We start from the raw sequence: 119,596 nt of genomic DNA, 5'->3' as shown, positions 1-119,596 counted from the left end.
GATCCCAACTCGGATTAGCACATTTCTGTACTAATCGTAGAAACTGTAATTTTTTAAACTTTTCTTCCTTTTTTCAGCCAATTCCAAATTACACAAAGGACAACTTTTTATCAAATCCAACCCCCCACACAAGTGTAATATACCATAAACACAATATTCAACCTCTCAAAATACATCAAATACATCTACATTGCAAATCGAGGGGTGAGATTTTTTGATCTTTTTTTTTCACTTTTATACCAAAATGGCACCTTTGGGCATGAAATGCAAATCAAATGAGTCCATGAACATTTTATAAACATGTTAGCACCGAAACTCACTTGAATATACTTGAAATGCACATTACATATATGAATGGGAATTCTAAACACTTAAAACAAAATTTGGCAAGAAAACTTCCCTTTTTACCCTTGTTTTTCAAATGCACCTTCAAGATGGATGTTGAAACTCCAGTACCTCCTACAAACAAGTGAAATCCATCTAATTAATCAATTAAATCACACCAAAATTTAAAAACTTCATAAAAACACACAACTACAATATTCTTATTGGGTTGCCTCCTAACGAGCGCTTTGTTTATAGTTGTTAAGCTCGACTCTCCTACAACTTCTTTAACTCTCCATTGTGTTTCCTAAAGAGTAAATCACTCCTTTAGGAACCTTTTCTCCGGTTAAATAGGGTTTTAATTTTTCACTATTTACTTTGAATGGGGTACCATTTTCTCCTTTTATTTCCACTGCTGCATAAGGAAACATGCGAACCACTTCAAATGGCCCGGACCATCGAAACTTAAGTTTTTCAGGGAATAATTTAAGTCTTGAGTTAAATAATAACACCTTTTGCCCTTCTTCAAAATGTTTAGGGAGAATGTGTTTATCATGTCAAAATTTCACTTTGTCTTTGTAAATCTTGACATTCTCATATGAGATTAACCGCGATTCCTCCAATTCGCTTAGGTCGAGCATTCTCTTTTCGCCTGCAGATTTAAAATCAAAATTAATAGGCTTAATAGACCAATAACCTCTATGTTCTATTTCTACAGGTAAATGACACGTTTTCCTATAAACAAACTTATATGAAAACATTTCCAACTGCGTTTTAAATGCCATTCTATACGCTCATAAAGTATCTTCAAGCTTGTTTGACCAATCCTTTCTCGATCGGTCGACAGTTTTCTCCAAAATAATTTTAATTTCCCGGTTGGCCAATTCCGCTTGACCATTGGCTTGAGAATGATAGGGGAGTGATTTTTTATGCCAACAATCATATTTAAGCAACAAAGTGTCAATAATTTTATTACAAAAATGCTTACCTTCATCGCTTATTATTGCCTTTGGGACTCCAAACCTACAAAATATGTTCTGTTTAAGGAATTTAAACACAACTTTAGCATTATTAGTTTGTGAAGGGATGGCCTCCACCAATTTAGAGACATAATCAACTGCTAAAAGAATGTACTTATTATTAAATGAGCTGGAAATGATCCCATAAAATCAATGTCCCAAACGTCAAATAGCTCAACTTCCAAATATATAGTTAGAGGCATTTCAATCTTTCTTGAGATATTACCGGTTCTTTGGCATTGATCACAACTTTTAACCCAATTTCTAGCATCTCGATATATAGTAAGCCAATAAAATCCAGATTGCCATATCTTTGCTACGGTTTTAGTTATACTAAAATGACCTCCCGTTTCAAGGGTATAACAATGCCCTAAAATACTATGTATCTCTTCTTCCGAAACACATCTTCTAATTATCCCATCTGAAAAATTCAAATCACTTGGTATCACTCCACTAACTACAAAGTTAACTAGATCAGCATACCATGATGACTTATAAATTGCCATTAAAAACTCATCTGAAAATTTTTCTTTAATGGATGAATGGTTTTTTTGAGACATGTTCTCCAGTCTAGAAAGATGATCAGCGATTAAGTTCTCGAATTCTTTTTTATCTTTTATCTCCAAATCAAATTCCTGTAATAATAAAATTCATCGAATTAGTCGAGATTTTGCATCTTTCTTATTTAAGAGATATTTAAGTGCTGCATGGTCGGTATAAATAATAACTTTAGATCCTACTAAATACGATCTAAACTTATCCAATACAAATATCACTGCTAGCAATTCCTTCTCTGTTGTTGCATAGTTAACTTGGGATTCATTTAGCATTTTACTTGCATAATAAATGACATGAAGTCGCTTATCATGTTTTTGCCCAAGAACAGCTCCAACTGCAAAATCACTTGCATCACAGATCAATTCGAACGATAAGCTCCAATCCGGTGATTCTATTATGGGTGCGGAGACAAGTTTCTTTTTCAACCTATTAAAAGCAAATAAGCACTCATAATTAAAGTGAAAAGGAACATCTCTTGCAAGTAATTCACATAAAAATTAAACAATCTTGGAGAAATCTTAAATAAATCACCGATAAAATCCCACGTATCCAAGAAAACTCCAAATGTCTTTCGCATTGGTAGGTGGAGGCATTCTCTCAATAACCTTTATCTTGACTTGATCAACCTCAATACTTTCTGAGAAAATTTTGTGGCCCAGAACAACACCCTCACAAACTATGAAGTGACATTTTTTCCAATTGAGTACAAGGTTTGTTTTTTCACATCTCTGCAAAATTAGATCTAAATTGTTAAGACAATGATCATAAGTAGATCCAAATACAGAAAAATCATCCATGAAGATTTTCATAATTTTCCCATTAAAATCAAAGAAAATTGCCATCAAGCATCGTTGGAGGGTGGCCGGTGCATTACACAGTCCAAAAGGCATTCTTCGAAATGCAAACGTGCCATAAGGACAAATGAATGTGGTCTTCTCTTGATCTTCCGGTGTAATGACTATTAGATTGTATCCTGAAAAACTATCCAAGAAACAATAAAATTTATATCCTATTAATTTTTCTACCATTTGATCAAGAAAAGAAAGGGAGAAATGATCCTTTCTAGTGGCTGTATTCAGTTTTCTATAATCTATACAAACTCGCCACCAAATCACAACTTTAGAGGGAATCATTTCATCATTTTTACCATGTACTATGGTTATCTTCCCTTTCTTTGGCACTACATGAATAGAAAAAATCCAAACACTATCACAAATTGAAAAAATTATACCTGCATCCAGCCATTTAATAATTTTTACTCTTACCACTTCTTTCATGTTTGGATTTAACATCCTTTGAGTTTCAACCACTGACTTAGAATTTTCTTCTAACAAAATTCTGTGCATACAAATAGTTGGACTGATTCCCTTGATATCAAAAATCGTCCATCCAATAGCCTTTAAATGCTTTCTCAAAACACATAAGAGCTTGCCTAGTTGTTCCTCATCTAGTGCAGAATTTACAATCACCGACAATGTCTCTTTTTCTCCAAGAAATGCGTATTTTAGGTGTTTAGGCAGTGGCTTAACCTCAAACCGTGGAGCTTGCTCACACGATGGTGGATGTAATCCTTTGCTCAGTCCTCACTCCTCATACGCATTTCTTCTTTTGTAAGAAACTTGTGCCTGCAAAAATTCAGTCATTTCTTCAATTTGTTCCTCTTGTAAGTCTACACCATTAAGACAAAGTCCAAGAGAATCATCATCAACATTCATTTGACTCATCTCTAATGCCAATCCATCACATATGTCAACAAAATAAACATGGTCAGTAAAAGATGGATACTTCTCTACTTTACTCAAATCAAACTCCACTTCCTCTTCACCAATTTGGAACTTGAACTTACCACGTTTAACATCTATTATTGTACCTACAGTGGCCAGAAATGGTCTGCCCAGAATAATAGGTACATTAACATCTTCCTCCATATCTAAAATAACAAAATCAACAGGAATAAAGAATTTCTACACTTTAATAAGCACATTCTTCAATATCCCATTGGATGTCTAGTAGACCTGTCAGCCAATTGTAAGGAAATATTAGTACGTTTTAACTCTTTTAACCCCAATTGTTTAGTCACAGTTAAAGGGATCAATGAAACACTTGCACCAAGGTCATATAGTACTTTAGAAAATTCTACATTACCAATAGTGCAAGAAACTGTGAAATTCTTTGGATCTTTCAACTTTGATGGCAATTCATTTTGTATAATGGTACTACATTCTTCCGTTAATGCAATTGTCTCACTATCTACTAACTTCCTTTTCTTAGTCATTATCTCTTTGAGAAACTTTGCATATGAAGGAATCTGCAAAATAGCATCAACAAAAAGAATGTTAATATGTAATTGTTTGAAAATGTTGACAAACTTCTCAAATTCTTTGTCATTTCTCGAAGGTTTCAATCTTTGAGAAAATGGCACTGGTGGAGGAATTGGTGTTGTATCTCCCATTTGTGCCTTATTTTCTTCTACATTTTCTTTCCCTTTAATTATCTTGCTATACTCTCCTAACTCACTCAACTCCTTGTTTTCTCTTCTTTCATATTCTCTCTCTTTTTCGACTACAAATGGCTCACCTACTTCCTTACCACTTCGGAGGACTATGGCTTTCACATGCTCTCTTGGGTTCACCTTAGTCTTGCTAGGTAAGTCTCCTTGGTTGCGATTGTTTACCGCATAAGCTATTTGTCCAAACTGGATTTCGACATTTCAATACATATTGGTGAATTGATCCATCTTTCCCTCAATTTTCTCAAACCGTTGAGTAGTGGCACTGGCTAACTTTTCATTTTATCATTTGATACATTTGACAGCTTTTCAATTGCCAATTCGCAAGGTAGTTTGGACTACGGAAGTGGTTGTTTTGGTTGAAAATTCGGTGAATTAATTGGTCTTTGTTGGTTTCCTTGATTTTTTTCATCCAAAATTCAGGTGATTACGCCATCTCGGATTGTAGGTATTGGAGTATGGACTGTTTTGGGATGGACGGTTGTAATTGTTCAAATATTGAACCTGTTCGTTGTTAGAACACATAAAATCATCATGATCTCCGCCATAAGTAGTACAACATGCAACAACTATTCCTTGATTAGAGTTAGAACCAACATGTCTATTAAATATTTTAACCACATTATCCATCTTTGCATTTAACATATTCAAGGTATCTATTCAAGCATACATGTGATTTTCCTTGTATTACCTCGTTCGTTGGTCCATTGGTAGTTATTAGCAGCCATTTTTTCAATCAATTATTGAGCTTCCTCAACTGTCTTTCCCATCAATGCTCCTCCTGCTGCCATATCTACATGCGTCTTTGTTGGATAGGTGAGACCATTGTAAAATGTTTGGACTACTAACCAATCTGGTAAACCATGATGAGAACATTTTCGTTGCAATTCCCGATAGCGCTCCCAGACTTCGTATAATGTCTCTCCTTCCTGTTGAGATAAACTAGTTATATCCATTTTAAGTTTAGCACTTTTTTCAGGTGAAAAAAATTTATTAAGAAAAGCTTTAGCCAATTCAGTCCAAGTTGTAAAAGTGTTAGGAGGATAAGATTGTAGCCAAACCTTGGCCTTGTCCCTTAGTGAAAATGGAAACAATCGAAGTTTAATTGCATCATCACTAACATCATTAAACTTAATTGTATCACAAATTTCAAGAAATGTTGACAAGTGAGAATTTGGATTTTCGGTAGCATTACCTCCATATTGAGATTGTTGTACCATTTGAATCAGTGATGGTTTGATCTCAAAATTATTAGCGTTTACCGTTGGCCTTGCGATGCTAGTTTGAGAACCTTATGTTCCTAGTAAAATAAAATCTCGTAGAATTTGCCTATTTGGTTCATTTTTCGCCATTTCTTCCTCAAATGGTAATTCTATCAAGATTTCTTCTATCGACAGCCAAACCTCTTGTTCCTCTTGATGCGGTGTACTCCTCCTTTGTCTCCGTAATATTCTCTTAATTTCAGGATTGAAAAGCGCAACTTCTCGATTTGATCGGTACATACACTACAAATAAAAATAAGATAAATTTTACAGTTTTAATTGTTAAAATCAACTATAAATAACTTGAATAAAAATAATTGAAATGTCTAAATTAATAGAGATAATTAGCCTCTAATATTGCAACTCCCCGGCAACGGCGCCAAAAACTTGACGGGACTTTTATATTAATACAAGTTTAAATCTGATTTTATACCCATTGACTGCAAGTATACAGGCCAAAATTATAATGTTGGGTATGTATCGGGTCGATCCCACAAGAAAAATTATAATTACCGGTATTACTAAAGTTTCTCTATTATTTAGACTAATGAATGAAGTTTAGCAGAGAAATTATATTGCTATTAACTACAAATCTGATCTACAAATCTAACTTAGCAAATGCTAAATGCAAATAGAGAAATTTCGCTCAAGAATGAATTTAGGGATGTAGATTCTACTTATGGCATAAACAACACAAATAAACAGATTTACCTCTTGTTATTATTCTTGTTTAACAAGGGATTCATTTTCAATTTTACCAAGTTTCATTTTCATGATGAAATGGCCTAGAGTAGCTCAGTTTTCCCATTTTCATGGTGAAATACTAGTTCTACTCTGTTTTTCTTCATGAAATGCTAAGTAATCCACTTAAGTGTATCTCTATTTTCATGAACATACAACTTTAGTTCTACTTATGTGTTTCCATTGTTACTACCAATTCTCATTGAACAATAACAACCATAAACATGCTATTGGTGATCAATCAATAACAAGTAATCACAACTGCACAAATAGACAAGTTAATACAAGATATAACAAGTGTAAATCACATTTAATTCATATTATTTAGTCATAAGTTTCATCTACTCTCTAAATTAAGAAGTTTAGCTACTCATGAATGATATAACAATCAAATTCACAAGTTTATTAATGCAAACATCATAAAATACAAGTACAAGAAAGATAAAGGAAAGCTTAGCCAATTGATGGTGAAACCCTCAAACTTCTGTTATGTTCTTATACAAGATGATTTCAATTGAAAACTCCAAGTTCTTCTTCCATAACTCCTATGCTAGAGAGAAAGTTGTTACAAGAAGACAAACTAGCTACTTTCGGTTCTCTTTTTTTTTTTAGCTTCTCCCTTGTGTTTCTGCATAAAAGGTGGTAGAAAGACACTTTTTTTTTCTTCATAATTTCAACCACTCAGATTTTGTAAAGGAAGTCAAAAGATATTGTAGACACCAAAATTTTAAATTTTTCTTTTATTTTATTTTATTTTATTTTTTTAGTTGATTTGGTTTTAATTTTTGCTTATCTTATTTTTATTAAGAAAAATTGTTTATTATTAATTAACTAATTCATTGAAAAAAAAAAGAGCAAGCTTTTGCACTTTAAGTTGCACAAGATCCTGGCCCTTTCTCCGTATCACATTTCAAGCAGAAATCATGCACGGAAGGACACCCCATTTTTCATTGATTTTTGTTGCTCCATTGGATCAAGCCAGTACATGATCACCTGGCTTTGATTCAACAACATAAAAGGTACAAAATCAAATGTCATCTGATGGTTTGATAGAAAGAGCCAAAATGCAGCTCCAAATCTCATCCCTTGGTCTTAGGTTACGGGGGAATTTCGGATACCTATATAAAGGAGAGAAATGAGAGGGTTTAAGGGGATGAGAGGTTGGCGGCTGTGGGAGGAAAAAACCAGAATGCTAGAGGGGGATTTTGGAGAGAGAGGTGACGACAGAGAAAATCTGGGAAGAGAGAGACAGGAGGAAGAAATCGAAGGGAAACAAAGAAAGTGAGATTGGGATGACGGCTGAAAGATAGAGAGTGATAGAGGGGTGACGGCTGATACATCTAGAGAGAAGCAAAAGAAGGAGCTGGGAAGAGAGGCTACGAGGGAAGAAACGGAAAAAAAAAGCTTTGGGGGCAGTGGAGCTAGGCTGAGAGAGAAAGAAAAGTGAGCATTAAGAGCAACTGCGGAGGTGTTGAACAGAAACTGGAACAGCTAGAAGGAGAGAGTGGAGAAGAAAGCAGAACAAGACTGACGGCTGAAGAAGGAGGCTAAGAGAAACCGAGAGAGAGCGAGGGAGAGAGCAACGGAAGGAGAAGCTAAGGAAAAGGGGGACTTCGAAAAAGGGGAGGAAAGAAAAAACAAAGGGGCGGCGGACGGCGGCTAAGGGTAAGAAACAAAGGGAAAAAGGGAAAGTTTGAGCAAGGAAAAACAGAGCAAAAGCAAAAGGGGGGCTTCGGGTAAAGCAGAGTAAAGGAAAACAGAGCAGAAGAAATTGAAGAAAAGCAGAGAAAGAAAAGAAAAATTGAGGAAGGGAATTCGAAGGGATTGCAACCCGTTGCAGGCTCATCGAATCCACCATCATCACCTGCAAAGTTTCATCAAGCAGGAGCACGGTAAACTGTTTTCTCTCTTTAAATTTCAATCCTTTTCAAGCTGTTGAAATGGGTCTTCCGTAGCTTTATTTGTTGCAATTCTCTTGTTGATTGCTCTTAATTTGCTGATCATACATGCTTTTATGGGTTGATTGAACATTCTTCTTTGTTTCTGATGAATTTTTGGGATCGGCTATAGCTTCAATTAAGCTGAGAACGGATGATGTTTTTTAATGCCCATTTGGTGCTTGAAGAAATGCCTAATAGAAAACTTTGAATCAAAGCAACAAAATTTATGAATCTTTGTATGTTACGGTTTTGTCTCGAAGATGCAAAGAAAGCCTTGTGCTCTGATGCTTTGGTTCCAGTTTTGTTTGGTCGAAATGTTAGTGATTGAATAAAAGGAAAATTGCATCTGTTAAGCTCCCAGAGTCATAGAAAGAATTGCATGCTTGAGGGTCGACTTGCTGTGTTTTCATTGCTTAAAAACCAATGCTTGACGTTTGGTAGAGACTCTAATCATGGTCAGAAAAGAAAAATTTGCCTTGTAAACCCAGGAGATGGGAGGAAAGCTCCATTTGTTCGTGTCTTTCTGCTGCAAAATTTTTTATGGGTCATGAGTTCCATCTAGAGTTACAAACGAGCCGAGTCGAGTCGAGCTTTGAGCTAATCGAGCCGAGTCTCGACTAAATTTTACCAAGCTCGAGCTCAACGAGCCGACAAATTTCGAGCTCGAGCTCGAAAAAAAATAAAAAATAATTATTTTATTTTAAAAAAAATAAATAAAATAATATTTTTTTCTTAATAAATAATAAAATATTAAGGATATATACGTAATTTTACTATAAAAATAAAAAATAAAAAAATATATATATAATATACGTAATTTTATTATTAAATAAAAATAAAAATAAAAAAAAATATATATATATACCCAAGATCGCGAGCCGGCTCGCGAGCTAACGAGCTTAATATTCTGAGCTCGAGCTCGACTCGAGCTTGACTGGAGCCGCTCGCGAGCGGCTCGATTCGTTTGCAGCCCTAGTTCCATCTTCGTCTTTGTTTAAATGTGGTTAAATATTATGTTTGAGTGATCACATTTTTGTTAAGTTATCAAGACACACAATCATTTCCTAGTTCAAACTTGGATGTTTGTCGGTTGTTTCCTGCTTTGGTAAAATGAAATGAAGTCACGGATGGTTGAATAAGAAAGTTTACCAACCATTTTCGCATGGAAGTTCTTTAGTACTAGCTTAGTTTCCTAATTTTTGCTTGTTTGAATGTTGAAGTTATGTGTTGTAATGCTTAGTTCAAGGTTTGGAGGTTTGGTTGAAAAGGTTTTGATCAAAGTTGGTGTTCGGATCTGAAGTATCCGTTTGGAAACAAAGCCGTAGCAAATTTCTTGTTGTAGAAAGTTTCTTCGTGCCTTTTTGCATGAAGTTTTTCAATGTTTGCATGATTTCCTTCTATGATTTTGCTTGTTCGGATGTCAAGTTCATGTTTTGTGTTGTTTAGTTTAAAATTTGATGTTGGATCAAGAAAGCTTTGAGTTAAAGTATGAGATCAAATCTGAATTTAGTGTTTGAAAGTGGAACAAAGGTGCAACAGTTTGTTTGTTTTGTTGCAGAATGTTTTCTCGTGTGAGTTTCCAAAATTGCAAATCATCCCCTCAAGTCTCCCTAATACTACTATGGCCCATAAGATTGAAAAGATTAATCAATTTTGTCACTCTAGAATCTTAGTTGCTTTTGGTATGCTTTAACATAATTTTTGGGTAGATTCTTAAGGAGTTGAAGGATGAATTTGAAGGGTCTAACAACTTTTTCTGGATTTATAGTTAATTTGATTTTTGGAATTTTGGCATTTTTGTTGTTCAATCATGGCAAATAGTTTTCCATTTATTTTTGTGAGTTTTATCATTTGATTGGTAGTTGTTATCTTAAGCCATTAATTTTAATTTCATTCCTTTTAGACCCCTAATATTCAATAAATTGATCCCTCGAACTTCTTTGACTTTTACAAGCCAGTCTCTACTTGTTTTAATTTCTTAAACATGGGTTGTTTGCCTCTTTTCAAGTGCCTTTGATTGATTCAATTTCACACTTATTCCCATTTCATATGATTATTTCTTAATTAAAGTGATGCCTTGACCTTTTCTTTTATTTTGGAGGGTAAATAAGTAATTTCACTCCATTAGGGCCCCAACGCAAGGGAGGTACACCCTATTCCTTATTTCTCACTTTATTTGACCCTACGTGCCCTATGTGACTTTACGCGTTTAATTGCATACCTCTTGAATGTGTATTTATTTATTTCATTTATTTATTTATTTGCTTTATTGGCTTTAGTTTTGTATATTTATTTTAGTTCAATTTTGATCATTTGAAAGTCACTTGAATGCCAAATTTGTAATAGTTAGGTATTTAATTATTTATTCTATCTCATTTTTCCCTTTTAGATTGTAGTAGGCCCCCCTCAAATGTAATAGTTAGGGCTTATTTGTCTTGCGTGATTTGCATGCTTACTTGCTATGTGTTACCGCTTTTCTAGGATTTAGTATCTAGATATGCATGTTTATGTGTTATGTGAATTACGTGCTCACATGCCTACTTGCTTTAATTATGCCCATTTACTTGTGTATATATGGTGAATGCAAATGTACGATATAACCGTGGCTAGTCCAATGCTAGTCATGGTTACTTATTCCTGATCGCTCACAAGTCCAATACTTGTGAGAAAGCGTTAGTAAAGGGTTAGTCCAATGCTAGACCCAATAGGGCCGTCCCTCGCTAGTACATACTCGCATGTCCTCACTACATTTCATGCATTTGTTAGTATTTTTACATTTTTGCATGATCCTTTCCCCTTTTCCCACATTCTAAGTATGATCTTTAGGACTTTGCATTTCACTCTAGTCATTAGGGTCATTTGCCTGATTAGTTTAGGGAGTTACTCTTTTGGTAAGGGGGATGGACGAGTTTGGCTACACATAGCCTTAGCACGCTCATTCTTTTTCTAACCAAAAGGAAAAGCAAAAGTCACGATTTAGGGTCTCCCCGTACCCATCTTGCTCGCATTTCTCTAGGATTCATGCATTTCATTTATCCACTATTATTTTACATTCTCACTTCATATTCTATCCCTTTTTCTACATTTTTTACTTCACACAACTCTTATTTTGCACATTTTCACTCTACCACTTGCACTGTATATACTACCACTGAGCACACATACACTTCACACTGTCACTTTACATACCTCACCTTGCACCCCCATTTGCACACTCCCACTTACAGACTATTATTTTATTATTACTTTTTTCACTTCACACAAACTCATGTTTTCACATTGCATACATTCATTTCATTCATTCTTTTGTCATTAGCATTACTCGTAACCTCTTGGAGGGCTTATCCATGGCTATCACAACTCATGTGATTTAGTCCGATCGAGCCTCTAAGAGATATTTGTCCCTTTCGATTCCTCATTAGGTTTAGAATTGCATTCATATTAGTTACATCCAAATGCGATACATCTTTTGGTTAGAAAGTAGAAAAATCATGACTAAATCATGCAACTAACTTAGGTTAGGTTGAGAGGGTGCCTTAGACTTTGTCTTTGCCTTCTCTCTCTTCAACTGTGACCCCCGAACCATTTTTCTCTGATTTATCGTAGATTTTGGAGTCAATCTAAAAAGGTTTTACATTTAAATCCACATTTTTTTGGTGACTTGGTACACCCCAACTCAATACCAAGTGGCGACTCCTACATTTTACCAAAACCTTTTTAGATTACTATTTTTGGCCAAAACGTCGCATTTCAAAGTCCCATGACCTTTCCCTTTCATTTTCACACACATCACCATTTTTCAAACCATACTTCACTCACTTATTATACTTTTTTATTTTATTAAGAATGGGGCGCGACAGATATATTGTTTTGACTTGTCAATAAATTATTTTGTCTTCCCTTTTGTTGCAGAAGCATGTGTCACCGAATTCGCTCTCTTCCAAGATAGTTGGAAAGTTGTGTAAAAGGTGAGAAAAATGGCTGTGTCACTTACAGAAGAGAGAGGCAGATCCGAGTCTCGAATCCGAGGGATGGAGAATGATTCGAGCTCGGATCAAGGCTGATCCGAGACCTTTCTCTTATGGATCCGAGCTCGGATCGTTTCACCTCGGATGCACTGCTCCAGAAATATATACGAGGGCTCGGATCTCTATCTGTTCACACGGATCCGAGCTCGGATCCTGTGCTGGTTAATTTCCAGTTTTTTACTTCTTTTTCTTTTTCTTCTTTTTTGCTCCTAGTACCTTTTACTTTATCTTCCAGATGATCCTTACATTTTTCGTCATCTCGTGCATGAATTTCATATATCAATATCCTTCACATTTTCACAAAATTAACAGTTAATCCACTCATTTATCAAATTTTGAACACTTAAACAATATTTAAGCAATTATCACCAAAAAAGTTCAAATATGGCTTTAATCTTCTCAAAACATACCAAAAATTCATGCCAAACTTGTACAAAATGTATGTTAAATATTCACTTATCAAAAATCATAAACTTGGATTAGTACACATACAAACTTGTTCACATAGATAGAGACACACTGCAATGGTGACTTATCAATTTTCCTAGAGGGCATGTAAAAAAGATGACACAAAACACCAACCAGGGAAATCTCTTGTAATCAGCAGAAAAAAAATCAAATAAAAAAACTCAATCTTTCAAGGTAAAAACCATAACGAGAAGGAAAGGCAACACATATACATTTTTTACTGTACAAAGCTCCATCGTCTGATAAGTTGAAATGTAAGCTCAATGACAGGCACACAAGTACCAGAAAGGAAAAATTTTAAGAGAAGCTACAATTCTAACAAAAGCTCAACCAAGCTCAAGATCCAAGCAATTAAAATTTTTTCTGCCTAGGAAAAAAGTTCAAAAGCGTAACACATCAACAAACGCATAACAAGAGAGATCGACAACAGCACCAAGCAAAGACATAGTCACAACCTATATCTAGCAATACTTTCATAAGCATACCAGTACCAGAAACAATTCTTATGAATATTTAACCAGGCTCGAGAAAATTAAAAGCAAGGACCCAGAACAACACCAAGCAAAACTAAGGATGCATTTGATTAAATAGAAATCTGAAATCTGAAATCCGAAGTTTGAACTCTAAATCTATCAAGTTACTAAATTGTTAAGTACAAAATCCGATACAGTTGAGTGTATATCATATTAAGTGATAACTGAATAGTTTATCGCTTATTTTTTAAATAAATTTTGCCTAAGAAATTCAGTTAACTTAAGGTCCGTTTAACTAGCATATCACCCGACACATTACCACCTACCCGTAACCCACTTAACATGGGGAAGAAAAGAGAAAGCAACTTATTTCTGGGTCCTCACCATCATTGTGAATCTCTCATGAGTTCCATTGCTCTCAATCCGCCTTGTCTTTCTTAGGAGTTATACAAAGTTCTGTATTTGGAGTGATTGTGGAAAGGGGTGTACATGTGTGTGTGTGAGAGAGAGAAAGGAAGATTAAAAGAGACAATATGATCAGGGAACACCTTTGATGAGTTAATGACAATGCTAAATTCCATTAACTTGAATTCTCTAGGTGTATTGTTCTAGATTTTACTCTTTTAATAATACAATCCAGATCCATTTTTCTATTTGGCTGTTTATGTTGAGACCTAAGAGCGACGCATCAGAGAGGACAAAACAACTTCAGTAAGTTGGCTTCGTAAGTTATTTTACATTACAGCTGACGATGTAAATTAATTTCTATTGGCAATTATTTTCCTTTACATGTAACTTCAGCAATTTCAAGAAGTATTTGCAGTCCAATCAAACACACCCTTAATTAATTAAGATGTTCTATTTTTTGTTATCAAATGCGTCTAAACATATTAAAATCTGAACATATTAATTTTAACGAAAAATTGGGTTATCAAACAGAGTCTAAAAATAAAATTTTCAAAAAAATAAATGATAAGCTATTCACTTATCATTAAATGCAAAATATGCTCAAATGTTAAGATTTCCTCCCTTCTCCGCTCCCTCTTCCCCACAACTAGAGTTTTTCGACTCGAATATTTAGTCTTTATATTTTACAAATAGGGTTCGAGTTTGAATCAAATATTAACAAACTATAAGTATTGCTCAAATTCAATTCATTTATTTGTATAATTATTCAAGTTCGAGTTCAAACTCATTAAACTGTTCAAGCTCGAATTTGAGTTTGGAGATGATTTAATTATATTTTTAATATATAATAAAGTATTTAGAATAAGTTTATTTGTATTTCTTGATTTAAAAAAATAAATACTAATTTATGCATAATTATTTTTTAGTAAAATATAATACATATTTAATAATATTAAATATATTTATATTTATATTTATTTATTTATTTTTATAATTATATATGTGTTAATGAACTATTTGAATAGTTTATGAACAAATTTGTGTTCGACTCAATTATTAAACGAGTCTAATATTGTGTTCGAATTTGATTCATTTATTAAACGATTGAATTATTTCGAACTCGAACAAATCAAACACGAACATGTTCACGAACAGTTTAGTTCATTAAAAACTCTACTTGCAACCCCTCTTTCCTTTCTTTCTCAAATTGGTCATGAGTTGCTACTAGTTTGGGAATGAGGGAGGGGAATTGCGGAGAAAAAAGAAGCAAGGAAATGGGAGAGGAGGGCAGGGAAAGAAGGAGGAGGAGGAAAAGAAAGGATGAGAGGGGTGGTGGTGGTGAAAAAGAGAGGATGAGAGGGGGTGGTGGTGATCGATGTTGGAGGAGGGGAAGGGTAGTCTACGTTTTCAGACTCGGACCAGGTATTGACTCGGCTGAACTCAGGGGTCAGGGGTCAATAGATTCGACCGGATTCAACGGGGGTCAAATTAAATGACATCATAAATATGTCATAAATATTTATTAATAATATTTAATCAAAATAAGATATAAAATTTATCTTTAAATTGGTGGTTTACAACTTCATAAGTTTAGATTTGTCATAACTTCAATGTTATTAATAAAAATTATTTTGAAATTAAAATATTATGTAAAATATCTAAAAGCATGCTAATATCAATAAAGGTGTATACATATGTGTTTGATGTTTCAAAGCTGTTTAACAAGAAAGTGCAAAGAAATTAGAACAATCAAATAGTAATTCATATAATTTAATGCATATTTACAAGTTCAAAGTTAAATTTGTGGAGAATATTTATAGACTATGAAACATTTCTAGGTATGTTAATAGTTTTTCAATATCCAAGGGGTTAGAATACAATATTGAAAAAGCTTTTTGAACCCTACATTAATATTCCCCCAATTCCTTCCTCCTTTACCTCTAACCGCCGACAAAGGCTTTTCTAAACTAATGCAACCTTTTCTTGTTCCTGTTCTCCGTTCATTCCACTCTTCCTTTTTCTTTTTTTTTAAAAAAAAAAAATCCAAAGAAGGATAGAACATAGAAGGCCGCATAAGCTCTCAAGTCTCAAGCCCATCGGTGGCAAAAGCTCTTAGGCAGCCACTCCGAATGTTTTGAGAAACATTTCCCCTGTGTTTTGAGATGGACGAATTCGAAGAGGTTGAGCAATCTTTAAGTTTTTCCAGCGAATTTTTGACAATGCTTTTGATTTTTTAGTTCTCTTGATATGGATTCAGTGCAAGAGTAAGCTTTACAATAGACATTGAAGTCTTGTCTATTCTGGGTTCTAACTACAACTTCAAGAACAAAGTGGACAAGCTAGTCTTGTCCATTCTTTCTGCTTTTCATTTTTTTTTGAGTTTTTATTTCCATTCTTATTTCTTATTTCTTTTCAGGATTTCCATTCTTATATCCTTAGGTATTTATTTTCAAAACTAACAAATAATCAAACTTTTATCTTTTTTCTTCAATCTGCTCTTTTCTTCATCTCTCTTTTTTTTTTTTGGGTATTTTCCCCATATCTAAGATTAAATCTTATTTAGAAAACGATATCAAGCACTGATTGTGGTGGTTAAATTGAAGGAGCTGAGGAGGTGAAAATGGGTTTTAGAGAGGTGAGAGATCAGGACGAATTTAGATAGGCAAAGAAAAAAAAAAAAGGCAACAAAAACGGCAAATAAAAAAACCGGGTTCTCATCGGTTTTACCCGTTTCCGGTCAAACCCGGTTTTGACCCGGGCTTGACCGAGTTTCTGTCATCTGAGTTTTTAGAGCAGTTCGGACCGGACACTTGACCGGTTCCCGGTTGAACCGGTCGGACCGCCCGGTCCAGTCCGAGTTTAAAAACACTGAGGGTAGTGGGTGGCTGTGATAGGTAATGTTTAACAAATTTGTAAAAGATATCTCAATAAAATTACTAAATTTTGAAAATATCTTAAAATACATCCCAAAAACATTCTAATCTAAATGGATAACCTATAGTAGAAATTTTTTGAAATACAATGTTACAGTAATATTTTTGAAAATTACTCCTAAAACATCTAATATGGATTAGCATTTTTTTTTCAAAAACTATATTTATTTTCGGAGTCTATAGCAACAACTCAAAAAATACACACAATATCAAATACAATTCACAAAAATAAAAATAAAAAATAACAAAAAGTTACCAAATTCTAAAATACTTCCTTCTTTCCCCATTACCACCACCCTCCACCGCCACCATTTATGTCCTCCTCCACCATCTCTATCATCGCCCCTTCTCTCTCATCTAGATAGCAGGGAAGGGAAGGGAAGTGCTTGTGAGAAAGGGGATTAGAGGAGAGGGGAAGAGAGAGGAGAAAGAAGGGGGAGAAAAAGGAAGAGAGGGAGATGGAAGAGAGAGGAGAGAGGAGAGGGGAGGGGGAGGGGCAGTAATGGTGGTGGAAGAGGAAGAAGGGAGATAGGGAGGAAGACGTGTGGTGGGTCACCCACTGTGGGTGGTGAAGGTTTTTTTTAAAAAAATTTTAAAAGATATCTACTAAAATTTTAAATTCTAAAAATACTCCAAAATACTTTTTCAAAAATATTTCAAAAAACACCGAGCCATCTAGAGTGAAGATTTTCACAAATACTAGCTCTGTTTGGATTGTAAATTATTTGAGATATTTTTACTGTAGTACTTTTTGTGAGGTAATGTATGTGAGATAAAAAGATAATTGAGAAGATAAAAAGGTGTGTTGGAAATTATAATGATGATGTAAGCAAATAAATTTTGACAAATAATCCTCTATCCAAACAAAGCAACTGTTATAGTCAAATTTTTGCAAAATATACAAAAAATACCTAATTTATACGGAGCTTGGATATTTGGAGATTTAAATTGTAATTTGGTCATATCTAAAGATAAACGAATGCACAATTGTGAGTAGTCCTCAGAATAAATTAAAAAAAAAGAGGAAAGTACACTTAAGATTTCCTAACCAACAACCATTTGGACTGTTGACAACTATCAATGTCTTTAAGGTTTGGTGGGGTGAGAAATCAAAGATTTAAATCTTATCTTTAATTACTTGTCATTATATATGGTTTGATACTTTAAATGACTTCTTCCAATTCAAAGAGGTGCGTAATGCATCTGTTTGTTTCGATCGTGATTTAGGCTTTGTTTGGAACCTAAGTTTTTTGGGCCTGTTTGGAAGTGAGTTTTTTGGCCAAGTTTTTTAACAATTTTAACTACAGGAACCCAAAAAAACTTATCAAATTTTTAACCTACATACTTTAAAATATCTAATACACAAAAAACTTCTATCTTTCTTCTTCTTTCTCCCCCACCCCATCCACCATACCTTCATCGTCGGCCACTACCTCCGTCGCTGTTTTCGACGCCGGCCACCTATTTCGGCGCAGGCGTTCCCAAAATTTTTTTCCTTCATTTCTCCCTCCCTCTCTCCTTCCCTCCCCTCTCTGGCCAAACTCACCCGACCTATGCAGCAGCAACAGTTACTTTCCTCCTGCTCTGGTTTTTCTTTCTCCCTCCAGTCACGCCAACGCTACGGCTGACGGGAGAACAGGGGAACAGGGAAGGGGGGTGGCGGGGCAGAGGGGGTAGCGTGCAGAGGGGAGGGGGAAGGGGCAGAGGAGGTGGCGGGGGGAGGGGGTGGTAGGGCAGCGGGGGAAGGGGAAGGAGCAGGGCAGAGGGGCTAGCGGGGTAGCGGGGGAAGGGCTGGCGGGGGGAGGGGGTGGCGGGGTAGAGGGGAGGGGGAAGGGGCAGAGAGGGTGGTGGGGGAAGGGGGTGGCGCGGCAGCGAGGGAAGGGGTGACGTGCAGAGGGGAGGGGGAAGGGGCTGGCGGGGGAAGGGGGTGGCAGGGCAGCGGGGGAAGGGGAAGGGGCAGGGCAGCGGGGGAAGGGGAAGGGGCAGGGTAGAGGGGCTAGCGGGGGAAGGGCTGGCGGGGGCAGGGGGTGGCGGGAGGGGGGAGGAAGAAGAAGAAAGAGAGGAAAGAAAAGAAAAAGGAATAAAAGAAAAAGAAAGGGAAAAAAAAAGAAAGAAAGAAAGAAAAAAAAGAAAAGGAAAAAAAAATTCACCTTACAAAAACTTTTACAAAATTTTTTCAAAAACTTCTACAGTGCACTACAGTAAAATTTTAGACAAATTCCCAAAAAACTCAGGTTCCAAACAGGTTATTTGTCAAGTTTGTCTGCTACGAGTTTTTTAAAAACTTTAACTACAATAACCTCAAAAAATTTGTCAAAATTTTTAAACTATACACTTTAAAATATTAAAAAATCTACACATTTCAAAAAATTTTTAAAAATCTTCTACAGTAAGTTACAGTAAAGTTTTAAACAAACTCCAAAAAAACTCACATTCCAAACAGGGCCTTAGTTCCTGTCGATTTTTCTGTAGGTCCAGTTAGACTCAATTCTATAGAATAGGCTGAAGTGAAAGTAGGAGTTGGTGTAAGTAAATAAGTGACTATTAACCAAAAAAAAAAAAAAAGACTTCTTAATACGGTCTTACCCGTTTCTCTCCTTAGTCAAATTTCCATCCAATATATTATGGTTTTAAATTTGATTTCAAATTCAACCACCACCCAGGAATTGTCCTTTTCCCACCCTCCTTTTTCCGCCCACTCGCTCTCCCAAATAATAATCCAAATCCGAAATTCCAAAAGATTCACAACAAAACAAATCCTCTATCATCCCATTCATTTCTTTCCTCAAATATAAAAAGCAAAAAATGCACACTGGACCGGTGGTTACACTTCTCTGACACATCAGGTAACAAAAGTCATACTATAATGCAAAAATGTCGTACCATCCATGACTTTTGTCCCCCATACTAGTACCCCAAATATCCATTCTCTTGCTCTATTCCACTCCTAAGTACTTTTAATTTTTGAGTTAGAAAGATTATGCAATAATATTCATTAAATATCAAAGGTTCAAAGCGTTCACTTTTTATTTGGCTTGCAAATTTGTCCATTATCTTGGATGTTTCTTGAGAATATGAGCTTGAATATTAAAGAATATTTCAAATAATAATTGAAGGTTTAGTGGCCCACCAAAATAATTAACACACAAAAGCTTCACATCCGTGCCGATAATAATAACTATCACCTAATAATTAATAGAAAATTACATGAACTGCTCACAATAAATGTTCAAGAAAATTACGAATTTATGTTTGCACTAAAACTATATAATCTAATTTAGATTTAATTTGGAAGTACTATAATAATTAACACAAAATTTAACCCAAATGTTATCTAATGCACATCTAACATGTCCTCTTGAATAATTCTTGCTCCATAAATGTTATCTTGATAATCCTCGTGTAAACTGGCTATTTAAGACCTCGGTGGGATTGTCATTTTTGAGGAGTTTTTGGAAAAGATATTACTATAACACCTTTTTTTGGGATATGATGTGTTGAAATGTGTTGAAAAAAAATACTTATGGGCAACCAATAATAATTTTCACCAGAAAATGGCAATTCAGGTAAGAGGGGACGATCCAAGCAAGGTGTAGAAGTACACTACTGCCATTATGGAGATTAAATAAATTATTAAAAAAGAAGAGAGAGAATCAGAGGATTAAATATCAGCAGTTACTTTTATACTGCCCTCACCTTTCTTTTTCAAGCCACGCTTTCGTAAAGTACGATATAGGAGTGTGGATTCTACGAGAGTGGGACTGTTTTGTTTCCCTTTATTAAAATGTTTCTTGTTCTCTGCTTCAAACAGTGAAGCCCTTCAAGAAAAGTAAGTAAAAATGGTCCAAATGTAGTTGAACTGCAGCTTTTTCTTGAGCTTCTTGCTTACCACTGCATCAGATCTGTTCTGCATTTTTGGTATGTAAAAACCCGCGTCTTTTTAACCCATTTTGCTGTATCAATAAGTCCTTTTCTGTGGTTGTTTTAGATTTCTGGGGCTCTCAAGAATTTGGCTGAAGAGGTTGAATTTTAGTAAAAGAAGCTGCATTTTGTGATAGATCTAAGGGGGTCCCTTTTCTGTCGGTGTATGCATTCATTTCCCCATGAACTGTTGTTGTTTCGAGTAAAGTAACAAATTTGCTGCTGTTTTTATTTTTTCAGCCAGTCGCTTTTCCATTTTAATGTGAATAGATGCTCAAAAAGATGGGATTTTGTAAAAGAAAAGTGAGGAGACTAGAGTTTTAGTCTAATTTTGTATAACTTACCTGCTGCAAGTGAAATTCAGTAGAGAATTTGGTGCAGTTTCACTTAATATAAGTAAATTCAAGGTTTGTGTGCTTCTTCTTCTTCTTCTTTTGTCGGGTAAATGTAGAATTTCTTGGAAATTTATAGAAAGATGGAGTTCTAGAATGTAGTTTATGTGTTTGGTTAATTTTTCTTTTACTAGATTGGATTGGATAACTTGGTTTTGGAGGCTCCTCGGGCTTGAATCCTGTGAACACTAATGGAGGAGCCATTAGTTCGATCTACTGATGATTCAGTGGAGAAGTCGCTAAATTCTGAGATAGAGAAGTCATTGTCGGTGGATAATTTTGAGGAAGTGTCTCAAGAATCAGAGTCTGTGAATCCATCATCTGCTGAGAGTGTTAAAAGAGCGTCAAAATGTGCCAAACCAAATGCTTCAACACTGCCAAAGGGCACTGGTCGTATTGGGATAGCAAAAAGGAAGACTGAAGTCAAGAATGGTTCAGTTGCTAATTCAACAACTGCAATAAGATCAACTTTGACTAGGCCAACTATAAGTAGTGTGACACGGAGCTTGGGTTCTGTGCCAGTTGTTAGGAGGAATAGCACTGGTGGTTTAGCTGAAAAACAACCAATATCATCGCTGACAAAACGGCAGGATGGTGGTGTTTCTTCAGTGGCTGGTAGGAAGACTAGTTCTTCGGTCTCAGAAACAGTAAGGCGGTCCCTTCCAGAGATTCGGAGGAGCTCATTGCCTTCTGTTGGTACTGGAGCTACCAATAGGACCAGCATTTCAGATATTAGAAAGTCAGTTCCTGTATCCACTGTTACTAGAAGTCCAAGAAGCTCATCAACTTCTGATGCAAGCAAGCATGAATATCTAAAAAAAACTCCTGTCAGGCCATCTCTGCCTTCAGTTTCATCCACTAAGAAGGTTGCTTCTACATCACTTGATAGTACTGGCAGCAGCTCTGTGGTTAGAAAAGCGGTTGGAAAAATCTCTTCTCCAACTGTTCGGACGCCAACAACTGGATCTAAAGGTGGGTCATTTTCAACATCATTTGATAAGAGTTCGAATTTGTCTAGTCGCAAGAAGGCCGGGACTCCTGAAAGTCGAGATTCACGGCTTATTATGCTTCCTCAAGTGGAAAACAAAGCTGGTGATGATGTGGTATGCTTACTTTTTTTGCATTTCCTTACCATTAGATGAAAAATTTTATTAATATTTTACAAAATTCAGTAAAAGAAATATGGTGCCACGGGCTTAACCTTTGAAACCTTCTCATGCATGATACAACAATGCACATCCTTGTGCCATAATTGTCTTCACTGCACTCGTATATAAAATGGGTAGAAACCTTTGGGTTATAGATTGTATAGGATTATTTCGTTGGTTTTTCACCATTTGCTTTGGCAAACATTATTTCCTTTTGCTTGCAGTCAACTTTAGGATTGATTTCTAATGGTCTTTGCAATTACTAGAAATATTTGATACTCTTTAAGTTCTACCAATGTATTACTAAGTTCACTAAGCATAGCACAACTTGAAGAGATGCAAAGAGTTCTATTTTTTTCCTCCAATTGTCTGGGTGGTAAAAGGGTAAAGCCCATGTTCCAGTGAGTGGTATTCCTTAGCATGTTCTCTGTTTTTCATGCATTTTAAGTGACCAGGCATGAAATTTACTAGTGGCATGGTTGCTGTATTATGTCTGCAATTTCCCTCTATGATTTCTTTCCTTTCGTATCTGTCCCATCATTTTATCTTGTTATTACTAAACCTTATTATTCTTCATGTTTATGTTTCTTTGATTGCTATTTAACAGGTTATTTGTCTGAAAACCTTTTGAAAATTCTCCCCCTCCCTATCTCTCCAAGTTTCTCTATTTTCTACGTCTTATTCAAATTCTTTTTCCATCAAGAGATTGGATCTTAGAGGCCACAAAATACGTAGTCTGAACAGCAGTGGGCTGAACTTGTCCTCAAGTTTGGAGGTATGTTGTTCTTCTTAGACTGCTTTATTTTGCAAGGCTCCTTGTCCTCTTTCATTTGTATGTGATCACTGTTTGCTGTTGCTAAGGAGACTGAAACAGACATAAGGAACTACAATTGTTCTCATGCTATCAGGAATTAATAATGAAGCATAGATTGCTGACAAGTACTTTCTTTATGTTGTCGGAGAGTTTTTTCTAAGAAATTCATGAAACTTGAAGAACATCCTACAAAAATTCTGGCTCTGCATTGTAAATTGTACTTCATTAGTTCAAGCCACTAAGAGGAATTACACTATCCTTGAAATGCCAGATTCTATAGGCAAATCTGGTTTTTTATTGCATCATCTGAAATACTGGTATGTGTGGGTTTGATAGGACCTCTAAAAAAAAATGATAATAAAGGTAGATTACGTGGATATTGATGTATTAAACTTCTGTGCTTTTTTTTTGTTCAGTTTACAGATGCTATCTCTTATCTATAATGACCCACATGTACCAACATTTCAGCTGAGGCTATTAAAGTCAAGACTATCCACAGGAAAAGATATAATATTTTTTATTGTTATGAATATGATGGTATTCTCCGTGCTGTAAACAAGCCATTCATAATTAAAGAAGCAAAGACTAACATTCATTCAACTTTTTGATTGCACCAGAAGTGCAGTTTTTGTTTATACGAGTTACTCTTTTAACTGATTCTCCTGTTGGGCAGTTTGTTTATCTCCGGGACAATCTCTTGTCTACGTTGGATGGCATCAAAATACTGAAGCGAGTAAAGGTTTGTTAAAAAACTGTCTTTTCACCTGTCATTCTTTTTGATGCATGCTGTAATAGAAGTAATTTATATTGGAATTCAGACTTTCTTTAGCTTATATGTTGGTCTACAAGTTATTACAGTTCTTCATTGAAAATAAGCTTCTCACTAGTTATTCTGTGGGATATTTAGGTTCTTGATTTGAGCTTCAATGATTTCAAAGGGCCTGGTTTTGAACCACTTGAGAATTGCAAAGTGCTACAGGTATACATTTTCTTGCAGATTAGATGCACTTGCTATTGGCTGTGATAGGCTTTTCTCTTGCTATAAGGTTCTATTATATTCTTTTCTTGTAGCAACTGTATCTTGCTGGGAACCAGATTACATCATTAGTTAGTCTCCCTGAGCTTCCTAATTTGGAGGTGAGCCCCAATCTTGTTTCCCATTTTATCCATCCTTCATCAAGTTTTTTACTTCTGTACATGTTTACATGGCTTCTGATCTGTTATTTGTTGTTTACTCCTCTCCTTTTTTTTCAGTTTCTTTCTATTGCTCAAAACAAATTAAAGTCTCTGGCTATGGCAAGCCAACCTCGGCTACAGGTTTGTTAGTTCATTAACAAGGTGATGCTACCTAAAAAAAAAATATAGAAAAGAAAAGAAAAAGAAACAAGGTGAAGATTTATTGTGGTACTTTATGTGTTACTTCCCATCTATGCAGGTATTAGCTGCCAGTAAAAACAAAATATCAACGTTGAAGGGCTTCCCACATTTACCAGTCCTTGAGGTCAGTTTAGTACATTTGATTTGGTGTCTTTTTTATCTGAATTTTTTTAACCATTGTGATTTCAGTTTATTAGGCATTAGATAGCATTTATTTGAAGAAAATAAAAGCGACCATATCTGTTTTGGTCCCTATTGATAGGCCTCAAACTAGCCCGTTGAGATGACAATCACCATGTTATGTAGTCTTTTTTCCTTATGCTTTATATTATTTAGATTGCTTATAATAACAATTTATATTTGTGAAACATAAGTAAAAGGGAAGCTTGCTGTGCATTACGCGCTGTGGTTGAGGACAAGAGAGTGAAACTTTACCTGTAAGAGGATGAGAAAAAGGAGAGATGATGTATTTTTCCTGTTTACAAGTTCTACACAGAAAAGGGAACAACATAGAAACTTAATTTTTACTCGAAATTAGAAAGAAACAAATAAACTTGTTTTTTTCTAATTGAAGTTGACTGGGAAAGAAGAAAATTTTATGTAGGAAAGAAATGTTAAGTGCCGCCTTTTACGTTATTGACAGTGGAAAAGAATTCTGAATTTGTATCCTTTTTCCCTCTTCATTCACACAAGAATCAAAAAGCTCGGTTCGGACTTTATGGGGATCTCGAACCATAGCATTTCTCATCTCTCTTCTCTGCTGATATGTCTTATTCTCCAAGAGATGTAATATTTTTCTCTTAAAATTTCTTCTTCCCTCTTCAGTTCTACACATCAGTTTTCATCATTTACTTTGTTTCATGCAGCGTTGTGCACTGGAATGCTGCAATTTTAGTGTTTTACCTGTAAAGTCTTTCAAACACAGCAGACAATGACCTAGGGTTGCAGCTTTATGAGATAATGGCCATTCTGGGCATCTCTATGCATTTTGTCATTCATCTTCTGACCACCGAACAGAAACACTAATTAGTTAGACTCGTCAGTTCCTTTAAAATCACCATGATACTGGTTGGCTTAACAATTTATTTTTGCTGACATGACTGTATTAAAATAAGAAAATTGTGTAAATGAGATTTTTATGAACTGGTGGGGGAATTTCAAATTGTTCCTTGTCAAATATGATTTGCAGTATATTTACATAAATATTAAATCTTATACAGATATATCTATGCATATATATGATGATGTGAGTAGATATTTTAAGGCCTTTTTTAATAATATTTCTATGGACTATTTTCTTCTAGTAATTTTGCTGATATTTTTATTGACTATTTTCTTCTAGTATTTTTCTTTGAGCTTTGCAGATGTTCTCTGATATGCTCATATATGACTGATATTTTCCATTTTCTGTAACTCTGTAGCATTTGCGAGTGGAGGAGAATCCTATTCTTAAGATGCCTCATCTAGAAGCAGCTTCTGTTTTGCTTGTTGGTCCAACATTGAAAAAGTTCAATGACAGAGGTAAGCTATGCTTTTTGAGCCATTTGTCTTGTTATTCCCTCTCTATTTTTATATTTCTCTCTTTCTCAGTCACAGACACACTTACCAAGGCACGCATACATGCGCCTTCACTTTTTCTTTTTCTTCTAGGTTAGCTGTCGGAATCTGCCTTTTGCTCCTAGATGCATGTTATGTTTGATGGTTAACTGTTTACAGATAATCACCTCTGTCATTGCATTTCCTTGTTTCCTCCGTAATGGGCCCTCGACTGAAAGTCACTTTTTCAGGAGATATACTCTATCTTTGTTTTTCCTTGTCACCCTCCATTTAATGTTTGCCCCTGCTTCGGCTCAACCTCATTCAAGGAAATGTTCAACACCAAATTAAAATGTCCACCTTATTCTGTCTTAGTCTTTTGTCCTGTTGCTGATCTTTTATTTGTTCTTCTGTATGAAATGTGATCAATTTTTTTGAATATTGTCTCATTGCATCCTTAAATTTTGGCTTACTTGGTCGTGGAACTCTTTTATAGATCTTTCACGTGAGGAAGTTGTGCTTGCAAAACGCTATCCTGCTCATACAGCTGTGTGCATTAGAGGTGGTTGGGAATTTTGCCGTCCAGACCAAGCTGTTGGTGAGTCTGAAGGATAAGGGAAACTATGGCTCTTATTATGTTTGATCTTCATCATTTTTGTTTTGTTTCTCCTAATTTTTCTGCGTTATCTCCAGATTCAGCATTTCGATTTTTGCTTGAACAATGGAAAGAACAACTTCCACCAGGATTCCTGTTAAGAGGAGCCTCAGTTGAGCAACCATTTGAAGAAGATCCCTGCTGCTGTAACTTTGATTTTGTCAAAGATGAATGTGCAAGTACTGATGCAGAATTATTCTTAAAATACCAGTGGTTTATAGGAGACAAGACTCCATCAAACTTCAGAGCAATTCCTGGTGCAACTGAAAAGGTAGAAAGTTGTTTGAGGGTTTTAAATTTCTGAACATCTCTTATCCTTTTTTTTTTGCGATGTCAGGTATATTGGCCAAAACGTGAGGAGGTCAATAGAATTCTGAAGGTGGAGTGTACACCTATCTTGGCAGACACTGAATACCCCTCAATTTTTGCAATATCTTTCCCAGTTTCTCCTGGTATTTTTCTTCCTTTAACATCCATAATAATCGTCTGATTGTTCCATAATAGTCTATGGTCTTATTGTTCACTCATTTGACTTGTTTTACCGTAATGTGGAGTTATTTGTTGTGAAATCAGTCTGTTTTTCATTTTGTGCGCCCATGCATCCCTTTCTCAAGTCTAGCGTCTGAAGTCTTAGTCTTCCCCATTTTTGAGGTCCAGTCAAGTGGAATTTCTTGTGAAGTTTCAGTTCCTTTAGTTTCCAAAGCTGCATTTTCCTTAGATCAACTCTTTTATTTTTGGTGTCAGTCCAATAGCATAGTGAAGTAGTAGCCATGTTCTGAAATGGACACCAACTATGTGAGCTATATTTATCTATGCATCTTAATATCCATATGCAAGGAAAAGTCTATGGTTTGGTAGATACATTGAGTTTCAGTAGAAATAGAATGTAGTGGAATTTTTTCTAAAATAAGACCGACTAAGAGAAATTCAGAATATGATATTTAGACATTAAAAGTAGGGATTGTTCAAGATATGTGATATTTTGTGCTGAGTGATGTGCTTTAGGCAGACTCTGTTGTTGAACTAAAATTGATTAAAGTGACTCCCTCGCCAAATTCTGCTTTGTTAGGTTTGTTGTTTAGTTTCCAGGTGTTAGTACCGTCGGGTTTTGCATAATTAATTTCATGGATGGGGAGAAATTTGTTCTCTCTCATTGTTGTCAAAGCTAATCTAGGACATGTCTGAAAGAACTTAATTCTTCTGTTATCAACCTCCTATAGTTGGGTTCTAGGAATTAAGGTGAGCCAAGCAACTTAAAATATCCTGAACTTTCAAACGGAGAATAAAGATGAAGAATTGCTGATAGATTCATACTTGTGTTTACTTTATGTTTGCTTTAAGGTGTTGATCTGTAATTCGATTAAGTTGGGATTCATTTCCTTCCATTTATGGATCCTTTTTTTGGGTGTCATTTTGAACTTCTTTATCATCAAGCTGAGAAGTTATGAATCTGGACTCCCATAATATTATTTGATGAATAAGAAATTAGGCTCTTTTTTATACAGAATCTTGTGTCTACAGTTTAGTTTCAGTCAAATGATTTTGCACTATGAAAAATCTCTTTTGAACTTGAAAAAATAGAGCATTATGCACTCGAAATATTACAATTAGCCACATTTTTGTAAGGGGATCCTTCTTACTTGCAACTGTTGAGTAATTCCACAAAACATCACATCTATGTCTTTGCAATATAAACAGTAAATTCAGCATAATGTTTTCTATCCTTGGATTTAGTTCGATTTGTTTGAAGCTGCTTGTATAAGGATTTCTGCTTACTTTTGCTACTGAAAATTTCCTAATTTATAAGTTGTAAAGACTTTTCTAGTCATGAGAATTTTTGATCTTTCTAATATCTATTAAAACTTGGCCATCCTCAAAACACTGCAATGTATTCCGATACATTTTCCACTTAGTTTGTTGAATTTACCACTTGAATACGTCATTCATGTTCTCGTAAGTTCGTTTGATTGCTGCTACTTCACAAGTTGCAATAGGATCATTTATGGGTTTAAGACAACAGTATCAAAGTCTGAGTCTAATTATGAATTTCAAGTCTTCTATATCTAGCCTACTTCTTAATATACATTCAATAGAGAATATTGTATTCAGCTCTATCCCTTTAGCCATTTTTATTTGTGGCATTTCTCCTTGTTTCTATATGTTTCATTTGGTTGACAACCTGGAAAGTCAGATGTAAATAAGTGGGGAGAAGACAGTATAATCAGGATTTTGGGTTAAAAATGATTACTGATGACATGTGAAAGCAGTCTCTGAGACCAGTTGTCATAGGACCAGTTGATACAGTGGTCCTGAACATGAGAGAATGTGTCAAAAGCTTGATTATAGGAGCCCATTACTTGACCTATAATATTCCATGACAAATTCAAACAGGAAATTATGCTTAGTTTTGACAAGGTCATTGGTTTTTGCCGTGGTATCTTCAGTTCTTTGCTTTAGTCCATTGTGTTAGAGCCGATATGGAAGCTCTTGTCTAGAGGTTTTTAGAGATGCTGTGAAAAATGTTTAGTATTAGAATACTTCTTATTACAAAACTGTTAGTTTAAGTGTGCTTTTTATTCATTAAACTTGATTATGCTTTTGATTTGCTGTGAAGGAACTAGGCATCCAAAGGTTTTAAAGACTGCCATCCAGGGAGATCTTGTTGAAGGAAACACTATTAGGGGATATGCTGAAGTTGCCTGGTGTGGTGGGACTCCAGGAAAGGGAGTTTCTAGGTAAGATTTCTCAAGTTCTTGTAAAAAAATACTCTTGTTATGTAGATTGTCTACTGTCTGAAAGATACAGTTTCCTTGCTGAGTATGGGAACGAGTCTAACTTATTGCTTCATGTTGTTTAGTTGGTTGAGAAGAAGATGGAATAGCAGTCCTGTGGTAATTGTTGGTGCAGAAGGCGAGGAATATTGTTTGACTCTTGATGATGTTGAGTCTTGTTTGGTTTATATGTATACTCCTGTTACTGAAGAAGGTGCTAAAGGGGAACCTCAGTATGCAATAACGGATCATGTAAAAGCAGGTCAAAACATCTCTTTGTCTTACTCTCTTTCTTTGTTTCTTCTTGTCTGCAAAAGCAAATTATTTGTTAGTCATTTTAAGGTGGGCAAACTAGAATAAAATTTATTCTTCCAACTCCACTCTGGTACTGCTGTGAGGTGATTTGGTGTAGCATAACCGCTTTAATTATTCATAATGCTTGAACAGGCATCCAACTGCCATTTAACATGTTTCACATTAATCATCTTTGATGTTGTACTGTTAATCCAACTGCTTGTTGGGCACCAAACATCCTAAAGGTTTTGTACCTTAACAATACTGAACAAAAAGAAGAACTGAATTGTTCTGTCATATCTTTTGTTCCAGACTCTGTACAACATTTATACAAATGGAATTTGACTTTTGTCAATTCCATGAAATCTGTAATTTCCTAAAAATTAGGAGCTAATTTATTCTATCCTAAAATACATTAGGAGTAAATTATTCTATCCTAAATTAGAGCAGAAATCATGGGATATAGCAGAAATCATGGGATATACATAGAAAAAGATATTCTAGATCTCAACACTCCCCCTCAAGATGGTGAATAGATATTTTCCATTCCCATCTTGCATGTAATGTCTTCAAAGTTGGAAGTTGGCATTCCCTTAGTTAAGACATCTGCCAATTGATTATTTGATGCTACATATGGAGTGCAAATCATGCCACTGTCCAGCTTTTCTTTAATAAAATGTCTATCAACTTCGATGTGCTTTGTGCGATCATGTTGCACTGGATTGTGTGCAATGTTGATGGCAGACTTGTTGTCGCAATAGAGTTTCATAGGTCCTTCCCACTTGATTTTAAGATCATCAAGTATTATTTTGAGCCATAGCAATTCACAAACTCCATGAGCCATAGCTCTAAACTCTGCTTCCGCACTTGATCTTGCAACAACCGATTGCTTCTTACTCCGCCATGTCACTAGGTTCCCACCAAGAAATGTACAATATCCTGAAGTTGATCTACGATCTACAACAGAACCTGCATAATCAGCATCAGTATATGCCTCTATGAGCAATCCTTCATTTTTCTTGAACAAAATTCCTCTACCTGGTGTCCCTTTGAGGTAGGATAGAATTCTATTGACAGCCTGCAAGTGTTTCTCTCTTGGATCATGCATAAATTGGCTTACTACACTTACAGCAAATGCTATGTCCGGCCTTGTATGGGACAAGTATATCAGTTTCCCAACCAACCGCTGATATCTTCCCTTATCTACTGTGCTATCATCCTTCTCTTCATTCAATCTCAAGTTAGGCTCAATGGGTGTACTTGCTGCCTTGCATCCAAGATTGCCTGTTTCTTTAAGCAAGTCTAAGACATACTTTTGTTGGGAAACAAAGATGCCTTTACTTGAGTATGCCACCTCAATGCCTAAAAAATACTTCAGCCTCCCTAGTTCTTTAATTTCAAACTCCTTTGCTAAGCACTTTTTGAGTGTTTCTCTTTCAATTGGATCATCCCCGGTAATGATGATGTCATCTACATATACAAGTAGAGCTGTAACACCTCCTTTTGAATATTTTATGAACAAAGTATGATCTCCTTGACTTTGTTTGTATTGCATTGCTAGCATCACTTTAGTAAATCTTCCGAACCAAGCCCTTGGCGATTGTTTTAATCCATATAATGCTTTCTTTAACCTGCACACTTTCTTTTTAAAAAACATTTCATTGAAACCCGGTGGGGGTTCCATGTACACCTCTTCTTCTAAATCCCCATGTAAGAATGCATTCTTAACATCAAATTGCTGTAAACACCAACCAAAGTTAGCGGCTAAAGACAAAAGAACACGCACAGTATTCATTTTTGCAACGGGTGCAAAGGTCTCTTGGTAATCTATCCCATATGTCTGTGTATATCCTTTTGCAACCAACCGAGCTTTATGCCTTTCTAATGAACCATCAGCTCTATATTTCAAAGTAAACACCCATTTACACCCCACTGTTTTCTTTCCTTTGGGCAGGTTTACAATTTCCCAAGTCTTATTTCTCTCTAGGGCATTCATTTCCTCTTTCATAGCATGTAACCAGTTCTTATTTCTAAGTGCCTCTTGTAGTGTTTGTGGGATTGAAATGGAGTTGATGGTGGTAAGGAAAGTTTTATGTTGTGGAGAGAGTCTATGGAAAGACACGAAATTTGAGATTGGGTGCTTAGTTCATTCTCGTGTTCCTTTTCGAACAGCAATAGGCAGGTCTAAATCAATAAATTCACAAGGAGCAGAGTCAGATTGAACACACAAAGGAACAGAATTTTCAGTACCTGATTGTGGTTCAGATTCTTGGATTTGCACAGGTTCAGAAATATGAACTTTCTTCCTTGAGTAGACCTTGAGTGGTGTAGTTGGATTTAAACCAGATTTTCCCTCAGCTGCAAGATCAGGTTCAATTTCTTTACTGGCATGTTCAACTTCAAATTCAGGTTCAGGTTCACTGCTAGTATGTTCTCCTTTAGAATTTGGTGTATGGTCAGGCTTGAAAGACTTTAAGTTTAGTGTAGGACTTTGAAGATCAAGGAGAAATTCCTTATCTTCCCAAGAACTCTCCCCCTGGGGATGAGGATTGTTACTTTGAGAATAAGGTTCATTTTCAACAAATGTGACATCCATGGAGGTAAAAAATTTTTTTGAAGGAGGATGATAACACTTATATCCTTTCTTTGTGTTTGAGTATCCCACAAAAATACATTTTAAAGCTCTTGGATCAAGTTTCCCTCTTTGGTGTGCATGAACATGTACAAAAGCAATACAACCAAACACTTTTGGTGACAATGTGCAAGAGACATTAAAATCAGGGTAAAAAACAGAAAGAGCAGCAATGGGACTTTGATTATTTAGTACTTTTGAAGGTACTCTATTTATCAAATGTGCAGCAGTTAAAACAGCCTCCCCCCAAAAAGTTTTTGGAACTTTATGTTGAAACAAAATTGCTCGAGTCACATTGAGTAAATGTCTATTTTTTCGTTCAGCAATCCCATTTTGTTGGGGTGTATCTACACAAGATGACTCATGTATTATACCCTCTTTTTGGAAAAAAGATGAGAGAATTTGATTAAAATAGTCTCTTGCATTATCAGATCTTACTCTTTTAATCAGACTTCCAAATTGTGTACAAATCATTTTATGAAACATTGGAAAAATACTGCTTACTTCTGATTTTTCTTTCATAAGAAATAACCAAGTAGTTCTAGTACAATCATCAATGAATGTGACAAACCATTTTGCTCCAGAAATACTAGAAATTCTACAAGGCCCCCAAATATCAGTATGTATCAAAGAGAAAGGTCTCGTAGATCTTGTATTACTCAATGGAAATGATAGTCTATGATGTTTAGCAATTTCACATGTATCACAATGAAAACTACTAACATCTTCATTCTTGAAAAGTGAAGGAAACATGCTTTTAAGTAGAATAAAAGATGGATGACCAAGACGGAAATGATGAAGCCAAATTTCAGATTTATTATTTGAGGAGCAGGTGAGGGATAACTGATTTTTGTTCTTCTTGTTGCCACTCATCTCCTCAAGGTAATAAAGCCCATCATTCACCTTAGCAAGTCCAATCGTCCTCCCCGTAACCAAATCCTGAAAAACACAGTGAGTAGTATAGAAAATTACTCTACAGTTCAGATCTTTGGTAATTTGATGGATGGATATGAGATTGGAGGACAATTTTGGGACATGCAACACATTATTTAGGGACAAAGAATTTGATAGATTTACTGTCCCTTGGCCAGCAACAGTTATAGGAGATCCATCCGCAACAGTAATTTTTCTATTTCCAGGACATGGGTTGTATGTTCTAAATCTGATTGGGCTGTGAGTCATATGATCAGTAGCTCCTGAGTCGATGACCCAAGAGCCTAGAGAAGACATGCTTGAGGCACTTAAAGCATAAGAGTTAAGGTACTTACCTGATTGAGCCAATGAACACGTACTAGAGGACTTTTCAAGGGAATTTAGGAGGTTTCTTAGCTTTTCGATTTCTTCTTTCTTGAATTCTCCCATACCAGCCTGGTTGGATTTTTCTTGTGTTTGGTCTTCTCCAGCAGTTAAGTGGGCTTTTCGCCCTTTGAATCCTCCTTTACGACTAAGGACTTGTTCCTTCCCATGGAGTTTGAAGCAATCATCTCGCGTATGGCTTGATTTTTTGCAGTACGTGCACCAAATTGTGTCTTTATTTGACTTTGTAGAAATCATTGCAGAGCCTTCTAATGTTTTAGGCTCTAACATGACTTCTCGCCTGTTCTCTTCAGCTCGAATCAATGATATTGTCTCATTCAGAGATGATAATCTTTCCTTCCCCAATATCTGGATTCTGACCTGATCAAATTCCACATTCAGACCTGCAAGGAAGTCATAAACTCTATCCTTTTCGATAAAGCTTTTCAAGGTGGCTGCATCTTCACTACACACCATCTGAACACACCGATATTGGTCCAGTTCCTGCCATAGATTTTGCAGAAGGTTGGCATATTGAGTAACAGAAAGGTTGCCCTGTTTAGTGGCTGAGATCTTTGTTTTGATCTCATAGATTAGGGCAGCATCTCCTGCCTTTGAATAGGTCTGTCGAATAGTAGTCCATATATCTTGAGCTGTTGGTAGGAACATGCAAGTATCGCTTATTTCAGGTAACATGGAATTCCACAGCCATGACATGACCATAGAATCCTCTTCATCCCAAGCAGCGAATTTAGGATCTCCCTTTTTCGGTCCAGTTCCAAGCAAGTGGCTGATTTTGCCCTTTCCTTTGAGAAATGTTTGAACAAATTGTGACCACTTCAAATAGTTTTTCCCGTTGAGCCTGTAGGCTGCCTGGATACTTTGCAAATCCCCTGTTTGTGGAATATTTGAGGTCTCCTCTGATTTGGTATTGGAGTGGATTTCTGATGTTTCAGTTTCAGACATGGTGGAGGTTTCAAAGAAAAATTGGCAATGAAGGCTGGAAATTGCACTTGGCAATAAGACTTGAAAAAAAGGAAAGTTCTCAGCAATGAAGGCTGACAAGAAGAGGTCCCAAGAGCAAAAGCTCTGATACCATGAACAAAAAGAAGAACTGAATTGTTCTGTCATATCTTTTGTTCCAGACTCTGTACAACATTTATACAAATGGAATTTGACTTTTGTCAATTCCATGAAATCTGTAATTTCCTAAAAATTAGGAGCTAATTTATTCTATCCTAAAATACATTAGGAGTAAATTATTCTATCCTAAAATAGAGCAGAAATCATGGGATATAGCAGAAATCATGGGATATACATAGAAAAAGATATTCTAGATCTCAACATAATCAGATTGGCTGTTGAAGACAAATGATCATCAGCTTGCTAGCAAAAACCAGTATCATACCTTTCATTTTGTAACTTACACAGTTATCAAGTAGGAGTCAAATTCTTCGAGTCATCAATTTCACTTATACTATGTTTGGTGGATTTCTGTCATTCACACAGAACTCAATGAAGTTTTACTATATCTTGCTTATATCTGTTCACCTCCAACTTTCTTCTACAAATTTGGCTGATGGGAAGCTTTAAGTGTTTGTTTTTCCTTTTTCTTTGTTATCTTATGTAGTTGACATACGAAAACTTTGTCATTATCAGGCTGTCTAACATTGGAGATGATGTTTTGATATTGTTAAAAATCCAACTTTTGATGATAGAAGCAGTCAAGTAACTAAGATGGACAAGAAATTAGGTAGACATTGGCATGTGATACCAATTTGACATGAAACAGGCTTAAACATTAAGCATATGCTTCACTTGTACAAAGGCCTAAATAGTCTTCTTTCTGCTTCTACCTTGGGCATTGAGTATAACTACATATTTCTTTTGCTTCATGTCATTTGATTTATTAATTTCCTATTTTCAGCTCCTCCATCAGTGAGCAATGTGCAAATAATTGGAGATGTGGTGGAGGGAAATATGATCAAAGGAATTGGACAGTACTTTGGAGGAAGAGAAGGTCCCAGCAAGTATGAGTGGTTACGAGAGGATAAGGATATTGGGTTAGTATATTTGTCTTTTCTATGCTTCTTTTTTCATTCCTGATGCGGATGAACAAAAATAGCTGATGATTGGTCCTGCTTCTTGATAATCTTGTTAATGGTTGGTTTATAATCTCATGAAACTAGAACTGATGGTCATAATCGTTCAAAGGAAAATTAATTTCCTTTCCTTTGCTACCCTCTTTTTGGCATTTTGTAATATGAGGCTGGCCAAAAGGAATATTATACTAATATTGTGATGAGACATTATCCGTGTCTTTGCCTCCTCAACTTACTAACCATGTATGCATTTAGCTTTCAGCTGCTGCATATCACTTCAACCTTAAAAGTTTATGCTAAGCAACCATCAAAGTTCCAACCATGTCAATTACTTCTAACAATGCATGCGCTAGTAACCTGATTACGTCTAAATGAATTTCACTGTAACTATTACCTTATACTTGATGTGTGGAGGCAGTACTTCTTGAAATTCAGAGTGACTTAGAGTTCTAATTATGTGAGCTGTAATTGATACCATTTTGACGAAAAAATTTCACTAACTTCATGAACTATTGTAAATATGAGTCTCTTTCCATGTAGGAGCACTCTCTAGTATGAAGTTGAAGAATGGAATTCAGATAGACAATATTGTATTGGGCATTATAACCTCAAGCTGGTCTGACATCTGTTAGACTGAAAAATGGGTGTCAGTGTAACACTGTTAGTGCAGGCCTCAGAATATGCATGAGATGTTAATGAAAGTTTGTTGCAACATGGTTTTCTTAACCGATTGGGTTGCAATCCTCTTTTCTCCCTTTCTTCTGCAGAGTACCTGTATTGGTATCAACTGGTACAAATGAGTATACACTAATGAAAGAAGATATTGGCCGGCATTTGACATTTGTATACCTACCCGTGAATTTTGAAGGTTGTTTAACTCCGTTGAACTATTAAAAGATTTCTTCTTTGCTTATGTTGCAAGTCAATTGCTTTTAGTGGCATAAATAAAGAATTGTCGTGTTCTTTGGTTACAGGGCAGGAAGGAAAGCCAGTGTCAACAATCTCCCAAATGGTTAAGCGGGGTACATTTCTTTGATGCTAACACCATCAGCTTCTATTGTAGTTGAAAGCTAGCTTTGGTAGTACTGTTCATATTTCAACCAGTTCTTGTTTGGAAACTTAACTGAACTTGGCCATCCGTTAATAGTTGAGTTTGAAATACACGTTTTAAGTACTAAAATGGGAAATATAACTTCTTGATTAAATTCTGATTATTCAAAAGAAAAGAACTATCCATGGAGAGGAAGAGTCATATTATTCACTTGTGTTGGATGCTATGTCTTAAATAAATTTTTCGCGACAAGTAATTTTTTTTTGGGGGGGGGGGTGTTTGGTTGGGGAAGACGTGCCAGAATGGTCAGAGTACTCTCTCTCCACTTCTTGTAAATATATCTTTTGTCATGTTGAAATTGGTTATACATCATTTAGTTCTTACACTTTTGTCTTGACCTGAACTATAGCTCCCCCAAAAGTAACCAATGTGAAAATAATTGGTGAACTAAAGGAAGGAAGTAAGGTTACTGTTACTGGAATTGTCACTGGAGGAACTGAAGGGTCTAGCAGGGTTCAGTGGTTTAAAACCTCCTCCCTGACTTTTCAGGGAGAAAATGGTCTTGAAGCATTAAGCACCTCTAAAATTGCAAAGGTAACAAGATGTGCAATTGTGGTATCTTACTTAATATTTCACATTGCTCTGCCATTCTAACAGGACTTATGCTTTCATTAGGCATTTAGGATTCCTTTGGGAGCTGTGGGCCACTATATTGTTGCAAAATTTACTCCAATGACACCTGATGGTGAAGCAGGTGAACCAGCATATGTTCTGGCTGAAAGAGCTGTGGAAAGTGAGTATTTTTACTTGAGATGTTTGCTTTCCTTCTGAAATGTAGGTCAATTGATACTGGAGATAACCTGATAATGCCTGTTTTAAATGTTCCCAGCTCTTCCACCTAGCCTAAATTTCTTGTCCATAACGGGTGATTACTCCGAAGATGGCATATTGACAGCGTCATATGGATATATTGGTGGTCATGAGGGAAAAAGTATCTATAATTGGTATCTTCATGAGGTACAAGGTTATTGTCTCCAGGCTACTATTACAAGTTCTAAGCAATAAAATATAAACTCTAGCTTGAAGGGACAGTGAAACCATCTAAATGGTAACTACAACCGTTTATATGCATCTCAACTTGGGTCTTCGTATCTGCAAATTCGTGTATACATGGTACTCGCTTATTTCTGAAAGTTGGCAATTGTCACTCCTAGTGATTTCTTTGAAGCAGTAATTTTGTCTGAATTTGAGATACCTATGCTTAAATGTCACCTTTTCCCCAACCTTTTTCTATTTCTGTTTCCTGCATGATACTAGTTGACAATAGCAGCAGCAATAAGAATTCAAAATTAATCTTCACTCTGCATGCAATAAAGGTCATCCTGTTTCTCTTCCCAGAAAACTTGTTCCAATGCTAGCATAATACTGTCCTGAGTCTCAAGCTCAACATGAATAAATTCTGATCTTGCACTTTTCTATATCTCAATTCTCGATAATTGGCACTAGGAATGTCAATGGGTTGGGGCTTACTCAGATCCAACCCAGACCCAACATACTTGGGTAGGGTTTGGGTTTAATTTGTCAGACCCAGACCTAGACCTTGTAAGAGAGTCATGGGTTTGGGTAACGCTTGGTTTTCTATGATCTAGACTCAAACTTAGATTCAAACCAGACCCACCCAGACTGTAAATTTATAAAATAATCTAATATTCTATGTCATTGTAACTGGTACAAACTTTTTCAGGAAAAGGAAAAAAATTAAAAGCAAACAAATGAAATATTGAATGTAGATGTAGATGAAGCTTTGAAAATAAATAGTTATAGTTGATAATAGTTCTTTCTTTGATTCTATGATCTTGCATTCAACATCTTGATTGTAATTTTATTATTTGAAAATAAAAATTGGATGGTGTCAATGTTACTTTTGAACTTTATATATTTTCAAAATATTTGTTTAGTTCTTCATTGTATGTTCAGAAAAATATCCAGGGATACCCAGACCCATGAGTATATGGGTCTGGGTGTACTTATTCAAACCCATAAGGGTCTGGGTTTGGATCTGGGTCTAACTGAATTTCATGTGTCTATATCTGGATCAAAGGGATCCAACTCAGACCTTACATATTGACATGTCCAATTGGCTCACTTTTGTCTTCTAAATTATATGTTATCCTCCTCATCCTCCTCTGTTCTCTCTATGAGGCTGCGGATGATGTGGGGATGGGGAGCAATAATTTGTCTTCTAAGCCTGGAATAAACAAATATGAAGTCCTCCAAAATTGACAAAGAGACTATTACACAAGGAAAACCATTCTCGCATTATCCCATGAGTTATTAGTTCAACCTTTTGAGGTTGAACTGATTCATGTAGCATTTTTATATTATGTTGGAATATTAGTCTCTGGGATAACAGTAGTTTATGCACACACTTACACTGTAAAGCTCAAATAGGCTACTGTACAACACAAAGTATTCCAATAGTGGCAATTCTGGTTGACCATGGAAAGTCAAGCATGATGGATCATAGGACTAAAAATGGCCAATTTGTCTTTCAGTAAAAGAAACTATTGGTTCCCATAAGATATTACATAGTAGAATGGAGCTTCTTAGTATCTTGGTCTTTTTTTTTCAGCTTTCATATCTTTCATTCCATCATTTGTAAACTGACATCTTTGCAATTTTCTTCAGGCTGAAAATGAAGTGGGTTCTTTGATAGCTGAGCTCTCTGGTCATTTACAGTATCGTATCACTAAAGATGCTATTGGTAAATTCATATCCTTTACATGTACACCTGTTCGTGATGACGGAACTGTGGGCGAGTCAAGAACTTGCTTTGGGCAGGAACGTGTTCGTCCTGGTAAGCACAATTATTTTTAGGCATTGAGTTTATACCCTCTGAACAAAGAGAAATCTTGTGATTCCAACTTTTCCACTTGCCCTTATTATTAAACACACATTCATATCTCATTGAGCCTCAGTTTTCCTCCTTGTACAATTATTGTCCCCATGAGACAAATTCAAATCTCAACTCATATAGAAGAAGCAATGTTGAAGCTTTGTTACAAATTGGTTGATGAGTGTATACATACCCGGTTGCTTTGTGAAATGAAACTATTGTTGTGTTGTCAATGAGCAATTTAGCCATATCCTGACAAAGCAGGGGGTGAATTGGAAATCTTGAGATAACAATGTAGAATAAACCATAATTCTTGGGACATACCATATGGGAAGGCGTGATAATTACCTCAGCATAAAGAGTGCGTTACTTTTTTAAGTTTCTCAGTGTCTTTTATGCCAAACAAGCATCTAAATAGGCTTCGATATAGCAGGAAAATGAAAGATCTTGTGGCTGAAAAATATAAAGATCATGAGACTTTGGTGCTACAGGTTGCCTGAGTGTTAACAAACTACAACTTTATAGAAATTTGCCACATGTATATACAGTGGATTGTTCTCAATGTTGTGCCTTAATTATGACTAGTCATTTGTTGGGGGCCATTATGAAAAGGCACACATGGGGTTGAAGTTAATATGTGGTTGTCAAAAAGATATGAGAGAACAGTGGGATTTTTTTAATAAGACCAACTTGATGTGATTGCTTTCCTTCTTTAGTCTCTCATGGTGAAAAGTGAAGATGGCATAAAGATTTAAAAAGGGCACATTGGTGGGTATAGTTTGGGCATCAGATATTACTGCACGGTATCAGCTACAGCATGGTAAATGGTCAAAGGCAAATAATTACTTTAGTACCTTCTTAGATGGAGTATAAGTGCAACAAAAAGATAGTTGAGAATGTCTTGAAAAGATCTGTTCGAATTCTTTTTTTGGTGCAAAAAATACAAAATTTTTATCAAGATTATTGAGTTATATGTAGCCCTCCATTTCATAGGCATCTTGTATTGCATTTTACCTTTTTTGTATGTCAATAGAGAGTAAACTATATACCAAGCTTAATATGTTAGAGACGAGGCTTCCTAGCACTATCATTAGATGAAGCAATGCTAACAATTACTGTTCCAAAGCACGGATAAAGCCAGAATGAGACCTTTGACAACTCATTTTTCCTCAGTTGGCTTGATTTGAATATGCAGAAAGTCCAGATGAGATCAAATCAAGGCATGGGAAAGTAAATAGTGGCATGATGTTTGATTCTGACAATCCATGGATAAAATTATATGTTACATCATTTGGGCATTTATCATTTTCCACTCAAGCATTGACCTTGGAAAGATCTTTTCTCCCCCTATTTCTTGAAGCATGCCTCAGAAACATCTTGTCTGCATTTTCTTGATCTGATTTTTCTCTCCAGGTGTCTGCCATTTGTCCATTATGTCAGATGTTCTTTGACACGTTTGTAGCCTTCTATGAAAGTGTTATGAGCTTTAGGTTTCTTATTGTACTGATGCTCCTTTAGCCTGGTGTTTGAACTATCATCATTCCTGACACTAAAACTTGCTCTTTTGATTTCCATTTTCATGATTGATCCTTTTTTTTTGTAGTCAGCTATATTCAATTTTTTTTCGATGATGCATCTTAATATCAATTTTGCCCATGCCTTGCGACAAGTATAATTTATTTATTTATTGGGTTTAAGGTAGACTCCATCCCTTACAAGGAGGAAGGGAAAGGGGAGGGCTTGAGAGTCGAACTAGGGACCTCGTAGTCATGTGGCTAATGTCCCTACTAGCTGTCTTGGGGATTGTGGCATATTCTTTTTCTACATACATGATCTCTACTGAAATTAGAATTTTCTTATTTGCCTTGTTGTCTAATAGACTTCAACCTTGACACTGTGCTGCTCAAATAATATTTGCCTTCTAGGAAGCCCGAGATTGCTTTCTTTACGGATAGTAGGAAGTGCGATTGAGGGCACCACACTAGAGGTTGAAAAGAAATACTGGGGTGGTGACGAGGGAGACTCTGTTTTCCGCTGGATCCGGGTAATATAAGTTGCTCTACTAGTATCTGCTTTTACTATTATTTGTTTCTTTATTGTTCTCCCCCTGTGCACAAAAAAAAAGGGGAATATTTGAATTAGGGTCCCTTTCATTTTTTTTTCAGAAAATTACATTTTGCCCCGAATTTTTAGTTGGTTTTACAATAGCTTATTGTTTTCATATGTACGTGCTTATCTTTTTGGATAAAGCTTGAAATATATGGTAATTAATGAAATTGCACTGTTTATACTAGCAGTCAAATATGAATTTCTATTAAATGGGTCGTAGTTCCATGGATAAACAATTGATAGTTGATTTGAGAACCCACTAATACATAATAAAGAACAAAGCAATTGAATGGATACTATGAAATTCTGAACGGTGGTCGCCAACGGAGTGAAAACAAACTTCTGTAATTTGGAAGGGTCATGATCAGCAGTGGAGACTCTTTTGGCCTGCATTGCCGGCGATGATGAAGAGGACAATGAATATGAAGAATCATAATTGCTGGCTGGCTTGATTTGCTGTATTCGATAATTCTGCATAGTTTGCCCTATTCCTCTACATAGCACTGACACTTTAGTCTTCTTTATTTTTATTTTTATTTTTTTAATTTGCATTTAGTGGTGGACCTAAGGGTTTATCATTACGAAATAGTCAAGGCCTGGATGATCAGCATTGAGCAGTGGCCTTAGTCACCTTCACTAGTTTGCCCCAGCACCACCAATCAGTTAGTTGTAATTTCAAGGAAAACATGCGAGTAATCAGACTCTTAGAGCTTTTATTTTCTTTCAAGAATGTGACTTGGAGTGGAACAAAATGATTGGTTTTCATCATGTAGATAATAATGTTTGTCTAGAGTAATGGCTTAGTCAAAAGGGAAAGGAATAAAATGGATGTTTGTAGACAGACCTTAATTGATTTGGCTTAGGAAACTTAACCACAAAGGATCAAAATGTAACTTCAGGTCTTTTAATTAACTTAATACTGACTACAAGTGTTGTTTTTAGAAAGGAGTTTATTGGACGAAAAAGTTTTACCACTTTGACAAGTATTTCATGTCTCCACATCTTCTTATGTGATTTACTACATGAAGTTTAAACTGCAATGTAGGCTAACTAGTTGCGGTAACTTATGCAGACTAGTTCAGATGGCACCCGCTATGAAATTTGTGGTGCCACTACTCCATCATACATGCTATCCCTGGATGATATTGGTTTTTTCATATCAGTTTCATGTGAGCCTGTCCGAAGTGATTGGGCCCGTGGGCCTATCGTACTCTCTGAACAAGTTGGACCAATTGTTGCTGGTAAGTGCTTCAGATTTCTCAGCATCAATATCAATTTGTGTTCATTCGGTTATTGCCTTGTCAAGTGGCAGGCATCAGCTAAAATTTTCAGCTTGTTCACAAATGAAAGTTTAGTTGAAATTCTGCTGATGTCTTCTTCTTTTTATTTATTAATGCATTAGATATTTAGATGTGATTTTTTTTTTTGCAGGCCCACCAACCTGCCACTCACTCGAATTTCTTGGATCCCTAGTGGAAGGGGAGCATTTGAGCTGCGGTGCTTCTTATAGTGGAGGGTGAGAAGTATTACTATGAATTTAAGGATGTCTCCACTTTCAACTTTGGGAACTAATGGGGTAAATTATTGTTAAAATTTTGTTCTTCAGGGAGAAAGGAGATTGCCTGTGTGAGTGGTTTAGAGTGAAGAACAATGGAGTCAGAGAAAAACTAAAAGCTGGCGGTATGCTTTCTTTTGTGTTATTTAGTCCTCTTTCTGCTTTTCAGCTAATGCTTGCTTGATTCAGAACCTGTTTGGTGACAGAGTTTCTTGATTTGTCAATTGATGATGTTGGAGAGTGCATTCAACTTATATACACCCCTGTGCGGCATGACGGAATGCATGGAAACCCTGTGATTTTGACGTCTGATCCAATTGCTCCTGGTAAGGGATTTGATAAAGAATCAGTGTTGCCTTTTAAAATCTTCACAATTTTAGCCATTTACATTCTGTGGTACCTTATACATCTTATCTTTTTGTAAAATCCAACTTTTTTCCCATGGAAGTGACAATTTTGTTACCATTTTCTCCTTCACTTTAGCAAAATTCCATGAAGAATGTGTCTATCACTGTCAAGTCATTGTTGAATCTCCTGATATTTCACTTAAGAATAATTTTTTTTTCCAAATACACTCTAACAATGACATTTGTTGTATTTTGTTGACAAATGAATATAATTTGGAAAATGCAAATAAATGTATTTCAAATTGCTAAAAACTTGCATCAATTTTCACTCACCTCCTGGGTTTACAATGGGATACTGATTTATGATTTAGTCCATTTTGAAGGACTAATTGAACTGTATTGAACAGTCCAAGTTTGAAATATGTGATATCATTGTTTGTACTTGTTGACAAAACTCCTGCTGTTCTCTTCATTTTCATGTAGAATATCAGAGTAAAAGTATCTTCAAATATAAATTCATCCATGTGTAATTATTCATTGTTGCAGAGCGTGATGATTAGAGTCAATTGTATAGTGGTTGGACCATCATATGGGCACTTTTGGTCTCTTAGTTTCTTTTGTGATTTTGGTAATTTCATAAGGAATTTCTTGTAACTTTGTAATATCCTCACCATAAAGGGGATCCCGTTGGCTTTGACTTGGTAATTCCTGATTGCTGTGAGGCCAAGATGGTTGTTCCCCAGAAGAGATACATTGGAGGAAAAGAAGGTATTGGGGAGTACATTTGGTACAGAACGAAGAGTATGCTTCATGCATCTACTCTTATGGACATGACTGATGCCACCGACGATGTTTGTATATGTGGCAAGACATTGTAAGTACACTTTACTACCTATAGACTGTTTTAACTATTATCGAGTTAGTATATACTTGGAAACTCATCTCTTGGCAGGTCATATACTCCATCAATTGAAGACGTTGGAGCTTATTTAGCGCTGTATTGGCTTCCAACGAGGGCAGATGGCAAAGTTGGAAAACCACTGGTATCACTTTGTGATTCTCCAGTGTCTCCAGGTAAACGGACATATTATCTTTAAGAACTTGCATTGTTACACTGGATTAAAAAGGACATGGTCAACCTTAGCTGGCATCAAGCACTCAGAGTTGATTATTTGCTTATCAAAACTATCTTATGCTTGTCCCTTCAAAAAGCTTGATCAAAATCATTTCAAACAAATAATACTTGATCATTGTGGATGCTTCTTGTTTGGAAGCTGGCTTTAGTGAATTATGTGGTCTGTCAGTAGCTGTCTGTTTCCCTTGCAAGAAAGCATAAATGTATCATGATTATTTGTTTTGAGGTTGTGCGTACCGTGTCAAATTGAAATATGTAACAGCTTTCCCGGTACTTTCCAATGTTCGTGTGAAAGAGGTGTCTACTGGAATCTACCTTGGTGAAGGAGAATATTTTGGTGGATATGAAGGATCGAGTTTGTTTAGCTGGTATAGAGAAACAGATGATGGAACAATTGCTCTGATTAGTGGAGCTAACTCCAAAACTTATGAAGTCACAGATGAAGATTACAATTGCCGTCTGCTGTTTGGGTAAACCATTTTCGACCCCTTGCTTTTGGAGAGTTATTAATAAAATGCTTAAATTTTTTGCAACTAACTTGCTGAAACACAAATTGCTGCCATTGAGAGAGCCAAGTGTGTTACTTTCTTATTACTGATTAATACTTCAAGCCTGACAGTCAGATTGACTGGTGCATAGCCTTCACAAAGAACTTGCATGTTATAGAGAACACAAACTAGGATTGGTGTACTCTGTATCTTTGAAGAACAGAAAGGATATTGCTTAGCAAGAAAAGAAAATGGACAGATTTTTTTTTTAAAGTTTAAATAGCTTTGTGTGGATTTGGTGAATAAAACATTCTTACCTGTCTTCCGAATTTCTTGATTTTTAATCACAATGAAACAAAGTCTGTTTTTGATGAGGTAAAAGAATTTATTCCATGAACCAAAGTTGCGAGCTTGTTTGTAAATGATTAAAATGGTCAGCAGTATAGACTTGTTTATCTTTCCAGAGAGTTAAAATGATGCATTAATGTTGCTGTATCCCATCTAGTTTGCCATATAAACTCTAGCTAAGTTTGTGAGATTGCTTGCTGTCATCCAGGCATTGCTACATGCTGAAAGAAATTAGTGTTGCATGTTATTGGCGATTTCAGAGTTCTGATATCTTAATTGTGCAAAATCTAAAGGGGTAAAAGGTCGTGATAATCAACTCTTGCATAAGTTGATTGCACAATATTTGATGACTGGCTAACTGTGAAATGGTTGGAAAAGTTAGTTGCACAATACTCAATGATGAAGTCTAGCATGTTGCTGGACTGGAGGAGAGATGGAATGAAAGCAGCAACAAGCAAATTGGAGCATGAGGAGACAGTGAATGGCTCTGTTGAAAAGTTCATTCAGGAGCTTAGAAGTTCCATAGCAAGGCTGCATAGGCAAAAGAAAAGGAGAAATAAAGTACTAATAAGCAGAATTTCTACACAAGGATGAAAGTTTTGTTTCTAGCTCAATCTGTTGGTTAGATTTTCTTAGCTATATGTTTATTGAGGCAAGCTCGTCCTTCTCTGAGACATGATAGTGGTTTCTAAAAAATTGTTCTTCTTCGTCCAATTTGGTAATCTTTGTTTAAACGTTTACACGTACAAGAAAAAAAGCACACAACATGGCAGAAAAGAACTAAATTAAAAAGTGGGACTCAGTAAGTAAATGCCAAATTTTGGATAGGCTTACTATATTTGACCTGGTCTAAATTATCAACTTGGCTAGGATTGAAGTACTGATAGTAAATACTTTCTGTACAAGGTAAGCATTGGCTTCTTTTAATTGGATTACTCAATACTAACATGAAATCTTTGAGTTTGGCTAAAGAAAAATGTATCACAGATTTTATTTTATTGGTCCATTCAATACTACTGGGGAAATCATCAAGTTTGACTAAAGAACATATGCCCGCAGATAGCGATGCCAACCTGTGAAACAGGTGTGGATAAGAAATGTGAAATATGGGTCATATATTGGAGTGCAGAGAGATTTCAAGCATTATATGTTGCTAAATTTCTGCTGCTTACGTTAAAGAAATTACAGCTACCTACCTGCTGTGGTTGAGCGTCAAACTTGCATTTAGTTTAAGGAAAAACCTTTTCTAACATTCTGTTTGAGTAGCTTGCGATCAATTATGAATGACCATACTGTTGCTTTTGGGAAAGGGTTATTGTTGATCAGCGTATTATCGAGCTTGGGCACCAACATCTCATAGCAGAGATGATTCTGGTTTGTCAGGCATAGGGGATTTTGCAGGCTAATTAGCATGCAGATTTTGGTTTTAAAAGTAAATTAATACCCCACATACCATCCACCAAGTTTTTTAATGAGTTTTCTCTTCAGAGTATTACAAATCATGCAGCATTTTTTGCTCGATATTTTTACTTCATTTAAGGAATCAAGTTATATCATATTCTGTGTATATTTCAGGTATACCCCGGTACGTTTGGACTCAGTTGTTGGAGAACTTAGATTATCTGAGGCAACAGATGTAATTCTCCCTGGTACTAGATCTGATCTTCTTGTTTTTTTATTCATTCTACATTTTTTGCCTTCAGGATAAAAGTACAGTTGGGTTCACTTTGACTTTACACGGACTCTTTTGCAACCTTCCATGTGGTACTCATCTTGAATGGATGCATATTTTGTTTTATGGGGTTTACTAAAATTTTATTTTATGCATGTGATCTTCTAAGAAACTTAGGATGGATATCTTCTGTTTTTCTTGAGCAATTTTTCCTGGTCAAAACTTATCATGCTTCAATATCTAATAATTTAATCACTGTTCATTAGTAAAAATTACTACAAAATGCTTTCTAATTCAAGTAGAAAGTGCCTTTCAGTTTGAAAGCTTTACTTCTTGTCATGAAAATATGTATGTAGGACAACTCTAGTAATTTGCAAGGCATCAAGTAGGACAGGCAACTTTGCGCATGAGCTTGCTTTGTTTAAATAGTGGTTACATTCTACACTACAAGAATTTGACCATTTCCTGTCATATATTTGAAGCTAATTTCTCACTATTAGGGTATTTATTCTGCTCCGCATAATGTAGAGGTATTTGTAAAATAGTTGTATTTCCATCTCAACAAGCACCTAAAATTTTTGTCATCCTTCAGAGCTTCCAACAATTGAGATGCTTGTGCTGACTGGCAAGGCTGTTGAAGGAGATCTGCTAACTGCTATTGAAGTTATGCCAAAAAACGAAAGTCAACAGAAAGTCTGGGCGAAGTACAAGAAAGATGCCAGATACCAGTGGTACTGCACCCACCTTTTTCAGCTTCTGTTGACATTTTTTATCAATATGGTCTTGGCTAACATACATGTCTAAAAGTCAAATTATGTCTATTTATTAGTGGCTTGATTTTAGGTCGGTCTTGATAAATTCTCGAATAAACTACATATTCCTTCAAATCCTGTCTGTTCTTAATACACTGGATACACTGCGATAAACTTTATGGACCTAGTTGTTTCAAGCAGTTTGATTGTCTTGGATTGTTGAACATGGTTACAGTCTAAAAGGTTGACGTTGTTTTGTACTTATTATCTGTGCTAAAAATAAAGTGTCCTGCAGGTTTTGTTCCTCAGAAGTGATGAATAGTAGGTCTTTTGAACCACTTCCATCACAACAATCATGCTCCTATAAGGTGCGGTTTGAAGACATTGGTCGCTGCCTGAGGTGTGAATGCATTGTGACTGACGTTTTTGGAAGATCTAGTGAACCTGCTTATGCTGAAACTGATTTTGTTGTGCCAGGTAGTGAATCTCTGATAAGATATCATTTTGCTCTCTTGAGTGAAATGTTAAGGTTAATTTGATGTTCTTCCAATGCCATTTTTCAAGTACTACATTCTATTGTCCACCTGCAGTCTTTACAAGTTTTGTTTTAAGACAACAAAGAAAAGAAATCTCAACCCTTGCAAGAGTGACAAGTATATAATGCATTAGGTATCATACCTTCACTTCCTAGAGCTGAAGTGATTAATGAAATTTTTAGGAACCAAATTTGTTCGATCTTTAAATCTGAAAATATCAACATCTGATGGCTGATGTTGCTTTAATTTTCCATAGAATGGTTATTATGATCTGGGACATCATGTAGATCACTTTGTTGATCACAATCTATAAATAATACCTTTGGTGTCATAAAATTCAATTTTTCTAAATTCCTTTTTGCTAGTTCTTGTTACACTATGAAAAGCTTGCTATTTAAACATGTTTTTCAGTTTACATCTACGACATAAAACGTAGAAGCGCCGGTGCTATATATTGTACAATTAGTCTTTGCAAGAAGAATCGAAGACATACATGTTAAACTTGGCCATCATCTATAAAAAGCTTTTAATGGCTCTGAGAAAAGACAACAAAACAAGGCTTTTAAGCATTTCGCAATTATTTGCTTCTCGGAATATTACAAATGATTAGATATATGTTTAAAACCTTGGAATGTCATAAATGCGAAAAATTAGTCTCCAATGGAATGTGAAGAATTAACCTTGGAATGTGAAGAATTATTCTACAATGAAAAATTATTCTACTATTTTAAGACATTAACCTTGGAATGTGAAGAATTAGAAAATTTTATACGGAAAATCACAGATCACCAAATGTAGATTAAATAGTACTGCAGGTATACAAAAATTATTACCCAAATATTTTGACTTGCTTCTTTGCACAGAAATTGCAATTCTGTTTTAGAATAATAATTAGTAATATATGTCATCTATACAGTAAGGACTTTATGAAAAAATGCATGGTAGAAACTCAAACCTTTTTTTTAATGTATTTATGTATTTATATTTGTTACCTGGTGATAAATCATCTCTTTCTCTCTCTCACTCTCTCTCTCACGGGAGAGTGAAAGCATCATTTGGTTGAAATGGTTTATGTTTTTCAGGGATTCCTAGAGTGGATAAGCTGGAGATTGAGGGTAGAGGTTTCCATACCAACTTGTATGCTGTACGTGGCGTTTATAGTGGAGGAAAGGAGGGCAAAAGTAAAATCCAGTGGCTTAGGTCGATGATTGGAAGTCCTGACCTCATTTCTATTCCTGGTAACAAAAATACTGAGTGGATTCCCATTATTTTCTTTTTTCTTCCTTGGTTTATCATTTCATTCTGTTGTAAACGAGAAATGGGGGACAAGTGAATGGCAAGAAACAAAAATATGTAGGACTCTAGTCTGTGCAGATCACGTGTCTTAAGGTCACATGTCTCAGTTGTTCTAACTTCGAGGATTCTTCAACCCCTTTTTTTTCCTTTTTTTTTTTGGAAAAGAGAACAGATCCTGAAAAATGGAACTTTGTTGTTGCGTCTTAAATATGCGATGTCAATACACTTATCTAGGGTTGAAAAGTCATTGTAACAGCCTATCAAAAAAGAAAAATTCTGAATTGATGTTTTTAGCAGTTCTCGTCCTAAGGCATAGCATGGCACTCAACAGCAATTTCATATATGCATAGGGTGTGACTGTCTTGCCTTTAGAAACTCTCAAGACCTGTTCAATTTGTTTAAAGCCTGGAGCTACACTAGGTGTAGGATTCTAGGTAACTTGTAGTGGTTCTTAAAGTGGCTCCACCGAAACATGACATAGCACTTTGTCCTACGGAACATGTACTTTCCAGAATTTCTGCTGGCAAACTGCTCTAATGCCAACTGGATAGCCTAACACCTGAACAACTGGCCAAAAGCTTATGCCTAGTTGCTAAATGTAACCTGCTTAATTTACCCGGCAAACATTACTTCCATCCTATTTGGAACACTTGATGGTTTAGGGCAACTAATACGGAGTAAGGTGGAATTCATTTCGAGAACTGGTGCTTAACATTACCGGAAGTGCCCTGTGCTTCATAAGCTCAACATAACAGCCAATAAGTTTTATTATTCCCATGAAAAAGGCTAAATGGCTTATAGATGTGCATTCTGATGAATAATAATTTACTAGACAAGTAGAACTATGATAACAAGTAGGTTTACGTTTACATTGATTTGCATCAACATAAAAAAGGAGCACAATAATCATGATGATGTTTCATAAGCTACTGGTGTTTTATGAATTACAAGACGAATGTCTATTTATTGCAGGGGAGACTGGAAGGATGTACGAAGCTAATGTGGATGATGTGGGCTACAGGCTGGTAGCAGTTTATACTCCCGTTCGTGAAGATGGAGTAGAGGGGCATCCTTCTTCTGTATCAACGGAGCCCATTGGAGTTGGTAAATTTAAATACTTCATTTTCTTCCTTTTTGTTAATATTCCTTTTTATCATTATTTTCCTTAACTGGTTTGTTGTTATGACGCGTAATACCAGGGGCATAGTTGATGCCTTTTCTGTATTGCCTTCATTGAACAAAGCACCATTTCTTCTTTGGTCTTGGTTTTTCTTCTATTGTATTTTGATGAAATTAAATTGAGAATCAAAAGTCTCCTGAGACCAATTTAGATGGACTTGTTCGGAAACCCTACCTCCACAGTTTCAGCAATTCATCCTTGACTTTTTTCCTCGTTACATAGGCTGGGTTGGCCTGTCTATCTTGTATTATCGCTTCCGTTTCCTGGTTTTATTTTCCAATTTTTAGGTTTTCTTTAGTCGTCGTTCTTTGAAGAAAACTTATGGCTGGTTGTTACTGGTTCTTTGCTGTTTTTCTCCTTTAAAAAATCATCTTATCCATAGAAGTCATCTTCAATTTCAAGTTGTAACTTCACTTGGAAACATTAGGTATTTGCAATTCCGTGGCCTTGTGGCTGCTAGGTGACCATTGAAAATATTTGGCTTGTGTATTTATTTGCTTTTTTTTTTTTTTCCTGGGGCAGGCCTGGTGGATGTCTCAATTAAGCATTAGATTTTGCTAAGGACTTGATTTAGAGTGGAAGGGTATTTAGGACAAAAGATTAGTTTTCATTTTTATGTTTTCCCAAAAAAGAAAAAGCAGGAACTTTTTTAGGAGGAGAAGAACGGACTGGAGCCGCAATGGTATGTGGGATTATCATGAATCAAATCCGCATGCTAAGATGAGGAACAAAGACCCTGGACCATTAGAATATACTCATTTCTCTAATTTAAACTTCTACTCCTTGGTGCCAGTGATTTCTTGCAACTTTTTATTTTCTTTTTCTGAATGGAGTTCCTAATAGACGACATCTTTTTCTGTTCAACTGTATTTTGTTGGTCTTCTACACAAGATGGATTATTTCATGCCACCACTTATTCATATTTGGTCAAATTGCAGAACCTGACGTTCTTAAAGACGTGAAGATGAAGCTCGATCTTGGATCCGTAAAGTTTGAGGTTGTTTTTGCATTTTATGCTATTTAATATATGGTGTTGTTTCTTGGTTCACTTGATATGCAGATATTTGATTTGATGTTGCGAAGCTATGCTATCCATGAGCACCTTTTTCTGTTGGTCATTTGTAATCACTAGAGATGGTAGTTTACAGCTTTATGATTTGGCTCAGTGAGAAAAACACCATCATCTTAATTACTTTTTATGAACGATCAATAATGTTAGGTGTCATCTGTTTAGCACTTCAAAATGTACTATATGTTTGTAGCTTGTATTTAGGTATTTACTTAAAAAGGTGCCCTTTTTTACTCTCTCTCTCTAGTAAACATGAATGTACATCATCCTATGACTTTGATGAGGATGTGCTTTTGAATGTTGTTGATGTACCTACAGATGGTTCTTTTTGCCCCTTTTTGGGTAGGGGTGTTTGGTGATGTGTCTGTTGGTTTATAATTTTATGTGCCTAGATGGGATTATGACTGGTTCACTAAGAAATTATTTACTGTTTTGCATCTTCTAAGCAGGTGTTGTGTGACAAGGATCGATCTACTAAAAAGGTGGGTATTTTGTATTCCTTGTTCTGTCAAAGCTAATCCATGTGGTCCTGTTAACCAAGGTGGAGAAGAGATGAACTTAATGTCTTACCACCTTTAGTTTTCAATGCTGCAGGATCCTGGACTTGGAAATTTGGAAAGAAGAATTTTGGAAGTCAATAGAAAGAGAGTAAAGGTCGTGAAGCCGGGTTCTAAAACTTCATTTCCAACTACTGAAGTTCGGGGAAGTTATGCCCCACCTTTCCATGTGAGTTTTATGTAACGGCTAAAGAGGTTTTACATCTCCTTGCAAATGGTTTTCTTTTGCAAACGACTCTTATCACTTTAGTGTATGGTTGTGCATGTGTAATCTCTATTGTTGTGGGTTTCCTCTCTGTTCTAAGTATGAGTTGCAATGTAGCATAAGCCAATTTGGTGCAACATTTGTGAAATATGATTTTTCACTCCAAGATTAGCTAGATAATGTCTTATAAGACCTCTGGCTGGTGAGTTCTTGTAAACGTGAATTTTCACACCTCTCATGTATTAATGCTGGCAGATGGCAAAATGATTATGTTTGCACCCAAACACTCCCCAGAGGTTTTCTTCTCATATATAATATCTTTTAGAGTTTAAATGTTGGAATATGTGCACTTTTACTAATTTTGTGATCTACATAAAGAAATAAAAGATAAAAATAAAACATTTCAGTAAGAAAATGAGAAAAAGATATAAAATCTTGTATTTTGGAAGGTATTTCTTACCTCTCCAATTGTTGGATTGGAATAATCATGTCTTTCATTCTGGCTTTAATGTTTTTTCACACTAAGGAGACAACAAAGCTGATTCTACTTCGAATAATGCATATATGCTGTTTCTCATGTGATACTAATATTTATATAGTCTTTAAATTGATGATGACTGACAAGGCCTCTTATATTAATATATGCAAATATGAGCTGTCTAGACATTTGCAACCCTTGTACGGGTTGCCTATTGGTCTGACTTTGGCATGACAGAAATTAATATAATCTCTGTTTATGCTAAAAGAATGAAAAAGAAAAGAAGTGAGTAAAATAAGTTGATATCAAGTTGAGAATTCTTGTTTTGCAGGTGGAGCTATTCAGAAATGATCAGCATAGACTCAAAATTGTTGTAGACAGTGAGAATGAAGTGGATTTGATGGTGCAGACACGGCATTTGCGAGATGTTATCGTTCTTGTCATCAGAGGCCTTGCCCAGCGATTTAATAGTACATCTCTTAATTCTCTGCTCAAAATAGATAATTAGTTTTCATCTCATAAATGTAAATGATTTCAGAATAGTGTTGTAAAAGGATCAATTTTACACTCCCTATACATCGTTTCTACAACTCTGTTTGAGGATTGGTTTGTTGTATAAAACACCTGTTCATCATTGTAGTTGTACATTTTTGTGTAAGATATACTGTTCTCTAACTCTAATGGTGCATTTCCTCATGGTTTTGGCCCTTTTGTATAATTCGTTTTGAGTTCGATTTGAAAGTGTTTAGCAAATATGTTAGGAAATATGCATAAACCAAATTGGCTTTGATCTCAAGATAACTGGCTTGAAAGGGTAAGGTTGAATTACATTTGGATGGATTACTTTCTTAAGTGCAAGATTTCCATGCATGTATATCTGGCGGGATGTTCTTTTCAATATTCTGCTTAAGATGTTAGTCCTAGTTAAAAAGAATAGCAGCGGTACATAATAGTAAATTTTAAATCTCAAGGGTGCCTGCCTCTACCCTCCCTCTATTAGACTTGCTCATGGTGGTGATTTTGGTCTGTACATTTGTAAACATCGTTGGGTATTTGGTTGAAATCATTGGAAGATTTGGTTGAAAGGTGATCATCATTGGGTATTTGGTTGAAATCAGAAACATGGCAGATCTAAATTTGGAGCTTTGTAGGAAGAATGTTGTTATGTAAGATGCGTGAGCATTATTGATCATATGCTGCAAAGAACACTATGAAATATGTAATGGATCCTATGTAGCTTGTCCAAGGGTGTCTGTCTTGTCTTGCATGTTGCTCCTAAATGTAACAGCTACTGATTTAAGTCTTCTGAGGCATCAAACATGGAGAAACGAACTCGAACAACGAAAGTGATATTTATACTTGATCTAACTTTGGATAATTATTTGTAAAAATTCTAAATAATGCTTAGCAAAATTACTATTGGTGTTGTTTATGTAGAAAAGATAAAGTCGAATAAAAATTGTAATGGCAACTTGTGGGGCAGTAGGGTAGAAGGGGGGAAACTTTTGTAACATGGAATACTGGATGGGGGAGGGCTTCTCCTCTGTGTAGGGCGGTAAGGGGCATCGGCCACTAGAGGTGGCAAAATGGGCGGGATGGGCGGGATTTGCTTGGGTTTGAGATGGAACCGAGTCATATGGGTTTGGGCTCAACCTTATCCATATGTGTTTTGGGACTAACTTGGGCGGGATCATTTTGGGATGGGTTTAGATTGATCCCGCCTAATACCCAAATCCATTTTCTACATATTTTTTTTCCTTTAATTCATTTTTTATTTTTATATAATTTTAATATTTTTGATTTATTAAATTTCTTTTAGTTTTATTAAATAAACATGCAAGTGCTTTATACTCAAGATTCCCACCAAAAATTGGATTAACAAATAAAGGAAAAGATAGATATACAGTCATATTCCAACATATATCAAGATGGCCAAGGTCTTTAGGATGTTGAATATTTATCCTTATCATTGTCCAAGGATGACAGGTCTAAACTAACTGAAATGCTGGAAATTCTTGTGGATAATGACTAGGAAGACTACTAGATTATATTCGCTGGTATGACTATAAAAATTGTTAAAGATAATTTTTGAATTTAAGATTCCGTTTGGATTGACTTTTTTTTCAAAAAATAAGTTTTTCAAATACAATGTTACAGTAATATACAATAACTCAAGAAACATCCCATCCATATTAATATATCAAATATTTCAAAAAAATTTTATAGTAAAAATTTTTCATATACACTGCTACAATAAAATATTTCAAAAACACCTACCAAAAACAGCTAATCCAAACGGAGCCCTTGCCATTTGAACCCAATGGGTACCCAAGTATTTCCCATCCTTTCCCATTCATTAATGGGTATAGTTGGGATGTGTCCCAACTTAAACCCAATACCAAATTATAATACCCATCCCGCCCAAAGTTCCTTTGGGCATGGGTAGCCCATTGGGACTTGGGACAAATTGCCAGCTCTATCGGCCACCAAGATTTTACAAATATTGATGCGGCTCTTCAAAAAATTTGAAATTTTTATTTATATTCATGTAGAAATTGGAATTCGCTCCCACTAAGATTTTAGAAATCCTTGTATATTTCCTTCAAACATTAAATGTCTTCTTTAATGGTGCTTAGGTGAATATTCGAGGGCTGGTTTGTTGTAGACGACACTTATTTTGCAGTGTACTAGTACACTTTTGTATAAGACACTTTTTTCATGGTGCTTTTCCTCATGGTTTTGGCCCTTTTGTATTATCTATTTAACCCGTTTCTACTGACAACTATCTAGGAATTCATGAATAATTGAATTTGGGCATTTCATCTAGCGGAATTGGCTTGAAGGAGTTGAGTTGAATTATATTTGGTTGGTTTTTGTTTTTAAGCGCAAGATTTTTTATAGATGTATATTTCAAGGGCTGTTTTTTTGGGCTATATTCTTAAGATTTTAGGATGCAAGTGATAGTTTCAAAAAGAAGTAACGCAGAAAATGAATAAATCAAACATCTCACATTATAAAATCACCATTATTGCTTCAACACCTCGATGGATTTCACTCTTCAATCAAACAAACAATTCGCCAAGCTTGCAACTTGCAAGGACAAGCAATGATTTAATGTCACATTCTTGAGCACATTATTGCAAAGAAATACCGATCAAGTAAAGAAGGTAAAGAGCCTGCCGGTCTCAAAGGTGGAACTAGTATTGAGTGGAAGAAAAAGGAAAGAAAGGGAGAGACATGGAGGGACGAATACGTTTTTTTCTTTTTTCTTTTTTTTTTTTTTAAGAGTTTCCCTCCAAATATGAGAGAAATGGAAGAATAGTAGAAGCAAAGCAACCAAACGTCTTCTAAGTGTCAAATTGTCCATAAAATATCAGTAAACAAATTACTCATACTCAATATGTCCAAAATTATTTCATACTAGTCTCTTCATTTTTCTTCTTTTAAACTCCAAAACTCCAAAATTATTTTTCTCTTCATTATTTCAAAAACTCCAAAACTGGCAAAAGAGTTCAAATTTAATTGGACAGAAGAGTTAGTTGAGGAGGGAAAGCAGAAAAACCCAATCAAAATACAAAATTCTGAGTTAACAATACCGGGGAGATTAGCACGAGTAATTTTTTTTTATTAGAGCTCATTAATGGTTAGAGTGGTTAAGAGAAGACTGAAATTGTACCCCAAAAAAATATTGAAAGAAAATGTCAAACAGTCCAAAGCACCTTGATACTAATAAATCTTAATCTAAGATATGAAAATTGGAGTTATAATTATGTATTAATTGCTACCAATGAACAAACCATTAGACTGAAATAAATAAAATAATCGTTTCACGTAGACTTAATGGTTGCAAACTTGTTTAACAGCTATCTAATTTAACATTCACTTTCATTCTCATAAAAGGGTCTAATAAAAAAATGGAAAACAATTTACCAATTTTCCTTGTACCATAAAAATGGTATGGGCACAAAAAATAAATATACGATCTCCTATTCCTAAATTTTAATACTGAAGTCAGGCTTGTGAAATGTTCTCATGTTCGCTTTATTTGATACTTGTGCCACAAAGAAGAATTAATAGTGTAAAACAACAGTTATCTTGGGCGATTTCAGAAATATAGCAGTGTAAAGAATCCAATATGAAATTCCAAGTGATAAAATTTATTACCTAAATCGCTTTGAAATAATTGATTCAGAGCTCGAGAATTTTTTTTGGTCACTATAATATCACAAATTCTCAATTTCATCGAGAACGTTATAGTATTAAGTTAAGGAACATACCTCTGCATATATTATGTTTTCACACAAAAGGCGTATTTCTCAAAGATTGGTATGAATTAAATTTCGGTTTGTCTAACTCTTTAAGACCCCGTTAGAAAAAACCATTAAATTTTATGAGGGCTGAAAAGCAGTTATTTTCTTTGGTGGTTTTGTGAGTCACTTAATTCAACTTAAAAGGGGTAAGTCTTGAACCACTTCCCATTTCTTATACCTAATTTGCATTTTACACAAGGAAAAGGGAATTCTTACCAGTACAAAATTGACCAGTACTATTAAGGAGATACCAATTGATTTGATTTCCAAGAATATTGGAAATTATTAACCTTATTTGACTACGCATCCGACGAATCGTAAAAGGAATCTTTCGCCGTCTATGTTAATAACTAGCAAGCTTAACAAATAGAGAATATAGATGCCTAAATTTATATAAGAACTATGATTTCCTAATATTTACTTAGTAAATATACCTTGCTAAGTCAAATGGTAAGATACCCTTTTTTTTTTTTTCAAATGGTTTGATACATTGAAACAAATATGTGTATATATATACCAAAGGTGCAGGGATGCTTGACCCATAGGCTTTCTCCCACAGCAAACTATTAATTTCTGCAGCAGAAAATTCAGTCCTTTTGTGGGAGTTCTTAGTTTGTTCAAGATGGGTTGTTGTTTCTCTCAGGTATGTATTTTACTTTTCTAAATTGGTGGCATAATCTTTAAGTTCTTTTTTCTTTTCAAAAAAGAATTGACTTTTAATTGAAAGGAGAAGGAAATATGAGAAGATTTGAATAATTTTAATGAATTAATGTCAATGGCCACACAATAATGTTCAAGTTTATTTATTTATTTCTTCACGTATATTTATGGATGTCCACAAGTCTTTGTGAAAATAAACAGTGCTAGAATGTGATAAACGCTTTCAGTATTTTGGTTTATGATTTAAACTCATTCGGTTTGATTTTCTTCCTTATATATTCTATCACTACTGTCATTAAAAGGGTTATTTGTAATTCTTTCTTTTTTAATTCAGATGCTTTGAATATACTCTTGAGTGATAGCACAGACGACTAAGGCTTTGATTAGTGGCTACTGTTGAACTGTAAATAGTGTTTATATTAAAAAAAATTACGAATTCATTGACTTGAAACTTTTGCCATGCCTCAAAGAACTTGGCATCGACAACTTTTTAAAGCAGAGATCAATATTAGAAGTAATACTATAAATTGCATTATTTAGGGTGTATCTCAATGTAACGTTTGAAGTAAGAATGCAAATACTATTATTTGTTGCTACAATTCAATATTAAAATATTAAAGATTAAAATTCAAAGGGTTAAAATTTTGTTATTCTTTTACCGTTCAAATGAAGAATATCTTGAATATTTTTGTGAAGTATATCTTGAATATTTTTTTAAAATCCTTACTATACTACTTTTTATGATATACCGCGTTTGAAACAAGAAAATTGCATAAAAACGTGTTTTGTGAATAACTATAACAGAAACACAAAATCCAGATAATCAAGAGTTCAAGAGCACGTATTTGTTTATCATTCTTTTAGTAAATCTCTCTTACTCTATATTAAAGGCTACAATCTTTTTTAAACTGTGTAGATGAAATGTTTAGTGCAACTAGTTTTTGTTTGCATGAAAAGCACTAATGCTCTTTCTTATATGACTGAAATTGAACCAAAGAGTGAGAAGCCGAAACCAGCTTCGGCGGCCCCAGAACCAGCTTCAGCTCCAAATTCCCTAGCAGCAGCTTCCTCGCCACCACGAGGCCCGCCAAGGCCCCAGAATCCACATCCATTTGAAGCACTTTTTAATGATGAAAATCCTAATGCTTGCAATATTTCGTAATTCTTAATTAGCTACCACTTTTTGTTTCTTGCTTCATTCAAGTGGTTCTAGTTTGATTATATCATTTTTCAGATGGTGAGTTATTATGTTTAGTTGAGAAATTTACATTAAGATTTTTATCTATGTTCAATTTTGGTAATCCAATAAGCTTCTTTATGTTTGCTTCGGAGTTAAAAATTTGTTTTACTTTTTGGGTGACTTAACATATCATATTATTCAAAGAATATATATATTTGGCCTTCTAAAGGCACACGAGCGTTAATATAGGTTAGGTTAGTTTGAGGATTGATTTGTTGTATAAAACACCTGTTCATGATTGTAGTTGTTCATTTTTGTGTAAGATATACAGTTCTCTAATGGTGCATTTCCTCGTGGCTTTGGCCCTTTTGTATCGTTCATTTTGAGTTCGATTTGAAATTGTTTAGCAACTATGTTGGTAAATGTGCATAAATGAAATTGGCTTTGATCTCAAGATAACTAGCTTGAAAGGGTAAGCTTGAATTACATTTGGATGGATTACCTTTTAAGTGCAAGATTTCCATGCATGTATATCTGGAGGGCCGTTCTTTTCAATATTCTGCTTAAGATGTTAGAATAGAAGTCCTAGTTTAAAAGAATAGTAAGGGTACGTAATAGTAAATTTTAAATCTCAACGGTGCCTGCCTCTACCCTTCCTCTATTAGGCTTGCTCATGGTGGTGATTTTGGTCTGTACATTTATACTTCAAGCAAAAAGGTGATCATCACTGGGTATTTGGATGAAATCACAAACATGGCAGATTTAAATTTGGAGCTTTGTAGAAAGAATGTTGCTATGTAAGATGTGCGAGCATTATTGATCATATGATGCATAGAACACTATGAAACATGTAATGGATCCTATGTAGCTTGTCCAAGGGTGTCTGTCTTGCATGTTGCTCCTAAGTGTAACAGCTACCGATTTAAATCTTCTGAGGCATCAAACACGGAGAAACGAACTCGAACAACGAAAGTGATATTTATACTTGATCTAACTTTGGATAATTATTTGTAAAAATTCTAAATAATGCTTAGCAAAATTACTATTGGTGTTGTTTATGTAGAAAAGATAAAGTCGAATAAAAATTGTAACAGCAATTTGTGGGGTAGTAGGGCAGAAGGGGGGGAAACTTCTGTAACATGGAATAGTGGATGGGGGAGAGCTTCTCCGCTCCGTAGGGCAGGAAGGTACACCGGCCATCAAGATTTTACAAATATTGATGGAGTCCTTCAAAAAATTTGAAAATTTTATTTATATTCATGTAGAAATTGGAATTCGATCCCCCTAAGATTTTAGAATTCTTGTATATTTCCTTCAAACATTAAATGTCTTCTTTATGTATTTTTGACAAATTAGACCTCCCCCCTCCTCCTCCTCCCCAAACCAATAAACCAAATCTCAACTTTTGGTTACGCTAGTGCCCATCCTAAGCCTCAAAGCCTTTGGCTCTCCATGAACACACCAAAAAGGAGAAAAAAAGGTAGAGGAAAGAACCAACCACTGCACAAGATAAAACTCATAACCATCACTGAAATTTGCTCTAAGGATGTCAATCTCCAATGAAGCAAACAATTTGCCAAGCTTGCAAGAACGCATGCTTTAATTCCAATTGTCGCTAGGCAATAATCTGTCTGTCTCAAAATGTTTATTGCATTTTGGAAAGTGCGCTTTTTGTCAACTTGGTGTAATATCTGCATCTATTTTACATAATTACTATTATTGACGTGATGTAAACAAAGAAGGTAGGGCTGGCAGCACTATTGTGTTCTTATTCAAAATTTTGAATAATCGGTTTTTGCCTTTTTGGCCCAAGAACACTATTAGCAATCAATCGAACCGTTCAAAAAGCATACAGTTTTTGCCCTAAGGGTATCTCTTAGGAAAAAAACCATTAAATTTAATGAGAGATGAAAACCAGTTATTTTCTTTGGGGTTATTATTACTTTACTCTCGTAACGTTCGGTGCAATTATTAATTTCCCCCTTAACGTTACTTTCTAGTCACTTTGTTCCCAAGACCAACGGTCAAATTTAACAGAATTTGTTATTTAAAGTAAAAAAGACATGTTTAGACCTTAAAATTATTATCACTTTACTCCTATAAACTATAGTCTCAATATCAATTTATCCCCTAGAGTTATTTTTTAAGCAATGTATCCCATCATTAAACCAACTTAGCAAGTTAAAGAACTTTAGAAAAAAGTATCATAAAAATAATAAAAAATTTAGAGGGGTTCTTTTCCTTTTTAGTATCAAGAAAAAGAAGTCAAAGTGTTAATCCATTTCTTCTTGGCAATCTTATTAATATTGAAAAAAATTAGAAAGATGGGGAGGAGGAGGGGGATGGAAAGAGAGAGAGAGAGAGCTCAATTCTTTTTTAAAAAAGATACAAATAAGAAAGAATTAAATATTTTTATTATTTTAAAATTATTTCATTTTTCTATTTACCACCACATTTCAATCCTTATCTCGACAACATTAAAGTAATAAGATAATGTTAGATTCTTCTTTATTTTTTTTCTTTGCAAAATCTAATTTTCTGTCTCCTTCTTTCCCATCTCTTTTTCTTTTTCTAGTATTAATAAGTGTGAAAAAAGAAATTTGAGAAAATCCTTCTATTTCTATGTTATTAGATCTCTCAAAGTGAAAAAGTGGAAGAATAACCATTTCTATTTTTTTATTTTTAATTGTATATAAAAAAGGTAAATATATTTAAAAAAATTTGACCATAGTAGTTAGATTAACAATGAGATAAAATGCCTAGAAAATAATGTAAGGAATTAAAACAATTGTATCACTATAATTTCAAGGGATAAGTGATAATAACAATATGATAATGCTATAAAATAAAGGGGTATTTTTGTCCAAAATTTCTTAACATGTTGTGTTGAATTATTCATGGGGGTGAAGTGACTAAAAAATAACCTTAGGAGATAAACTGATAGTAGTGATATAGTTTAAGGGGGTAAAGTGATAATAACCTTTTTCTTTGGTGTTTTTGTTAGTCACTTAATTCAACTTAAAAGGGTAAGTCTTGAACTACTTCCCATTTATTATACCTAATTTGCATTTTACACAAGGAAAAGGGAATTCTTGCCGGTACAAAATTGACCAGTACTATTAAGGAGATAGCAATTGATTTGAATTCCAAGAATATTGGAACTTATTAACCTTATCTGACTACACATTCCATGAATCGCAAAAGGAATCTTTCACTGTCTATGTTAATGACTAGCAAACTTAACAAATAGAGAATATAGATGCCTAAAGTTAAAAAAGAACAAAGATTTCCTAATAATTACTTAGTAAATATACCTTGCTAAATCAAATTGTTAGATACATTGAAACAAATATGTGTGTATATATCCCAAAGGTGCAGGGATGCTTGACCCATAGGCTTTCTCCCGCAGCAAATATTAATTTCTGCAATAGAAAATTCAATACTTTTGAGAGAGTTCTTAGTTTGTTCATGATGGGCTGTTGTTTCTCTAAGGTATGTATTTTATTTTTCTAAATTAGTGGAATAATCTTTAAGTTCTTTTTTTTATCAAAAAAAAATTTGAGTTTCAATTGAAAGGAGAAGGTTTGAATAATTTTAAAGAATTAATGTCAATGGCCATATAATAATGTTCAAGTTTATTTATTTATTTCTTCACGTATATTTATCAAGTCTTTGTGAAAATAAATAGTACTAGAATGTGATAAACACTATCAATATTTTTGCTTATGATTTAAACTCATTCGGTTTGATTTTTTTTTTTATTGATTTTCTTCTTTATATATTCTGTTACTACTGTCATTCAAAGGGTTATTTGTAATTCTTTTTTTTTTTAATTCAGATGCATTGAATATACTCTTCCGTGATAGCACAGATGACTAAGGCTTTGATTAGTGGCTAATGTTGAACTGTAAATAGTGTTTATATTAAAAAAATACGAATTCATTGACTTGGAACTTTTGCCATGCCTAAAAGAACTCAGCATCGACAAATTTTTAAAGTAGAGATCAATATAGAAGTAATACTATAAATTGCATTATTTAGCGTGTATCTTAATGTAACGTTTGAAGTAAGCACGCAAATACTATTATTTGTTGCTACAATTCAATATTAAAATATTAAAGATTAAAATTCAAAGTGTTAAAATTTTGTCATTCCTTTACCGTTCGGATGAAGAATATCTTGAAAATTTTTGTTGAAGAATATCTTGAATATTTTTTTTAAATCCTTACTATACTGCTTTTTATGATATACCATGTGTGAAACAAGATAATTGCATAAAAATGTGTTTTATGAATAACTATAACAGAAACACAAAATCTGGAAAATCAAGAGTCCAAGTGCACATATTTGTTTTTCATTCTTTTGGTAAATCCCTCTTACTGTATATTAAAGGCTTCAATCTTTTTAAACTGCGTAGATGAAATGTTTTAGTGCAACTAATTTTTGTTTGCATGAAAATCACTAATGCTCTTTAATATATTTGACTGAAATTGAACCAAAGAGTGAGAAGCCGAAACCAGCTCCGGCGGCACCAGCTCCAGCGGCACTAGCTCCGGCAGCACCAGCTCAGGAGGCGGCTCAAGATTCCCCAGCAGCAGCTTCACGGGCAGGTCCATCACAACCATCTCCACATGAAGTAACTTATTACCAAGCACCCCGGCCACCACGAGGCCTGCCAAGGCCCCAGAATCTACATCCATATATATTTTTTTTTTGTCAAAACGATAATATTTGTATTGATTTAGAACTTGATAATACAAGTATGCTTTACAAAAGGGGCTAGTTGCCCTCTCAATCCTTTCTTGCTAGATCTTTAATCCAGTCCGGGAAATTTGATTCCCAATATACATCATTAACTAGCTTCAAAGCGAATTTTGCTGAAAGACAATATTCAAATAATCTAAAAAGAACAGTAATAGAGAATGTAGCGACGAAGGGCCTCCTCTACCAACGTACTTTCTTTCTCTCGCAACTAGGGTTGGTGGCGGCTGCTAGGTTTTGCATGTCCACGGCCATGGAGGCCCTCCAGCCTCACGCTGGGGGCCAGGCTCCTTCATCTCCATCTTTTCTCCGCAAGTCCTTTGCTGCTTTATTTTCAAACAATACAGCCACGCCTTCGCTGTCCGTTCTGGCGACTCCCTCCACCCACAAAGGGGAGCCTGCGCTGATATTCTCACAAGTAGCCATGGAGAAGCTTGCTGCCCCATATCGACTTGCATTGGTGGGCAAGTTCTCAAGGGGTCGACCGAAGCTAGAGGAGTTTTTTGCGCAAGTTAGACTTGCGTGACCCAGCGACTGTGGGCTTGTTGGACGCACGCCATGTGCTGCTGCAGTTCCATTCGGATGCTGATTTCCACAGAGTGTGGGCAAGGGGGATTTGGTACGTTCATGGACATCCGATGAGGGTCTTTAAATGGACTCCATCATTTCATGTAGGTCGTGAGCTATCTGTTGTCCTAGTGTGGTTCCAGATGCCCAAGCTGCCCTTGCATTTGTTCCATAAGGAAACGTTGTTCCAAATTGCGGAGGTGGTGGGCGTGCCTCTGTTAGTTGATGCAGCAACTTTGGCGGTTTCCAGACCTAGCGTTGCTAGGGTCTGCGTGGAGGTGGACTTGATGAAGCAAAGGCCTTCGAGGGTATGGATTGGGACCGGACAGCATGATGGATTCTGGCAGGAGCTGGTGCCGGAAAACCTTCCCCCTTATTGTTCCCACTGCTTCAGGCAGGGGCACACGGAGGTGGGTTGCCATGTGTTGCACCCAGCATTGAAGCCTGTCAAAGTGGGGGGAGATGGGGAGAGGCTTGGGCAGCCTGCTGAAAGGGGCATTAAGCCCAGGCAGAGGCAGCGCGAGGGGGTGCAAGATAGCACAGCGCTGGTTGCAAATTCAGCAGCGGTTGAGGAGGCCGCAGCGACGAAGGTGTCCGGCTTGGAGCCGCCGAGCGAGACGGCAGCGCTGGTGGAGTCTCAAGCTATGGTTGGTGCTATGGTGTCCACATCCCAATCCGCTGGTGCTACGGCTGCATTGGCGGAGCCGCAGACAGTGGTAGCGGTCGAGGTTGCGGAGCAACTTTCTGCAGAGGTGGTGGTGTCGGCTGAGAAGGAGTTGAACCATGAGCAGGAGTTCGGCGATAATGGTGCAGTAGCCGTTGAAGGATTTGAGGTGGTGTTGGTGGGAGGGCAGGATTTGAGCAAGGAGGAAGATGATTACGGTAATGATGTGCGCATGGGATCAGCGGAACGGCGTCCAACAGAGGCTCACATGGGTTCTAAAGATGTCTTGGCAGAAGAGGAAGAGCTTCGTGAGTTGCAGGAGCGGGTGGGTAACCTGTCACCAAGAGGTGATTCTCACATGGTGCCTGACGTACTATCTTCGATGGTAAGTGACCATCAGTTGGGTGCACTGAACCTGGAGCCTAACGAATTATCTCTGGTGCGGCAAGTTGAGCCGCAGAAGAAAGGTACTAAGGTCAATGCTATGTCTAGTCGTATTTTACGCTCTAAAGTAATCGCTCCACAAAATTCTTGCTTAGCGTTATCTGATGATTAGATGTCTTTTTTGGAATATTCGGGGTGTCTCTCGCGCCCCTAATTTAAAAAGGTTACGCAAACTTGTTAAACTTTATTCAGTGTCTTTGGTGGCGATTTGTGAACCTAAGACATCCCTACTGAACCTGGATTCTATCCATGTGAAGGTGGGAATGGACTTAGCTGTTACAAATCAATCAGGTAGTGTTTGGATTTTGTACAATTCGTTGTTTGATTGCCATACTATAGGAGAATCGGAGTAGCACATCACGCTGCGCGTGATTTCTCAATTATTGCCTGAGGAGATATACTTTTCATTTGTTCATGCAAAGTGCACTGCCCAGGAGAGGGAAGGGCTATGGGGAGAGCTTTTGCGAGAGAAGCAGGAGGTTAAGCCCTGGTTTCTGGTGGGGGATTTTAACATGATTTTGTCTGCAGAGGAGAAACGGGGCGGCGTTCCTTTCAGGCAGGCTGATAGGATGGAATTAGCACAGTTCATGTCTTTAGCAGGGGTTGGAGATGCTGGCTTCTCGGGGTCTAGGTATACTTGGTGCAATAATAGGCAGGGTATGGCTAGGGTTTGGAGACGGTTAGACAGGCTGTTGATTAACTCAGCGGCTATGAGGATGGAATGTGATTTCACAGTACGGCATTTGGGGAGGGACCCTTCGGATCATGAGCCACGTCTGTTATCTGCGGTGACGAGATTGGATGGTAAGCCATCGCCGTTCCGCTTCTTGAATGTTTGGACAACAAAACCTGGTTTCCTGGATGTCGTTAAACAGTGTTGGTCTGGCTCCCTTCCTGGTTCGCCTCTCAAGGTTTTATCGGAGAAGCTCCGAAAGATGAAACAAGCGCTTCGCCAATGGTCTAGGAGTTCTTTTGGGGATATATTCTTGGAGATTCGGTCGGCGGAGCAAAAGGTGGCAGAGGCTGAACTAGCCCATGATGACAACCCTTCCGAGGAATTACTGATACAACTACACAAGGCACGAGCTCGGTTGCGCAATGCTTTGGTGGTTGAAGAAGAGTATTGGAAGCAGAAAGCTCGGGTTAAGTGGCTGGCGGACGGTGACCGGAATACGGCTTTCTTTCATTCTGTTGTGACGGAGAGGCGGAGAAAGTCGGTTATTCATCGGATTCGGAGGACAAATGGCGACTGGGTGGACGATGAGGCAAGTATTTGTAATGAGGCCGTCTCTTTCTTTCAGGGTTTGTTTACAGAGGAGGTGGGAAGAGCCTCCAGTGACATGTTGGAGGTCATTCCGAGGGTTCTTAATGATCAGGATAACAGCGGGCTGACAGAGATCCTTTCTATGGACGAAGTGAAGGAGGTCCTGTTTTCAATGGATGGGGACAGTGCCGCGGGTCCGGATGGCTTTACAGGGAAGTTTTTCACGGCGGCTTGGGAGGTGGTTGCTGAGGATGTTCACCGGGCCATAGAGAGCTTCTTTTGTGGCGCGGAGTTGCCGAGATGTGTCACCGCTACTGCCATTGTTTTGTTGCCTAAGATTCTCTGCCCACAGGATTTTACACAATTCAGACCGATAAGTTTATGCAACTTTGTCAATAAGGCCATCTCTAAACTCTTATCCGTCCGACTAGCTAGGGTCCTTCCGCGGATTATCTCGCCGCAGCAGAGTGGTTTCGTGCCAGGACGACAAATGGCGGATAACTTTCTCTTAACTCAGGAGTTGTTGAGCGATATTAGGAAACCCAACCGGGGAGGGAATGTGGTGCTCAAGTTGGATATGATGAAGGCCTATGATAGGGTATCATGGCTGTTTTTAATACAAGTCCTTCGGTGGTTTGGGTTTAGCGAGCTGTGGATTGATATGGTGTGGAGGCTGGTCTCAAATGTATGGTTTTCTGTCATTGTGAATGGCTCGCTGAAGGGGTTTTTCAAGTCCACCCAAGGTTTGCGCCAGGGTGATCCGATATCGCCGGCTTTGTTTGTCATTGGAGCGGAGGTGCTTTCGCGTTCTCTGAATGCCTTGGCGGTGATAGGCGTTTCCATCCCTTCAAAGTTTCGAGTGGATGCCCTATGGTCACGCACTTGACATATGCAGACGATGTGATTATTTTCACCAGCGGCATCAAGGCCTCGGTGCAGTTGGTCAAGCAGGTAGTCAATGGGTATTGTTCTCTGTCGGGGCAGCGAGTTAACTGTTAGAAGAGTTGTTTTTTGGTGCACCCCAAGGTGCCTCCGCAACGACGAGCAATGATCAGGACGGTTACAGGCTTCTCTCACAAGTCATTTCCTATCAAATACCTTGGATGTCCGCTGTACATTGGGAGGAGACGAGTGTATTATTTTGCAGATGTCTGCAGTGCGGTAACGGCTAGGATTTTATCATGAAAAAATCGGGTCCTATCGTCTGGGGGCAAACTAGTTTTGCTCAGAAGCGTGCTGTCTTCAATCCCGATCCACTTGTTAGCGGCGACATCACCGCCAAAGACAGTGTTTGTGTCCCTCGAGAAGGTGATGGCAGCGTTTTTGTGGGGCTCATCAGAGATTGGTCCTATGTGGCAGTGGATAAGTTGGGGGGAGCTATGCCGGCCTCCGGAGGCAGGTGGGGTCGGATTTCGTAGTATTGCTGAGGTGTATGACGCACTCTCCATTAAGCTTTGGTGGAATTTTCGGCAGCAAAGGTCGCTATGGGCGCAATTTCTGTCAGCGAAATATTGTAAAGGAGTGCATCCTTGTTTGGCAGAAGAGGTCTCTTCACAGTCCTACACTTGGCGGAGATTGAGGTCAGTTCAGGATTTGGCGGAGGAGCATATCGGCTGGGTCCTTGGTGAGGGTTCCATGGATTTCTGGCATGATAATTGGATGGGTACAGGAGCGTTGTGCCATCGGGTAGATATTTTTCATGAGCATAGGGTGGCGGATCTTGTCTTTCAGGCACAATGGAACTGGCGACTCCTTAATCAGATATTGGCGCTGGAGCTGGTGAGGCAAGTGGTGCAGGTATCTCCACGGGCCTCTAAAGGTGCGGATAGGATGGTTTGGGCGTCAACGGCTGATGGGGCGTTCTCGGTAGCCTCGGCTTACTCCGTTGTTACAAAGTCGGCTACTTGTTCTTGGGTTGCTTCAAAAGTTTGGCTGCAGGGTTGCCCTCTCAAGATTTCCTTCTTCATGCTCCGGCTGTTGCGGTCGCGCCTTCCCCTTATGGACATGCTACGGAGATTTGGGGTTCAAGGCCCGTCTAGGTGTCGGTGTTGCTCTAAGCCGGGTGAGGAAGGGATCCAGCACACCTTCTGCACGGGGGAATTAGCAAAGGCTGTTTGGGCTAGCTTTGAGGAATGTCAGGGGGAGTTGGCTAGGGTTTTCACGGTGTGTCATCTGGTTGTACGGTGGTGGTTGCGCCGGGGACATAATGTGTACCTCAAGTTCGTATATCGGTTACTCCCAATGCTGGTCTGTTGGGAGTTGTGGAAAGCGCGAAACACAGGGGTATTTGAGGGGAGGAGAGTGGTGAGTACGGAGGTGGTGCGTCAGGTATTTCTACAATTCTGTGCTTTATTTCATTGCCGTTTCCCGAAGATAGATGGCTCTTTTGGGTCATGGGATGCTTTTCACTCGGCATTGGTGGGTATGAGGCGGAGGGTTTCTATTATTCAGGTGGCATGGGTGGCTCCTACAGGAGGGTATAAATTGAATTCAGATGGATGCTCTAGAGGGAATCCGGGAATTAGTGGAGGTGGATGTGTGGTGCGTGATAGGGACGGGAAACTCATTTTCGGCTATTCTTGTTTCTTTGGTTCCTTGACGAGTTTGCATGCGGAGCTCAGGGCAATACTGTTTGGGGTGCGGTTATGTGTCGCTCAGGGTTTGCATGGGTTGCATATCGAGTCGGATTCGCTCAGCTTGGTGCGGATTCTGCAATGAAGTCAAAGCTGCCCGTGGCGACTCCAACAAGAGATGTCTGAGTTGATCAACTATAAGCCGTACTTCACGGAGATCACGCATTGCTATCGAGAGGCAAACAAGCCTGCTGATTGCCTAGCTAACATGGGAGCGGATTCGGAGCAGGAGAGGGTCTTTACTAGCCTTTCTGCTTTGCCTTGTAATGTTCAGGGGGAACTGGCTTTGGAGCGCGTAGGGTTTCCTAATTTTCGTAGGAGGTGGGGTGGATGAGCGTTGTATGCTTTCTTTCGCTTGCTCTCAAGTTCAATAAAGCGTTTTTATTTGGATTAAAAAAAATGAATTTTGCTAGCCTATGACATACTTCATTTCCTTCCCTATGTGTAAAGGAGAAAAAGCATTGATCAAAAAACTCCCTCAACTTTTGTATATCCTCCAATATCACAGCATAGTTGCAGTTGTTGCATGAGACTGTTAGGATGCAGTCTATCACACTTTTGTAGTCTGATTGTATTTCAATCTTCCTCCAGCCTGCTTCTTTTCCTAGTTGCATTGCTGCTCTGATTGCCGTAGCCTCCTCTAGTTATGGTTCCCCCAATTTCTCCTCCATTATGGCCCACACTTTCATGATCTCTCCTTTCTAGTTCCTAGCAACAATTCCTTTACCAGTTCTGATCATCTGTACTGAAATTGCAGCATCAGTGTTTATCTTGTACACACCTTCTATTGGAGGCTTCCATCTTCTAACATGCTGATTGGGGTTTGCTTCAGCAATGCTAGCTCTGCCTTCTAATTCCACAGCTTCCTTGAATTCCATCCATTCTGAGCTTTCCTTACAATTGTGATTTCCTTCACTTTTGCATTGTCAAAAATGACCTTGTTCCTTGCTTTCCAGATTTGCCAGAGGATATTAATTGTTAGTTCTATATGTTCCTTACCATTGACTCTTTGAGTTGCTTCTAAGAGTCCTTCCCACCATCTCCAGAAACAAGCTTGCAAGTCTATTAGTCCATCCCAGCTGATTGGACTGAGTTTCCAAATCTTCTTAGCATAGTCACATTCAAAAAACATATGCTCTAGAGTTTCAATTCCATCCCCACAGCTTGTGCATATGTTGTCCCCCTTTCCTGTTCTTCTGTGCACCAAATCTTTGACTGGAATACAGTTTTACAGACATTTCCAAATAAAGTGTTTCAATTTGTGTTTAACATTTGTTCCCCACACTTTTTTCCACAAACTTTCCTTCCTGTTATGGCTACTTGTCTGCTCCTTGCTTTGCACTGATTTTGTTGCCTGAGCCTCCATTTCCTTTGCTAGTGCATAACCTGATCTCACTGTGTACTCTCCATTCCTGGAATGGTTCCAAATTAGCCTGTCTTTTCTTTGGTATATACTGAGTGGTATTTTTGCAATCTTTTGGGCCATCTCTCTACTAAAGATTTTATTCAGTAACACCTTATCCCATTGTCCTTACTTAATCAAATCTTTGACGTATTGGACGTCCCTATTTGCTGCATTAACTTGTTCCACTCTACCATCTCTTGAATCTAGTATCCATCTGTCTTGCCACACCTTGATAGTACTCCCATCCCCAACTTGTTTTCTTATGCCATTTATCAAAAGGAATCTTGCACTCAGTAGGCTCTTCTATAGGTATGATGCTGATGTAGAAGCTTGCCTCATCCAGTCCTGTTCTCTTTTCATGTATTTTGCTCTCATAACTCTACTGACAAGTCTGTTAGGCTGATCAATGATTCTCCACAGTTGCTTTGCTAGCAAGGTTGTGTTGAACATTTCCAGGTCCCTGAAGCCTAATCCTCCCTTTCCTTTAACCTCAGTAAGTGCACTCAATTTAGTCCAATGTATTTTCCTTTGATGCTCATCCGCCCCCCACCAAAATCTTGCCATTTGTTTACTAATGTCTATGCACATTCCTTTTGGGATTCTAGAGCAAGACATTGTGTAATTTGGGAGGGCCATTATCACAGATTTCAGCAGTACTTCTTTCCTAGCTAAGCTCAGCAAAGTCCTTTTCCAACCTTGTAGTTTCTGTGTTACACTTCCTTTCACTTCCCCAAACACCTGATTCTTTGTTCTTCCTATCACCATTGGGAGACCAAGATACTTCCCACTGGCTGTTTCTCTTAGGTTTCCAAGTATGCTGCATACTTCCTGTCTGATGTCCAGGTCAGTGTTTCTGCTGTAGTAGATAGCAGACTTTTCAAAGTTGACTAGTTGTCCAGATGCTCTTGCATATTTGTTCAACATCTCTTTAACCTTCCAAGCTTCTTGGTTTGAGGCCTTGCAGCACAGCAAAGCATCATCTACGAAAAAAAGATGTGTGATGGGAGGACATTTTCTCCCCACTTGAATACCTGCCCACCACTTGTTTGCAGCAGCTTTGTTTATCAAGTTTGAAAGTGCCTCTGCAACAAACAAAAATAAGTAAGGGGATAACGGGTCTCCCTGCCTAATACCCCTCTTAGGTTGGACATATCCTACTTTTTCACCATTAAGGTTAAAGGAGTAGAATACAGTAGAGAGGCAATTCATAATCCATCTAACCCAAATGGGACAAAAACCCATTTTTAACATGATTCTTCCTAGAAATTGCCACTCCACTCTGTCATAAGCTTTGGACATGTCAAGCTTGATAGTCATAAAGCCTATTCTACCTGTTCTTTTATTTTTTAGGAAATGCATATGAAACACTTTTTAGTGATGAAAATCCTAATGCTTGCACTATTTCGTAATTCTTAATTAGCTACCACTTTTTGTGTCTTGCTTCATTCAAGAGGTTCTAGTTTAATTATATCATTTTTCAGATGATAAGTTATTATATGTAGTTAAGTAATTTACATTAAGATTTTTATCTATGTTCAATTTTGGGAATCCTATAAGTTTCTTTTTGTTTGCTTCGGAGTTAAAAATTGGTTTACATTTTGGGTGACTTAACATATCATATTATTCAAAGAATATATATATATTTGTCCTTCTAAAGGCGCCCGAGCGTTAATATAGGTTAGGTTGAAATGAAAAAAAAAAAAGGAACGGCTTAATCTAGACTTCTTTAATTTTGTGGCTTGATAGTTTGTATCTGCGATCAGAATCCCCTTTTTCATTATTTCCATAGAATGGGTGAGCAAATAAGAGTTAATCATTAATGGGAAGTATTAAAATTTTTGCGTCTATCCGAACTACATTATAAAAAGTTTAACAAAAATCCAATGCTATATTATGTAATTATATATTTAACAACTGATGTATTTTCTTTGAATCTCAGATTTGGGTATTTCGTGTTGGGGCCTAATGAAAGAGCACATAAAAATTACCATCTATGTAACAAAGAACATAAAAAATATGGTTGGTCCATTTTTAAAATTACCACCTTTTAGCACTTTAGCCGAGAAAATTTACCACTTACAAATAAAAATGATAATAATAATAGTAACACCAAGTTCACTTGTTATTGTGTGTCAAAGGCACTATGAACCTTATCGTTACAGAGTGTAATTGACACAAAAGAATTTCTACAAATTTGGAAAGAAGAATTTTGGAAGTCAATAGGAAGAGAGTCAAGGTCGTGAAGCCGGGTTCTAAAACTTTCCAACTACTGAAGTTCGGGAATGTTATGCCCCACCTTTCCATGTAAGTTTTATGTAACGACTAAAGAGGTTTTACATCTCCTTGTAAATGGCTTTCTGTTGCAAACGACTCTTATCACTTTAGTGCATGGTTGTGCGTGTTGTAATCCCTATTGTTGTGGGTTTCCTCTTTGTTCTAGATATGAGTTGCAATGTAGCATAAGCCAATTTGGTGCAACATTTGCCAAATGTGATTTTTCACTCCAAGACTAGCTAGATAACGTCGTATAAGACCTCAGGCTGATGAGTTCTTGTAAACGTGAATTTTCGCGCCTCTCATGTCTTAACCAAAATTAATTTCTCGGTTATTTAGTGCTGGCAGATGGCAAAATAATTATGCTTGCATCCAAACACTCCCCAGAGGGTTTCTTCTCATATATAATATCTTTTAGAGTTTTAATGTTGGAATATGTGCACTTTTACTAATTTTGTGATCTACATAAAGAAATAAAAGATAAAAATAAAACTTTTCAGTAAGAAAACGAGAAAAAGATATAAAATCTTGTATTTTGGAAGGTATTTCTTACCTCTCCAATTGTTGGATCGGAAAAATCATTTCTTTCATTCCGGCTTTAATGTTTTTTGACAGTAAGGAGACAACAAAGCTGATTCTACTTCGAATAATTCATATATTCTATTTCTCATGTGATACTAATATTTATATAGTCTGTACTGACATGGCCTCTTATATTACTTTATCCAAATATGAGCTATCTAGACATTTGCAACCCTTGTACGGGGTTGCCTATAGGTCTGAAAAAAAGAAGTGAGCAAAATAAGTTGATATCAAATTGAGAATTCTTGTTTTGTTGGTGGAGCTATTCAGAAATGATCAGCATAGACACAAAATTGTTGTAGACAGTGAGAATGAAGTGGATTTGATGGTGCAGACACGGCATTTGCAAGGTGTTATCGTTCTTGTCATCAGAGGCCTTGCCCAGCGATTTAATAGTACATCTCCTAATTCTCTGCTCAAAATAGATAATTAGTTTCCGTCACATAAATGTAAATGATTTCAGAATAGTTGTAAAAGGATCAATTTTACTCCCTATACATCGTTTCTACAACTCTGTTTGCGGATTGGTTTGTTGTATATGACGAACGTTGGGTATACATATAATAATTAGCTCATTCCACAATCAAGTTTTACATTTATAAAATCTAAATACCCCACACACGATTTTTCGCAAGTATACGAGTCGTTGATTGAACATAGGGTATTATGTATTGATCCCACAAGAAAGATTGTCAATTACCGATAATTTTTGAATTTTTTTATTATTTAGACTATCACAAATGCGAAAGATTAAATCTACACTACAAACATGAGATAAAAGTAATAAAATAACAATAGAAACCTCCTAGAGGTATGGAATTCCTTACTACTTAATTGAATGCTATTATCTTAGTTAGTTATGGCATAATTTCCTAATATACGTGATACCCGCTTTCGTCGGTGTACCAACTATACCTATAGTTAATTCATATCTACATTCATGGTTGTAAAACTGACTATAAAATTATTTCTTCTGTGAAATTATATGAAACAAATCATTAAAACCACAAAGGTGCACATCTACTTTCGTGAGTGTACTCCCTAGGTTTATCACTTTCTTGAACTAGTATTAAATTCCAATTTAATTGCAAACTTAAGAACTTAAAATAATTATAATTAATGGCCGGTTAATCATGATTAGATAAACAAAAGTGATAAATAGCGTGTTCAAAATAATATCATCAAATAACCAAATAAACATCACTAACAAGATATAGCAAGTTCATCCATAACTATAGGCATAAACTTTAGCAAAACATGAAAACAAGCACCGAACTTATATTATAGCTAAACATGAATTCAAATACAAAAGAGAAAGTGATAGGAGAGAAATCGCCCTTGCCACATGAGATCCAACTCTCCGTCTTTACTCTTTCAATTTTCATCCAAATCTAACTACAAATACAAGATGGATAAACTACACTAACTATACTATACTATCCTAATTAATGAACTAAGGAAACTCTAGTGAAAGTCAACATTTTTGTGGAGTTTCTTTGAACTTCCAAAGTTCTTAAAATGTTCCCCAAAGTTATCTTTCCAATGCCTCAAGAATCAACCTATTTGGAACTGTGTGGATCGAAAAATGACCAAAATACCATCGACTGGTCAGAACTCTATTTTAGCTTTTGACCATGAAAATGCACTTCTGTATTTTGACCTTTTGATAATGAAAATGACTGAACTGGACTTCGATGTCTCATACTAAATGTAGATCTATCTTTTAACTTCAAAATAGTACAAGAATCACCTCAATCCGATACTTGTAACTTAAGATATAGCCAAAATACCACAAGGTGTCAAAACTGCAAAACTTGCATTTCATCCATTGAGTATTTTGCACTTCACATTCTCTTTTTATCACTTCAGATCATCATTAATCGTCCAATTATCTTCTCAATTCATGCCATTGGATGATTGAATCATTAAACCTACCAAAACATGAAGTTTTCACCATTAAAATCCATCGAAAGGCAATTTTTCACCCTTAAACTGCAAAATGCATATTTTCACTAGAAACTTAATTAATTAACTATAAAAGTAGTTAAAGCACACCAAAACTACATAATAAAACACACTAAAAAACATGTAAAATATGCACTTATCAAACTCCATAGTTGAACAATTGTTTGTCCTCAAGCAATTAGAAATACAAACCAACAATGATTCAAAATTTTGAAAATAAACATATGTGCACCATTCAACTTTATTTTCTCAAAACAAGGTAAATTATTGTTATGCAATCATTTAATTAAATTCAAGTAGTCATAATAACAAGTAAAGAAGAGTCAATTATACCGTAATTATAACTAGTTCAAGTCAATTTCTCATCCTTATCCAATTTCACAAGCAAGTTATGGTCAATAAAATGCTTTTTAAACCCATGATCATCTTCTTATTTATATTTAAAGAAGGATTTATTCATATATCATAACTAAATATTACTCAAGTTGTGAAAGTGCCTTTTGACATGAAAATCGATATTTTTAAATGAAAATCATCGATTATTCAATACTTCACATTCTCAAGTTGCATTGTCTACTCTTAATTCAAGTACCGTTTTACGCAAAAGTCGACATTTTTAGATGAAAACTCCCGGTTAATAAGTACAAGAACAATTGGAGTAGAATAAATCTTATTCTCTCTCTTTTTTTCTCTTTTTCTACTTTTTTTAAAACAAAGATAATAACATTCCCTAAGAATAATCATGAGAAGAATGTTACACTTATTGACCATATTAATCACTTAACTATGTAAAATCAAGTAAAGAGAAGAAATTTCATCAAAATTGTAAAATTTAGGCATAATTTTCTCCACTTTACACGATATATTTTTCAATAAATATACAAATTATGATCACATAATAGTCATTTCCATGTCAATTGAGAAAAGATGTTTCCAAGTCACATATATTTATCTCAAAAGTAGAGGGAATTTGAGTTACAAATTGTATGGAATTTGTTGCCCTTTGGATAAAATTAAAAAAATTTGAAACCTTTTGGGGCATTTTTGTAATTTTGAATAAGATTTTGAAAAAATTTTGGCAAAGTTTTTCCTTAAAACTGGACGAAACTCCCTGCCAGCAACCCAAGATTACCAACATTTAAGTACAATTCATATTCCAAATCTCAAGTGTAAGAAATAAACACAAAAATGCTACAAGTACCACATATTTCCTCCCCTACACTTAAAATACACATTGTCCTCAATGTGTAGGGGAAGAAAAACAACAAAAGATAGAAAGTAGTCCCCAGTGCAATGGCTGAGATCTAGATCAACCATGATTCATGAACCTTCACCAAAAGACACAAACATCTACTAACACTTTCCAAAGATCGAACGTAATAGAAAAAGTGAACGTCACCTACATAAGAAAAGAAAAGAAAAGCTGAAAGAACATAGAAGTAAAGAAAAATACAGCTTAAGGTACCAGTCTGTGCCTCCCTCACTAGCGAATCCTTGACTATTATCACTATCTCCAGAAGTAGGGCGAAGCTGAAGAGTAATACCTAAATGATCCTCCATTCGACACATCCTAATATCATAGGAATCTAAGCGAGCATCGATTCGATCAAGTCGCTTAACGACTTGAGTCTGATGGTAGTCTAGAATGTCAAAAAGTCATTGCCAGTTGGAATGCTATGGAGGTGGAGGTGGAGGTGGAGGTGGAGGTGGAGGTGGAGGTGGTGGCGGCGGAGGTGGGGTAGAAGTAGATGGCCCAGCAGAAGTAGAGGGACCAACTTCGCCTTGCTCAGTGTGACCAGCTTGTCTTGATCTATCTCACTCTGGATGAGGTAGATTATCCGTAGGTATGCCCCTGCTAGTAAGAGTAGCAACATTTAATTCGGCCGTAGGTCGCAAGAGAGTTTGCGGGATACCTTTCAAATTGACGCCTTCCCTTTCGAAAATTAAGGAAATGATTGACCCCAATCGATAGGAAGTCGCACTCCTTCGGGCGGCCGTCCTTATGTTGCTAATGTTATATTCAGAAGTGGAATGCAAGTATGAGGAGACTCCTGATTGTGAAACATGTGATCCAAGAAGTAGATATCGCTATGTCGTACCTCCCCTTGTCCACTATTCTTGGGAATCACGTTGTGCGCCATGACATAAATAATGAGACGGTGTCGATAGTTGAACACGCATGCAAGGATGGCCTTTTTGCTCGATGAATGAAATGGTTGGTATTGTAGACCAAACCTTGTCATGGCATGTAAAGGGTCCTAATGATTGTTTGACGAAGTAAATCCCTTCTTTAAATCAATGACCGGTCCTTGATTATTGCACTCAAGAATTCGAACAATTGTGACACTAGTGATGGTCAACCGTCTCCTGCTAACAAAAGATCTAATCTCTTCACCACTATGGCCCAATATTGGCATAGAATTCTGGGACCAAATCAAGGTATATGTGGTGAGGGAGATGACGGATTTTTTAATATAAGTACAAGTTTAAATCCAATTTATACCCATTTTGACTACAAGTATACAGGTCAACTGGTAGTTTAGGACATCTATCGAGTCTATCCCACGAGGAAGATTGGACAATTACCGGCATACTAAATCTTCTCTATTATTTAGACGATCAATGAATTAAAAGAAATAAAACTATGCTAAACTTATGCAACATAATAGCAAATGAATGCTCCTTAGGTTATGGTATTTCTAACTACTCATGCAAGTATTATTTTTGGATCATTGAGTACTACTATCTTGGTTAGTTATGGCGTAATTTTCTTATGAAAACTTGACGGGACTTTAATATAAGTACAAGTTTAAATCCAATTTATAACCGTTTTGACTGCAACTATACACGTCAACTAGTAGTTTAGGGCATATATCGGGTCGATCTCACGAGGAAGATTGGACAATTACCAGCATTACTAAAGTTTCTTTATTATTTAGACGATCAATGAATTAAAAGAGATAAAAACTATGCTAAACTTATGCAAGATAATAACAAATGAAAGCTCCTTAGGCTATGGTATTCCTAACTACTCATGCAAGTGCTATTTTTGGATCATTGAGTACTACTATCTTGACTAGTTATGGCATAATTTCCTTATGCATGTGAAACCTACTTTCGTAGTGAGTCAACTATACTTATAACTAATCCATACCTACTCTCGTGGTTATGAAATTAGTTACAAGTTCATTTCTTCTATGAAATTACATGAAATTAATCACTAAAGCCACCTAGGTGCACCTCTACTCTTGTAAGTGTACTCCCTAGGTTTAGCACTTCTTGAACTAGTGTTAAATCTCAATTTTCATTGAAGAAGCAACACCTTTAGATAATCACAATTAATGGTACCAAGTTAATCATGATTTTAAGAGCTAAAGTGCTAAATAACTTGCTCAAAATAATAGCATCAAATAGCCAAATAATAAACACTAACAATCATAGAAAGTTCAACCAAACCCAAGGCATAAACTTTAGAAACACATAATAACATATAAATCCATAACTTGTATATTAACTAAACTTAGAATCAAGTACAAAAGATAAAAAGTTGGAAAGGAAAAGTAACCCTTGTCACATGAGCTCTTTCCTTGCCTTCTTCATCTCATCTTTATCTTTGCCTAGCTAATAAACAAGAAGGATGAACTACTAGTTAAACTATCCTATACTATACTAACCTAACACTAAGAAAATGTAAGAACTACATTTTTGTGGTATTTCTTGCACTCCCCAAGCTCTCTTTGTCCTTGCAAGTCCATGGCTATTTATAGATGATTTAGTCAAGAAATGAGGTTTCAAACATCACTTTTATAGCTGCAAAGTTGTTGTCACATATCCATCAATAGCTGTGAATTATTGGAGGAAGAAACAAGTTGTGCAAGTGGAGAGCAGCCATTTCTGATCAGAATCCGACCACAAATCTGGCCATAATCCGGCCGGATTACTCCCCTGCCATTCTCAGCAATTTCTGTCCAGTCTTCAATGTTACTCCAATTCTGCCTCAGCTTCAACTGAACATTTCTTGATGATAGAAGCTGAATTAATTCTTGACCAAAACATGAAACTTGTAGCCCTTTGAGTTAGCTTTCCAATGCATCAAGAATCACCTTATTTGGATTTGTGTAACAGAGAAATGACAGAAATACCCTTGACTGCTCATTGCCTTGTCTCAGCTTCGACCATTAGAAATTGGCTACTGTAATTCAGCTTTTTGACCTGGAAAACCTTCAAATTGGATTTCGATGTCTTCACAATATTTGTAGATATATCTCTTATTTTCAAAATGGTTCAAGAATCATCTCAATCCGATCATTGTAACTCAAATTATAGCCGAAATACGAAGATGTGTCAAAGCTATCAATTCCTCTTTCATCCAAATGAAGTATAGTTCCAACTCCTGTACAAATTATGAACAAAATGCAAGTAAAAGTGACATGAATCTCATTTAATCACTTGAGAGCATTTTAAACTAATTATAGCTAGAATGATCCATTTTCTTCCAATAATATAACCAAAGTGACTAAAAATAACATAAGATATCATTCAAATATAACGTAAATTAGTCACTTGTCATGCCACAAAGAAGAATTAATAGTGTAAAACAACAATTATCTTGGGCGATTTCAGAAATATAGTAGTGTAAAGAATCCAAAATGAAATTCCAAGTGATAAAATTTATCACCTAAATCACTTTGAAATAATTGATTCAGAGCTCAAGAATTTTTTTTTTGGTCACTATAATATCACTTTAAAGAATTCTCAATTTCATCAAGAAGGTTATAGTATTAAGTTAAGGAACATACCTCTGCATATATTATGTTTTTACACAAAAAGGCGTATTTCTCAAAGATTGGTATGAATTAAATTTTGGTTTGTCTAATGAATGCCCGTTAAGATATATTTTAGGTGTTTTATTTTTTAAAATATAAGATTAATTAGAAAAAGTAAATAAATACAAGAGAAGGTAGACAATATTAAATAGTAAAAGTATATAAATGTGTAAGGGAGGATAATAATTGTTAGTATATGTATATATATATATATATATAGTAGATTAGGTGAATGTTAAATGTGTAAACGAGTGCCCTAAGGGTATCTATTAGAAAAAACCATTAAATTTTATGAGGGATGAAAATTAGTTATTTTCTTTGGTGTTTTTGTTAATCACTTAATTCAACTAAAAGGGGTAAGTCATGAACCACTTCCCATTTCTTATACCTAATTTGCATTTTACACAAGGAAAAGGGAATTCTTACCAGTACAAAATTGACCAGTACTATTAAGGAGATACCAATTGATTTGAATTCCAAGAATATTGGAAATTATTAACCTTATCAGACTACACATCCCATGAATCGCAAAGGAATCTATCACTGTCTATGTTAATAACTAGCAAGCTTAACAAATAGAGAATATAGATCCCTAAAGTTAAATAAGAACTAAGATTTCCCAATAATTACTCAGTAAATATACCCTGCTAAATCAAGTCGTTCGATACTATTTGTTTTTTCAAATGGTTAGATACACTGGAACAAATATGTGTATATATATATACCAAAGGTGCAGGGACGCTTTGACCCATAGGCTTTCTCCCAAAGCAAACTATTAATTTCTGCAGTAGAAAATTCAGTACTTTTGTGGGAGTTCTTGGTTTGTTCATGATGGGTTGTTGTTTCTCTCAGGTATGTATTTTATTTTTCTAAATTAGTGGCATAATCTTTAAGTTCTTTTTTCTTTTCAAAAAAAAAAATTGACCTTTAATAGAAAGGAGAAGGAAATATGAGAAGGTTTGAATAATTTTAATGAATTTATGTCAATGGCCATATAATAATGTTCAAGTTTATTTATTTATTTGTTCACGTATATTTATGAATGTCCACAAGTCTTTGTGAAAATTAACAGTACTAGAATGTGATAAACGCTTTCAATATTTTGGTTTATGATTTAAACTCATTCGGTTTGATTTTTTTTTAATTTTCTTCTTTATATATTCTGTCACTACTATCATTAAAAGGGTTATTTGTAATTTTTTTTTTAATTCAGATGCATTGAATATACTCTTGAGTGATAGCACAGACGACCAAGGTTTTGATTAGTGGCTAATGTTGAACTGTAAATAGTGTTTATATTAAAAAAAATATACAAATTCATTGACTTGAAACTTTTGCTATGCCTCAAAGAACTCGGCATCGACAACTTTTTAAAGCAGAGATCAATATTAGAAGTAATACTATAAATTGCATTATTTAGGGTGTATCTCAATGTAACGTTTGAAGTAAGAATGCAAATACTATTATTTGTTACTACAATTCAATATTAAAATATTAAAGATTAAAATTCAAAGGGTTAAAGTTTTGTTGTTCCTTCACCGGCCGTTCGAATGAAGAATATCTTGAATATATTTTTTTTTAATCCTTACTATGTTGCTTTTTATGATATAACGGATGTGAAACAAGAAAATTGCATAAAAATGCGTTTTGTTAATAACTATAACAGAAACACAAAATCCAGAAAATCAAGAGTCCAAGTGCAGATATTTGTTTTTCATTCTTTTAGTAAATCTCTCTTACTCTATATTAAAGGCTACAATCTTTTTAAACTGTGTAGATGAAATGTTTTAGTGCAACTAGTTTTTGTTTGCATGAAAAGCACTAATGCTCTTTCTTATATGACTGAAATTGAACCAAAGAGTGAGAAGCCGAAACCAGCCCCTACACCAGCTTCAGCTCCAGATTCCACTTCGCGGGCAGGTCCATCACAACCATCTCCATATGAAGTGACTTATTACCAAGCACCCCCACCACCATGAGGCCCGCCAAAGCCCCAAAATCTACATCCATATGAAACAATTTTTAGTGATGAAAATCCTAATGCTTGCAATATTTAGTAATTTTTAATTAGCTACCACTTTTTGTGTCTTGCTTCATTCAAGAGGTTCTAGTTTAATTATATCATTTTTCAGATGTTAAGTTATTATATGTAGTCAAGTAATTTACATTAAGACTTTTATCTATGTTCAATTTTGCGAATCCTATAAGTTTCTTTATGTTTGCTTCGGAGTTAAAAACTTGTGTTTTTACTTTTTAGGTGACTTAAAATATCATATTATTCAAAGAATATATATATTTGGCGTTCTAAGGACACACGATTGTTAATATAGGTTAGGTTGAAATAAAAAAAGGAATAGCTTAATCTAGAATTCTTTAATTTTGTGCCTAGATAGTTTGTATCTGCGATCAGAATACCCTTTTTCATTTCTATTATGTCCCATTATTCCCATAGAATGAGTGTGTAGATAAGAATTAATCATTAATGGGAGGTATTAAAATATTTGCTTCTGTCTGGACTACATTATCAAAAATTAACAAAAATCCTCTGCTATATTATGTAATTATATATTTAACAACTGATTTATTTTCTTTGTATCTCAGTTTTGGGTATTTCGTGTTGGATCCTAATGAAAAATTGTAAATCTATGTAACAAAGCACATAAAAAAAATGGTTCATCCATTTTTCAAATTACCACCTTTTAGCACTTTAGCCGAGAAAATTTACCACTTACAAGTAAAAAATAATAATAATAACGCCAAGTTCACTTGTTATTGTGTGTCAAAGGCACTATGAACCTTACAGTTACGGAGTGTAATTGACACAAAGATTTTCTAGAAATATGAGCCAGGTGGAAGTTTTTTCAAAATTGTGCAAATCAGTTGCACTAATTCGATTTTTTTCAGCTTTATTTCAATATATTATCAAGATGCGTCAGCAGTTAAAAATGTTAAGATACATGTGATATACAATGAATGATTCAAACACACACTCAAAATAAACTACGAGCTAGACACCCAATGATCTAATCAAACAGTAATTATCATCAAACTAACAATGTCCCAAAAAAAAAAAACAAAATGTACTTAAAAAAGTTACTTAAAGAAATAATTTGGCAAATTCTTGAAGAAAATTAAGACTTATAAATTAACATGCATTCATTGCGTGCGACATATAATCGAGTCTTCTCTAATGGGGATTTTCATAATTAAAAAAAGAAACTGAATTTTAAGTGTTGGAAACATTGAAGAATTAGGCAATTCCATTCCTCTTCGTTTAGTGCTTTTCAGAGTAATATTACCTTCAGCAAAACACGAACACAATTAAGGAAAAAAATCCCAAAAAAGAGAAAGGCAAAAGGAGAGGAAAAAGAAGGGTTCCGAATTGCTTACCTTTAAACCTTTTAAGATGTGAGCAAAAATATTGCATTAAGTGCAGTACAAGAATCGCTTTAATATGACAAGAAATAATTACCTAATTGTGAAGTCCTAGATTAGAAAGGGGAAAGTAAGAAAATATTAACTAATAATATTTACATGTAATCACCATCTTAATTTTAGAATGTTTGACAAAATAAAAATAACATAGCTAAATATTTTCCAAAAAAAGCGGCCAAGATTTTCTACCATTTAGTAAATATTTCTTTCTAAATCGATGCTCAAGAATACATAAATTAGGATGATTGAATAATGTCCACGTTCTACTTCTTCTGCCTTTGCTGCGATTTTCTAACTTGGAGTTCCTTTTGAGGGCTTCCTTCCCTCATCAAGAATTTTTCCGGTCCCCATTCGTAAAGCAATAAGGATCTCAATATGTTCGGCATGTTCAGGCATAAGGTACATGCAAGATTAATTTTTTTCGACTTTTCACATCTTCCAATATTTGAGATTACTGAAGCAAGTATTATTAGTTATTTCTTCCATTATAATTGGTGGATCCGATCGATGTGGTTTGATTATTTTAATTGCTATTTTTTCAAACTCTGATTGTAGGTTTTTTGATCTTATTGTTTAGAGTACAAACGTCTTATGAATAATACTCTTGGACAAAGGCTAACCATCAAACTTCGTTTTTCGATCGGATATGTTTACATAAAAATCAAATCTATTATCCATGTTTTTGCTTGCCCTGGTTTATACTTTCATAAGCCCGTGACTTTTGGAGAAAGTAAACTGTTCTTACTATACGTGAAGAAAGTTTTGATCTAGTGATTAAAATTGAAATTTCATGAATTAAAGGTTTTGGATTAATCCCTTGAATCCTTCTCGCTTCTTAAATTCCACGCCTCCCCTATTATTATATATATATATATATATTGGATGATTATGTATATTTTGTCAATGTATATATATACTAGGATGAATATTTTTTTTTTTTTTCGAAACTAGGATGAATACTAGGATGAATATACAAAGGCTTGTTTTTATATACGTTTTTCGTACTTCTGCCTTTTTGTCATTAATCTGGCTTCAAATTGTACTTTCTTCTTCAATCTGGTGCTTCCTGACCACCTAATCTATTAATTAGTAATTTGCAGCTACTACCTTCTTATATTATCATGTATTCTATTCCCGACTTTAATTATTAAGCAATTTGCTTAAATCAGGGCTAGTGCTAGAAGTTAAAAAACACACAAATAAGGTTTTCTTGTTTTTTCTTTATGTGCATTTGCAAAACAGGTTCATTGAACAATTCTTTGGCACTTGAGAGGGAAAAGAAGGGAAAAGGAAACATGGTTTGTACTTTTTTCTTAGGCACTGTTTGGATTGAGGGAATGGAAGGGAAAGGAAAGGAGAGGAATTGGAGAGTTTTGATTTTCGTTGTTTGGATTGATTTTTAAATAGAGAAAGAGAGGGAGAGAGTCTAGTTATTTTGTTGAATTATGGTTTCTGCTCAAAAGTAGGTGAAAATAGAGGGAAATGAAACTAAATTTATGGAATAATTTAAATTTTTTGAAAAGATCAATTTGTCCCTATCTTTTTTCAATAAATTAACACTTGATCTTTCCTTTTCTTTCTCTTCCTTCCTCAACCCAAACAAGAATTCAATTCAGTATTTCCTTTCTTTACCTTCCATACTTAATCATAACAAAATATATGGAGACCATCTTCCTCTACTCTCCTTCTTTTTCCTTTTCTATTGGTACCCTTTCCTTTCCTCTCCCTTGTTTCCCTTCAATCCAAATGGTGCCTAAAGCTAAACTTTGCTTGTGAGGTGCAATCATGAATTTGTACTAGACTTGGTAGAATGTTGAATTTGTGTATGGCTTTACTTGCTTGTTTACGTATAAAACACCGTCCTTGTAATTGTAGTGTGTACAATTTTATAATTCATAGCAATTTTTGATGTAAATACATAGAGCATTAGGGTGTTGGTGAATTTATTTGTACATCCTAACTCAATGTGAGATACACCAAATCTTGTAAGGAATACACTAATTAACCATTTAAGTGTTCCCATAATGAGACTGTGTAAAGGTAAACTTGCATTTGAGGTCCAAGCACAAATACCTACAAGATATGGGATTTAGGATGAATGTGTGCGAATTTTACTTGCTAGTTTTTGTACAAAAATAAAATAAATAAAATAAAATAAAGCATATTTGTATTTGTTGTTGTGTCCAATTTTGTTACTCATAACAAGATTTGGTGTAAATCCATACATTTTAACTAGTGAATTAAATTTACTTGTCTACCCCCAAACGGGAATATACACAAAGTCTTGCAATAAATACTCCAAATCATCTTCATGTGTTACACTAATATGATCAGACAAAACTCACTAGATCTGCTGTTTCCTGCAAAGACTTTATTACATACTAATGCTAATATTCCTTTTGAGATATTCCTATGTTTTTGGTTTTCACAATTTTTTTTTTTTGTTTTGGTGGCCTTCAATGTTTGTTTTTCTTCTAATGATATATAGAGTAATATTTTTCAAACTAGAGCTAAGTATAATTGGTCCATGTTGTAATGGGACTTGGCCCCAGTTATAAGCTTTTTTTTTTTTTTGTTGCTCATAATTTCCTTTGCAATATTAAAATGTTAAGTGTCAATTATTAATCCTTCATGCATGTGTGCTGATATTTTTCTTATTTTCAAAACTTTTGACCAAAGAAAAAGAAAAAGGTACCAATTTCTTCTCCAGATCCTCCACCACCACAAGGTTCTCCAGCTCCGGCTCCACCTCCACCACCACCCTCTCCTCCACAACGACCGTCTCCACCACCATCACGTCCTCGTTCTCATCCACCATCTCCACCGCCAGGTTCTCTTCCTCGTTCCCGTTCTCATGCACCAACTCCACCGCCACAGTCTCATGGCAGAGCACCGCCACCTTGGCCTCATGCACATCATGGCCCCAAAGATGGTCCCCACCGATATGGACGATACATGCATGCGTTGGATGAAATGTCAAGAATTCCTGGGCTGAGAAGCTTTGAAGCATCCACTACAAGGACTTACAGGTGGAATTTCGCAGACGATACCATGGATGAGAGCTTCCACCACAGTCATGGACCTTCATATAGGCACAGGGGGCCGCCGCCGCCGCCGCCTGATTATTACCCCGGGCCCCATCATGAAAGCTACTACCGCCGTCATCACCTACCTTCATATAGGCATGTGGAGTCGCCACCGCATTATCCGCCCCTCCGACATGACCACTGTCCTCCAGGATACCTTTCATACCACAGGCATCCGGGATCGCCACTGCATGACCACATGCCTGGAAATTACCATGCGCTTCCACCACCGCCCGGCCAGCACCCGTATGAGGTCTTTTTCAGTGATGAGAATCCTAATGGTTGCATAATTACCTGATTAAGAGCGTTTTATCACTCTTGAGGGCTTTGGTTGCTTTAGACTTGTTTGGGTTATTGTTCGTTTCTCTTTGATTTTCACATGGCAAGGTGCCATTTTTGGATTTCAGTACATTAATTTATCGGTTGTAAACATGACTTATATTTGCATTACATGCCTATGATTTGAGAACACCGACACTACAAGAATCTAGACTCTAAATTGTTCTTTTCTAGCCCATGAGATCTTATGATGAGTGTTTTTTTTTTAATTATTCTTTTTTTTTCTTCATTTTGGACCTCTCCGATGAAGATCCGGCTTAGGGGCACATCAAGATCCGGGGAGGGATCTTTGATCATACTATTCCACTGCTTTTCATGTCACAAACAATCTCAATTTTATAGACTACTACTTCAACATAAAATTCATGATAAAATAAAATAAAAACACTGCAATCTTGCTGCAATACAAGATTAATTTGAAACATGAATCTTTACATAAAAGGAAACACTAGTCCAATCCAAAAAGGTGAACACTAATTTACCCTGCTTCTTCTAACCATTGCCAAATGCTTAGGCTATGTGGTGGTTTCAACCTCATTATTTCTTACTATACCAGCTTCAATGTTTGCATGGGAGGATGTTCCACCTTTGCCTTCAAACTCCTTGGCTGCATCATATGAAGCATGCAATCCAACCAGCAAATAGTACACAAGCAAAACCACTGTCCAAATAGAAAATCTGATGAATGATGGACCATCAATTGAACTGATGACAAAAATATTGAGTGCAACACTAGCTGATGGCACCCATGGAACTAATGGCACTCCCCAAACCTTTGGTTTTCTTGCCTGCTTAACCATCAGGTTCAGTCCCAGTGTGGCTAAAAACCACATCCCTACTGTAATTGCGTAACCAAACCAGCTAGTGAGATTTAGACCCCAGCAAACAGAAGTGGCAATAGAGGATGATAGGATCAACACCAAGAAGAATATAAGTTTGTTCCTATCAGGATTTGATGTATCCCCTGAAACATAGTGTCGTCTAACTATAAGCGCAATGGAAACTAGAGTGAACAAGAACAAGGTAGAAATAGACAGAAGGTTTGCCAGGACATCAAGGCTTGTGAAAAATGCAACAATGCAGTTTGCGATGGTCATGACCACTGTGGCATTCACTGGTGTGCCTGTTTTTTGGCTGATGATAGAAAGAATTGGAGGAGCCATGTGTGTTCGAGCAATATGAGTGAAATACCTCGCTTGTCCAATGACATTTGCCAGTAAAACTGTGGTCATGCCCTTTAGTGCGCCAAGTGCTACAATATACTTAGCCCATTTCAATCCTACAGCTTGGAATGCAATTGTGAAAGGTGCATCAACATCAACTTGAGAATATGGCTGCATGAGGCATAACGTTACTGCTAGGAGGCAGTAAGTTGTAATCACAATCAGCATTGATCCAATTAGGCCAATAGGGATATCCTTACCTGGATTTCTAATTTCCTCTCCCAAAGTTGCCACTCCATCGAATCCAACAAATGCGAAGAAAAGTGTTGCTGCTGCTGTGAAAATGCCATGAACACCAAAAGGTGCAAATTCTTTATAATTAGCAGGATTCGCCTTAGTTAGGCCGGTAACAAGGATGAAAACCATCACCAAGATATGAGCTATAGTCAACAATGAATTAAGCCGGGAGGAGCCTTTGATGCTCAGAGCTGCTGCAACACAAATAATCACAGAAATACCAACTGCAATTGGATCTAAATGGTTGTAGCCCTCAGCAAGAGATGAGACATTTATACGGAAATCATTAGGATTATGATTGCACAGGGTGGCAAAATATGAAGTCCATGAGCGTGCGACACTAGCCCCGGCTACAATATACTCGAAAAGAATGTTTCCTGCAGCAATGAAAGCTATAAAGTCTCCAAGTTCCACTCTTAAATAGGCAAATGATCCTCCAGCAACAGGAAGTTCAACAGTGAACTCCGTGTAGCACAGGACAGAAAGCAAAGCGGCAATGCCTGCTATGAGGAAAGATAGGAGGACAGCAGGGCCAGCATCATATCTAGTGGCTTGTCCAGTGAGGACAAATACACCAGCGCCCATTACTCCCCCTACACCAAACCACAGTAAATCAAACCAATTTAATGTCTTTTTCATCTGATTTTGGCTACGAGCTAGCACTTCTTGAAGCTCCAATTGGTCGAATGATCGTGCCAGGAGACGATCTTTTAGCCGTGTTTTTGTTTCGCGCAATGCCCTGGTGTAATTTTCCCAACTTTTGAATGACTCCTCTGGGAAAAAATCATCTTTGCTGCATCCAAAGAATCTCTTCTTCAATCTGTTGCCTTGCTCTACACCACTAGCACCCACCATCTCTATCCTGGAATTAAAAACATGAAGGACAGGGATTGCTCAGAGGGCTTTTGCCAGTGACATACTAATCCAAATGGTCGTAAAGTTGATCAATCACAAAAGGAAATGTGTTCCTAATTATGATCAAGTCCTTGACTGAATCACAAACAGTATCCTTACTTAAGGGTAGTGGTTAACTTCCAATGAGATTCATCGTCCTGCTATTCAGAATTTGCTCTAAGTTGCATAAATCTATATATCAGAGGTAAAATAGAAATTAGAAAAATTTTCCAGAAATATTTGGAATTTGAGTGGTTACTAATTAGTGTAATGGCCAGTCTAGCTAACATCTCCAAGCAAAAATTTGAATACATAATGCAGAAAATTGAAATAAAGTACCAAAAAAAGTTACACAGCATAGTTCAATTTCTGCTATTCAACTACTTAACAAAAGATCTATCTTATTATTCAAATAGTACCTAAAGTCTTCAAGATAAATAGCAAAAGCTGGGATTGTGGCAGCTTTCTTATTAATCTCTTTGCTAGCATGGCAAATAATATTTATACACAAGCAAGCAAGGAATGCACAAGGGCACAGCCAAGTTTGGCTTTGTACAAAACAAATTCTAAATTTTTCATGTAAATCAAAACTGAATGTGAATCAGTGTAGAGGATAAAAAAGATCAACCAAGCCTTTTAGGAATCATATCAAAGTCAATTTAGCACTATAGAGTGCAGCACAGGGTTATGAATTAGATACCCAATAATTTACCATATTCTATCTAGAGCATTATTTAGCATATATGCCAATCATTACTACCATTATATCCAAGAAGAATAGCATTTTACTTTTATACAATTTTTTTAATTAAAAAGCAATTTTTTGGTAATATATATTTTATAATTAACCTTTATTTAGCCAAGGGATTCGATTGATATTTGCCTTATTGACAAAATCCTTTTTTCTTTACTCTTGGCTTCCCTTTTCTTGACCTGCATTGATGTAGTAGTTGAAACTTAAAAGATAAAATCCATGCAAGGCAGAGAGCCAAAAGCGAATATATGCATTGCCCACTGCGCAAAAGTTCACTCAATTAATACGAATAAGATTCATGTGCTTTGTATTTCAATGACAGTTTGCTAGGTCAAAGGTAATATAGATTGATAATGCCATAATAAAAGGGAAAATAAATAAGATTTGCTTTTCCAAACTCTGCTTGGCTTAAGTTCTATTCATGAACTATGAGTAAACAACTCTTTTTTGTCCTTCTGAACAACTTGATTAAAATAAACAACTCTTTTGTAGCCAATCTCTTTTAAGAATAATACATAAAAATTAGACGTGCATGGCGCAATTAAAAAAGCTTGTACTTATGAAAACTTGGAATACTAGTCAATCATGAATGGAAGCAGGCTTTGAATGGTGATCTCCCTCTCAAGGTTAAAAAAGTAATTAACGATCTCGAATAAATACACATCATTTATTTGAAAAATGTGTCTCAGTCACACTCAACTTTCCAGTCTCATTCCTTATTGAAAACCAAATCTACTAAATTTGTACTAGAAATGCTAACCAAGTGATGCACCGGGCCACGGGTGCACACATGCGACATCATGGATCTCTACCGTCAGCAATGGTGACAGCACGATACAGTAGTGTAAACATTGGTATAACAGATCTAGAGATGTAGATGTTAACATAGCAAATGTACGCACTAACACAATAAGATGAAAAAAAAAACATAACAAAATTTTTCTCCCATCGAAATTTGTGCCTAAAATTTGTTGTGCTATTACATATTATTGTGTTAGTACGTACATTTATTGTTTCAGTGCCTATGTTTGCTCTAGTAACGTCTACACTATACTGTGTTATCACTAGAAGCACATAATCCACGCATGAGAGGGAAGAAATTATTTAACCCAAGATTTCGTAATGAGATCTTATGATTCTTTGCTATGGATAATTCTGGTTAAACATAGTATACTTTGGTGTCTTACTATAGAAGCAAAAGGGGAGTTTTGTAATGTATCACTACCTAATTCTTAATTACCCTTTACCTAAGATCTTGTCATCATATCCCAGGATAAAAAAACGAATTCATCAAAATTGCAAGATTAAACCAACTGAAAAAGCCAATCATGAAAATTAATGTCGTCAAACAACTCTTATGAAACAGGCCAAGCATAAAAATGCAAAGATATGTCAACGGTTCAATGGAATATATATAGCAGTTAATATGTACTGAATTCCCATGAAGTGAGAAGAAATAAGGGACAATTTTCTTTTATTAAGTACAATTCAAAACTAAGGTAATTACAGTCTAATTGATTCTTAATCTCAAAAAACCTACTCTTTTCCCCTTACATCTATTCTTCGGATGTCAATTGTTCCAACTCACCAAATTCCAAAAACGCCTTGACTGAATGAATCAACTTTCTCAACCATCCATTAGATTTATGCTTTTGTGATAGTTTTGCAGTCAGTCTTTCTTAGTTTCTTTTTCTTTAATATTTCGCTACAGAACCCCCTATGGAAAAGTCAAGTGCATCATGGCCATTTAAGCTAAAGAACAAAATATTCTCCTATGTTTAAAGAGTACTTATGTGTCTATTAATTCGAGGTTCGATTAAGCCCTCATTCTTCTTCGTCTCGTTCCTTAAATAAAAAGTAGAAATTATAAAGTGAAATAAATTATTGACAAGAGGTTACCTTCAAACTCAAACACGATAGAGAAGCAGCAACAAGTCACAGTTGCACCACCTTTGTTCTTCTGATTTGTGCCTGATAAATTAGATAACTGGGTTTGGTGAATTTTAGGTGTGAATTAGGAAATTAATCAGAGTGAAAGAAATGTGTGTACCTCTTTTCTTGGTTTTCTTGTTAATGGTATTGCTGAACCATTTTATTGCTTCATCATTACTTGCGTGTCCACCTGTGTAACAACCTCTGGGATACGTTGAGTGTATCTATACTATTCGCGGATATGTTCCGTAAGATTTTCAATGACATGACATTTATCATTTCCTAGATTTTTGGATTATTTATTTCTTAAGTTTCTTGTTTATCTATTAGTTTAGTTCAAATATTTAAATTCGACAGAAAAAGGTTTGGTTAAACTAACTTATGAAATGATCATCTAGTATGTAATATTTCACAATGTAATATTTTATAGATTTTTCAGATCTGTAGTATGTAGTATTTATTCTTAAGATATGTTTGTGTGTTTGTATATATAGTTGACGTAATTTCTATCATTAATATAGATTTAATGAAATGATCATGTTTTTATCCCAAAAAAAACCACATTTTATAGAATTAGGATGAAAATTTAAAAAATTTTCCAATTTATTTGTCTTAGGGACCAAGTGTGTTGGGCCATTAGAATAAGGTGCGGGGCTTCAAGTGTCCTTTATTAAGATGATGTATAAGCCCAAGTAGGTCAAGTGATTCGGACAAGGTTGGTCACAATATCCCTTAATGATCAACGTAATAAACAATCAACTACCTTTAGAGCAGTTGATCATCAGAAAAACTCTTCTTAAATGCATCCTTTGACTTGCTTTTATTTCCAAGATTTCCTAAAAATTTTACTAGCGGAATCATAATGAAATTCTAGGAGGATTTTTTATATAAAAGAGAAGATCGATTATGGAAAGGAATCATAATGGATTGATAAGGCGGGGATGATGAAGATTTTATCTCCAAAGTGGGGTAAAAGATAGAATTCTAGGAGGATTTTTTTTTATATAAAATAGAAGATCGATTATGGAAAGGAACACAGGGACACACCACACATCGACAAAGCTACTCAAAGGCTCCTTTTCGATCTTTTCTGCAATTGTCCAGTCTCCTAGTTTGAGTCATTTAGGACTTTTTCCGGTTGATGTGTGTAATACAAACCAAGAACAAATGCACATTAAAAGTGCAGAAACTCCTAAACAAAAACTCACAACAAAAATGAAGGAATAGACGTGATTGTAGACGTGATTGTAGGTTATGATTAAGGTTTTAATTGCCCCCACTACACTTAGTATTAGGTATAGGCTTAAGGCAATTTACCCTAGAATAGAACAAGAGGAAATGAAACTTGTTAGCAAATGACAAGTTGCTTTTTATAAGAAAAGATCAAATCACAAAAGTTAATTTAATTCCCTAAAGACTTGTTAATTTATGTGAAAAAATTGTTTTTCACTTGTATCCGATGTTCATTATCAATGTCCATTCAAAACACAACCTTTGGTATCAAAACAACCGCCATTTGAAGCGAAAAAGTGCTAAAAAATGTTTGAACGTTACCCAAAATCCGGCCCGGGTTATGGACTGGATTCAAGGCCGGAAGGCTTCTGTCCATAATTAGGCCTGTCAATCGTGCTTTCATAAGCTCAAGCTCAGCTCATTTAATTTGGAACATTTTCAGGTTTCGGGCCATGAGTTTCGGATTCATAAATGTGAAGCTCATACTCAACTCACATAATATTCGGATTGTGAACCTTAATCGGGTTTAGCCCAATCTCACTTATTATTCCTTAATTTTCTTAATATAATTACTATAACTATTAAGTTGTAAAACTAATTTAACATTTACAAGACTATAATATTTAAACTAAACATGAACAAATAATAGTTCGTAAAAGGTATATATACCAAAACTTTTTCAACAATATTTATATTTAATTCGTTCAAAATACATGAAAAATAGTAATAAAACATGTGATCATAAGCCAATACATCTTTAAAAGTTGAAACTTTTTTTATAATCTTGTGATTTGAATCCAAACATGCTTAATGATTTGTGTTTGTAGATCAAAAAGAAATCAATCAATATTATGCCAACACAAAAATTTATTCAACCAATAAGAAAAGTTAGAGATTCAGTTATGCATAACTAATATTGGCTCTCAAGAAATCTCATGGAAGAGTCTTTAGATATATTTTTATATTTTGTAATATATATATATTTAGTATTTAATAATAATATATTTGGATATATAATTATACATAATATCAAAATATAAATATTATATATATATAGTTAAAGGGCCGGGCCTAGCCTAATAGGGCCCAAGTTCGGCTCATATTTAATTTGGGATTAATTTTTAGGGTCAAACTCAGACCGATTCACTAAAATGTCGGCTCATCGAGCTTTTGATCGGGCCGAACGAGCCGGTTTCGGGCTGGTCCAGCCCCATTGACAATCCTATCCATAATACTAGCCATCGGGAGAAGCAAGACTAATATACCATCCAGTCCTGAAGCTTTAAATGCCTCATGCATTTTTTATTTTTTTTTGCCCTTTAGAGTTTAAAGGGGCAAAGACTTACAAAATTTAAAAGTAGCAAAAACCACTACCAGTTATTATTATTTTCTTTGTCCAAAAGGAGAAATTTGTTTAGTCTTACAAGAAAAAGTAGAAAAAAATGGGGAAAATAAAAAGATTTAAGAGTTAAACCATGAACCTCAAGGTCATTTAATGTTCTCTTCAGACTTTAGTAAGACTCAAATTCAATAGTCCAATTTTATTACCTATTGAGAGGAGACAAGCACGTTGTGATGTCATTCAGGTCACTCAAATCTGGGGGTCAATGGCAGGAATTTACTTGTTTAAAAAAAAAAGTTCAGAAAATAGTTTTAAATATATTTTTTAAAATATATCTGTACCATAGTTTTTGGGAGTCCATGTATATGACGTTAAAATAATAGAGATATTATCATCACCGTAGTGCATTCTTTGAAATATAAAAATTTGAGTTAATTTGGACATTTAAAGTATAGGACAAATCCAGCGGACAGAGCCAGAACTATATCGAGAAGGGATATTATTATGGTCAACATTGGCATAATTGAGGCTCTTAGTTTAATATAAGAAATATTTAATGCACTTCAATTTAAAAGGCCAAATACCTTTTCTCTTTTTTAAAGTGACGTCAAAACTTAAGTTGAAATATAAAAGATCGTGTATTTTCAGGTGGTCAATGTAGAATTATAAAGAGAGAATATGTAAAACCAAAGAGAATAATGCACATCACGAAAGAAATTTTCTTAAATCTAAGAGGGGAAATGCAACTAAAGGAAAGAATTTTATAAAATTCAAGGGGTGTAAACATGATGCAAGCTTAAAAATATTGTAAAGTTTTAAGACTATTGCATAATTTTATCAAATTTGAATAGGGCAATTGCCCACCCTCAAGCTCGTGTGTAAAATTGAGTTTGCGCATATATATACAGATCACAAACTAAATGACAAAATTAATGATGATTATGACCCGATTCCAAAGCTGATTAATTCTGGTATTTAAGTGGATTTGGATTCTCTTAGTGAGGTAAGTGGAGGATTCTGCATTTTAGTCTCTGGATAATGACACATCATTATAACGCCAAAGTTGTCCTTCCTAAGTCTTCTTCTTTTTTCTTTTTTTGAGGAATTGTCCTTCCTAAGTCCAAGTGCAAATTGGACCTGAAAAGGGTAATTTCATTATTTTAATATAAATTGATATGAAAATAAAATTTGGACCGTAAGAAAAGGTAATATTGTCATTTTAATATATGCAGATATGGAAATAGCAATGACAAAATATCACTTTCCATTTGCATTTAAGGAAAACTTTTCCCATTATGAATCAACTTGTCATGACAATTCAGCTTATTATTTGATGTAACACCTAAATACCCAAAACTCAATAACTAGTTTCCACATGTTCACCAAGAGGAGAAATTCAAGCAGAAACTCTTCCATGGCTGATAATGCTGCCATGAATTAAATAATTATGATTGCTAAATATAGTGGCAGTCCCAATTTACACGAGATACATATTTATGCTAAGTGTCCTATTTATTTAACTTGTTATATGTTGTTTTGTTTATTTAAATTTTTTCACCTTCACGTAATAATTAAAATTGACACTAGATTTGGCCCCAGATAGTGGCACGAACAATTTTTCCACACATTGGTGGAACCAAAACTCACTAGCCGTCGAGTTGGAGTGGCCAAGACTTCAAATTTTTTTCATATTAAAATCAGTCAGTGAATGGCAATTGTTTGATGATATTGAATCTTTGATGCTACTCCAAGCAATAATTGTTGAGATTTGTGAATTATCTTTCAACTGAGCCTAAACGTCTCAATAAATTTACTGAAATTTCAATGAGGAGACCGATTCATGAGATCATCATCAAATCCGTGTCATTCAAACTGTCGGAAATGAAGCGCAATAGGGATTTTAATTAGTGCTCATTGCCAAACTTCAAGGTTCAAGATCTATCAATCTTAAATCACGTTTCTCAGTACACCAACAACTACTGTGTTTTTATGCACACATTACATCAAGAAACAAAAGGAAAAAGAAACTGCACAATTTTTTTTTTCAATGGTTTCTCTAAGTGTTTCAAACTATTTTGACGACTAAACTTCTGTAACATTACATTGCACTGAGTTTCTACTGTTTATACACCGGTTTCTGATTTTGTTGCTGATGCTGGAATTCCCTCTTCAATTTTTCCAACCTTCAATTCGGCTTCATCTTCCTTTGCTGTGTCATATGATGCATGCAGTCCAAAGAAGACGTAGTACAGCAAGAGGAAGCCGGTCCAGATCGCAAACCTGATGAACGAATCCTTGTCGATTGATCCCAGAAGGAAGATGTTGATGAATATGGAGGCAGATGGCAACCAGGGCACCAATGGAACTCCCCAAAGCCTAGGATTATGAGCCTGAGGAACAAAGTACCAAAGTCCAAAAGTAGCCAAGAGCCATATTGGCACAGTTATGCAGTACAGAATCCAACCATTGGTACTAACACCCCAGTAAGCAGCAGTGGCAATTGCAGATCCAACGATAGTCAGAACGAATCCAATAAGCTTGTTGCGATTGGCAGCTGTTGTCACACCAGAAACATAATAACGTCGGACAAGCAGAGCAACAGCCACAAGCATAAAGATGAAAAGCGTGGAGATCGACAAGAGATTGGATAGAATTTCAAGTTTTGTGAAGAAAGCAATTATTGCTGTAGCTGCAAGCATCACAACTGTGGCATTCACTGGTGTTCCAGTCTTGGCATCAACAATTGCAAACCAAGGAGGCATCATGTGTGTGCGAGCAATGTGTGTCAAATACCGGGCCTGACCAACAGCACCAACCAGCAACACCGAGGTCATACCTTTCAATGCTCCTAAAGCCACGAGATACTGAGCCCAAGACCAGCCTACATGTTTGAATGCGACTGAAAATGGAGCATCAGGATCAACATCCTGATATGGAACCATGAGGCAGAGAGTTATAGCAAGCAAGCAGTACAAAGTAGTGGTGATAATCATTGATCCAACAAGACCAATGGGGATGTCTTTCGCCGGATCCTTGGTTTCCTCTGCCATCGTTGAAACAGCATCAAAACCAACATAGGCGAAGAATAAAACTGCTGAAGCTTTGAAGATTCCGCGGGCACCAAAGGGTGTGAAGGGGGTGTAGTTCTTGGTGTCAGATTTGGCAAGGCCAGCTATGATGATGAAGAGAATCACCACAATGTGGACAATGGAGGCAATATAGTTAAGGCGAGAAGAACCCTTTGTGCTAAGCACAGCCAGTATACAAATGCAGATGCAAACGCCAACTGCTATGGGGTCAAGCTCATTGTAATTATTTGCTAGAGCATGAGCATGAATACGAAAATCAGATGGATGATGGTTTAAAAGAGTTGCAAAATATGATGTCCATGATCTTGCAACTGCTGCTCCACCAATCACATACTCAAGCAGAATATTTCCAGCAGCAATGAAAGCCATGAAATCTCCAAGCTCCACCCTCAAATAGGCAAAAGACCCGCCTGGATAATAATGATCATGAGCCTTCAAATTAGTACAACCATTTAGCATTCAATCATCTTCAAATTCTTCCACTCATTTCATCAATTTGGTCTGTCTTAGTTATATTTCAATGCAATGCCAACTAAATATTCGAACATTTTATCAATTTTTGGTTTAGTTGGTTATATTTGAATCCAATGCCAACTCAAAAATCAAATGTACACCAAAAGTTCAAAAGGGTCAGGGTATAAACATGCTACATTAGTTTTACTATGTTAAAAGGTATAATTGCTCCAATAAAAAAAAAATTGTCACACTTCATTTGGGTTGAGTGATTGTTGGTCATATTTGACTATATTCATTTGTTTGTCATATTTGACTATATTGATTCTTTTTTTAACTCAACAAATAGATGCTTTGCTTAAAAATTTTTGCATGGGCAAGTTGGATTTTGACAACTTTTCCAGCTAACAATGACAAGATGACAACTTTGATCGATTTATTATCTTACTAGCACAATTGGAGACCTTAGTCCAGCCAAAAAAGTAAGCAAAGTCAAAGGTTGAACAATGCATATAAATGCCTGACATAATAGTAGACCACAAGTGTTGACTTTAAATGGAAATATAACAAGCGATGACCATAGAAAATTCTAGCCACAATAACTGACTGGGAATCTGGTACAGGCATTATCCATAATTCAACAACAACCGACCAAGTAATTTCCGGCAGATAATGAGCAGCTCATGTTTTCAATACAGCCATGGAAGAAAAAAAATTCAAAGAGAATTATTTGTCATTTATTGCATGACACTTCATCCATTATGCAGCAACCAAAACAAATAAATATCAAACATGTTTAGATATCGAAAGCACGTGAAATTATCCTGCATTTTTTTTTCCTAATACTAATTAATCAACCCCAGTAATTAATTAATTACTTTTAATCAGGGGGCCAGTCACATGATTTATCACAAGATTCCCCAAGAAAGATTGCAAGAATACGTGAAATCAATGACTAATTAACTTTTCGACAAAAAAATGTAATTAACTAATTATATTTAATCAATGATTGAGATATTCATCAGCGGTCACATGATTCATCACAAGATTCCACAAGATTCTAAGAAAGTCAAGTGCAAATAAAACAAAAAGAAATACAAATAATAGAAAATTTTATTTTTATTAATTTTGTATGAAAGTGTTTGAAACGAGGAAATGTGAATGAAAGGGTTCGAATTACTGTCACGCTAAAAAGAAATGAAAAAAAAGAAAGAAAATTAAAAACTTCACATTACCTGCAACAGGAATTTCCACGGCAAATTCTGTATAACAAAAGACGGAGAGCATAGCCGATATGCCGGAAACCACAAATGAGAGGACCACAGCTGGTCCAGCCTCCTCCTTGGCCTCGAGCCCGGTGAGCACGAAGATTCCGGCGCCGATGACGGCACCCATGCCAAACCAGATCAGGTCCCACCATGTGAGCGTTTTCTTCATCTCGTTCTGACTCCGGTTCTTGACCGCCATCTCTGCTTGGTCCTTGGACCGCGTGAGAACCCGGTCCACGAGCCGGTTGGGAGTTTGTTTGAGCGCATTTATGTAGTTGCCAAAAGTCCTGAAAGATTCCTCAGGAAGAAAATCATTCTTCTGGTATGAACATCCTCTCCTCCTCATCCCCGTCCCTGTCCCTGAATTGTCTTCCTCAGCCGTCCCCATCTTCTATGCTCTCCCCTGCATAAATTCACCATAAAAAAATTCAGCAAAAATGGTTACAAGGCTAATTATGAGACGAAATGATTTAGAATGGACGGGTGTGGATTGATAAAAACAGAGAACCAGAGAGAATTCAGGCCAAAAATATCATAGAATTGAGAGGAAAAAAAAAAGAAAGGACTATTTTTTTTTTGTGTGTTAAAAGGACCATGAGATTTAGGAGTGTTGGATTTGTAAAAACAGATAGAATCTACCAGAGAGAATACGCCCAAAAAAAAAAGAATATGATCTTAGGAGTGATGGATCGAAAGAATCATGGGAATGGAATGAAGTTTTCAAGGTCGAGTTTTAAAGAGGAAAACCAATGCTGGCAATTGAGATTAACTCCAAGAACAAGCCAAGAGATACTTGCATAGAACCAAGACAAAAGGATGAGTAAATTACTGCAAAAGGGATTTTTTTTTTCAAATTTCAATCACATCAAGAATGTAATACAAAAATATGCCCTTGAATCCGTATAATCAAATCTGTCAATAGAATAACTGACCACACGGAAACGCTACACACGAAAACGACAGGCTTTCTTGTTCATACTCATGCAACCAGTGTGAAACGGATGATTTTGTGAAGAAAAAAACAGGTGGGATTTATCTGTTTCTACTCGTAGTCTTAAGGAAAATTGTTTTCATTGTAATAAATTCCAAACATGTAGAGAAAACAGAAACAAACAGTACATCTCAAAAGGGAAACTTTCAAGCTTTTCTCTGTGACTCTGTGCGTTTGTTTGTGGACCCATTTATCTTGTTTTCCAGTGTCTGTTCTTTTAAGGGAAGGAGAGGGGACGGGGAAGAGATACCTGTTGAGAAGAGGGAAGGAACGGCTCCACCAGAAGATTCTTTCCGGTTGGCGGAAAAGTCCGGTGGCTGGAGAAAATTACTTCGTAGAATTGTTGATGTTGAGGAGGGAATTAGTTGTGCATGTGTTTGGATACGTCCTATTTATAAGGAATCTCAGAGTGGGCTGTTGTGTGTGTTTTCAGTTTCACATTACAGCGTGTGTATTCCTATACGTATCTGACTGTATAGGTGTGTGTATTTGGGCTAGATACAGAGACCCAATTGACTCTCAATATGGTCTGGTTTGGGTGTATTTGCGTGTTTGGAAAGGAGTGAACGAATCTTCAACGAATCCATATGAATGGATGGAGAGATTTCAGCTAAATTTGGCATGTTGGGGATTATTATAGTAAGTGAGTGGACATTGCCGGTTTACAGCAATTAGGGAGGTCAACAAGAAAATTTTTTTTTGGGGGTAAAGTTTTTTTTTTTGGCCTTTTTCATCTTTGTGGAGCGAACTAAGTAAATTTGTCTTTCAATGGGTATCATGATTTTTTTTTCTGTTTTGATTTTTTTCTAGTACATTTGAAATTTTGAATTGGGATTCAAGATTCATCAAATGTTTTCACCTCTAGATAGTAAATTTGATCTTGGGGGAGAAGTTTTTCTAATATTTCTAATTTTGAAAATTTGGTGATTTCCGTCAATACCCCTGGTCTACTGTTGTTTTAAAGGTCAACAACCTTGAAGGTAAGGCTTCTTCTTTTTTTTTATCTATCTAATGGGTGTCCATTAAGCACTCATTAAAATGTATCTTAGATGTTAAATTTTTAAAAAATAAATTTATTAAAGAAAATATATAAATGTGAGGGAGGATAATAATTATTAATGTATGTATATATATGATAGGTTGAGCGTAATTTAAGTGTGTGTTAACCAATGTCCACCTGTTAGAAAAACTCTTTTTTTAAAACAAATTTCTTGATCTATTTTATGAAGATTCTATTTTTCGAAAAAGGTTGAGGTCCGAAAATCACAAAGATTATACATTAAAGATTCACCATCTCACCTCCTCAATTAAAACACTTTCTAGAAAGAAATTTATCTTTTTGCGAAACAAATAACACTAGACCTAATTCTTATTATATGCTCTTACAGCATGAACCGTTAACTACATTCAAAGTTTGATAATGGTCAATTGATTTTAGTAAGTTATATATATATGGTCTGTTTAATGGCTGTTCATTGGACATTTTAAGTATTAAATTTTTGGAAAGGTAAAATTATACAAAAGAAGATAGTAATTATAATTATGTACATATGCTCGATATTAATTATGTATATATGTACGTATGTACGTACTCGAGATGAAGGCCACATTTCTAATTGATGCCCTATGCGGCTATGTGACTAATAATATATCTATGGGTTAATCACATTTTATCCCATTAAAGAATACCCCATTTCTCAGTTTACCCCCTAACCTTTAATTTTGTTCACTTAACCCCCTTTAGGACAAAATTGCCCTTGCATTATTTTGACTTTTCATTTACCTTATTTTCCTTTCTTTTATTTCTTTTTCTTTTTTTTCTTTATTTAATTCTTCCTCTTTCCCACAAAAATCTTCACCTTAATGATTGAAATTGAAAAAGAGGAATTGCAGAGATCTATCTTTTCCTTAAATGATTAAAAAAAATTCAAATCACTTTCCTAAAATACAATTTTTTTTAGCCTTTCAATTCTTTTAATTTTGGGTTTTCCTCTTTCCTTTCTAGTTTCTCATTTTATTCCCAAGAAAATATCTTAAGATGAAATTATGACCTGATTAATAATTATCAATTGAAATTTGTGACACGTGGCATCATACAAAAAATCAAAATTAGTTTTTGATGTCTTTTAAACCTTCGCCCAGAAATATGCAATTACAAACTCAAAACAAAAATTTTCGTGGAAATCGAATTTTCTATTGGGAAGGATGATAGAGAGAAGAAAGAGAAAAAGAAATAAAAGAAAGGAAAACAATTTCATCTTATGATATTTTCTTGAGAATAAAATGAGAAACTAGAAAGGAAAGAGGAAAACCCAAAATTAAAAGAATTGAAAGGCTAAAAAAATTGTATTTTAGGAAAATGGTTTGAATATTTTTTTGATCATTTAAGAAGAAGATAGATCTCTGTAATTCCTCTTTTTTAATTTCAATCATTAAGGTGAAGATTTTTGTGGGAAAGAGGAAGAATTAAATAAAGAAGAAAGAGAAAAAGAAATAAAAGAAATGAAAACAAGGTAAATGAAAAGTCAAAATAATGCAAGGGCAATTTTGTCCTAAAGGGGGTTAAGTGAGCAAAATTAAAGGTTAGGGGGTAAACTGAGAAATGGGGTATTCTTTAAGGGGATAAAATGTGATTAACCCTATATCTATTAAGGACCCGAAACCAATACTGACTACTAGTACTGGTACTAAGGGAAACAATCCCACACGACCAATGGCCACCAACAGTCTTGGTGGGGTAGAAGGTCAGGAGATCAACCCTTGTCTCCCACCAATTGTCATTTCAGGTGACAGTTTTAATTGGTTTTCTTCAATAGAGTCTCTACTCACATCGACTCCCCTTCTCCTTCCCCTTAGATTAGGCTAGATTATGTTATAAGAATTCTATCGTTGCGATAAAAAAAAAAACACAAATTATAAGACCAACCAACTAATCAGTAACACATGTACCATTGATAAATAATGCTTAGTTTAATTTTTCTACAATAATACTGGGCATCAACCTTGACTGAGAAACCAAGGCATTATTTGCCACCGTGGCTTATTTTACATTAGAAATATGAACAACATATTTATTAAGGTTGGGGAATTCAAAGATTCAGAGATTCAAATTCACCACAAGCTTACTCTAAAAAAATAGGAAAAAGATTCACCACAAAGCTGATTCAGAAAAGAACAAATGTAAAGAGATTCACCACTTGCTATGTATCATATTTGGTAAGTCTTGATTTATTTTTGGATACATGTTAGGTTGCGTCTTTCACCCCCTTTTTCCTCACTTATAGGGATCATTCATCATTCATTAATCTTCTCTAAGAACAGTGGATTCTAACACTTAATTGACGTTTACTGCAACATTTTCTTATTCTTCTTCTTTTGCTTCGGAAAGATTTTCGAAATCATCCATGACCAACAAGGCTTGTATTTTGACTTTCTTCTACCAAATTCCAATTTTAGGAATGTCATTAATTTTCAAAGATTAAGGATCCTCCTAAAGATTCTCACTACTGATAGAGGAGTTATGGGTTGTAATCAACAGTATTAGTTTAGCAATTTCAAGCTGATTATGAAAAAGCTGATGGTGAAAAGTTTGGTAAAGCAATTGAAACCATTCGTTCGTATATTTTAAATCTTTTGATAATTTAAAAGTGGAGCCTAAAAGGTTGTCTCTCATGTACTAGTTTTCTCATGTTAAACTAACTGAAAAATCATTTGAGATCAAATTAAAAAAAAAATGCTTCTAACTTGAAAAAAAAAAACCATGGTAATATCTCTAAGCTGTTGTAACTAGCCCTTAGGGGCAAGGCTTTGCAATAACCCACAGCATGTATTATAATCCTGAGATTTAGATAAATAAAAGATTGTAATTAAAAAACAAAAATGTAATTAAGTAAGAGATTGGCAATTGATGCTGTTGTTGCAAAATGGTTTTGTTAGATCAAATAATACAAGCAACAAAATAAGGTAACCTTGTGAATTGCAGCAAAATGTTATAGTAATAAATCAACATGTTACTAAAACCACTCAATAAATTCCATGTTGACTACATAATATAGTGTAAATTAATATCCTTTACCTAGGCCCTGTTTAATAACCCAATTCAACATTTAAAATTAATAGGTTCAGATTTTAACATGTTCAGACATGTTTGATAATCAAAATTAAAACGTTTGAATTAATTAAGTGGCACTGAATTTTTTAAGCATAATTTGCTCCAAAAAATAAGTGATAAACTATTCATTTTATTACTTGGAGTGCGTTTGATAAAACTAAAATTTGAAAACTGATGTCTGAAATCTGAAATCTAAATTATGAATTCATTAAGTTATTGAATTGTTGAGTATTATACGTTTGAGTGTATATCAATTTAGTGATAAGTGAATAGTTTAATTTTGGAAGTAAGTTTTGCCTAGAAAATTCAGTGCCACTTAATTAGTTTAGATATTTAATTTTTTGTTATCAAACGATCTGAATATATTAAGATCTGAATTCATTAAATTAAAATGTTGAACTTGGTTATCAAACAGGGTCTTAGCTTGTTTTGAGGTTTGAGGTTTGAAGGAATGGGAGGAAAGGAATACAAGATTTTTGTTTTCATATTATCTGAATTGAGTTTTGAGGAGGGAAAAGTAGAGTTTCTCTTTAAATTTAGTTTCCATCAAAATGTGGCTCGTAAAAAGAAAAAAGAGACCTTCGTTTTTATAATTAGAACTACTTCAATTGTATAATAAAGAAATGGCTTTTCTTTTTCTTTTTTCCTTTCTTTCCTTCTCCAAACAATATATTGTTGTTTCTTTACTTCTCCTTTCATTTTCAATCGAAACAATGAGAATGAAAATCACTTTCTCCTACTTTCTGTTTTTTGTTATTTTCACTGGAGTAATATCCTTTATCTTTTTTTTCCCTTTCATTTTATCAAATCAAAGCATGTTTGCTACCAAAATTGTATCCTGAACTTGAGCAAACTACACTATTTAATAATAAAGGGTCTATCTAACACTGGTGTCCATAGGGTACTCATTAAGATATATTTTAGATGTCATATTTTTGAAATGTAAGATTAATTAGAATAAATAAATAAATACAAGATATAGTAGGTAAGATTAAAATAAGAAAAATATATAAATATAAGGGAATGTAATAATTTTTAGTATATGTGTATATATGATAGATTATGTGAATGTTAAATATATTAATGAGTGTCCTATGAACGCCAGTTAGAAAACCCCAATAACAAATACAAATGAATCAAAATACGTGCTTTTTCCTTTTTCTCTTTGGTTGTAATTATCAGACGGGATCCTCTGTCCATTATTTTGTGTCTACCTTTATGTCCAATGTAAAACTACGTAGTTTCACTTAATATATCTGCTAATGTGGTACATAAAAAAGAAAGATTGTTTGGTGCCTTATGCTTCTTCTTCTTTCCTTTTTTTTGGGTTTTCTTTGTTTACACAAATTTGTTACAATTCCCAAAACCCTATTGCTACTGTTACAATTCCCAAAACATGTTGCCACCGTTTTCTGCCTAGAAGACGAAGGAAGTTCTTCAACAAAATAATTTTTTTTCTTTCCGGTGTAAGGTAGCCAAACAACCTTTCTTTTTTATGTGCTACATCAGTAGATATATTAAGTGAAACTACGTAATTTTGCATTGAACAGAAAAGTGGACAGAAAATCCGTCTATGTAATTACATGCCAAAATTAATTCGGACCAATAAAAAAAAAAGAAATTTCTCGACCTTTTCTTCATCTTTTTGAGCTGGCTACTTTTGACTTTTCAGAACCCTCGTGTAAGTGTACAAGTGACAGTTATAGGGGCCTCTGCTTTTGCGTACAAGAGACTGAAGAGAGAGAGAGTAGAGTGGCATGGTTGATAAAATTGACCTGCTAAAGAAAGCATTGACTTCAACAATATCTGGGTCGTCTCCAAGTATGATACTTGAGACTTCAGCCAGTGGGAAATAGAACCAATGGGCCTATTTGCAGGTGTTCACACTAAATTTTAAAGATTTTTCTTGGACGGATGTCTATTAGACACTTATTAGTATATTTAAATTACATCTAATTTATCATGTTCATGTGCATAGTTATTAATCCACATTTCAAAATTCAGACACTTTACTGAGTTAATTATACTTTTTCAAAAAATATATATATACTTGAAACCTCTCTGAACGAGTGTCCATTAGGTACCAGTTAATTGAACCGTTTAAATAATTGATTAATATTTTTATGAACTGACAGTATAGTGATTTTTTTATATTAACAGAAGGATGTATGGCATATGTGCATAATTTGGATTACAAATTTGAATTCATATCATGCGACATAATCTAAATTTGCTAATGTAAAAGAGATTGTGCATTCACAGACAGAGAAGTCAAGTATGAACTTCAATTTCAGAGTTCGTGACCAAATTAAAATATTAGCTGAAGTCAACATAACAACTTGATAAATCCCACTTTTGCTAGCTTCAAAGTTCACACAAGTAAACGTAATTATGCCGCAAAGCTTAATAAACTTTTGGTCATATGATGGAAACTATTAGCGTCCAAAATTGCGGAGTTGACTCTTTTCTAATTTTTGTTCTTCTTCCATATTAGCATCACGACATTATTATTACAGATCACACTACTTTTTCCATATATAATTACTTGCCCGTCTCATTTTGTTCATAAATTCTAGGCTTTTTAAAGTTTCTCTATTTTCTGTTATTCTTCAATATTAATTCTGTATATGAACCCCTTATCTCTAAAACATCCATAAAAGAGTAGTCATTTCTAATTTTTTTTCTTCTATTGGTATCAACATTTATAGGATGCTTGCCCAACATGGGGATGTATGTGTGATTTGGACCTCAAACTCATCATGGTCACTTTGTTCAGAAATATGTATTTTAATTAGAAAAAAGGACCTATTTCATCCCTCATATTTTTGAATTTTTGTTGTCCATCATTTTTAAAAGAAAATAAATTAGTCCCGCACATTCTAGAGACGAAGCAAATTAGTCCCAGAATAACAATCTAATATTGATTTTAGGTGTAAAATTACAACATCACTTTAAATGATTCTAAATTTAGCTAAACCTGGTATGCGCATGTTATCAAATCAACATAAAAAAGAAAAAGTGAAGAGAAAAAAGTTTTTTTTTTTTTTTTTTCAAAATATGAAGCACGAAACAGGTCATTTTTTCTTTTAATTATTCTTAAGATATTCCGAAGGTCATCATCACGTATTTCAATGGACAGCTCATGACTTTTATAACCATATATACATACAGGAAGTAGCATGGTTTATTCAATAACAAGGAAATCAATTCCGGCAAGCAACCGAATTCTTATTGGTGCCAGACTGACTGCAAGTAGCAACAAGCAAACATAACTAGAAATTGAAAAGGACAAAAAAGAAATAAAGCTTTTGTAGGCTCATCCAATTCGTAAGATTCAGACTCAATCAATTGGCCAATTGATTCAAGCATTTTGGTTACATAGTTAACTTGAGAGCACAAGTTTGTAGTTGTATACGTGTATATTCCCCCAACTTGGGGTCTATATCATCAGATAATAAAGTTTACATCATAAACTTATGCCTTGTTTGGTAGATAAGTTTTTTGCCAAGTTTATCTGCTACAAGTTTTTTAAAAACTTTAGTTACAGTAACCTCAAAAAATTTCTCAAAATTTTTAAACTATACACTTCAAAATATTAAAAAACACACTTCAAAAATTTTTTTAAAAACTTCTACAGTAAATTATAGTAAAATTTGAGATAAACACCCAAAAAATCCACTTGCCAAACGGGGCCTTAGTCCTATGTATCAATTTATTGAGCTATATATTGGTCCCCCCCCCCTCCTCCCTCCCCCGCTATCTCTAATATGGTCAGATTTAGCTGTTGATATCCCAAAAAAAAAAAAAAAAAAAGACACATGTGCAAAAGTTGGATTTCAAATTCAAATTTTACATAGTTGTTACACTGTTAGTGTAAAAAAAATTAATCCTTTAATTTATAGTATAACACAATATTAACAAATTTGATATCTATTTCAAAATACATAGTTGTTTTATTTTTCCCCTTAAAACTGAATTAAAGTAAATTAATATCATCAACTTTTCTTTTTCTTTTCCGTACTAGATTTTTCAAATGAGGGGCATAAATTTCAGCACGCAAGAGTTTATCATCTGTAGATGATGCTAATTTTGACTACAACAAGTGGAAAAACAACAAAGAAGAGCACAATTAGACAGAGGTAAGAAACTGAAAGACTAACAACAATTGTGGACTGTGAAATTATAAATAATATTAAAATAAAAAAATGAATAGGAAGTGAATTATAAAAATGGTTGAAACATCTGATAACTATAGAGTCGATATGTCAAAGGTTATAGGAATGATCTTAGAAATAAAGGAAAAATGGTGGTAGTAATTCACACTAAAAAAGAGTCGTCTATGTTACACAACTACTAAGTTCATGACAATGATTAATTAATCTTTGTAAACGCTAGTGTTATTTTATAGTCTGAAATTTCACCATGACAATGTTCTTACGAGAGGGGATCATGTGCAAATTTTTAATTACTGTATAAATAATATTATATGAACACCAAATCATTGATGATTTGTTTATCCAATCTTGATTCTACTCTCACTTCGTCTCTTATAATTATCTGTTTACATCAATTAATCGTAATCAGGAGTAAAGGGACACACATTAGAGTGGAGCTTTCTAGATTAGATGGAATGAAAAGAAAAATCTAAGTTTATTTATTATTCCTCGTCTATAAATAACTATGCAAATTTTTATGCCGTAAATAGTTCCAACAATTAAATATTAACACGGTTTTCCATGAATTTTAGATAGTTTTAGGAATTGATTTTACATTGTAATGTGAATAATATAACAACCGATAAAGGAATCGATTTCTTACTTTCTATTGTTTGCAATAGCTTTAATTCTATCGGTAAATTCAATGTTAATGATCACGGCATATTCTGTTGTTTGGATCGATGAATTTGGATTTAAGCGAGGAATTGAAATGAATGAATTTAGGGGCCCTTGGTTCGAGGGTTTTGGCATGGGGAATGACGATAATTCCTATGTTTAGTACTTGGTAGATTGTAATGGGAATTGAAACATTGGAATCATGTCCAAAATTTTGGGGATTCATGATTTCTGACTATATTGGAAGGAATCATTCAAAACCCTCAACTTATCTCCAACAGTGAACAAATAAAAGAAAAAATATATTTTTTATAAAATACTTTATGAAGGGCTTTAACTGGATTGCATTGGATGGTGTTTCTAGCAGGAATCAGGATCAATGGAGGACGGAATTTGCCGTTTTCTTTTGAAACGTTTGAAAGTTCCAGTCGCAATTCTTTGAGAAAAGGAAAAACAAAAGATAAACAGCTAGATCTTTTATTGATTAGTCATGGGTTTGGTTTGGTAATTGCTGGACAAAGAACAAAAAAAGATTTGGATTGTTTGTGCTTCTGTAGTGGTCCAATGGTGGTCATGATTATTAGTCCAGCAAAAATAACAATAATTTAAAAAATAAAAATTAATTTTGATACCATTCCAATTATATTTATACAAAGTACCAGTCTTCGGAATGGTATCAGAAGTTCAAACCCATATTGATATTTTATATATTATTCCATTTCCAATCTTAGGGTGGAAAGGACTGTAATCAAACTGAACATCTTAATGTTCAAACTTATTCGATTTATTTTAACGAATTTAACTATAAAATACTGTTTAATCACATCTTTAACTAGTCAGTGAATCAAATTTAAACGAACCCTTATCAAGTCGAATTTGATTAAAGTATCGAGGCATTTAATTATTCTGACCAATTCTAGAGCATGAAATGCAAGGATTTGATATGCACATAATTCCATATGCATTGTTTGGTTATAAACTTGCTCATGATAAAGAGCAGTTGGGTATAGAAACTGAATAAGTGAAAACTCGAGGATTAAAACAACTTTGGCCATCTATTTGATCTTTCTCAAACACGAAAGCCATACCAGTTTGAATTCCTCAAGTGACTTCCAGAAACTTGTCACTGTCTTCATTCATGGTCAGCTTTGCCGGCAACCACCGAATCTGGGACGGCGGTTCCGGCCAGGCGATAGGAGACATTGGTACCGGCGGCAGGGGGAGGCAATACCGCCGTCCAGTTTTCAATATCTACGGAAATATGATTAGATTAGGGGAGAAATAGGGAGATTTGATGGAAGGGATTTGAAATGACATGTAGCTAGAGTGAATTTGAAATTATCGATTTCAACACGTGAAATTTCTCCTGTGGCTTGAAAGATTTAAAATTCAACCAAATCTCTTCACCTGTTCGGATAAATTGTGAGAGATTTGGATTTGAAAATTCAGTAATGGCAGCAGGTGTTCCATTACTGAATCTAAACCCAATTTGTGACAAAATCTCAGCCACAAATTGCTATCAAATCCCATCTTGGGTTTCTCTAAGACCCAGCAATGCCCCACTCCAACATCAATATAGCCCCGCCCAAATTCAACCAGCTACTGCAGGAAAGCTCGAAAACATTCACTTGATTTCGCTCTCAAAACAGGGTAAGCTCAATGAAGCCCACCAGTTCCTCCAGGAAATGGACTCTGCTGGCGTTTCAGTCGCACCCAAAACCTATCAACATTTGCTTCGAACGTGTGCAAAGTTAAAATCTTTGAGCGATGGGAAACTGTTTCATAACAGGATACAGAGGAATTTCGATAATCCACCTGGGTTTCTTCAGAATTCTGTTATCGAGATGTATTTTGAGTGCGGGAACATTTGGGATGCTCAGAAATTGTTTGACGAATTGCCGGAAAAAAGTCCAGGAAGCTGGGAGACCGTCATATCTGCTTATGCTGATAAGGGTTGGATAGGAAAAGCACTAGAAATGTTTTCGAGAATGATGGGCGCAGGAATCAATGGTGGACCTTTAATTTGCAAATGCCTTTTCAGAGCTTTGTCAGATTTAGAGCTTGGGAAGCAGATACACTGTCTTGTGGTAAAGTCAGGCTTTGATGAAAATGTGTCCATGAACACTGCTTTCTGCAATATGTATGTAAAATGTGGGTGTTTAGAGAGTGCCCAATGGGCTTTTGATAAGATGGTTGAAAAGAATGTGGTGACGTGGACTGGATTGATGGTGGGATTTACTCAGGCTGAGAGGCAACATGATGCCCTGAGACTTTTTGATGTGATGCTGAGGGAAGGCGTTGAGTTGGATGAGTTTGTGTTCTCAATCATTCTCAAGGCGTGTACTGGATTGGTGGATGTTGGCACGGGGCAGCAAGTCCATGGTTTGGTTGTGAAACTTGGATTGGAGAGTGAGGTTTCAGTGGGTACCCCTCTTGTGGATTTTTATGTCAAGTGTGCAAATTTGGATTGTGCCGTTCAAGCATTTGAGAAGATATCTGAACCAAATGATGTTACATGGAGTGCCATGATTGCCGGCTATTCCCAAGGTGGTGAATTCGGGAAGTGCTTTAGAGTCTTTAGGTCTTTGAGGAGTCAAGCTGGTGCTTTGAATGAATACATATACACTAGCATCTTTCAGGCATGCGCTGCACTTGCAGACTTGAATCTTGGAACTCAAGCTCATGGAGATGCAATTAAACGAGGTCTGATTTCCTATCTTCACGGCAAAAGCACAATTATTTCCATGTATGCAAAATGTGGTCAACTGGATTGTGCATTTAGGGTATTTGAATCAATCAGTGATCCCGATACTGTGGCCTGGACTTCTATGATTGCTGCTTGTGCTTATCATGGCAATGCTCCTGAAGCTCTAAATCTTTTTGGGAGGATGCAGGCTTCTGCCGTGAGGCCTAATTCAGTTACCTTTGTAGCAATTCTTACAGCGTGTAGCCATTGTGGATTGGTCGAAGAAGCCAAGCGGTACATGGACTCAATGAGCAGTGAGTATGGCGTTGACCCGACCATTGACCATTATGATTGTATGATTGATATACTTGCTCGAGCAGGGCAACTGAGTGAGGCACTGGCCTTGATAGAAGCGATGCCATTTGAACCTGATGCTATGAGTTGGAAAAGTTTATTGGGTGGATGCTCAATCTACCGGAATTTTGAGCTTGGAAAAGTTGCAGCTGAAAAACTGCTTCAGCTGGACCCCCATGACACTGCTGCATACATACTCATGTTTAATTTACATGCTTCGCGTGGGGAATGGGATGAAGCTGCATTTGTAAGACGGACGATGGCCGAGAGGGATCTGAAAAAGGAGGTCAGCTGCAGCTGGATTACAATCAGGGGCAAAGTGCATCGCTTTATTGTGGGTGATAGGCACCACCCTCAAACAGAAGAGATATACCAAAAGTTACGAGAACTAAAATTTAGCTATGAAGATTCTGTCTTTACTATTGAAGAAGCTGCATCCAACAATTTGGTGGAACGAAAGGAACAGCTTCTTGATCACAGCGAGAGACTTGCAATCGCTTTTGGGCTAATTTCAACTCCAAATAATGCTTCTATTTTGGTGTTCAAAAATATCCGTGCTTGTAGAGACTGTCACGATTTTGCTAAACATGTATCATTAGTTACGGGGCGTGAAATTATTGTTAGAGATGCCAGCAGATTTCATCACTTCAGATGTGGGGAATGTTCTTGTCGTGATTATTGGTGAACTTTAGGACTGCTGAAGTTTCACCCTTTAGCACCAGCAGGCTTACACATAATTTCCTCCCCTGTAAATTGTCACTCCCTGCTTTTAGTCCAGACCCTCTCTCTCCCCCAGTATATACAGATATACAAAGTTACACGCCTTCTGGAATTCTAAAATCATCAGATCATGTGGTTATTCAATTTTAGATTGGTTTAATTGGAATTGTGATATAAGTTAGGTACAGAGTACTCTTTGTGCAAGTTTTCTGGAAATGATTGATGCGGCAGTAACAGACGGATTCTCTCCGTCACTGTTAGAATTAGACCCATCTGCCGATTCCCCTACTCTCTCTCTTTAAAATTTTAACCTTCCCTTAACCTTGTCAAATCGCTTCTTGTTTTAACTCTGTGTGGGCAAGATGAAATGCCTTTTTTTTTTTTTTTTTGGTTCAAACTTCTGAGCAAGAGTGTTTTCTCGCTATAGTTCGGTGCATTGGCCTACTGGGAGTGAGAGTGGATTCCCTCTTTTGGTGTTTTTTCTGGGGTTCATCTCCTTGAATGTAATGGTTTTTAGGGGTAATTGTGTTCTGATTTGAGAAATAAGGGAATGTAACAAGGAAACAAGCAACAGAAAGAATGAGAGATGGAAATCCCTAATTAAAGGTTATTACATTTTTTTTCCCTTTTATTACTTAATTGTGGTTAATTCCTAACAAACGATTATATGTTGTCGACATTAATTTTGTCTTTTATCATTCTCTCAGGTCAACAAAAAGGGTTAGATGCAGAAAACCTCTATGAACTATTGCATCAGTTGCACTTTGCATGCCACAGTATTTTAATAGATACTTTACATGCACTCTTGATCAACTCAAAATTGATGAAAAAATTAACTCCATTCAAGTAATTGATTAAGTAACCCATTTATCGTTCGTTAAAAGTTCAAATGACAAAATTACCCTTGTAGTGAGAAAAAGTTTTCACAGAAAAAGTTTTCACTTTTGATAGACTAATTTTCTCTTCACTATAAATTTCTAACTGAAAACACATACGTAAAGGGGACAACATACGAAAAAATTGAAGGGCTACCGATACAATTTTTAAAAGTGCATCATTTTGTTCCACACATCGTGATGACATATCTTCATATAATAGCAAAAATTACTTACGGTTTACAAAAATTTAAATGAAGTAGACCTAAAATTTTATATGAATTTAGCGCAATAATAATAGCAAAGGTTCAATACTATACCCGAATTAGAACAAACATACTAGTAAAAAAGTATTGGACTTAGAAGTATATTGAAAAAGCTTAATTATTCAATTAGTTGTATGCATATAAAATGAGATCGAAAGTACAACTCGAAATTAGAGGATCAATTGTTATTCAAAGTGACCCAGTATGTTTCTCTTATATGCTTTTAATTAGACTTTCCGTTATGAAGTGAAAATTAGTTTATTTAAAGTGGAAGTTTTTTTTTTTCCTACCAAAGGGTAATCTTGCCACTTCAATTTTTAATCAAGGATATGTTGGTCATTTCACTAATTAAATTAAATAAATGGAGATTGAGATTGGTTCATTTTACCAAAGATAGAATGAACAATTAAATGTTTGAACCTAGTAATAAGAAAACCTTCCCCAATCCCCTTAATCATTTTTTAACCTTAGCAAAAAATAAGTTTGGACATTTAATACCTACAAAAAAAAGTTAAGAAAACATCTTTGCAATTGATTAATTGTAATGAAAATAACTATGAACATATTAATAGTTTAAACATCAATTTAAGGAAAAATTTGTGAAATTTACACTCATTTTGATTTTTACTTATAGATCGCAATTCTCACCTTAGATCTGGACAAAACTATTTGAAAGGGGACTAAATGAGTAGTGAACAAGGAAAAGCAGGGTTGGAAGGTGGAAGGAGGGTAGTTGTATGATAGGAGAATGATAATACGAAGGAGATGAGATTGTTGAGTGTGAGAGAGAGAGTCTACACGGCTTACAAGATGGCAGAAGGGAAAAGATTGCAGAGATAAGGAAAGGTAAGTCTGATAAGTTAGAAGAGGGCAGCAAATGAAGAAAGATAATATCTCAAGAAAGGAAAATGAAGGAGATGAAACTGCACGATGAACGGAGTATAACGAAAAGAAGGTGGAAAGTAGCAAGAATGGTGGAATTATAGAGATAGGTGCCAAAAGATGATAACGACCAAAGAAATTTTGGATTATGGAATCAAAAGAAGTGTTTCACCACTTCAACGTTCGTGATTAGTGACAAATCTATTCTTCTGGCCAAATTTTCTTCCAACCATTTCAAGGCTATACGTCTTGTGCCTAATTGCATCATCGATAGTTGGAATCTTACTTTCCCATAGTCTTGGGCTTGCGTACTTTGAAAGAGTTTGTCAATTAACAAACAATAAGTAAATATCAGTCAAGAAAAAAAATGATCAATTGCACGTCACATTCCATAATTTGTAAGTAATGCTATGGTGGTGATGTGTGCATTTGTTAATATCTTTTGGACCATATTTGGGCATTTTTTTTATTTAATTTTGATAATTTTTATTATCTTTTTACTGGAGATGTAGGCTTTTTTTTGTGTAAGTGAAAGAATTCGAACTTGAGATCCATCCCTTTCACTAAAGATGTAGTTGTTAGAAAACAAATGTTATCTAATAATGTAATTGGAATTAGCTTTTTGGTTTGTTATTCATGGAATTATAGGTTGGTTTAAAATATAAAAAATTCTTAGGATACGATATAATGAAAGAGAGGAATTTTTTAAAATTGGACAAATTTTTATGAGCAATTGTAAGAATATATGAAAATTAAACACAATTTTTAGGCAATTTCATGGTTTTTTTTTCAAGTTCATGAGTGGAGTTTTTTTCATTCCTCTGCTTTTATTCATAATAAACGTTTTGATAGAAATGCACACCATCTTGAATTTTTTGCTTTTCCATTACAAATAACTTTTTTTGACCAAAATAATTTTACTATAATTCAAAATGTTAACCCAGTACGTTTCAAAATTCTAGTGGGTGTGATATTTAAAACTTTAAGAGCGCAAAGTGAAATAGTCAGAAATTTTAAAAGTTTCTAAATAATTCTGTCCTTGGAAGTTTAAATTTCTACGGAAGAAGGAATTATGCGTGCCTCCAAGCAAAATGGCTTCCCCTGGGAATGTGTTTTCTGGTTTTCCTTTCTCTACTGACTCTTTTGTTGAATTAATTTAAAAGTCTTAATTGTATTGCCTAAGATTGGATGTTACTCATAATGGTGAATAATCACGATAACACGCAAAACACGTAGTAGGCCGTGAAGCCATTGTTACCAATCATTGATTGAATTCCGTACGCCATTGTTTTTTCCCAATAGAAGAATGGAAAAGTCTGAAGTAACGATGTTATGGTAACGAAACTGTTTTTACCTGATATAACAGGTAAAAATACTTTTAGCGACCATTTGATTACCTATTGGATTGGTCACCTAAATAAAATAGTACCTAAAATTTTGGTTAGTAAGTTTTACATAAAAAATAGTAAGTTAACTCGATAAATTAGTAATTTTTATGTCTCAAAAAGTAAATTGGAATAAATATGGAACTTACTTTTTTTTTGAAATAAATTATTACTCTATATCTGAAACTTACTTTTTGGAGAGTAAGTTTAGTTTAAGTAATAGTAAGTTTTTATAGATTAATAGTAAATATTGTTGATATAATAGTAAATTTGGTTAGTGGTCAAAACCTACTAGTTTGTGGTATGAATTTACTATTTTACTTAAAAAACTTATATGAAACAAGTATTAGGAAGTTTATTTGAAATAATGTTAAGATTTTTTATTAATGATTGAAACTTAGTATTATAGTTAGTAATTATTCGTAATGTAAATGTATGATACATAATTGTACGTATCATTTATAAATGTTATATGTTTTAAGCATTTTAAATATACTATGAAAACTATTTTTTTTTTTTTGCAATGACCTTATAAAATATGTAAGAATAATTTGTCATATTATAAATTTTGAATTATTTTTGAATTTGTGAAAGGTTAGAAAGTTTGGATAACAATAACAACAAATCTTTTGAGTTATATATAGATTTGCACTTATCTATATATCACAATTTCCATATATTAATACCTATGAATATAATAAAATGGAAAAGTTTTAATAAATTTATTTACTGGGTCACAAGTATAAAAGTTAAAGTTGTATTATAATAACAACAAAATTTTTGAGTTGTATATAAAATAGCACTTACTTATACATCATAATTTTCATATATTAATGCCTTTGAATTTAATAAAATGATAAAATTTTAATAAATTTATTTTCTGGGTCACAATATAAAAATTAAAGTTGTATTAATGTAGCATAATCTTTGAAAATTATAGTAAAATTACCCATATGTTAAGTTCTGTGAATTTCAAACATACTTTGTATCATTTACATTATAGATTTGTATCTATATTTTTTCTATCAAACTCTTTTTTTATTGGCAAATGGTATGTAGATTATTATAAAATGTCATTTTATAATAATCATAATTTTTTATAGATGAATGTTATGTAAACTATTAAAATTATCAATTCACAAATGACTAAATCTGACTACTTTATGGCATATATTAGTCTAATTGACTAAAAAATTACTGTAATCATGTGCACGTTGATTGTTGAATTGAAATTTCCTTTATTACTAGAACAAGTTCTTCTAATCAAAGCAAAATAAAATCAAATGTCTTTTCCTTTTGTATGTAGTAGTTATGCTTAGTAGAAATTTATTAAACCATTTTTACAATACATAATTTCTTCTAAAATTAGTAACATTTTCCATGACCTCTAACCTTGTCAATAATACTAACCACCGACATGTAGGTAATCTTAAAAGCAAAAGCCATCAATATGACAAAAAAAGAATATTTTCGTGCTGAACGAAAAAAATTGCAATTCTATATAGAATCGAAGAAATTCATCATGAATGAAAATGAATTGCAAAGTTATCATATTTCTAATTTCATATGCATCCAGAATTTCACGCAGTATTACTTTAGAGGAACTTTCCTTTTTCACACTAAGGAACCAATCCCAATCTCTACGTCTCTTTTATTTTTTCTTTAACCATTAAATGGGGTCAAAGTTGTTAGCAGTTAAATACTAAATAAATTTAATTCCATTTCAAACTCTAGTTAATTGTATACCAATATTTTACCCACAATCAATCGAGCACCAATTTCCTTTTTTTAAGTGGCTATTATTTATTTTATTACTTAGGTTAAATATTTACATATAAAATAATAGCAATAGAATGTCAATCCTCGGATCAATGGAACTTCAATTATTGTTAATAAAACTAATTTTACATTGATAAAAATTAGTCTACAGAATGAAAAGTCAATGGCAACAATTGCTAAAATATAGCAATTTTTAATTATGGGAAAATAAACAACTAAGTTCCCAAAATATTTCACTTTTATTGTTTAAAAATTCTCAACTTGTTGACTAAATTCAAAATAATTCTATTGTAAAAAATATTTTTTTCTCAAATTAACTTTAATGATTATATGTGAGATACAAATATGGTAAAATATCCCTCATACGTATGTCATGGATATTTGAGACTTTTAGTAAAAAAAAAAATTGTTATTAAAATAACATTGTATCATAATGTACTAATTATTTTAGGACCATTTTATATGTGAACTAAATTTAATTTAAATTATACAATAGATTATATATGCATGTGATTTTCATTTATAATTATTGGATACCATTCTTATGAACAATCTCCCAAGGAAAAAAGTCCAAATCATACTGATTTTCTTATATTAATTGTTATACTAATTTTGTCATT

General features: G+C 35.3%; 7 protein-coding genes and 1 non-coding gene across 10 annotated transcripts; 4 read left to right on the top strand and 4 right to left on the bottom strand.

The window, feature by feature from the left end:
- The first annotated feature begins 5,268 nt into the window (after nt 1-5,268).
- On the top strand, nt 5,269-5,375 carry LOC113710814 (small nucleolar RNA R71). Its single transcript, XR_003452994.1, has one exon. It is a non-coding gene; the product is annotated as a small nucleolar RNA R71 (small nucleolar RNA).
- A 14,731-nt stretch (nt 5,376-20,106) lies between these two features.
- Nucleotides 20,107-53,993, top strand: LOC113709908 (187-kDa microtubule-associated protein AIR9-like). Of its 2 annotated transcripts, none has more exons than XM_072066156.1 (38): nt 20,107-20,492; nt 21,111-22,079; nt 22,828-22,899; nt 23,612-23,677; nt 23,846-23,917; nt 24,010-24,075; nt 24,193-24,255; nt 24,374-24,439; nt 25,737-25,836; nt 26,348-26,449; nt 26,545-26,777; nt 26,844-26,958; nt 29,121-29,241; nt 29,364-29,539; nt 35,427-35,562; nt 36,369-36,469; nt 36,576-36,623; nt 37,062-37,246; nt 37,328-37,445; nt 37,542-37,669; nt 39,341-39,509; nt 41,474-41,592; nt 42,730-42,898; nt 43,089-43,173; nt 43,264-43,337; nt 43,419-43,538; nt 44,238-44,433; nt 44,512-44,633; nt 44,957-45,164; nt 47,106-47,179; nt 47,795-47,933; nt 48,250-48,431; nt 49,573-49,728; nt 50,759-50,890; nt 51,905-51,963; nt 52,485-52,517; nt 52,630-52,761; nt 53,607-53,993. In XM_072066156.1, the coding sequence occupies exons 2-38, from the start codon at nt 21,168-21,170 to the stop codon at nt 53,781-53,783; spliced, it is 5,226 nt and encodes a 1,741-aa protein (XP_071922257.1). In that variant the 5' UTR covers nt 20,107-20,492; nt 21,111-21,167; the 3' UTR covers nt 53,784-53,993. The 2 variants fall into 2 exon arrangements, with proteins under 2 accessions (XP_071922257.1, XP_071922256.1); XM_072066155.1 differs by having other exon boundaries at nt 20,391-20,581.
- Nucleotides 33,006-34,479, bottom strand: LOC140014774 (uncharacterized). The gene is made up of 2 exons (XM_072066157.1): nt 33,472-34,479; nt 33,006-33,142 (listed from the first exon to the last, which is right to left on the bottom strand). The coding sequence occupies exons 1-2, from the start codon at nt 34,463-34,465 to the stop codon at nt 33,108-33,110; spliced, it is 1,029 nt and encodes a 342-aa protein (XP_071922258.1). The 5' UTR covers nt 34,466-34,479; the 3' UTR covers nt 33,006-33,107.
- A 10,446-nt stretch (nt 53,994-64,439) lies between the features above and the next one.
- On the top strand, nt 64,440-68,011 carry LOC140014651 (uncharacterized). The gene is made up of 3 exons (XM_072065732.1): nt 64,440-64,697; nt 64,759-65,928; nt 66,296-68,011. Exons 1-3 carry the CDS (start codon nt 64,440-64,442, stop codon nt 68,009-68,011), a joined length of 3,144 nt encoding a protein of 1,047 aa, XP_071921833.1.
- A 2,597-nt stretch (nt 68,012-70,608) lies between these two features.
- Nucleotides 70,609-71,244, bottom strand: LOC140014650 (uncharacterized). Its single transcript, XM_072065731.1, has 2 exons — nt 71,058-71,244; nt 70,609-70,973 (listed from the first exon to the last, which is right to left on the bottom strand). Exons 1-2 carry the CDS (start codon nt 71,242-71,244, stop codon nt 70,609-70,611), a joined length of 552 nt encoding a protein of 183 aa, XP_071921832.1.
- Nucleotides 71,245-88,020: 16,776 nt separating this feature from the next.
- LOC113723274 (cationic amino acid transporter 1-like) lies at nt 88,021-92,786 on the bottom strand. The gene is made up of 2 exons (XM_072066317.1): nt 92,678-92,786; nt 88,021-89,992 (listed from the first exon to the last, which is right to left on the bottom strand). Exon 2 carries the CDS (start codon nt 89,983-89,985, stop codon nt 88,186-88,188), a length of 1,800 nt encoding a protein of 599 aa, XP_071922418.1. The 5' UTR covers nt 89,986-89,992; nt 92,678-92,786; the 3' UTR covers nt 88,021-88,185.
- A 4,422-nt stretch (nt 92,787-97,208) lies between these two features.
- Nucleotides 97,209-101,468, bottom strand: LOC113709331 (cationic amino acid transporter 1). Of its 2 annotated transcripts, none has more exons than XM_027232077.2 (3): nt 101,337-101,468; nt 100,063-100,498; nt 97,209-98,784 (listed from the first exon to the last, which is right to left on the bottom strand). In XM_027232077.2, exons 2-3 carry the CDS (start codon nt 100,481-100,483, stop codon nt 97,409-97,411), a joined length of 1,797 nt encoding a protein of 598 aa, XP_027087878.1. In that variant the 5' UTR covers nt 100,484-100,498; nt 101,337-101,468; the 3' UTR covers nt 97,209-97,408. The 2 variants fall into 2 exon arrangements, with proteins under 2 accessions (XP_027087878.1, XP_027087879.1); XM_027232078.2 differs by lacking the exon at nt 101,337-101,468 and adding an exon at nt 100,735-100,921.
- A 9,518-nt stretch (nt 101,469-110,986) lies between these two features.
- LOC113709620 (pentatricopeptide repeat-containing protein At5g13270, chloroplastic-like) lies at nt 110,987-113,933 on the top strand. Its single transcript, XM_027232415.2, has one exon. The coding sequence runs from the start codon at nt 111,481-111,483 to the stop codon at nt 113,752-113,754; it is 2,274 nt and encodes a 757-aa protein (XP_027088216.1). The 5' UTR covers nt 110,987-111,480; the 3' UTR covers nt 113,755-113,933.
- The last annotated feature ends 5,663 nt before the right edge of the window (nt 113,934-119,596 follow it).

Source organism: Coffea arabica, chromosome 9e (genome assembly GCF_036785885.1).
Source record: "Coffea arabica cultivar ET-39 chromosome 9e, Coffea Arabica ET-39 HiFi, whole genome shotgun sequence".
Taxonomy (NCBI): domain Eukaryota; kingdom Viridiplantae; phylum Streptophyta; class Magnoliopsida; order Gentianales; family Rubiaceae; genus Coffea; species Coffea arabica.
Note: the sequence above shows the minus strand (reverse complement) of the source record. Positions and strands in the feature narration are given on the sequence as shown.

What these genes read in the sequence shown, in the direction of transcription:
- LOC113709620 (XM_027232415.2), top strand. Translation starts at nt 111,481, where the DNA reads ATGGCAGCAGGTGTTCCATTACTGAATCTAAACCCAATTTGTGACAAA.
- LOC140014774 (XM_072066157.1), bottom strand. Translation starts at nt 34,465, where the DNA reads ATGTCTGAAACTGAAACATCAGAAATCCACTCCAATACCAAATCAGAG. An exon ending in GTGTTCATTGGCTCAATCAG is followed by an intron (nt 33,143 to 33,471) that starts GTAAGTACCTTA and finishes TGTGTTTTTCAG; the next exon opens with GATTTGGTTACGGGGAGGAC.
- LOC113709908 (XM_072066156.1), top strand. Translation starts at nt 21,168, where the DNA reads ATGGAGGAGCCATTAGTTCGATCTACTGATGATTCAGTGGAGAAGTCG. An exon ending in AACGGATCATGTAAAAGCAG is followed by an intron (nt 29,540 to 35,426) that starts GTCAAAACATCT and finishes TCCTATTTTCAG; the next exon opens with CTCCTCCATCAGTGAGCAAT. An exon ending in CGAGAGGATAAGGATATTGG is followed by an intron (nt 35,563 to 36,368) that starts GTTAGTATATTT and finishes TTTCTTCTGCAG; the next exon opens with AGTACCTGTATTGGTATCAA.
- LOC140014651 (XM_072065732.1), top strand. Translation starts at nt 64,440, where the DNA reads ATGGAGGCCCTCCAGCCTCACGCTGGGGGCCAGGCTCCTTCATCTCCA. An exon ending in TAGAGGAGTTTTTTGCGCAA is followed by an intron (nt 64,698 to 64,758) that starts GTTAGACTTGCG and finishes GTGCTGCTGCAG; the next exon opens with TTCCATTCGGATGCTGATTT. An exon ending in GTCGTATTTTACGCTCTAAA is followed by an intron (nt 65,929 to 66,295) that starts GTAATCGCTCCA and finishes TGCACTGCCCAG; the next exon opens with GAGAGGGAAGGGCTATGGGG.
- LOC113709331 (XM_027232077.2), bottom strand. Translation starts at nt 100,483, where the DNA reads ATGGGGACGGCTGAGGAAGACAATTCAGGGACAGGGACGGGGATGAGG. An exon ending in CGTGGAAATTCCTGTTGCAG is followed by an intron (nt 98,785 to 100,062) that starts GTAATGTGAAGT and finishes ATTATTATCCAG; the next exon opens with GCGGGTCTTTTGCCTATTTG.
- LOC113723274 (XM_072066317.1), bottom strand. Translation starts at nt 89,985, where the DNA reads ATGGTGGGTGCTAGTGGTGTAGAGCAAGGCAACAGATTGAAGAAGAGA.
- LOC140014650 (XM_072065731.1), bottom strand. Translation starts at nt 71,244, where the DNA reads ATGGCCCAAAAGATTGCAAAAATACCACTCAGTATATACCAAAGAAAA. An exon ending in TAGCCATAACAGGAAGGAAA is followed by an intron (nt 70,974 to 71,057) that starts GTTTGTGGAAAA and finishes ACTGTATTCCAG; the next exon opens with TCAAAGATTTGGTGCACAGA.